Source organism: Ahaetulla prasina, chromosome 10 (genome assembly GCF_028640845.1).
Source record: "Ahaetulla prasina isolate Xishuangbanna chromosome 10, ASM2864084v1, whole genome shotgun sequence".
In the NCBI taxonomy this organism is placed as follows: Eukaryota; Metazoa; Chordata; class Lepidosauria; order Squamata; family Colubridae; genus Ahaetulla; species Ahaetulla prasina.
The window spans coordinates 23412400-23528410 of NC_080548.1; the positions used below are offsets into that span (position 1 = coordinate 23412400).

Here is a 116011-nt window from a genome sequence, read left to right on the forward strand (position 1 = left end):
TTTACTAGTATACAGATTATGAATGATCTGTAGCTCAGCTGATGTGCAATAATATAGGGCTTTATAATCTGTAATCATTTTGTGGTCAGTGTGAGCAACCAAATTGTGAAGGATTTCCCTGTGTATGAGCAATATTTATTGCTTTTAAAAGAAGTGGGAAGCAGCATTGATTTATCTAATCCAACTTTATTGCATTTTGAAATGGAAACAATATCTTAGTTGTTTCTCCTTCACATTTGCAATAGTTAAATCTCTGAATGAATTAGTGCACAGGGTTATTGTAATATTTCGTGCTGCACAAGCAAGCGTTTTAAATATTAAACAAAAGGAAAGTTGCAATTTAGGTGGGAACTTTGGGTGGGAGGAATATAGGGAGGACAAAGCTTATGAGCAATTTGCAGTCAGCCCTGCAATTGCCTAAACTACTTTTATGATTATCTAGTGTGATGAGTAATGTTTTCCCACCAATCTTTGCTGGAGGTTGAATTAAGTGTACCTTGGTTCGACTTCACTATGTCCGCAGGCTAAGCTTAAAAATGCAGGTGGGTAGTTTGTTCTCCAGCATATTCCACTCATAATGATAACTTATAGCCTGAATTCACATAACACATTTAACTTCTTTACTGGATTATTTCATTTTCTGCATTTGCACAATATATTCAACCATAAACAAATGCATTCTTGCAGCTAAGGCACATGATGTAAAGCATAATTGTTAACCTAGGCAAAAGGAGATGAAATCCTGAGAAGAAAGATTACGTTCTGAAGTGTTTCAGGCAGATATTTCTCTAATTCCTTGAAGTATAAGAAGTGGGAGGACATACAGCAGAGTTAGATTTGCAAGATTCTACTGCTATAGCTCGTCTCAATAATAGTGGTTTCAGCTTTCTTGTGATTTCCTGGTCTGATCTTCCTAGTGAGGCTAACATTAGTTCCTCCAAAATGTAGAAATTAATCAAGTTGTCTGTTCCATTGAAAGTTTATTCATGAATTTAGAGATTCTGAAATGTCACTTTTGAAGGAGGTTCAGAGATGACCTTCAAAGAAAAGCTGAGACTCTGGAAGATCCAGATCTGCTTCTTCTAAACAAGTATTTGAGCATATGCTACACAAAATGTTAGGCTTCCCTTGTGCTTAGCTGTTACATCAGTTCGCAAGCACAGATGGAACAATCTAGAAGCAATTTAAAGGAAATCTTCCGCCTCCCAGGACTTGAGTACTTCATCAAAATTATTTGTTCTCTCTCCACTGGCCAACTTCAAGTCATCTAAATGGTCTTTGTTGAAGTTTCCACAGGTGGCACATAGCTTCCCTCTGAGGGTCTCCTTGGCTGCCATTGTCACCATCCCGTCAGGATGGAGATAAACTTGCACTTGAGAATCATGGTCAATAATAATTTTATCTTGAATTTTCCTCATGGACACAGGGCTGTTCTCATATGGCAGCGTTATTTTCTGACCATTTATCTGGAAAACATGATTGAGGTAGGAAAAGTGTTAGCAACCTGAAAACATCCCTACCCCTATTTTTAAACATTTGTTTTCTTCCTTTGAATCTACACAAATAGTCCTTGGCTTAATTTCAAAATCTTCTGCAAGAGCTCAGATGTCTTGCAGACAGCAGCTGTGTAGAAAGAAAAGAAGATATTTGGTATAGACAGAATAGGTATCTTCCCCATTTGCACAGAGTCGCTGAAACATCTGCATACTTTTTTCATCAGGAGTCAATTCATTCATTTATAGCAGTTGCTGGATATTATTGTCTAGTTTTGAAACGTAAGCGATGACAACTTGGTTAGCTTTACTGATTGTATTGATTTGTTGTTATAGAAATGGCTAGTTTATAATATTATGGAAGCATAAAAAGTTGAGGTTCAATGCCTTATTCTATTGCAAGAGAGGAAATTGGAAATCAATATTTTCTTGTTTCTCTCTCCCCTCCTCACATTTCTTTCCCCGTCTCCTTCCCAGTGTCCTACTATTTGCTTTTGTATTTTTGTATTTTATTTTATAATCTAATTAAAAAAATTAAGTAATTGAAAGGGGTTTCCCAGAGAATCTTACAACTGCACCTTTAATGAAAAGTCAAAGAGCATTCCTGAAGATGGCAGTGACAAAATTTTCCTGTACAACAGAGGAGTGTCCATTAATTCAACCAGAATCTAACCTGACTCAAGGGAGACTTTATCTTTCATTCAGCTACTACCGAATTTAAAATGCAACTTTATTATTAAAATATGTAAAAATGCTTAAGGGTAAAGTATAAATTGTCCTATCAGCTCTCCAGTGCCTTTGGCATTCTCTAGCCAGAATTTATGAAGGACTATTCTAGGGGTGGGGTGGGAGGAAAGACTTTGAAGAATGTATGTTGAAGGCTACTAAGTGTTTCATTAGCTCTTGATTTTCACTTACCCAAAACCTTTCTCGGTTTATAATCTGAATGGATCCACCTCGAAAGTAAAAGAAGATAGATTTTCCAACCATCATCTCCTTTGTATAATCCTTTTCAATGTTCGCTAGCAGCCTGAACCAGGAGGCAGAGTTCTGGTCACAAAGAGAAGCGATTTCGTAGACTCCACTGCAGAAATATCTCCCGGAGGCACCATCGAAAGAAGTGATCTGTGCTTGGGCAGTGAGCTTGCATTGAGCTTCCAGCGTCACGCAGCCACGCAGGCCTTCCCGAAGGGCACACGTCTCTCCAAGCTGGCAGCTGCTTTCTTCACACTGGAGCTGCCCTGCTGACCGGCAGGTGCATTTTTTTGTGCAGCCCTTCGAGTAAATGTGCTCACCAATCTATTGAGCAAAGTCCCGGAATCAATTACAATAAGAAAGGAAAAGCATTCCCTCCTTCCCTCCATTCTCCCAATTTTTAAATTAATGTAATTGTAGACATGAATTCATGTTAAAGGTCCCATAACCAGGGACAGCAACAGAGGGGTCAGAAGAGTTACTGTATAATAATAGCTACTATTTGATGGTCCTGGGTAGATTAGGATAGATGGACGGTTTCAAAACTTTGAACAATGAAATAAAATAATATAAAATATAAAATAAATATTAAAAGTACTACATAAAAATATATCTTTTTTATGGGATTACATAACCTTGTCAGTTTGGCCATTTTACTGGCAGATTACCAAACAATGGTGCTTTTCTTTTCCAAAGTCCCATTTTTAAGTTATTTCCCCGCTGAATACAGTTTGTCCTTGATTTATGGCCACAACTGAGCCCAAAATTTCTGTAGATAAGTGAAACATTTGTTAAGTGAGTTTTGCCCCATTTTATGACATTTCTTGTCACAGTTGTTAAATGAATCACTGTAGTTGTTAAGTTAGTAACCTGGTTGTTAAGTGAATCTGGCTTTCCCATTGACTTTGCTTATCAAAAGGTTGCAAAAAGTGATCGCATGACCTCAGGACACTGCAACCGTCATAAATATGAGTCAGTTGCCAAACATTTGCCAAACTGTTGTAAGTCGAGAACTACCTGTAGTCTGGCAGGAATCATTCCTAGTCTCCATCTCATCAGAAAAAGCCCCTTTCTGCTCTCAGCCACATCGAGGGAGAGAGAAATTACCTTGAGGTAGGCTCCACCATAAGTGCAGCCACATTGCTTCATGGTTACACACTGAGATCCATCAAACACATAGTCCTCATCACACTGACAGCCTTCAAAGCAGTTCCCTGAGCACTGACTTGGAGTAGATAAGGCGGCACAGGTGGAATCACAAGTTCTGGTACATGGCTCATAGTGGCTGTGGGCCGGACAGGTGAGAGCTGTGGAAAACAGAAGAAGCAAATAGATTAAAATGGCTAGGGAATTCCAGGAAGTGAAGTCCACATCTCCTAAAATTGCCCAAGTTGAGAAACACTGCTCTAATGAAGTGTTAATGACTAACAACCACATCTTCCAGGGGAGGAAAGTACAATCTAGGGAGGCATGTTGTTTCCATGGAGCAAAAATCAAAGATGTAGTTAAGAACCTAAGAAAAAAAAAAATAGGCCCACAGATTACTACTCTTCCCTCTTCCTTCACATTGGGACGAATGACACAACAAAGAACCATGAGTACAATATTGAGAGATTATAAGAAACTAGGCAATAAAGTTAAGGATTTTGGAATAAGTATCCGTGTTTTCCTGAAAATAAAACCGGGTCTTATTTTCTTATTTTTAAATGAAATAATACTAATATTTTTAAAAATGATATAAAATTAAATATAAAATAAAAATATTTAAAGAAAAATAAGATGTCTTATTGTTTTCCCCATGTATTTTAAGTGTCCATGGGAGGCCCACTTCTTCTGCTTCCTCGTGCTGGGGCAGGAGGTCTCGCGGCCATGGCACCACAAGCAACCAGATGGAATGGGTGGCTGGGCGGTTACACAGGCACTTAAGAAGGCCTTATTTTGGGGATAGGGCTTATATTGGGCACACACACAAAAAACATGGTAGGGCTTATTTCTGGGATAGGTGTTATTTTTCGGGAAACACTAATTGCTAAAACAATTCTGGAATCCCTTTGAATCAGGATGCATCCAGGCTTGGTTAAGCACCAGAGGATTTTAGGATTGAAGTGGTTGTGAACTGGATAGCACAGCCATGAATAAGAATAGTAAGGCAAGGCATAGGAGAACAGATTAAGACATTTGAGGCACAGAGTTGGTTATTTATGGAAAGTAACTTCCTACAAACTTACGGCAGAAGGAAGAACTTCTCCAGGCTCTAATTTTGGCGCCAGATGCCTGGCAAGCTGCTACATAGGCTTGAAGACTTCGACAAAGAGATTCTTGAACCTCATTGGTTGTACAGGCCTCATTCAAACAGTGTTTAAAATATTGTTCAGGGTTCACCAATGAATGGCAGTCTATGAATGGACCTGTCTTGGATGGGATCATTCCACAGAAGTTCTCAGCTTCATATTTTGTCTTTTGGGCTTTGTTGCAGATGGGACATTTGTCCCCGCAGCCGTCAGAACAAATTACACCATTCACAGGGACCTTCCAAGAAGCCGCAAATTCTTCCACATTTTCAGTGAGTTTTCCATTAGGTAGCATAAAGTCATCCTTCGGATCACCATTGAAGTTGCCAGCCAGGCCACACATATGACCCCTGTAAGTACTGGGAACAGAAACCTGAACATATGCAGAAGTATCATATAGGACCGTGAGGCCAAAGGTTGTGTAGATGAAGATGTTGTTCCCTTCTTGGGTGATCCAGAATTTCCCATCAGCTACATTCATTGGCAGGGTATACAACTGTCCATCCACCTGTACCAACAAGAATAAAAATTGGGGATAAGTGCTGGTTTTGCATGCATAGAATGTAATGCTCATTTCACATTGCTTCATAGCAGTAATTAACATCCATTTTTTCCTTCTTCACAAGCCTGGAAAAAGAATAAAAAGCAGCTTCTCTTATGATCTTGCAGTCATTCTGCATTAGCAGAATCATCAGATGTAGAAAGCATGCATTTAACTCCCAAGTCTCTCCTCCCCATTTTTTTAAATTTTTTGGGGTGTCAAATCCTGAATCTTCTGAGATTAAGACTATAATGTCACTGTTGAATGTAAAACTTGAGTTTTTCTGCTTGCGAAAGAAATTGCGAAAGACCGGCCCGCAGTGCCTCTGCCAGCAAAACAGAGCTTGTGAGGGCCGCGTGCAGGCCACCTGAGCTCCATTTTCACTGGCAGAGGATTGCCAAAACAGAACTCGGGAGCCTCTTTTTGCTGCCAGAACGCTCATGCCACCACAGTCCCATCATGCCCCCAACACGTCACATCATGCTGTCCATGTCCCCTCCTTCCCCCGAGGTCAAGCACAAACCAGATGCAGCCCTCAATGAAATAGAGTTTGACACCCCTGAACTAGATGATGCTTGCAATCCTTTCAGCTCTACAATCCAATAATTCTAAGATGGGATCAGGTAGTTGTGGCCCTTCTCCATCACATTACTTTCACAACTGCATTTTGTAAGGCACGCAGTTATCTAATGTGTGGTTCACCTACCATTGCCTGCCACATTACTCCCCTCTGAAGGGTGATTGTATAACCATGAATGAAGACTTTCAGATTGTGGATTAGAACTAAAGGACCATCACCAAGCTTCTCATTCTCTACCCACACAGTGAAGTTCTGGAGCCGAGGGTTGTGCTGGCAGACTTGAGCTAAGGTGTAAGTACAGTAGCCGTAGAGTTCAAAATGCCTTCCGTCAAAGGAAATGAAATGAGGGTCACCCAGTGCAATGGCCTTTCCATAGCCTAAGGGGTGGCAGCCTTGGACGCCCTTTACAATCTTGCATTCCTCATGAGCTCTACAAGAGAACTTTTGACATTCTATGGTTGCGTTATCCATGCAGATGCACTTTTTCTGGCAGGAAGTGGTGGGATAAAACTCTTCTCCCAGCTTGTAGTATCGGCCTTGATCAAAACAGCCACATTTGGCCTTTGAAACACACTGATCCCCACTGCGGATAAATCCAGAGTCACAAAAACATCCTTCCAGGCATGGAACATCACACTTCTGCGGTGAGATGAGGCTCTTGCATGTGACTGGACAACTACTGCCACAGAGCTCATAGTGGGTATTAGGTGGGCAAGAAATACCTGAAAAACAGAATAAAGAGAATGTTGCTTATCAAATTATCACAAAGAAGAGGGGATTAATCTGTTTTCCAAAGCACCAGAAGGCAAGATAAGAAACAATGGATGGAAACTACTCAAAGGGAGAATCAAAATAGAACTAAGAAGAAATTTCCTAACAGTGAGAACAATTAACCAGTGGAACAGTGTGCCTTCAGAAGTTGTAGGTGCTCCATCACTGGAGGCTTTTAAGAAGAAACTAGACAGCCACTTTTCTACAATGTCATAGGGTGTCATGTTTGTGCAAAGGGTTGGACTAGAAGATCTCCAAGGTCCCTTCCAACTCTGTTGTTCTGTTAAATAGATTCTAGGTGAAAATAATTATGCTACTTTTTCTTAGAGCAGTTTTCTTCATTCTTGCATTCTTTAATGGACTAGATACCCATTCGTAATGCTGGCTTGAAATTCCAGCTTTTACAACACTGAGGAAGCCTGACCTCTTCTTATGAAATATTTTATTCAGAAAATGTACACATTAGGAAAAGTAAGCCAAAAAGGGGTACCTATGGAGAAGAGCATGCATGAAAATGTCTGTGAATATTAAAATAAGTGTATTCCTCGGAATGAATTCGTGGAAAGGGTAGAGCCAAAGGGGAAGTGAAACTTTGATTGGACAAGACAAGATATTTTATGTTGATACAGTGGTTCTGGTACTAGCCATTTAATATTTCTGTATAATGGGTTGAATCTAAGCTAAACTTGTTCCACCTATGTCCCATTAATTTGCCATAGGAAATCAATATTTATTACAACTACAGTAACTATGGTTGCACCCATCTCAAAAAAATCCTTGAGGCATTGAATTGAAGCAATAGATCCATGAACAACAGGTCAGAGTTCAAGATGTATACTGTAGAATTATACTACAGTAAATACAGAAAAAAAAGTGTGGTGGGGGGATTAAAACTGGGTTTAAACTCTGATAAATATAAATGTTTTCTGATCTGTAAAGTTGCATTCAGGTTGCATTGTTAATTCGCAACCACTCTGATGCTTAATATATTTGGGGAAAAGATTGCTCTTGTTTTAATATTTCTATTTAAATATTCTATTTCTATTTCTATTAATATTTAATATTTCTAATATTTCAATGTTGGGCCTCTTTCCTTTTTCCAATTCTGCCTGGTGATTTCTGTTTATCACAGATCCTGGATCTCCAGATCTTGGAACATTGCCTTGCTGATCCTGCCACCATTTCAGACGTGTTGGGCTTCAGCACATCTGGGGGGCACCAAGTTGAGGAAGGATACTGTGATATAAATGAGGCTTTTCATCAAATGACTCTCCCATTTCTATTCCTGGATTTAGGCTCTCTTTCCTCTCTTATGCCAGCTAAACTTTCCTCTCTTATGCCAGCTAAACTTTGAATGCAGGAGAGAAGACTTACTGCAGAAGGAGGGTGATCTCCATTCCTCAACATGGATGCCTTGAGCTTGACATGCTGTCACGTAGGAGCTGATGGCACTACAGAGGGCCTCATGGTGACCTTGGTATACGCAGGTGTCATAGACACAATCATCGAAATAAGATTGAGGATCAATGGCATCTTGGCATTGCCTGAAAGGCCCACTCTTTCTTGTAAGAATCCCACAGTAGGATGGACCCTGGTAGGTTCGTTTATCAGCATCACTGCACACTGGGCAATTTTTGGTGCACCCAGAAGAGCAGCCAGGAATATCTTTCAGCTTCCAGCTGTTTGCAAATTGAATTTCATCCTCTGCTTGTGTTCCATCTTTCATGAGAAAGTCATCATTTTGATCTTCATTGGCATTACCACAGAGGCCACAGAGTGCATTGGCATAAGAGTCGGGAACGATGACCCTGGCATAGCTGTACCAGTCAAAGCTGACACGCAGATTAAAGTCTGTCTTGATGAAGCCGTGAACTCCACTCTGGTAGATGCTCAGTTTGTTTTCATAGGAGAAGGGTAGTTCCACATAGATGCCATTGACCTGAATTAAGATACAGGAAAAAATAGTCAAGGCACTAACAATATTTTCAATCTTAAGAGTAGGTTTGTTCTTGTTATCTTTCAGACCAATCATCTCCTCTATTCTACTCCATGGGCTGTTTGACAAATAAGCAAAGTGAGTAATCTATCATTATATAATAACAATAAATTTATACATAGCCAAAAAAAACCTAAATAGGAAATTGCAGATGTAATTCAAATTTGGCACTAGAAGATGAAACAGTATAACAAATAAAATAAGTTGTAAATATTACACAAAACAATTAAAACACTAGCTTATTGATAACTGAAATAATTTCTTCACTAGTTCTCATGAAATTCTCTGAGCCTAAGAACAAACATTCTGTAGACGTTTCTAAGATACTGCAGAACATAAATAAAAATATATATTTTATGATATCAAATAAGTGACTTCCGACCTCCCCATTAAACCAATATTCAGTTGGGAACTGATCAAAATCAATTGAAAGCTCTTGCCTTCAATATTTTCACTAAGAAATAAGAATAAATTCTGTATATATGCCTAGTGTTCAGGATCCTGTATTCTAACCCTATTCCATTTTTATTCCCAATATACCTGCCTATTTTAAAGTTTTGAATCTTGATTTCTTGATTATGAGCTACTGTAAAAGACTTGACACCACTAGTAATAATTATGAAATACATTGCTAATATACTTCATAACTAGTATCTTCAGTAGGTCTAAATCGGGAGCCAGCAGTCTTTTTAGATTGAGTTTTCGGGGGAGTTCCATTTAATCATATGCAGTTTTGCTTTTCTCATAAAAAGTCTTGCATGAGACTTCTAAGTCCGGAAAACCTGGATGATCTTTTGGGATTCTACCATGCAGAAAATTATTTTACTATTTCAACATTTATACTGGGGGCATGAACTTAGAGATGATAATATTCTGGCCTCTGCAAGTCCCATATACTGTATCTGACCCCTTAAATGTATCCTGTACAATCTGCAACTATCATTCCACCCTGGTTTGGAGAAATCATAGCTAAACTCCATAGAGCAACAAGAACTAAGATATGTTGAGAACTTAACACCTATGAAGCTTTTATGCCTGACAACTTGAACCTTGCAATGACTCATATTTTTATAAGCCATTCCAACAGCCCCTTGGATTAGTTTATGTACCTGGATCTTTTGGGGAAACTCTTGGCTCATACTGATGGTAAAGTTGTAGATCTCCAGGGTCACCACTTTGGTGAAGGACACCGCCTTGTTGCCTCGGTGGTTATTCTCCACGGTGACCAAAAATGGTGTAAGGGAAGGATCCTTGGAGCAGAGCCCGGCCATTTGGTAAATGCAGGTTCCCATGAAATTGTATTTCTTCCCATCAAAGGTTGTATAGTGAGGGTCTCCGGTTCCTATGCAGGTCCTGTAACTGACAGCATGGCATCCCCGGACACCATTGACCATGCTGCATTTTGTCTTGCCCTTGCAAGAAGACTTTTGGCATACAGCTTTGCCTAATTTGGCATCACACTTGCAATGACTCTGGCAATCTTCATCTCCCCAGAACTCTTCCCCTGCCTTATAGGTCACACCTTGGTAAATGCAATTGCAGGTGTCCACCGGAACACACTTCTCACCACTGCGGACAAAGCCTTCGTCACACTGGCAGATTTGTGCACAGGTGTTTTTACAGGTGCTGGGAGCAGAACGGTCAGAGCAGGTTGCTGGACAGGCAATTCCGCAGGCTTCATAATGGCTGTTCTCAGGGCAGGATATTGGGACTATTTAACAAAACCATGGTTAAAACAAGGTTAGTGGCTATTGACATGCACTTCATTACTGAGAAAACATCCTATGTATCGAATACAAAATGACAAGAGATTCATATCAGTTCTGGATAATCAAAGGTGCAGCAGGCTTTCCTTGTGAGATTTTGAAAGATAATGCAACAGGAAGTCTTTTTAAAGTTTTGGGAAGAGAGGAAAGCATCTTTGTGAAGGAAACTCACCTGGTCTGCATTGTAGGAGAAGAATTGTGTTAGCTTATGAGAGGAAAAACATCAGAAAGAACACATTCTATTAAAAAGCAGAAGCTTTTGTGAGCTGCGGCACCCTTCATCAGATGCAAAGAGCCACAAAAGCCAACCCCTTTTAATAAAATTGATTCGTGGGATAGGAGGGCTGAATAAGCAGTGGAAAATTAATACAGGAATGAGGTGGAAGGAAGAAGGAAGGAAAACACTTTTACATCTAGTGTTTCTCAACCTTGGCGGTTTGAAGTTGTGTGAACTTCAACTCCCAGAATTCCCCAGTCAGCCATGCTGGGAGTTGAAGTCCACCCATCATCAAACTGCCAAGGTTGAGAAGCATTGTCTTACCCATTTAGCAAGAGGAGAAAAAGATAGTCCTTTCCATTTCATCCCCTATCTCTAATTTGCTAGCTAACAATACATTATTTACAGGGTACAGGGAACCAAGGAAGGAAAAAAGCAAGCCTATCTATTCTTTTATTTTGTTTTTCTTTTTTTCTATTCCTAAAGTTTGGATGGGTTAAAGTTGGGTGGATTGGTAGGAAAATAATGAAACCATGATCATTTGGATTTGGGCTTACAACCTTTGTTTCTAGAGTTAGATTCAGTTATATTGTTGGGTTTAGTTTTTTATTTGATTGCTGCTTTGGAAGTGACTCAGTGTCAGACATGATTAGAGCAGCATTTAAGCCCAAATAAATAAATATCCAAATGCAAGAGAAATGCATATCGATTTAAAGGTTAATCTTGCCTATAAACATTTGATTTAATTGTCAGTTTATTTAACAAACAGAATTAAACAAATTCTGCAGTCCTAGCAAGCCAAAATTCACTCCCATGTACATTGCATGAGATTTAATCCTGGGAAGAGGATCCAGGCCATACAGGCTGAAGAAAACTTGCCCAGAGGGAATGCATTTGTAAGCAAAAACTCTACACATGATGACCATCTTATCTGCACCTGCGGCAATGTTAATCCCATTTGGTTTTGGGCTCTGCTGTTTTACAAGGATCTCGCTTGCTATATTTTTCCTGCTGTATCATCTTCCCTTCTGGATCTCGGATTTACATCACTCTTTCCTCTCCCCCTCTGAGCTTCAGTGACTCCACTGCATCTCAGTGCTTCTACTCAGAAGAAATCTCCACTGGCTCCCTTATCTATTTTCAAAGTATGCAGTGCATGTTATATTTAATGGAGGGATACAACTTTACAGCTGCTAATCTGCCATGCCAGTTTTCTCAGGAAATGGCAATACAAAAATGAACTGATAAGCAGACGGAGGGATGGAGAGAAACAGAGCATGTAACTGTAGGTAATTCTTTTGTTCCTTTTTTCTGTAGAGTGGAAATTAAAGAATTTTTTAATACTTAAGGTTGTATAGTGATTGGAGCCACCATACATTGTCTTTGCATTCTCCTCCTGGTTAACTGCAAATAGACTCTAGATCAACTTGGCTTGATTGCCGAACAGAAGTTGGTGGAAGAGATAATGGATTGAAAGTGGCCTCAGATAGATATGAGCGGCCTGTGTATCCAATAAAGTTTAAAACATTTTGAGTGTATATTCTAATAATAACTAGATTTAAAAGATAGATATCGCCATCATCATCATCACCACAACCATCATCATTTTATGAGGATACTTACCAGAAGAACAAACAGCAGCACTACCATAGCCACGATAGTCACCACCTCCAAAGACAAAAAGTCCGAACGGAGTGTTCTCGTGTTCCACTGACAGGGCACGATCTGTTACCTCCACATCTTCTTCAGCCCATGAATATTCGGTGCCTAGGATCTGTGTCCACTGGATCGGCCTTCCATCCTTTGTGATCCTACTGGATTCTGATGATTTGGCTATAAACATGGCATGATTTATGAAGCCCTTCACTCCATAAATATGGTATGAATTGCAATAGCTTGTTATGGCAGGGATATTCATGAGGAAGGAGTCATAGAAATAGCCTCCTTTTTTAGCACCAGTAAAAAACAGATGGACTTGGATTCCAGCATCAGCAGAGATCAAAAGTGGCTGAGAGCTCAGAACCTCAAGTTTGAGGACTTCTCCAGCCACGAGGGTACGGGATTCTTCCTTGGAGCTAGACTGATATTTGACTAAAGTGTTCTCTGCAGAAACAATATATGCAATATCATATTGTGTCTGGAAAGGAAGACCAGGAACAATGAAGGTGCTTCCCCAGCATGGAACTGGCAGGAGCTGCTCCACAACATGATCACAGAGTGTGAACTTGACCGCGCATATATGTCCACTCAAGACAGCCACAGCTTTGGTCGATTGAATCCTGGTACCTGATAAATCTTCTGTGCTTTGAAGTTGAATTGCTTCAAAGGCCTTGAGGTCAGTCACCAAGGTGGACCCAGCAGGGTAAACTACATTTTTGAAAGTTACGGTGCCTTTTAGGTGGATGGTTACTGATGTAGGATCCTCATGAGCTACAACCGCAAACTCTTTTAAATTTAGAAATAAATCTTCTGTTGGGGTGATCACATAATATAACTGTCCCAATTGGTCAATGGGATAGATAAGTGTACCACCAACTGAAACAGAGAAATCAGTATAGGAGGAGACCGAAATATCTTGGTCAGCTTCAATCAGCACCGACTTATTATAGATGTCACTCCCCTCCATTTCTAAAGACACTGGTAATTCAATGGAAGCGAGTTCTCCTTCATTAATGGTTCTATGTATTTTCCCACTGTTTGTTGACACTGTAATATTTGTTGCAGGATAATATCCAGAGATGTACAGCTCCAGTTTTTTAGTCTGGTAATTGAAAAAATTGAACATGAAGGCGGTAAGAAATTTCTTCCCTCGGGAACTTACATTACAGGTACCTGAAAGAAAAAAAGGACTCTTAATAGAGGATAAATCTACTTGTGCATGTAGATAGGATGAAAAATTAAAAGTGATGGTGATTAGTCAATAGATTGCCATAAGGGTAAATTATAAAATTGGAATTAAACATTGAAATCCTCTTTCTTCAATGAATCCATTTTTGCAAAGATACATTAGCTGGAAGAGATTTTCAGAAAAGCAACATGGAATATATTAATTTGCCACTCCATTCGCAAGTGAGTATTTGAGACACGGACGATATCATTTGGCCAAAACATTTCCAAGGTATAGGAACATGGGGAAAAAAGGTGCAGGATTTGATCCAAGAAGAGTTTAAAATTATGGACTACATCTTTCTCTTAATGACACTGCGACTTTGCTGTTGCACTGGAAAAAGTTGCATTAAAGATACAGCTCGGTCTGTATCTCATATATCAATCACATCTACTTTGGTGACACTGCAACATCTCCCTCCATGCCCATGTAATCTTCAGACAGGGCAAAATGTCACAGTATGGCCCTGAGTATCTTTTACTGATTGGTATCACTGCTTTAAGCCAAATGCACATTTCATCTTTTTTCCATTTATTTGGATTGTCTTCCCTGTGGATAAATATCCTGAGAATCATATTGTAAGGTAACTCTGAATCATTGGAACCCCTTTCAGCCACAGCCACCATTCTGAAATTCTGGTTACCTTTCTGAACACATCTCATGACTCCTTCTTGGGACTCACAGGTCTCCTGAGCGGCACAGCTGTGGTCAGTACAGGTCAGCCCCTCACCTGGGATGCAAGTACATTGCTGCTTGCAAGCATTCAACAGAACCATCTCGTTGCGCTGTTGTCAAAGTGGAAAGACAAATAACAGAACAGAATCAAAGCTGGCTTCAGATCTACAATAATGAGAGATCTGAACTGTAAATATAATTCACCCGAAAGTTCTGAATAGATATATCTGTGAGACTTTCACATAAAACTAAGGTATCCATGTAAGGGGGAATGAAAGAAAGAGAGAACAACATGAAGAATAATTATTTGCACACTGTTCACAATGGATTAAAATCTACGAGGAGACAGAGTTAGAAGAAAGGGATATGAAAAGATAAAAGTGAAAAATTCTAAAAGTCAAAGAAGGAAAAAAGAGAGAAAAATATCTAAAGAAGCTATTTACAATCTTCCTTAAATGGTTACAATGATCATTTCCACAGTCCCAAATTACGTATCATTGGTTTCCTTCTTCCCATGAACAACCCATTTAATCACTATACCTCAAGTTCACCAATTCATCTTTGTCCATTTTCATCAAAAAATCCATAAAGGATTTTTAAAAAGTCCATAAAGGATTTCAAGTCTGATTTTAAATCATTGTTGTTCCTAAAAGCACAGCATTTTGCATCACTTTGATGCACGACTCTAAATAATGTAAGTAAATACATCCATCACATTCCTATTGCAATGTGAAAGCCCTGAAAAATTATCACTTGGGAGAACACAAAGTACAAAGTCAGGAAGAATCAGATGGCATCATTTAGAGGGAAAACCCTGAGCTTCAGATGTATAAAAAATATTTATCTCTTGCAGTCTAGGCCTTACAGCTTCATCGTTTTCAGATTTGTCTGAATTTATCAAAGATAATAAATTATTAAAGATCACAATGGAGGGATACTGAGAAATTGGGGATCATGATTCCACATACTCTGAAGACCAACCACCACCAAAATTTATCTGTCATTCATTGAGAAGGACTAAAGTTTTAAACATTTTATTGCATGGTGCTTCTATTTGGTGAGCCACCCAGAGTTCCTGTGGCTAGAGGGATGGCTATCTAAAATTATTTAATGAATACATTTAGTAAGTAAAGGCAGCAACATGAAAGTAGAGGAGTAAATCCCAAACATTAGTTACTTGATAATAGTGTCCGTTGCTGAAGCACCCACAGTTTTCTTTGGGAATGCAATCGACGCCATCCAATAAAAACCCATCATCACACTGGCAGCCCTCCGTGCAGGTCTCTGGACATGGCTCAGCATCTGTGACGTTGGTACAGTGGTTGGAGCAAGTGTCAGCGCAGACTTCATAGTGACTGTTGGCTGGACAGATCATAGCTAAATGGAAAGAAGAGACAGGAAATCGTAATTGCCTACTCAAGATGAGAAGAAAGAAGGCAGACAATCTTTGGTACCTCTTAGTAAGCAGAGAAGAAAACGAGATCCATGAAAGGAAAGGAACAGGTCCCAAAGGTGCTTTTTCACTAGACAACTGGACTTTCTTGTTTTTCTCCAAAGACATTTCACTTCTCATCCCAGCTCTTTTTCAGGGACAAAGCTGAAGAAGCTTCTTGGATGAGAAGCGAAAAGTTTTCAAAGAAAAACCAGAAAGTCCAGTCGCCTCTTGAAAAAGCATCTTTGGGACAACCAGGACCTGGATGACTGAGAATCTCCATAGACAAAAGGAACAGGTCACTGATAGGATTTTTTTCTTAGCCCTGTCAACATTTTTTTCCAGCTAGTTACCGTCTAGAATGTTACAGTTTCAGCTCTCTAATTTCCTATCACTTCTGGTGATTATCAGCTTGGAGTTGATTTATCTAAAACTATACTGAGCACTGCCCAGAGCTGATTGTACATAGAGTTGGAAAAGGAAGTCCCAATCTTTTTAGATCAGATTATTTTCTTATTTGAAACATGCTTAAAGTCACCTAAAGACCCCGCAGTTACAAATGTTAGATGCTGTCAGATTCAGGAACTTTAAGAAAGGTTAGAACTGATTAGTTAGCCAGTTGATTGCCATAAAATGAGAATTAAATATTAAAATCCTTTCTTCAATGCATATAAAAAAAGAAAGGATAAACAGTGGGTAGAAGTTTCCAGAGGACCAATATGGAAGTTATGAATTTGTTAGTCTACTTGCAGGTCAGTGTGGAAACAAAAGTCAGAGGGACCCATGAAGTTGGAAGATACAGACTCAGAACTGAGAAGAGTTAAAAATGTAAAAATGTTAATGAGTTGGTGGCTGCCAAATGTTGTCATGAAAATTCTTTTGGACTTGCAATAGAGGTGTAGCTCTGGCCACATTATGCCCATGGGATTCTGCAACTGTCATAAGTACAAGCCTATTGTCAAGCAACCAAATCACAGGGCCACAGGAGTGCTAGGAAGGCCAGAACTTCAGAGACCCTGTCATAACCACCATTCATTCAGTGCCATTGTTACTTTAAATGGTCACTGAATGAGTAGTTGTTAATCAAGGACTACCTGTATATTGATTTTCCATATATATAGAAACTTATATTTATACTCCATATCCCCTCTTATTTCTTGAAAGTAACATTACGCTTTTAAATACTTATCAGAGAATGAAAAAAGCTGTGAGCCTTAACCATGCATGATACCAGAGCAGGCTTTCTCAACCTTGGCAGGTTTAAGATGTGTGGACTTCAACTTCCAACATGGCTGCCTGGGGAATTCTGGAAGTTGAAGTCCACACATCTTAAAGCTGCCATGGTTAAGAAAACTGTACTCGAGTATCATACTGTTACACTCTAAAGCAGGCCCGGTTTAGCAAAGAGGAAAAAAAGTCCCGAGATGTCATGTGACACAGCTATGATGATGCGAGTTTGACATCCTTGCTCTCAGGATAGTTTCCAAGGCTTATTCCCATGTGTATCCCACCTGACTAGCTTAATCCTTCAATGAACTATAAATCATATGGTATAAAAGAGCTCTGGTCCAAGTAAATACGATTTAGAGTTTCCTTCAGGAAGAGCTCCTTTTCAGCAAAAATGCAAACCCACACAATCGGAAAGTCTCACAAAATTAAAGGTCTTAAGTTTGACAGTACTTACAGGAGGTACAATGGTCCTGTGAGCCATAGCCATCATTCTGTGAAAATCCAAGGATGAAGACCCCAAGTGGAACACGAAGACCCTCTGAAGAAAGAGTACCTCCTCCTCTAGCCAAGCTGTATTCAGTCCAATAGTATTCTGTGTCTGGGACTGATTTCCACTCACTTTTTGCAAAGGTCTTCCTCTGAATGCTGATTCCACTGGGATCAGAGGTTTTGGCTACGATGATAGCATAATTATCCAACTGCTTCATGTAAGGAAGATCATATGATCTGCAAAAGCTTATAACCGCTGGAATATTGAGTAGCAATGGACCATGGCCTTGGCTTTCACTACTAGTAGAGAAGTAAAGCACCTGGATTCTAGCACTGGCAGAAATAGAAACTGACTCAGAAGAATATTTGTTTAGCTGCATGACTTCTCCAGATTCCAGGGTCTGGGAACTGAGCACATCCCCATGTTGGTATTTGAGATAAGTGTTTTGGGAAGCTGTTATATACAGTGTGCCATCCCTGTTTTGGAAAGGGAGTATAGGAACAATGAAGAAGGTGCCCCAGCTTGAACTGGGCAGCAGCTGTTCAAAAACCTGGTGGCAGGCATTGTCTTTCGTAATACAATTGTGTCCGCTGAAGACAGCCACGGGTTCTTTTGATTCAATTCTGGTACCTGATAAATCATCTGAGCTTTGCAGCTGAAGTGCTTGGAATGCCTCAAGGTTAACAGAAAGTTTACTTCCTGCAGGATAAGCCTGTCCATTGAATAGCACATCTCCTTTTAGGGAAATGTCGACATCAGTGGCAGTTTCCTGAGCTACAATGGCAAATTCCTTGAAACCATCTGTGTTGCTATCATTTGGAGTTACCACATGATACACTCTGCCTAGCTGGTGGAATGGGAGCACAAGAGTAGTGCCAACTGAAGACCCTTCCTGACCCTGGGCAAAGACTGAAATGTCTTGGTTAGCTTCAATGAACACAGTCACATCGAAATAATTTGATCCACTCATCTCAAATGTGTTTGGGATTTTAACTGCTGCTGTCACTCCTTTGTCGATTACAAATGTTCTTAAGAACTTATGCTTGCTTACTGACACTTTGATAACAGTTGAGTGATGATGACCAGTGATGAGCAGCTGATATTTAATGTTAAATGGAATGTGTTGGTAGTTCTGGTGGTCTTGCATGAAAGCCACGACAAATTTCTTTCCACGAGGATTTCCTCTTTGGGAGTCTAGAAGAGAAAACAAAGATCATGGTCATGTTTCTCTCAAATGTCCCAAAGGTGGTTTTTCAAGAGGCAACTGGAGTTTCTGGTTTTTCTTCTCTCAAACAATTGCACAAGAAGTGACAAAAGCAGACTTTCAAAGACATAAAATTGCTAACTGTCATGTAATGAAGTAAAAAATATTCTTCTTTTTTTGTGGGGGGAAGATACAAATAGCTCTTTTTCTGCTATCAGGCTGTTCTTTCAGACTGTTTGCTTGCAACTGGATGAGAACCAGCTCTCATAGTATTATTAAGAAAGCTGCTGAAAATCAGGGCTAAATTTACCACCTCAGATGACCGATCCTGAGGGGTGACAACATGAGGATGATGAAGAAAGACTGATCATAAAGATTTGGCTTAAGTAAAGCTTAACCATAATGACCACATGAACATAGCCTTTTTGGGGGGCGGGAGAGGTATGAAAAAACAGTTTGCTTTTGAGGAACAATTTATCAACTCTTTCTTTAATCTATTGCTCTAAAGTAGGGATGTCAGACTCAAGGCCCGGGGGCCAGATCCAGCCCACAGGATGCTTAGATCTGTCCTGTGGGACCACCCCGGAAACAGCAAAGAACCGCAAGTGCCTCTGCAAGCAAAAACGGAGTTCAGGAAAGCCATGCATGCACACACATACACAGCCAGAGCTCCATTTTCACTGGCAGAGGGCAGCAGGAGGCTGTTGCATCTGAAAATGGAGCCCAGAGGGTTGCAAGAGGCCATCACAGTTCAAAACGGAGCTTGTGAGCCCATTTTTGCTAGCCGAGTCCTCGGGACACCAACCCCAACACGAGTGACAGCAAGCTGGCCTCAGTGCCCCCATCCCAGCGAGATCAAACACAATCCTGATGTGGCCCTCCATGAAATCGAGTTTGACAACCCTGCTCTAAAAATTTAAAATTTAAAAAATACATTTTGGGTCTGGATGGATTGCATAGTTGCACAGCAGTTTTTTTGAGTCCTACAAGGAAAAAGTAAACCTCAGACAGCTCTTCAGAATCCAATCAACTTTTACTTTGAAGGCTCTTTTGTAATAAAAAAAAAGAAGAATCTTTTTTATCTTATTCCAAATAAATTATGAATTAAATGGTCTTCCTGTCTCAGTATTTAATTGAGGCATGAACCTAAACCCAACATTTAGCCATCAAAAAGAGGCACAGCAAATATTTATCCAATAGATAAGAAGGGGTTGTAATTTTTCCTGATCAAGTACATTTAAATGCTAGGGGACTGATGGCAAACCTGTCAAAAATTTGACAAATGCCTAACTTGACTCTGCAGGTGTCATATCCTCCTCCAAACAACCGAGACAATTTTCTACCCCACCCATAACAGGGGTGAAATCTACTTACTTTCCCTACCAGTTCGGAAGTGCACACTCTATGTGCACATCACATGCAATTTTGGACTCTCTGCACATGCGCAAAGCCTTCTGTGCTTTATATTTTAGTAATAATTCTACAATTTGTTCTATTGGTCTCTAACTGTCCCTATTCCTAAGCCTTGGCTAATGAATGTCCCAGGAATTATCTAATATACATTTTATTGGCTGCAGACCATCACTATTCCTAATGTATAGATGAGGCTTGCAAGTTGTCTAACTCTTGGTACTTTTATCAGCTTTCTAACTACCCAGAATTGTTACAAGATTTACACATGCATATTTCCTGTAGATAAGCATTCTTTGTTCTTGCTAGACACACTCCCCAATTACAGGCTTTCCAATTTACTTTCAAGTGTGTGTTATGACCTGGCTTTATTTTAGCATACAACGCATCAACATGGTTTTAGTAATAAGTGGGAAGAGATAGTTACTAGTAAGAAATAGAAAAATAATAGTAATACAGTCTTAGTAAATTATTTGACAGTGTTGTGGGAATTAACTGTTATGGCATTCGGGGGAAAACTGGAGAAAAAAAACCCCAAGAAAGTCCAGTTGGCTTTTAAAAAGCACATTTGGCTCTAATACCTCTCAAAAAAAGGCTGCCTTAGGGAACAGTGCAATTTCCCCCACAGCTCAGTGCTCCCCGGGAGCTTACCTGGGGAGGTAAAGTAAGCACATTGCTTATCTTTAGGTGGTGTTTTCCCTCTATGGACAGGCCTTTGCGGCCTAACAGAACCTGCTCCAGGATTCACCAGGCCTTCATTCTTCTTTTTTTCTTTCTTTTTTTAATTAATACTTTTATTTTAGTAAGAGAATGATAAATACACAGCTGTTTCAGAAATGTTAATGGAACAATACTCACACTGGATATGATTACGATCAATTTTAAATTAATTAAAAAGAAGTTACATTATTTTAGGGCAGTCTCCAAAAATGTTTACAGTACTTGTAATTTGTAGAGAGATTATCCACTAATTCAGTTGATGAAATTTGAACTGGTTTCTTCTAAGAATATACAAAAGCTTCTAAGGTTTAAGAGATCACATTTATAGCTGTTGTTATACCAGGCCTTCATTCTTGGGAGTGGTTTTGCAGAAGGCTCTCCAGCCTTCAAAACCAGACTCTGGAGGCCCCATGAGAGCAACCTCCATTCTCACATGGCCTCCACAATGGCCTCTAAAACTCCTGTGAATATGGGGCATGCTTTTGAGGGTTGGTGAACTGGCGTGTCACCCAAAATATCAGCATGTGTCTGTCACCTTTGACATTCGCCATCCCTGTGCTAGAGGGAGAGTAACCTTAAAATGATCTTGAGGAGAAATTTGAGCTCAGCTTTCCCTCCATGTGTGGACAAAGACAGAGAGACCCCCAAATTCTTACACCCATTTGAAACCACAGAAGTATATATCAAACAGTCTAGTTTACTCACCACATATTTGTGCCAAACCTGCCAAAAGGAACAGAAGTCTCCTCAGTGCCATACCTGCAAAAGGAGATGAGATTAAGGATTTTTTTTCCCCTCTGCACCCCCAGATCCACTGGGGACTCAAAGCCTAGCTGTCACCATGCAGACATTTATTTTATTTATTTATTTATTTATTTTATTTGTCGTAACAATATATACAAGCGTTGCATAAAGGGTTATATAATATAAGAACGTATATATGAGGAGAAACGAGGTACTATAAACATATATATACATAGGGGAAGAAACAATAGGACAGGAATGGTAGGCACGTTTGTGCTCTTATGCACGCCCCTTAGAGTCCTCTAAGGAAAGTGGTGAGGTCAACCGTGGACAGTTTTTGAGTAAAGCCTTTGGGGTTATGAGAAGAAACCACAGAGTCAGGTAATGCATTCCAAGCATATACAATTCTGTTAGAGAAATCATGTTTTCTGCAATCATTGCAATCTGACATCATTGTAGCTGGCATGAAATCACAAGAAGGTGAAACTATGATAATCACTAGGACCATAACTCCACCGCCTTCGACAGGACCTGTGTTTAACTCATAGAATCATCTATTGCAATGTCCTTCCTGTTGAAGACTACTTCAACTTCAGTCACAACAATACAAGAGCAAACAATAGATTTAAGCTTAATATTAACCGCTCCAATCTTGATTGCAGAAAATATGACTTCTGTAACAGAGTTGTTAACGCTTGGAACTCATTACCTGACTCCATAGTCTCTACTTAAAATTCCCAAAGCTTCAACCAAAACTGTCTACCATTGACCTCATCCCATTCCTAAGAGGTCTGTAAGGGGCGTGCATAAGAGCACAAGTGTGCCTACTGTTCCTGTCCTATTGTTCCCTTTCATTATATCCAATTATATCCAATTATTACATACTCATATATATGCTTATATGTTATATAGTTACTTTCATGCTTATGCTTATATATACTGTTGTGACAAAATAAATAAATAAATAAATAAATAAATACATAAATACATAAATACATAAATAAATAAATAAATAAATAAATAAATAAATAAATAAATAAATAAATAAATAAATAAATAAATAAATAAAATGATTGATAGCCAGTTTGGTGTAGCAGTAAAAGGCACCAGGCCAGGAAACGGGAGGCTGGGAGTTCTAGTTCTATATTAGCCCTGAAGCAGTTGGTGACTTTCAGTCTGTTCCCTTCTCAGCCTCCCATGAGAAGGCAGGATAAATAAACCCCTCATCAGGAGTCATGTGTACAATAGAAGATATCACTCCCAAGTATAACTATTATTAATGATGATGGTTCTGGGGGCACATTATGCAATGATCCACCTCTCTGGAGGAGGCTCTGTTGCTGGGAGAGATGGAAGGAAAAAGGGATGACCAGCAGCAAAGTGGATGGACTCGGTTACAGTGACGATGGGACACCCATGGAAGACCAGAGAAAACCAAAGTGAGCATTAAGAAATGGTACTAATTTGATGCCACATCAATAATCAGTCAATATTTAAAGGCACACCAAAAATATTGTTTATTTTTTTGACCCAGTGGTTCAATATGTTGACACTGGTATCAATAGGATGGCAACTCAAGAGATGCTAGAAGTTTCTAGAAGGAAAAGGGTTACATACAGTGTGTTATTAGGCGCCCCCTTGAGGGTGTTAGGCAAATCTACCCGGAGATTAAAAAGCCCGCCAAAAGTTAAGGTAGCTGGTGAGGTGAATTTAGCCAGCCAATCAGAATAGCTGGTGTATTGTATGAACTGCCTGGCATACCTGTTGTGAGGAGATTTGGTGCACTTGCTTTAAGACATTAGTTCTGAGCATAAATTCTTCAACTCTATGCAGAAATAATTTTTTTGAAATGTTCCCACCCATCTTTATATGATTATTTGGTATAACTCACACCAAATGAAATAAACGGCCCAACTTTGGTTAGAGCCAATAAATATATCAAAGTACCTCAGTATTACAGCCTTTAGTTTTTATATTTATTTTTATTATTTATTTATTTATTTATTTATTTATTTATTTATTTTGTCACAACAGTATATATAAGCATAATATATGAAAATAACTATATAATATATAAGTATATATAAGCATAAGTATGTAATAACTATATTAATTGGATATAATGAAAGGAAACAATAGGATAGGAATGGTAGGCACATTTGTGCTCTTATGCACGCCCCTTACAGACCTCTTAGGAATGGGGTGAGGTCTTAGGAATGGGGTGAGGTAGTTAAGGGACTAGTCCTCATGAGGCTTTTGAGAGAATCTGAATCTGAGTAAGGCTGGGTGAAGTTGCTCTCTAAGCTCTACTCCTGTCTGCATTTAGCTGACAAAATGTCCCATTGAATCTATGAGCAGATATGTGTAGGACTGTGCTTTAAGGCCAAATAAATAAAATCCAGGGGTATATTTCATCAGTAGGGAACATGTAGCAGCTGCTCTCACAAAATGGCTGCCCTGAAGGGTGCATGGCCATCCTTGGCAATTGGAGATTTTGTCAAAATGTCTTATGACATCATAGCCCTCATGGATGCTTATAAGTGGGTGTTATTGGGCCCAAAATGCTTTTCTTTTTATCAAAAGCAAATCAGTGAGCTGTTTTAAAAAAGCTTAAATAGCTTAAATAAATAGCAACGTTGGAAATTAATCCCCAAACTGCATACAGTATTGAATTTTCAGATCCACACGGTATTCGTTGTGGAGTTGTAAAACAGCTAGTATCTGATTCAAATTTGTGCTTCAGTTTCAAGAGATAAATCAATTCAGTATGTATGTCAGGCATGCACAAAAGTCCATGAAATTTTTGAACTCAGTTGAGTGCATTTGATTTGATCTGAAGCATTGAATTGATCCAGCAATTTGGCTCATCTATTTAAATCAAAGGGCCAATTTGGTTGCATTACCTTCAAACTGAAGCTACACATAGCTATAATATCGATTGATTTCATGAAAGAAAATCAGTTCTGTTCAGAGAAAAACACACACTGGTCTCAGTCCCCACAGTTGTACAAAAACCCATGCAAAATGCAAGGATACACTCACAAAATTTTAAAAAACCTAAAAAAACCCAGGACATTATAAAGCAAACAAATCTGTTGAATGACACACATTGGTGCTAATGAAGCAATAAAAAAAAAACACATGTAGAAGTTTACATACCACAGGAAAAATACCTACCATTTAGGAAATGAGTTCTGTGTTGTGCTTTTTGGAGAAAAAATGGTGACATAAATAAAACCAGACAAAGGGAATCAGGCAAAGTCTACAGTGATACCTTGGTGTTCATCATCAATTAGTTCAGGGAGGCACAATGATTATCAAAAATGATGAGTACCAAACATTTTTTTCCCATAAGAAACAACGTGGTGAGTTACAACACAGCCAACACCAACAAGTTCTAGCTTGTGCATTGAATACCAATTTTGATGAGTTTTGTTTTTTTTTTAATAAAAAAAGTTTTATTTTTACAATCTTATCAAATAATTCATCCAATGTACAGTTATATACAATTAGTCGGGCCTGCCCAGTCACCATCCCCCTTTTTAACCTTCTTCCCTCTTCTACCTTCTTTTACTTTCCAAACCTTCCTCTCCTTCTCTTATCTACCTCCTCTCCTCCCTCCACCCTACACTCTTCTCCCTCTTCTACCCCTCTTCCTTCCTCTTCTCCTCTTTCCTACCTCCTACTCTCTCTTTTTTCCCTCCCCACCGTTCTAAAATGGCAACTGGTCAGACCCGACCCTACATTAATTATATTTATACATCTTCAATAATCCCTGTACATTAACCATCACTCCATCACTAACCTCAACCCCCCAATTCCCTTCCCCCTTCTCCCCCCCCCCCCACCCCGACTTCCCAGAACAAAATGCAGGGTATCAAAACTAACAATCATAATCTAAAATAATTCCTAAATTATAATCTCTAGTCTCTCCACACTTATTCACACTCTCAATTCCCCTCTCCTTCAAAAATATATCTAATACAAATTATTTCCTAAATTTACTCATATGCTATTTGATATTTTTTTATCTGATACTTATTTTGAATATAATCAATCCACATTTTCCATTCTAAAATATATTTTTCTTGTGTATAGTCTTTCAAGTAAGCAGAGATTTTTGCCATTTCTGCCAGATTTGATACTTTAAGAGTCCATTCTTCAATTGTAGGTAATTCTTCTTTCTTCCAATATTGAGCAATCAAAAGTCTTGCGGCTGTTATTAAGTTCAGAATCAATTTAGTCTCTATAGCTGTACAATCCATAATTATTCCTAGTAAAAAGAACTGCGGGGTAAACTTAATCTTCTTTTCAAAATATTCTGCATGATCCACCATACTTTAATCCAAAATGCTTTAACTTTTTTGCAAGTCCACCATATATGATAATAAGTAGCATCTTCACAATCACATCTCCAGCATTTAGCCTGTACATTAGGATACATACATGACAATTTTTTGGGGTCTAAATGCCATCTATAAAACATCTTATAAAAATTTTCTCTCATATTTTGCGCTTGTGTAAATTTAACATTCCTCACCCAAATTCTTTCCCAAGTTTCCAACATTATTGGTTGCTGAAAATTTTGTGCCCACTTAATCATACAATCCTTAACCAAATCAGTCTCTGAATCTATTTCTACTAATACATTATACAACCTCTTAATATGCTGTTGACCTTGATCTCTCATTTGTTTTAACAAATTATCCTCAATTTGCTTAACACCTATTTTTTGATCTAATTTCCATCTAGCTTGTAGTTGTCCATATTGGAACCATGTATAATTTTTCCCTTCTTCCCCCATCTTTTCTCTAGATTTTAATTGTAACTCCCCCTTTTCCATACAAAGAAGTTCTTTATAAGTAACTACCTCCATCTTTTGATATATATTTATATTTTCTATCATGTGTCTCGGGTTTGCCCATATTGGAATCTTTCCATCTAATTTGTATTGATATTTCCTCCAAACCCTCAATAATGCATTTCTAATTATATTATTTTTAAATATTTTATCAACTTTCTTATCATATAATAAATAGGCATGCCACCCATATAACAAACCATAACCTTCTATATTCAGAACTCTTTCCTCAGTTAAATTAATCCAATCAGTAATTAATGATAAAACAACTGCTTCATAATACAATTTTAAATTAGGCATTTTAAGACCCCCTTTCCTTATATCCTGCATTACTTTTAATTTTATTCTTGGTTTTTGCCCATCCATACAAATTTACTAATCCCTTTTGCCATTCCTGTAATTTAATATCATTCTTAAACACCGGTATCATTTGAAACAAAACAAAACCTGGGCAAAACATTCATTTTATAGCCGCTATTCTTCCCAGCAAAGATAGTTGTAACTTCTTCCAACTCTCCATTTCTTTCCATACCTTCTGCCACAATACCTCATAATTATTTTTGTATAATTTAACATTTGAAGCTGTAATATATATTCCTAAATATTTAACCTTTTAACGATTTCAAAACCTGAAGTTCTTTCTAACTCTTCTTTTGTTGTATATTCATATTTTTAGTTATCATCTTTGTCTTTTGCTGATTCACCTTAAATCCAGATACTTTACCATACTGACCAATTATATCTTTTAAACCAGTTACTGAGTATATTGGTTGAGATACAGTAACAACCAGGTCATCTGCAAAAGCTCTTAATCTATAATCTTGATGTTTAACTCTAATTCCCTTTATTCGATCGGAACCACGTATGTTATTCAGAAGAATTTCTAAAGTTAAAATAAAAGTAATGGGGACAAGGGACATCCCTGTCTCGTCCCTTTCTCAATTTTAAAAGTTTCTGTTAACCCACCATTTACTATTATTTGTGCTGTTTGCTTCTGATATATTGCTTTAATTGCACGAATAAAATAATCCCCAAATTGCATTTTTCTATTACTTTAAACAAAACTGCCAATCCAATCTATCAAAAGCTTTTCAGCATCCAAAAAGGAATGCCGCTGATACTTGGTTGTTTCGTTCCAAATATTCAATTAAATTTACGATTTGCCTCACATTATATCTCATCTGCCTACCCTTAATAAATCCTGACTGATCATTATGAATTATTTGATTCATCACTGGCATTAATCTATTAGCCAATATCTTGGTAAATATCTTGTAATCAGTATTTAAAAGTGATATAGGCCTATAATTCTCTGCTTTAATACCATCTCGATCTTCCTTGGTATTAACGAAATAAAGGCTGTCCTCCATGAAGGGGAACATCTCCTCCCATTTGAATTTTATTAAATAACTCTTTAAGTGGTTCAACCATCTCATTTTGTAAATTTTATAATAAACAGCTGTTAAACCATCTGTTCCTGGTGCTTTACCGATTTTAAGTTGTTTAATTGCTAAGAAAATTTCCTCTGAAGTAATTAATTGATTCAATTCTTCTCTTTGATTTTCTGTAAGCTCACAAATATTTTGTTGTTGTAAATATCTTTCTATCTCTGTATCATCAACCATATCCCTAGAATATAACTTACTATAATACTCTAAAATGCTTTTTTAATCAAGTTCTTTTGATAAACTTCCTTACCCCTATATTCTATTTTATCAATCGTTCGTGATTTCTGTTTTTTCCTTATTAAATAGGCAAGCCATCTTCCTGGCTTATTGGCATTATTAAACGTATTATGTTTTACATATTGTAAATTAATTGCTACTTGATCTGCCATCAACATATTAAACTGACCTCTCAATATATTTATTGATTCTTTTATTTTACTATTTCCTGGGCTATTTATCAATAATTGTTCTTTCTTTTAATTTCCTCTTCCAGTTCCTTTTTCTTTTCTGCAATTTATTTTGTATTTAATATTCATTTGTATAAGATTTCCTCTCATATAAGCCTTACTGAGTCCCAAATCATCTCTATAGATGTCTCTTTTTCATATTCATAATAAAAATTCTTTCATTTGTTTTTACATTCATTTACATTTTGTTCATATTTAAACAAATTCTCATTCAACCTCCATGATCTCCTAGCCTCCTTTTCCCGATCAAATTCAATCCAAACTGGACTATGATCAGATAAAGTTCTTGAACAAATCTTCGTCTTCTTCACTCTAGAATACAAATCATTAGTAATCAAAATAAAATCAATCCTCGAAAATGATTGGTGCCTATCAGAAAAGAAGGTAAAATCCCTCTCTTCTGTATTATGTTCTCTCCAAATATCTCTTAATTCCAAGTCCTCCATCATTTCAAAAAAAGCCTTTGGTAATTTCGCCTGACTTGATATCTTCCTTAAGCTTTTTTTGTCTTTTTGAGTATCCAACACACCATTCCAATCACCCATTAATATATATGATTTATAATCCCAAAATACTATTCTTTTATGTAAAACTTGAAAAATTTCTTGTTGTTGATTCGAGCATAAACTCCTATTAATAATGTCTTCTTTCCTCCAACAAGAGTTCAATAGCATTGTATCTTCCTTGCTTATCCTCCTCAATTAATTTTGCTGATATATCCTTCTTTATATATTTAACTAAAGCATTTTTCTTCTCCAAAGAGGAGGCAACAAAATGTACTCCCAGTTTTGAATTTATCAAATATTTCTGGTCTAAAGATCTAATATGTGTTTCTTGTAAACAAGTAATGTCATTTATAAATTGTTTCAAATAATGAAATACTTTCCTTCTCTTCTGCGGTGAATTCAAACCATTAACATTCCAAGATAATAGTTTAATTGCCATTATCGGCCAAAGGAAACTTTTGGAACACTAGCCGCAAATCACATTTTGCTTTAGGCCTTGCTCCTCCCACTGTTTCCGTTGTAGTAGTTGCCAGTTGTTGTTGTGCCTTCATCTCTTGTTCCTTGCGTTTAGCAGCAGCTCTTGTCAGCCTTTGTTCTTTTGAATCTGGACCCGTCATAGGTATTTCCAACACTTGTAATAAATCTTCTTCCATCACAATCTGTTCTTGAACCTGCTTCACTTCTCTTTCCTTCACTTCAGTCTCCTTTCTTCTAGCATCCAGTGGAGAAAGACTTCCAACTTTAATGCCTCAACATAAAATTCTCTCGCTTTTCCAACTGTATTGATACGATGTACTTTCCCTGCATAATATACTATTATACCAGTTGGAATATCCCATCTATATTCAATCTGACGTTTTTTAAGTTCATTCACCAGGAAGGCAAATTCCTTTCTAGCCCTTAACATTTTGGTGGAATTTCCTTTAATATTAAAATATCCTGACCAGCAATCTGAATCTTCTCCCCTTATATGAGGCTTGCAAAATCTGATTTCTCACTGTTCTATTTGTAAAATAAATAACAACATCCCTTGGCAACTTTTTTGCCTTGCTATCCAAGAATTCACACGATATATTTTATCAATTTGATAAGCCACATCTGCTGGACGAGCTGCTAATATCTCAGCAAATACTTCAGAAAAATTTCCTTAAATCCTCTTCTTTATTCTCTTTCAGACCACGAATTCTTAGAGCAAATTCCATATTTCTGTATTGTATCAAAACTATTTCATCATCTGTTTTTCCATTTTACTTTGAAATTCAGCCATTTTATTATCTAATTTTGAATTATGTTGCTTAATTTCTTCAACCTCCTTCCAATAAAATCACATTATTTGCCAAACTTTGTACTGCAATTACAAATCCTTCCTTAACTTCTTTATTTCCCACTTGAATTTCTGATATCTGCTCTTTCATTTCAGACATCTCATCAGTTATTACTTTAAATTTTTCTTGCATAAAGTCTTTTAAATTCTCTTGTACGCCTCTAAGTTCAATGTTCTAGTCTCCACTGTATGAGCTGGAGAGGCACCAGCTGAGAGATTCCAGAGCCCTTTGTTACAGTAGACTTTAATTGTTTGGCTGCCATCTTCTATAAAATTATTTATTTATTTCCAACTTAATATTCAGTTTAAATCTTCTTAACCTCTGAGAAACACAGTCCTTTAAAGCTTTTTTAAAGCAATATTTAAAAAGAAAATCTCTCCTAGATTCTAGGCAGCAAAGAGTTAAAGAGTTAAAGCAGCAAGTAACATGCAAATTACCAACTGCAGACAAACGGTGAAAGTATCACTTTCGCTTTCCACTCGTTAACTTGTTAACAATTCGCCTCCATTTTCTTGCTGTTTTCAAACTTGTTACAAAGTATCGGGGAATCGGCTTGGCTACTTGCATAAAGTTCTCCCACTTTCGTTCTGTCCGGTATAATCCTTTATTGTCCAAAATAAATCTCGGCGTTTGGTCGTGGTGATTGGTTCCGCCCAAGCAGAAGAATCCTCGGATCTGGAGCTCTTCGGGTTGCTGGAGGGAACTTAACCCTTCAAACCCCTTTTTTCTCAGGGGCTTTAGGGAAATTCAACCTCTGCCCTCAGCTCACCCCCTCCTCTTCTCCCGAAGAGAGGGTTTTTCGAACCGCTGGACTGCAGATTTAAGCTGTCCTAGCGATTCCACAAAATCCAGAGGTTGGTGATCGTAAAGATCACCGCCATCACCTACGGTGCCAAACCGGAAGTCGTCCAATTTTGATGAGTTTTAAAGCAGTTGAGTACACAGCTGCCACTAGATTCTGATTTCTCTAAATTGTGAAGTAAAGAAAATCAGGCAGCAAAGTTCACTTATGTCATCAACCTGTCTTCAAATTCTCTGGAATAGAATTTTCCATTTTCTAAAACCTGAACTGATCAGATTCAGTGCTTCATCCTTCCCTATATAGATACTTTAATAGACACATAAATGAAAAACTTGGAGCAGAGCCTCATTTGGTAAGGTGGAGTGTTCTCCTCTTCTTCATTGCCAATAATTTTTTTTCTAAAATTCTAGACCCAAAGATGAACTATTCAAGACTGTAAGGTGATAAGGGGAAAAACCTGAAGCTTAATTGAGATAACTCAAGTATCATTACTTGTTTAGTTTGCTGGAGCAGCCTAGAAGTCACCTAAGGCTCAATGTAAAGAAGTCTTGCTTACCTTCAGCCCAGGAAATCAGCCTTAGTCTGACTGAGAAGAAAGAGCCTTCCCTCTATTTCTGATCATTGTTCATCCTCCTTTTTATAGATAAAGAGTTCAAAGCAAGTTCTCCAATGAATTTCTGTGGAATAATCATTCATATACAGAGGACTGGAGTTATTACTTGGAAAAATAAAAGGGAAGACTTCACCATGTCACATTGGCTGATTTTGTTTGGCAATGAGACCACAAATTCGAATGAAATGACTTAACAGTTTCTTTCCCAAATATGTGATCAGAAATAAAAATGCTAGCAATCCAAGAGGCAACTCTGCAAGAAAGAAGTTGAGCAATCAACCATCTGAACCTTGATAGATAACCATAAGCTAATAAGATTTAGATATTGACCAATTGTACATTGGGTAATATCTAAATCTTATTAGCTTATGGTTATGTATCGAGGTTCAGATGGTTGATTGCTCAACTTCTCTCTTGCAGAGTTGCCTCTTGGTCCAGAGGATTGCTTAATGATGGCATCTGATATATTTGCTCAAATCAGTGTTAAATTGGAGGGAAACATGCAAAATAGTTTACAGTTGAATGAATCTGATTTACAAGGCCGGCAAATAAAATTGACATCAATTATTGTTTGACTCACCCATACCTAGTGAATCTCTCTTGGAATCGACAGCAGCCTTACAGAAAACAGATAATCTGTAGAAGGTTGAAAATATTCCTTTCACAAAATGATTGGGTGGTAGAGCTACAACGGTGGGGAAAAGTCATAAGGGCTGAAGTGCCTCTGATTATGGAGATGTGAGGAATGAAATTAGCCAGAAATTAGCCTACCACCATAGGAGAATTCTGATTGAGACTTATTGCTATTGATTTGTGATTATCAACTCATCCACGAGGTGATCAGAAATTACATCACAAATTTTGCCATCATATTAATAAGTTCTCTCCTGCCTCTCTTGTTTCTGTTGCCAGCCAGTATCTATCATCCCAACATCCTTGCAAGACAATAGATGACAAAATCTAATCGATTTTATATATATTAAGACAGCATTGTCAACTTGAAGCTGTGTGGACTTCAATTCCCAAAATTCCCCACACTTTCCAGCTGCCAAGGTTGGGAAAGGCTGTTCTATATCATGTATAGCTATGGTTCACAAGCTCTTTGCATCTCCACTAAGAGTTTATAGACAAAATTTACTTAACAACTACCTTACTTATCAATGGGAAATCTGGCCAAATTGTGGTTGTAAATCGAGGACTATGTGTATGGCTGCATTGGGGCTTAATGCATCTGTTTTCACTTTTGTTTGGTTTTATAATGTGAAAAAATAGTCAAACCAAACTTTCAGCTTCTAGTTCTTGGATAAATTCCAGAACCACATGAACTGGAGCTTTGGGTTAGGGATTGTCCAGCCTTGTGTTATAGCAAGAGGAAGATATAGGCAAATGAGACTTGGGGGCCTTCCCTATTTCTTTGGCTTCATTTCTAGATAAAAACAACGTTAAACCACAACATTTTTAAATTATTTCCATTGTGTTTCCTTCCCGTTGCTGCCCTGATGTTCACCTTAAATCCTGTTTGTAATGATGTCTGAAGAAAGGCATTGAATCACTATCAGACTTTGCCCTGTACATAGCTTATGGCCTAAATTCAGCTCTGCACAATTTTTGTTTAATTGGAAATTCTTTCTTTCAGTTACTACTCTGTTGGTTGCCACCATTTTGTGTCCTTAAAGAAATCCTGGTGGCGCAATAGTTAAAATGCAATATTATAGGCTAATTCTTCTCACTGCCAGCAGTTTGATTCTCATCGATTCAACCTTCCATCCTTCCAAGGTCAGTAAAATGAGGAGCCAGATTGTTGGGGCAATAGGCCAACTCTGTAAACTGCTTACAGGGGGCTGAAAAGTACTGTGAAGTGTAAGTGCTATTGTTATTGCTATTGCTATATAATTCTAAATTCTATTGCTATTGGTATTAAAACTAGGCATGTTTTTTACAGTTAACAAGAAAGGGAAATGAAACGGCTGTGATCAGCTAACACGTTTGATGAGTAACAGTTCATCTTTGGGGCAATAGCATAATATATAAAATAAGCTGGGAATCCTGACCATTTTGATTTTTGAGAATTTGGGTGAACTACTAACCTTTGGTCTAATATGTGTGGCAGTGGTTTTTGCTTCTGTCCATAAAGTAAGGAGAAATTTAAAATTTGGCCAACACTGGATAAAAGTTGCAATTCTGACAATATCAGATTGAGAACCTACACTTGGAGAATAAGCAGCAATGAGAAAATTAACAATATATATTCACAATAAAAGTTTAACCAGATTGAAATGAGAAAGATTTAAAAATTTTTAAAAATTAACGGTTGCAACATCCTCATGGTCACATGATCAAAATTCAGACACCTGGCAACTGACGCATATTTATGATGGTAACAGCACCCCTGGGTTATATGATCACCTTTTGCAACCTTCTAACAAGCAAAGTCAATGGGGAAGCCAGTTTCACTAGTTAACTGTGTTACTAAGTTAACAACTGCAGTGATTCACTTAACAACTTTGGCAACAAAGATCATAGAATGTGGCAAACGTTACCTAACTGTCTCACTTAGCAACAGAAATTTTGAGCTCAATTGTGGTCATAAGTCAAGGACTATCTGTATGGCGGCATTAGGGCCTAATGTATATTTTTTTGATTTTTGTTTGGCTTTAAAATGTGAAAAAATGGTCACACCAAACTTTCAGCATCTGGTTTCTGGATATGTTTCAAAACCACATGAACGGTAATTTCAGGTTAGGGACTGTCCAGCCTTGTGTTATAGCAAGAGGAGGACATAGGCAGTTGAAATTTGGGGCTTCCCTATTGCTTTGGGCTTAATTTCTAGATAAAAACAACGTTAGACCACATTTTAAAAGTATTTCCATTGTGTTTTCTTCCCATTGCTCCCCTGACATTCACCTTAAATCTTGTTTGTAGTGAGGTCTGAAGAAAGGCATTGAAACACTATTAGACGTTGTCCTGTACATAGCTGTGGCCTAAACTCAGCTCTGCACAATTTTTATTTAATTGGAAATTCTTTCTTTCAGTTACTACTCTGTTGGTTGCCACCATTTTGTGTCCTTAAAGAAGTCCTGGTGGCGCAGTGGTTAAAATGCAATATTGCAGGCTAATTCTTCTCACTGCCAGCAATTCGAGTCTCCCTGACTGAGCCTTCCATCCTTCTGAGGTGGGTAAAATGAGGACCCAGATTGTTGGGGGGCAATAGGCTGACTCTGTAAACTGCTTACAGGGAGCTGTAAAGCACTGTGAAGCAGTATATAAGTGTAAGTGTTATTGCTATATCATACAAATATAATAAATATAATAAATAATTTTAAATACCATTCCTCTTATGCTTCCAGCTGTTTTTGCATATGAGGTATCCCACACATGTGCTGTGTGTCTTTGGACATCACTGCGTTCAGTTAAACTCTCCCATCTCTCTCCAGTGTCTAGATTTTGAGAATAAGGATCCAGAATGAGATGGGACAAATTCTGGGATGCCAATCTCTGTCCATTTTGGAGAGGTCCTATCTTCCATATTCTAAATCAGCTGGCTGCACAGTCCCATGTATTTGTAGACAGTTGTAAGAAGGGTCTTAACTGTATCATAATTTTTTTAAAAAAAAGTTAAGGTTGGCCTTGCTTTGTAGTTGAATATGTATTAGAAGCAGCTTCTATTTCCAAAGAGTAAGTTATCTCTAGGCAGGTTGTTTTTTACAGTTAACAAGAAAAGGGAAATGAAACAGCTGTGATGAACTAAAACGTTTGATGAGTAACAGTTCATCTTTGGGGAAATAGCATAATATATAAAATAAACTGGGGATCCTGACCATTTTAATTTTTGAGAATTCGGGTGAACTACTAACCTTTGGTCTAATATGTGCAGCAGTGGCTTTTCATTCTGTCTTTAAAGTAAGGGGAAATTTAAAATTTGGCCAGATATGTTTCAAAAGGTGCGAGAAACATTTAAGGGAAATAAAGAAAGAGAGGACTGGTTAGAATACAAAAAAAAAAGGAAAAAGAAAACATGAGTGAGAAGCAAGAGGAGCAAGAATACAATGTTGAAAAGAAAATAATTGAAGATAAAAATATAAATGATTACAATGGGATTGAAAGTGACAGAATAAAAATTATAGGGGGCATCTCTCAAAAAAGAAGAGAAGAGAAGGTAATGGGAAAAGATTGAGGGGGAAATTAAAAGAGTAAAAATTAGAGACAGGAGGCAGAAAGGAAAATACAAGAAAAAGAAAAAGAAGAAGATAAGAGAATCAGAGGAAGGGAGGAAAATATTAAAAAATGGAATTTTGGAGAGACCGAAAGAAAATGGTTATAAGGGGAAGATAAATGGATAGTAGAAAGGAAATTAAAATATCAATAGGTTGATTTAAGGGAAGGATATTAGTAGTAGAAACTGTATGTAAAAAGTAAATTAGAAGAAATATATAGATTATTGTAAAAGGGAAGTAAGCAAGAATGAAATGAAGTGTATGTAAGAAGCAAAAAAGAAGAAATATACTGTTTAATGTTAAATAAAAAATAGATCAGCGGATGAAATGTGAAAGATAGAATGGTTTATAGGTGAAAATAATTGAAAATGAGATATAAAACTGAACAAAATTGAAATGTTAGTAAATAACGTATGCTAATGAAAGAGGAAAAAAATCATTGAACTGGGAACAAGAACTTAAAGAAAAGAAAATGTGGAAGGCTGAACTAACTAAAAGGTTGCAAAGTAAAAATGGAATAAGTTGAAATACATTGTTGATAATTAAAATATATGAGGGGAATTCTGAGAAATACATTCAATAAATAGAGGAAAAACCTGAGTTATCTGGACACCATAGTGGAAAATATTGAATTGAAAATGAATACAGCAATAGAGAGAGATAAGAAGGAGTAGAGAGATGGAATAAAGGGAGAAGGAGAGAGAGGAATAGAAGGAAGGGAAGAGGAGAGAAAGAAAGGGAGGGGAAATAAGAGTAGGAGAGAAGGTTAGATAGGGAGGAAGAAAGGAGGAGGGGGAGAAAGGAAGGAGAAGTAGAGAAGGAGTAGGAGAGGAGGGAAGAAAGTAGGAAGGATGAAAGAATGGAGGGAGAGGAAAGAGAAAGAGAAGAAAGATTGCTGTAAAACGAAAAAGAGGAAATGGAAGAAAGGCAACTCCGAACATGTTTGCACATATCAGGATAAAGACTTAATTATCTAAAAAAATAATAAAAGAGAATATATATCAGTAAAAATGGAGAAATTAGAACTTGAGGGCGAAAGAAGATGTGGTTTATATAAACAAGCATAGAAATATTAAGATATGATTAAAAATATGGAAAAAGAATATTTTGGCAGAAATTGTAACTAAGTAAAACTTATTTGGATATGATAAGTTGTATAAAATATGATATGGCTTTCTGTAAAAATGAGAGGAATAAGGAAACGAAGATGATGTGAAGAAGGAACATAGGTTCTATGTTAATGTATGTTATATGTTTTATGTCAATGTATGTTATGTATTGTTGTTCTTTGTTAAAAAATAAAATATATATATCAAAAAAAAAGATATGAAATGGCCAATACTCTGTTCATAAAATATGTGGGTGTGGGTGTGAAGGGGAAAAAAATCAGTAATAATTGATTCCAAAAAAAAAACAACTGAGGGAGGGAGGAATGAAGGAAGTCCTGCCTTAGCTATGGAAGCCAGTTGAGTAATCTTGGGCAGTCATTCTCTCTCAACCCAACTTATTCTAGGTTAATGTTGTGGGGAAAATAGGAGAAGAAAGAGTATATTTGCCACCTTGAGTAACTTATAAAATAATAAAAGGTGGGATAAAAATCAAATAAATAAATGGAGACCTAGAAGAAATACTACATGTTCTATTCCCAGCAAAGTTTGGGCTGTGTGACCCTTCAATTCTTGCTAAACTGCAACTTCCAGCAGCCTTAGAAACCAGAGCCGATAAGGAGAAGTACGGATAGTTGCAATTCAGCCGCATCTGAAAGTGTATGCATTCCTCACCACATCTTATTAGTCATTCAGCCTCCCTGTTTGAATTGCAGTCTGAGACTCAGTTCAGCTTGAAATTGAATCTCCAAAATGGATACTTGCGTTCTCGTAATTCTTATCCCCTTTAAAATCTTCATTTATTATTTTTCAGGGAAAATGTGCATTTCTACTCAACCTCCGAGAAAGGCAACCCAATGCAAAATCCAAGCCGCTTATCGGTGCACATCCCCCTGCAAACGCAGTCACAATGCCTGTAAATGAGCCTAACTTCCAAAAAAAGCATTTCCCCTCCTGAAGAACACACAGTATCAGTTCAGCTCCCTCATCATATTTCAGAGTTAAACCAGACCTTATTGGGAAAGAGGGCCATTGAAAACATCCACCGGACAACAATTCTGGGTAGTCTATTCTTGAGCTAAATCTCTCTTGGGTTCAGAAGCAAAGAGTCTAGAGCAACCTCTAGACTCTATCAAGTCCTATTTTGATATATATTTTATATATTTTGATATATTTTGATATATATATATATATATTGATAGAGCAATGCTCTATCAAATCCTGTTCCTGTCAAAAGTGGTGTTCCTCAAGGTAGTGTTCTTGGACCAACGCTCTTCATACTATATATAAATGATCTCTGTGACCTTATCTCTAGTTATTGTGTTCTCTTCGCTGACAACGTCAAACTATTTAATATCACTAACAATACTTCTACCCTTCAAAATGACCTCGATTTTGTTTCCGATTGGTCTAAAACTTGGCAATTTCAAATATCAACCAGCAAATGCTCAGTCTTACATATTGGTAAAAAGAACCCTAATATCAAGTACAAGCTTGATGGACATTACCTTACTGACAACCCCCTCCCTGTCAAAGACCTTGGAGTTTTTATATCAAATGACCTAAATGCCAAAGCCCACTGCAACTACATAGCAAAAAAAGCTCTAAGAGTTGTAAGCTTATTTTTTTTTTATTTACATGTATACCCCGCCCTTCTCCGAAGACTCAGGGCGGCTTACACTATGTTAAGCAATAGTCTTCATCCTATTTGTATATTATATACAAAGTCAACTTATTGCCCCCAACAATCTGGGTCCTCATTTTACCTACCTTATAAAGGATGGAAGGCTGAGTCAACCTTGGGCCTGGTGGGACTTGAACCTGCAATAATTGCAGGCAGCTGTTGTTAATAACAGACTGTTTAGCAGTCTGTGCCACTCAAGGACCACTCAATTTTACATAGCTTCTTTTCCAAAAACTCTACACTACTAACCAGAGCTTACAAAACATTTGCCAGACCTATTCTTGAATACAGCTCATCCATCTGGAACCCATACCACATCTCTGACATTAATACTATCGAACGTGTCCAAAAATATTTTACTAGAAGAGTTCTTCGCTCCTCCGAAATCAACAAAATACCTTATACCACCAGGCTTGAAATTCTGGGTTTAGAAAACTTAGAACTCCGCCGACTCCGACATGATCTGTGTTTAACACAGAGAATCATCTATTGTAATATCCTTCCTGTAAAAGACTACTTCAGCTTCAATTGCAACAATACAAGAGCAAACAATAGATTCAAACTTAATGTCAACCGCTTCAGACTTGATTGCAGAAAATATGACTTTTGTAACAGAGTTGTTAACAGTTGGAACTCACTACCTGACTCTATAGTCTGTACTCAAAACCCCAAAATCTTCAACCAAAAACTGTCTACTATTGACCTCACCCCATTCCTAAGAGGACTATAAGGGGCGTGCATAAGAGCACAAAAGTGCCTACCGTTCCTGTCCTATTGTTCTCTTCATTATAATATTATATGCATACTTTTACTTATACTTTTACTTATATATACTTTTTCTCTCATGATGAGTTATTTTTATGTTGATGATTGTATATACTGTTGTGACAAAATAAAATAATTAAAAAAAAAACACCTATAAGTCCTTTTGAACTCTTTGTTCAAAATGTCAATGTCAAAATGTCATGTCAATTACCCCAATACCTGGATGAAACTGTCTATCTGGACCCGTTCCAGTCCGGCGTTGGTGGATGATCTCTGGAGGGCCAGGGATAGGGGTTATTCCTCTGCCCTGGTCCTATTAGACCTCTCAGCGGCTTTCGATACCATCGACCATGGTATCCTGCTGCACCGGTTGGAGAGTTTGGGAGTGGGAGGCACCGTTTATCGGTGGTTCTCCTCCTATCTCTCTGACCGGTTGCAGACGGTGTTGGCAGGGGGGCAGAGATCGACCCTGAGACGCCTCACTTGTGGGGTGCCGTAGGGGTCGATTCTCTCGCCTCTCCTGTTCAACATCTATATGAAGCCGCTGGGTGAGATCATCAGTGGTTTTGGGGTGAGGTACCAATTGTACGCTGATGACACGCAGCTGTACTTTTCCACCCCAGGCCACCCCAACGAAGCTATCGAAGTACTGTCCCGGTGTCTGGAAGCCGTATGGGTCTGGATGGGGAGAAACAGGCTCAAACTCAATTCCTCCAAGACGGAGTGGCTGTGGATGCCGGCACCCAGGTACAGTCAGCTGCAGCCACGGCTGACTGTTGGGGGCAAGTCACTGGCCCCGATGGAAAGGGTGCGCAACTTGGGCGTTCTCCTGGATGGGCGGCTGTCTTTTGAAGATCACCTGACGGCCATCTCCAGGAAAGCTTTTTATCAGGTTCGCCTGATTCACCAGTTGCGCCCCTTCCTTGACTGGGATGCCCTATGCACGGTCACTCATGCTCTTGTTACCTCTCGCTTGGATTACTGCAATGCTCTCTACATGGGGCTCCCCTTGAAGAGCACCCGGAGGCTCCAGTTGGTCCAGAATGCAGCTGCACGGGTGATAGAGGGAGCCGCTCGTGGCTCCCATGTGACACCACTCCTGCGCAAGCTGCACTGGCTACCTGTGGTCTTTCGGGTGCACTTCAAGGTGTTGGTTACTACCTTTAAAGCACTCCATGGCATAGGGCCGGGTTATTTATGGGATCGCCTACTGCCACCGATTGCCTCCCACCGACCCGTGCGTTCTCACAGAGAGGGATTCCTTAGGGTGCCGTCCGCCAAGCAATGTCGGCTGGCGACCCCCAGGGGAAGGGCCTTCTCTGTGGGGGCTCCCACCCTCTGGAATGAACTTCCCCCAGGACTTCGTCAACTTCCTGACCTTCGAACCTTTCGCCGCGAGCGGAAGACATATCTATTTATTCGCGTAGGACTGGCATAGGATTTTAGTTTTAATTGGGTTTTTTACTGTTTTAATTATATTTTAACTTGGGCCGATTTAATAAGTTTTTTAAATATTATTTTATCTTGTATTTATTCTTGTTCTGTTTTATCAGGCTGTAAACCGCCCTGAGTCCTTTGGGAGAAGGGCGGTATAAAAATCTAATTAAATAAATAAATTTGTTGCTGGAGGTTCATATCAGGATGGGCATGGATTTATGGCCTTTGGCTCCTGGAGTAAGTATTCCAAATCTATCTGTAATGTAAAATCTATCAAGGTGAAAGATTAGAAGTTGAGCGGTTCATAATTAAGACTTTAATTTTGCCATTTCTGTTTTTCTAACTATTCCTTTCCTGCAGATACCTTCACTCATCCACAACATTCTCACTTTAATTGCTATTTCTTACTTTCCATTCAAATATAAAATTCTGGATCAGGATTATACAAGGCAGGGAATATGTACCCTTCCTTTTTATACAAGAAGGTTTAGTATAGTAACGGATTGCCTATTTTTTATTTTTTTTAAATCTTCATGGCCTCCTGAAACTAGCTGTTATATAGCTCCATTTAATGTGCCAGAAATCCTAACCACCCATCTGCCGGTCCTGACTTTAAAAAACCCCAGCAGTTGAAGAATTCTTTAATTCCCATTCTTCATAATATAGATTCCTGATATATTATATCATCCAGTTTCTTCTGAAGACAGACTGACAGACAACACAGACAGGCAGATAGACCTGTTGGATAAAATAAATGTCCTTAGTATATTTAATTTGACAAGTAGTTCCAACACTTCATTTCTACATGAAGATCAAAATCTTCATTAACTGCAAGAAGGTTAACATTTTTGTTTTGAGATCAAAGTTGCCACTCAGAGAAAGACAATAAAGCTCATATGCTAGGAACATAATAATTCAGGAGTGAGCCCTTAGGGAATTGTTGCTGCTCAGGCAGGAGTTCCAAGGGTGAAACTCTAAAATATACATTGGGAGGACCACCTAATCAGGATGCCCACTCTCAGTTGTTTGTCAGTTTGGCATAGTTATCTCTGCATGTGGACCTTGAAGAAAGTGCTCTTATGAAGTCTCCAGAAGCCTGGAGTATAGTAATTCTCTTTTATTAAATCGCCCAATAGATTTCAGCCCTCTTTACAATTGAATGTGGGAAGGAAGAAAAGAAGGACAGTGACTTGGCCTTTTGTGCTTGAGGAGAGAGGATAGGAGAGAGAATGAAAGTTACATAGGTAACGTATTCCATCCCCATTGCAAATGGGAGAGAGGAGAAGAGAAACTGGAACCACCAGTTGGGATTGGTTGCTGTCTAATTTAGGTAACACACCCATTTGTGTCTCTTAGAGGTCAGGAATGTAGTCAAGGAGAACCAGGGCCAGTTAAGGACAGAGGAAACGCAAGATGATTTTGATGGAATTAAACAATGTGTTCTGGAAATAGACAAAGAAAGCTAAACAAGGACTCTCCAAAAGAGTGAATGAATTAAAAGTGATTAAAATTTTTGAGAACAAACTGAAGCAAGATCATGCTGGGAGGGTATTTTAGATATATGTATTGGAACAGTAATGACATCCCTCAAAATAGACTTAAGCACCAAGTTAGTTAAGAAAAACATGATAGACAAATCATGCCATGGAATGCTGAAAAAGCTGCAGGTGTAGATGATATAACTGCAGAAATGTTAAAATATTGATGTGGTTAAACTTCGGAGTGGCTAGGCAGCTTTGGTAAACTGTACTATAGTGACTCATATTGTACAAACTCCGTCTGTATCAATCAATCAATCAATCAATCAATAATTATACGGTGTATAATTGCAACATGGAATGTATGCACACAAACACAGATAAAACCAGCATATAAACCAGCATATATACTGCCCAATATCTCTTACTTCAAACTAAGATTCCTAGCAGTGCCTTATTCCACCTATGGGTCCTTCTCTCTGTGATAATTTTTATTTTGAATTTTTCAGTTCTTTTATTAAAAATGTCGATCAATTTTTTAGGCTCATAGAATTTATTGTTCCAAAATGGAGTATTATTATATATTCTGGCTAAGTGTGGCACACGATTATTGTGATGAATTAATTCATAGTGTGTGACTTCGGACAAAGTATAAGAAATAGCAGACCACTGAGGACCTGTTGGGTCATATTTTCAGAAAGATTTCCTTATCAGATTCCTCAGTAACTCCAACAATGACAGAACTTTTAATATACTGTCTTGGCTAGAAAACGTGAGATAAATTCATAGAAGAATCTGCCTTGAAAATGGTCCACATTGAACAGTATAGTAGAGTCATATATCAGCATAGGAAAGGTTTTATGACAGTTGCATCATGACATAAAATGTTTTATGATTTTTATGTCATCAATTGTTTTATAAAACTTGCAAAAATTCAATTCCATGGTAGTAATGGCTTCAGGATTAACATATTATTTAGGTTAGCCTATTTAAGGTATTTTGGTTTAAAAATTGTTGTCCTATGATGCATCATTTCGCCCACTTAAGGGTTACAAACAAACCTTTAGAGAGTTTTACTAGTATATAGATTATAAATGATCTCTAGCTCAGCTGATGTGCAATAATATAGGACTTTATAATTTGTACTCAATTTGTGATAAGTGTGAGCAACCAAATTGTGAAGGATTTCCTGTTCATGAGCAATATTTATTGCTTTTAAAAAAGTGGAAAGCAGCATTGATTTCTCTAATCCAACTTTATTACATTTTGAAATGGGTACAATATCTTAGTTGTTTCTCCTTCACATTTGCATCAGTTAAATCTCTGAATGAATTAGTGCACAGGGTTATTGTAATGGTTCGTGCTGCACAAGCAAGCGCTTTTAAATATTAAACAAAAGGAAAGTTGCAATTTAGGTGGGAACTTTGGGTGGGAGGAACATAAGGAGGACAAAGCTTATGAGTGATTTGCAGTCAGCCCTGCAATTGCCTAAACTACTTTTATGATTATCTAGTGTGGTGAGTAATGTTTTCCCACCAATCTTTGCTGGAGGTTGAATTAAGTGCAACTTGGTTCAACTTCACTATGTCCGCAGGCTAAGCTTAAAAATGCAGGTGGGTAGTTTGTTCTCCAGCATATTCCACTCATAATGATAATTTATAGCCTGAGTTCGCATAATACATTGAACTTCTTTACTGGATTATTTCATTTTCTGTATTTCCACAATATATTCAACCATAAACAAATGCATTCTTGCAGCTAAGGCACATGATGTAAAGCGTAAGGAACATAACCTTGACAGAGATATACAGGAATTGTTAACCTAGGCAAAAGGAGATGAAGTCCTGAGAAGAAAGATTACATTCTGAAGTGTTTCAGGCAGATACTTCTCTAATTCCTTGAAGTATAAGAAGTGGGAGGACATACAGCAGAGTTAGATTTGCAAGATTGTACTGTTATAGCTCATCTCAATAATAGTGGTTTCAGCTTTCCTGTGATTTCCTGGTCTGATCTACCTAGTGAGGCTAACATTAGTTCCTCCAAAATGCAGAAATTAATCAAGTTGTCTGTTCTATTGAAAGTCTGATTCATGAGTTTAGAGATATTGAAATGACACTTTTGAAGGATGTTCAGAGATGACCTTCAAAGAAAAGCTGAGACTCTGGGAGATCCAGAATTCTGTTTCTTCTAAACAAGTATTTGAGCATATGCTACACAAAATGTTATGTTTCCCTTGTGCTTAGCTGTTACATCAGATCGCAAGCACAGATGGAACAATCTAGAAGCAATTTAAAGGAAATCTTCCGCCTCCCAGGACTTGAGTACTTCATCAAAATTATTTGTTCCCTCTCCACTGGCCAACTTCAAGTCATCTAAATGGTCTCTGTTGAAGTTTCCACAGGTGGCACATAGCTTCCCTCTGAGGGTCTCCTTGGCTGCCATTGTCACCATCCCGTCAGGATGGAGATAAACTTGCACTTGAGAATCATGGTCAATAATAATTTTATCTTGAATTTTCCTCATGGACACAGGGCTGTTCTCATATGGCAGTGTTACTTTCTGACCATTTACCTGGAAAACATGATTGAGGTAGGAAAAGTGTTAGCAACCTGAAAACATCCCTACCCCTATTTTTAAACATTTGTTTTCTTCCTTTGAATCTACACAAATAGTCCTTGGCTTAATTTCAAAATCTTCTGCAAGAGCTCAGATGTCTTGCAGACAGCAGCTGTGTAGAAAGAAAAGAAGATATTTGGGATAGACAGAATAGGTATCTTCCCCATTTGCACAGAGTCACTGAAACATCTGCATACTTTTTTCATCAGGAGTCAATTCATTCGTTTATAGCAGTTGCTGGCTATTATTGTCTAGTTTTGAAAGGTAAGCGATGGCAACTTGGTTAGCTTTACTGATTAGATTGATTTGTCGTTATAGAAATGGCTAATTTATAATATTATGGAAACGTAAAAAGTTGAGGTTCAATGCCTTATTCTATTGCAAGAGAGGGAATTGGAAGTCAATATTTTCTTGTTTCTCTCTCCCCTCCTCACATTTCTTTCCCCTTCTCCTTCCCACAGTGTCCTACTATTTGCTTTTGTATTTTATTTTATAATCTAATTAAAAAAAATTAAGTAATTGAAAGGGGTTTCCCAGAGAATCTTACAACTGCACCTTTACTGAAAAGTCAAAGAGCATTCCTGAAGATGGCAGTGACAAAATATTCCTGCACAACAGAGGAGTGTCCATTAATTCAACCAGAATCTAACTTGACTCAAGGGAGACTTTATCTTTTATTCAGTTACTACCGAATTTAAAATGCAACTTTATTATTAAAATATGTAAAAATGCTTAAGGGTAAAGTATGAATTGTCCTATCAGCTCTCCAGTGCCTTTGGCATTCTCTAGCCAGAATTTATGAAGGACTATTCTAGGGGTGGGGTGGGGAAAGAGACTTTGAAGAATGTATGTTGAAGGCTACTATGTGTTCCATTAGCTCCTGATTTTCACTTACCCAAAACCTTTCTCGGTTTATAATCTGGATGAATCCACCTTGAAAGTAAAAGAAGATAGATTTTCCAACCATCATCTCCTTTGTATACTCCTTTTCAATGCTCGCTAGCAGCCTGAACCAGGAGGCAGAGTTCTGGTCACAAAGAGAAGCAATTTCGTAGACTCCACTGCAGGAATATCTCCCGGAGGCACCATCGAAAGAAGTGATCTGCGCTTGGGCAGTGAGCTTGCATTGAGCTTCCAGCGTCACGCAGCCACGCAGGCCTTCCCGAAGGGCACACATCTCTCCAAGCTGGCAGCTGCTTTCTTCACACTGGAGCTGCCCTGCTGACTGGCAGGTGCATTTTTTTGTGCAGCCCTTCGAGTAAATGTGCTCACCAATCTATCGAGCAAAGTCCCGGAATCAATTACAATGAGAAAGGAAAAGCATTCCCTCCTTCCCTCCATTCTCCCAATTTTTAAATTAATGTAATTGTAGACATAAATTCATGTTAAAGGTCCCATAACCAAAGGCACCAACAGAGGGATCAGAAGAGTTACTGTAAGATAATAGCTACTGGTTGATGATCCTGGGTAGATGAAGATCGATGGACAGTTTCAAAACTTTGAACAATGAAATAAAATAATAAAAATAATAATATAAAAATATAAAACAAAATATAAAATATAAAATAATATAAAATATAAAATAAATATTAAAAGTACCACATAAAAATATATGGTGTTTATGGGATTACATAACCTTGTCAGTTTGGCCATCTGACTGGCAGATTACCAAACAATGGTGCTTTTCTTTTCCAAAGTCCCATTTTTAAGTTATTTCCCCGCTGAATACAGTTTGTCCTTCACTTATGACCACAACTGAGCCCAAAATTTCTGTTGTTAGGTGAAACATTTGTTAAGTGAGTTTTGCCCCATTTTAAGACATTTCTTGTCACAGTTGTTAAATGAATCACTGCAGTTGTTAAGTTGGTAACCTGGTTGTTAAATGAATCTGGCTTTCTCATTGAGGTTGCTTGTCAGAAGGTTGCAAAAAGTGATCGCATGACCTCAGGACACTGCAACCGTCATAAATATGAGTCAGTTGCCAAACATTTGCCAAACTGTTGTAAGTCGAGAACTACCTGTAGTCTGGCAGGAATCATTCCTAGTCTCCATCTCATCAGAAAAAGCCCCTTTCTGCTCTAAGCCACATCGAGGGAGAGAGAAATTACCTTGAGGTAGGCTCCACCATAAGTGCAGCCACATTGCTTCATGGTTACACACTGAGATCCATCAAACACATAGTCCTCATCACACTGACAGCCTTCAAAGCAGTTCCCTGAGCACTGACTTGGAGTAGATAAGGCGGCACAGGTGGAATCACAAGTTCTGGTACATGGCTCATAGTGGCTGTGGGCCGGACAGGTGAGAGCTGTGGAAAACAGAAGAAGCAAATAGATTAAAATTCCAGGAAGTGAAGTCCACATCTCCTAAAATTGCCCAAGTTGAGAAACACTGCTCTAATGAAGTGCTAATGACTAACAATCATACCTTCCAGGGGAGGAAAGTATTATCTAGGATGGTATGTTGTCTCCCTGGAGCAAAAATCAAAGATGTGGCTGAGAACCTAATCAAAATAACTAGGCCCGCAGATTACTACTCTTCTCTCCTTCTTCACATTGGGACGAATGACACAACAAAGAACATGAGTACAATATTGAGAGATTATAAGCAACTGGGCAATAAAGTTAAGGATTCTTGGAATAAGTACCCATGTTTTCCAGAAAATAAGACCTGGTCTTATTTTTTTTTGGGCTCCAAAATATGCACTAGGGATTATTTGGGGGGAATTTCTTGTTTTTCCCCATGTACTTTAAGAATACATGGTAATCACACTTCTTCTGCTTCCTCGTGTCAGGGAAGGAGATCTTGTGGCCATGGTACCACAAGCAACCAGATGGAATGGGGATAGGGCATGAACACAAAAAACATGGTAGGGCTTATTTCTGGGATAGGTGTTATTTTTCGGGAAACACTAATTGTTGAAACAACTCTGGAATCCCTTTGAATCAGGATGAATCCAGGCTTGGTTAAGCACCAGAGGATTTTAGGATTTAAATGGTTGTGAACTGGATAGGTACAGCCATGAATAAGAATGGTAACGCAAGGCATAGGAGGACAGATTAAGACATTTGAGGCACAGAGTTGGTTATTTATGGAGAGTAACTTCCTACAAACTTACGGCAGAAGGAAGAACTTCTCCAGGCTCTAATTTTGGCGCCAGATGCCTGGCAAGCTGCTACATAGGCTTGAAGACTTCGACAAAGGGATTCTTGAACCTCATTGGTTGTACAGGCCTCATTCAAACAGTGTTCAAAATATTGTTCAGGGTTCACCAATGAATGGCAGTCTATGAATGGACCTGTCTTGGATGGGATCATTCCACAGAAGTTCTCAGCTTCATATTTTGTCTTTTGGGCTTTGTTGCAGATGGGACATTTGTCCCCGCAGCCATCAGAACAAATTACACCATTCACAGGGACCTTCCAAGAAGCCGCAAATTCTTCCACATTTTCAGTGAGTTTTCCATTAGGTAGCATGAAGTCATCCTTCGGATCACCATTGAAGTTGCCAGCCAGGCCACACATATGACCCCTGTAAGTACTGGGAACAGAAACCTGAACATATGAAGAAGTATCATATAGGACTGTGAGGCCAAAGGTTGTGTAGATGAAGATATTGTTCCCTTCTTGGGTGATCCAGAATTTCCCATCAGCTGCATTCATTGGCAGGGTATACAACTGTCCATCTACCTGTACCAACAAGAATAAAAGTTGGGGATAAGTGCTGGTTTTGCATGCATAGAATGTAATGCTCATTTCACATTGCTTCATAGCAGTAATTAACATCCATTTTTTCCTTCTTCACAAGCCTGGGAAAAGAATAAAAAGCAGCTTCTCTTATGATCTTGCAGTCAGTCTGCATTAGCAGAATCATCAGATGTAGAAAGCATGCATTTAACTCCCAAGTCTCCTCCCCATTTTTTAAAATTTTTTGGGGTGTCAAATCCTGAATCTTCTGAGATTAAGACTATAATGTCACTGTTGAATGTAAAACTGAGTTTTTCTGCTTGATTGTATGCGTTAAGCCTAATAAATTTAATGCACCTACTTTATTAAAAGAAAACAAACAGGCAGAGATTTCTGCTTCCACTCATTTGGGAGCTATCCCTGCAATATTTCCATGTTCTCTGCAGTTATACAAAGCCCAAATAAAATGTGCGGGGAGGAGTATAGTCCCTATACTCCAAGCAGTTTATTGGCCCTAGGATTCAAAGCCTTTTCCCCAAATATGATAACAAAAACCCATAAAATAAACTTAACTAGCAATAAGCTCTTTACCACTGTCCACCTACAGAGATGTTGGGTTCTCCATTACTAGTGGCTTTTAAGAAGAGATTGGACAGCCACACTTTAAAGATGATTTGATTGGCTCTTTTGCAGAGTGCAGAGAGTTAGATTAGATCGGGGTGCCAAACTCAAGGTCCGGGAGATGGAGCCAGCCCATGGGGTAGATTTTTTTTTTATTTGCATTTATATCCCACCCTTCTCCGAAGACTCAGGGCGGCTTACACTATGTCAAGCAATAATCTTCATCCATTTGTATATTATATACAAAGTCAACTTATTGCCCCCAACAATCTGGGTCCTCATTTTACCTACCTTATAAAGGATGGAAGGCTGAGTCAACCTTGGCCCTGGTGGGACTTGAACTTGCAGTAATTGCAAGCAGCTGTGTTAATAATAGACTGTCTTAGTCTGTTGAGCCACCAGAGGCCCTTTAAATTAAAGTTAAATCTGACCTGTGGGGCTGCCCTAGAAATAGTGAAAGACCAGCCCGCAGTGCCTCTGCCAGTGAAACAGAGCTTGTGAGGGCCATGTGCAGGCCACCTGAGCTCCATTTTCACTGGCAGAGGATTGCCAAAACAGAGCTCGGGAGCCTCTTTTTGCTGCCAGAACGCTCATGCCACCATAGTCCTGTCATGCCCCCCAACACATCACATCATGCTGGCCATGCCCCCTCCTTCCTCCTCTGCACAAACCAGATGCAGCCCTCAATGAAATAGAGTTTGACATCCCTGAACTAGATGATGCTTGCAATCCTTTCAGCTCTCCAATCCAATGATTCTAAGATGGATCAGGTAGTTGTGGCCCTTCTCCATTACATTACTTTCACAACTGCATTTTGTAAGGCACACAGTTATCTAATGTGTGGTTCACCTACCATTGCCTGCCACATTACTCCCCTCTGAAGGGTGATTGTATAACCATGAATGAAGACTTTCAGATTGTGGATTAGAACTAAAGGACCATCACCAAGCTTCTCATTCTCTACCCACACAGTGAAGTTCTGGAGCTGAGGGTTGTGCTGGCAGACTTGAGCTAAGGAGTAAGTACAGGAGCCGTAGAGTTCAAAATGCCTTCCGTCAAAGGAAATGAAATGAGGGTCACCCAGTGCAATGGCCTTTCCATAGCCTAAGGGGTGGCAGCCTTGGACGCCCTTTACAATCTTGCATTCCTCATGAGCTCCACAAGAGAACTTTTGACATTCTATGGCTGCGTTATCCATGCAGATGCACTTTTTCTGGCAGGAAGTGGTGGGATAAAACTCTTCTCCCAGCTTATAGTATCGGCCTTGATCGAAACAGCCACATTTGGCCTTTGAAACACACTGATCCCCACTGCGGATAAATCCAGAGTCACAAAAACATCCTTCCAGGCATGGAACATCACACTTCTGCGGTGAGATGAGGCTCTTGCATGTGGCTGGACAACCACTGCCACAGAGCTCATAGTGGGTATTAAGTGGGCAAGAAATACCTGAAAAACAGAATAAAGAGAATATTGCTTATCAAATTATCACAAAGAAGAGGGGGTTAACCTGTTTTCCAAAGCACCAGAAGGCAAGAAACAATGGATGGAAACTACTGAAGGAGAGAATCAACCTAGAACTATGGAAGAAATTTCCCAACAGTGAGGAGAATCAACCAGTGGAACAACTTGCCTTCAGAGTTGTGGATGCTTCATTACTGGAGGCTTTTAAGAAGAAAATGGATAGTCACTTGTCTGGAATGTTATAGGATGTCCTGTTTGTGCAAAGAGTTGGACTAGAAGATATCCAAGGTCCCTTCCAACTCTGTTATTCTGTTAAATAAACTAGAGGTGGAAATAATTATGCTAGTGTTCTTAGAGCAATTAATTAGTGGAGTGACTTGCCTCCAAAGTTTTTAAGAAGAGATTGGACAACCATTTGTCTGAAATGGTATAGGGTTTCCTGCCTGAGGAAGGGGTTGGACTAGAAGACTCCAAGGTCCCTTCCAACATTGTTATTCTGTTATTCTTCATCCTTGCATTCTCAAATGTGGTTAGGCTCAAATGTGGTAATGCTGGCTTGAAATTCCAGCTTTTACAACAATGAGGAAGCCTGGCCTGCTCTTCCTATGAAATATTGCATTCAGAAAATTTACACACTAGGAAAAGTAAACCAAAAGGGAGTACCTATGGAGAGGAATATGAATATTAAAACAAATGTAAAGTTGTATTATTAAGTGTTAAATTGTAGCCTATGACCATCATTTGTGTTGTAAATGTTGTACCTTGATGAAGGCATCTTTTCTTTTATGTACACTGAGAGCATCTGCACCAAGACAAATTCCTTGTGTGTCCAATCACACTTGGCCAATAAAAAATTCTATTCTATTCTATTCTATTCTATTCTATTCTATTCTATTCTATTCTATTCTATTCTATTCTATTCTATTCTATTCTATTCTATTCTATTCCTCGGAATGAATTCGTCAAAAGTGTAGAGCCAAAGGGAAAGGGAAAGTTTCATTGGACAAGGCAAGGAATTTTATTTTAATACATTGGTTCTGATGCTAATCATTTAATACTTCTGTATAATGGGTTGAATCTAAACTAAGTTTGTTCCACCTATATCCCATTAATTGGCTATAGTGGTTCTAAATATTTATTACAACCACAGTAACTACAGTTGCACCCGTCTCAAAAAAAAATCCTCGAGGCATTGAATTGAAGCAATATATCCATGAACATTGGGTCAGAGTTCAAGATATATTACAGAATTATTAATACAGTAAATATAGAAAAAATGGGATGGGGAATTAATACTGGGTTTAAACTCTGATAAATATAAATGTTTTCTGTTCTGTAAAGTTGCATACAGGTCACATTCTTCATTCACAACCACTCTAGTGCTTAATATATTTGGGGAAAAGATTGCTCCTGTTTTAATATTTCTATTTAAATATTCTATTTCTATATCTATTAATATTTAATATTTCTAATATTTTAATGTTGGGCCTCTTTCCTTTTTCCAGTTCTGCCTGTTGATTTCAGTTTATCACAGATCCTGGATCTCCAGATCTTGGAACATTGCCTTGCTGATCCTGCCACCATTTCAGACATGTTGGGCTTCAGCACATATGGGGGGCACCAAGTTGAGGAAGGATTCTGTGATATAAATGGGGTCTTCATCAAATGACTCTCCCATTTCTATTCCAGGATTTAGGCTCTCTTTCATCTCTTATGCCAGCTAAACTTTGAATGCAGGAGAGAAGACTTACTGCAGAATGAAGGTGATCTCCACTCCTCAACTTGGATGCCTTGAGCTTGACATGCTGTCACGTAGGAGCTGATGGCACTACAGAGGGCCTCATGGTGACCTTGGTATACGCAGGTGTCATAGACACAATCATCGAAATAAGATTGAGGATCAATGGCATCATGACATTGCCTGAAAGGCCCACTCTTTCTTGTAAGAATCCCACAGTAGGATGGACCCTGGTAGGTTCGTTTATCAGCATCACTGCACACTGGGCAATTTTTGGTGCACCCAGAAGAGCAGCCAGGAATATCTTTCAGCTTCCAGCTGTTTGCAAATTGAATTTCATCCTCTGCTTGTGTTCCATCTTTCATGAGAAAGTCATCATTTTGATCTTCATTGGCATTACCACAGAGGCCACAGAGTGCATTGGCATAAGAGTCGGGAACGATGACCCTGGCATAGCTGTACCAGTCAAAGCTGACACGCAGATTAAAGTCTGTCTTGATGAAGCCGTGAACTCCACTCTGGTAGATGCTCAGTTTGTTTTCATAGGAGAAGGGTAGTTCCACATAGATGCCATTGACCTGAATTAAGATACAGGAAAAAAAGTCAAGGCACTAACAATATTTTCAATCTTAAGAGTAGGTTTGTTCTTGTTATCTTTCAGACCAATCATCTCCTCTATTCCACTCCATGGGCTGTTTGACAAATAAGCAAAGTAAGAAATATATCACAATACAATAACAATAAATTTATATATAGCCAAAAATCCTAAATAGGAAATTGCAGATGTACCGTATTTTTCAGAATATAAAACGCACCTTTTCCCCCCCTAAAAGGGGGTGAAAATTTAGTTGTGTCTTATACACTGAATGTAGCCCCGCCCACCCACTGGCCCCCACCCTTTGGCCTCTGCCTCCCAGCAATTTACCTCCTTGCAGCAAGCAGCAAGAAGAAACAGCCCATTTCAGCTTCAGCACAGTCTAATTAGCACAAGTTGATTGTTGGATCAGCCTCCCGACTCTCAGCTATTTTGCACAGGCCTCTGCTGCTTGCTACAAGGAGGTAAATTGCTGGGAGCACTTTTTTTTTTTCTTGTGCTAATCAAGTTATGATGCAAACGAAAATGAAAGTAAAGCAGGCTGTTTGCTGTTCACTGCAAGGGGGCAAAATTGCTGGGAGGCAGAGGCAGATTTCTTTTTCTTGTTTTCCTCACCAAAAAAGGTAGGACCATCTTACCTTAAAGTCCGGAGCATCTTATACTCCGAAAAATATGGTAATTTAAATTTGGCACTAGAATATGAAACAGTATAACAAATAAAATAAGTTGTGAATATTACAAAAAACAATTAAAACACTAGCTTATTGATAACTGAAATAATTTCTTCACTAGTTCTCATGAAATTCTCTGAGCTTAAGAACAAACATTCTGTAGATATTTCTAAGATACTGCAGAACATAAACAGATATTTTATGATATCTGTGACTTCCTTATAAGTGACTTCCTTCCCCTGAAACCAATATTCAGTTGGGAACTGGATCAAAAACAATAGGGAGCTCTTGCCTTTAATATCTTCACTAAGAAATAAGACTGAAAGTACTGTATACACGCCTAGTGTTCGGGATTCTGTATCCTAACTCCATTCCATTTTTTATTCCCAATATACCTGCCTATTTTAAAGTTTTGAATCCTGATTTCTTGATTATGAGCTACTATAAAAGACTTGACACTAGTAGTATTAATTATGAAATACATACTTCCTAACTAATATCTTCTGTAGGTCTCTGACTGGAAGAGCTGCAGCAAGGAAAATATGCTGGCTGATTCCCTAAATCAGGAGCCAGCAGTCTTTTTAGATTGAGTTTTTGGGGGAGTTCCATGTAAGCACATACAGTTTTGCTTTTCTCATGAAGAGTCTTGCATGAGACTAATAAGTCTTGAAAACCTGGAGGATCTCTTGGGATTCTACCATGCAGGAAATTATTTTACTACCAATCACCATTGCAAACAGGAGGAAGAACTGCGAAACTCAAACTCCACCCAAACCTTCTATAATTTTGTAAATACCAAACTTAAAGACTCCAAAACTATCCAACCCCTAGAAGGGCCTAACAGGGAAGACTGTAAAGATGAAGCTGCTAAGGCCAACCTCTTCAATATGTTCTTCAGTTCAGTCTTTGTCAACAGCAATGGCTCCTGCCCTCCATTTCCTAGTTGTACCATAATAAATTGTAACAATTTAGTACATACTGATTTTACAGTAGATAACATTGAAATGGCACTATGTAACCTAAAGCAATCTCTATCTATTGGCCCTGATGGATTATGTGCCTACTTTTTGAAAAAGCTTGCCACTGCCCTAGCTGAACTTCTACGCACAATCTATGAGGTATCCTTCAGAACCAGCTCCTTGCCCGACCTATGGTCATTAGCCATGGTTATACCTATCTTTAAAAAGGGAGACCCTAGTCTAGTAGATAATTACAGACCAACCTCACTGTGTTGTGTCACCTGTAAAGTTATGGAATCAATTATAAACCAATCCATCACCCTCCACTTAGAGACAAACAACCTGCTAACAAGCAGTTTGGTTTTAGAAAAAAATTGTCTTGTATTCTTCAACTCCTACACTGTAGAAATATTTGGCCCACATATCTTGACTAGGGTAAAGCAATAGATGTAATTTATAAAGACTTCTGTAAAGCCTTTGACTCAGTGGTGCATGATAAACTACTGTTGTAATTAAGTTCTTTGGGATCTCCGGATCCCTGCACAAGTGGATAGCCACATTCCTGTCCAACAGGCAACAAATAATCAAAATAGGGAGGGCCCAATCAAATCCGGCACCAGTTAACAGCAGTGTTAACAGTGTCTCCCAAGGCAGTGTTTTAGGACCCACACTCTTTCTGCTTTACATCAATGACCTATGTGACCATATTAAAAGCAGCTGTGTCCTCTTTGCTGATAACGTAAAATTGACAATGCTGCTGCCTTACAAAGCAACATTGACTATGTGTCAGAATGGTTGTGCATGTGGCAACTCCAAATCTCAGCTAATAAATGCTCTGTTCTGCACATTGGCAAAAAAATCAGAACACCAAATACAACTTGGGCAGAAATGACCTCTTAGATGAGCCTCACTTTGTTAAGGACCTAGGAGTACTCATCTCAAACAATCTAAGCCCCAGAGCTCACTGTAACAGCATTGTCAAAAAGGCATTAAGAATTGTTAACTTAATCTTGTGAAGCTTCTTCTCCAGCAACATTGTACCACTAACTAGGGCATGCAAAACCTTTGCCAGACCAATTCTTGAATGCAGCTCATCCGCCTGGAATCCACACTGTATATCAGACATTAAAACGTTTGAGCAGGTCCAGAGATATTTCACGAGAAGAGTATTCCACTCCTCTACTCACAACAGAATCCCTTATGCCACCAGACTTGAAATTCTGGGCTTGGACAATCTGGAACTGCACTACCTGTGATCCGATCTAAGCATAGTACACAAAATTATCTGCTACAACGTCTTACCAGTCAACGTCTTCTTCAGCTTCAACCTCAATAATACATGGGTAAATTAATGGATACAAACTCAAGGTAAACTGCTCCAAACTCTATTGCAGAAAATACAACTTCAGCAGCAGAGTGGTCAACACCTGGAATGCTGTACCTGACTCCGTTGTTACAGGCTCAAACCCACACAGCATCAACTTCAAACTGTCTACCATGGACCTCATTCCATTCCTAAGAGGTCCATAAAGAGGGTGTGCATAAGCGCACTAGCGTACCTACCATCCCTGTCCTACTGTCCCCATTTATCTGTACTTACTTCCTTTTTTTATGTTTATGTTTATACCTATACCTGCTATCTTTGACAACTAAATAAATAAATATAAATATAAATATTTCAACATTTATACTGGGGGCATTAACATAGGGATGGTAATCTTGCCTCTGCAAGTCCCGTATATCTGACCTCTTAAATGTATACTGTAAAATCTGCAACTATCATCCCATCCTGGTTTGGAGAAATCATAACTAAACCTCCATAGACTAACAAGAACTAAGAAACATTGAAAATTAACTTAACACCTATGAAATTCTTATGCCTGAGAACATGAATCTTGCAATCACACTTATTTTTATTATTAATAAGCCATTCCAACAACCCCTTGGATTAGCTATGTACCTGGATCTTTTGAGGAAACTCTTGGCTCATACTGATGGTAAAGTTGTAGACCTCCAGGGTCACCACTTTGGTGTAGGACACTGCCTTGTTGCCTCGGTGGTTATTTTCCACGGTGACCAAAAATGGTGTAAGAGAAGGATCCTTGGAGCAGAGCCCAGCCATTTGGTAAATGCAGGTTCCCATGAAATCGTATTTCTTCCCATCAAAGGTTGTATAGTGAGGGTCTCCGGTTCCTATGCAGGTCCTGTAACTGACAGCATGGCATCCCTGGACACCATTGACCATGCTGCATTTTGTCTTGCCCTTGCAAGAAGACTTTTGGCATACAGCTTTGCCTAATTTAGCATCACACTTGCAATGACTCTGGCAGAATTTATCTCCCCAGAACTCTTCCCCTGCCTTATAGGTCACACCTTGGTAAATGCAATTGCAGGTGTCCACCGGAACACACTTCTCACCACTGCGGACAAAGCCTTCGTCACACTGGCAGATTTGTGCACAGGTGTTTTTACAGGTGCTGGGAGCAGAACGGTCAGAGCAGGTTGCTGGACAGGCATTTCCGCAGGCTTCATAATGGCTGTTCTCAGGGCAGGATATTGGGACTATTTAACAAAACCATGGTTAAAACAAGGTTAGTGGCTATTGACATGCATTTCATTACTGAGAAAACATCCTATGTATCGAATACAAAATGACAAGAGATTCACATCAGTTCTGGATAATCAAAGGAGCAGCAGGCTTTCCTTGTGCGATTTTGAAAGATAATGCAACAGGAAGTCCTTTTAAAGCTTCGGGAAGAGAGGAAAGCATCTTTGTGAAGGAAACTCACCTGGTCTGCATTGTAGGAGAAGAATTGTGTTAGTTTATGAGAGGAAAAACATCAGAAAGAACACATTCTATTAAAAAGCAGAAGCTTTTGTGAGCTGCGGCACCCATCATCAGATGCAAAGGGCCACAAAAGCCAACCCCTTTTAATAAAATTGGTTCGTGGGATAGGAGGGCTGAATAAGCAATGGAAAATTAATATAGGAATAGGGTGGAAGGAAGAAGGAAGGAAAACACTTTTACATCTAGTGTTTCTCAACCTTGGCGGTTTGAAGTTGTGTGAACTTCAACTCCCAGAATTCCCCAGTCAGCCATGATGGGAGTTGAAGTCCACCCATCATCAAACTGCCAAGGTTGAGAAGCATTGTCTTACCCATTTAGCAAGAGGAGAAAAAGATAGTCCTTTCCATTTCATCCCCTATCTCTAATTTGCTAGCTAACAATACATTATTTACAGGGTACAGGGAACCAAGGAAGGAAAAAAGCAAGCCTATCTATTCTTTTATTTTGTTTTTCTTTTTTTCTATTCCTAAAGTTTGGATGGGTTAAAGTTGGGTGGATTGGTAGGAAAATAATGAAACCATGATCATTTGGATTTGGGCTTACAACCTTTGTTTCTAGAGTTAGATTCAGTTATATTGTTGGGTTTAGTTTTTTATTTGATTGCTGCTTTGGAAGTGACTCAGTGTCAGACATGATTAGAGCAGCATTTAAGCCCAAATAAATAAATATCCAAATGCAAGAGAAATGCATATCGATTTAAAGGTTAATCTTGCCTATAAACATTTGATTTAATTGTCAGTTTATTTAACAAACAGAATTAAACAAATTCTGCAGTCCTAGCAAGCCAAAATTCACTCCCATGTACATTGCATGAGATTTAATCCTGGGAAGAGGATCCAGGCCATACAGGCTGAAGAAAACTTGCCCAGAGGGAATGCATTTGTAAGCAAAAACTCTACACATGATGACCATCTTATCTGAAACTGCGGCAATGTTAATCCCATTTGGTTTTGGGCTCTGCTGTTTTACAAGGATCTCGCTTGCTATATTTTTCCTGCTGTATCATCTTCCCTTCTGGATCTCGGATTTACATCACTCTTTCCTCTCCCCCTCTGAGCTTCAGTGACTCCACTGCATCTCAGTGCTTCTACTCAGAAGAAATCTCCACTGGCTCCCTTATCTATTTTCAAAATATGCAGTGCATGTTATATTTAATGGAGGGATACAACTTTACAGCTGCTAATCTGCCATGCCAGTTTTCTCAGGAAATGGCAATACAAAAATGAACTGATAAGCAGACGGAGGGATGGAGAGAAACAGAGCATGTAACTGTACGTAATTCTTTTGTTCCTTTTTTCTGTAGAGTGGAAATTAAAGAAATTTTTAATACTTAAGGTTGTATAGTGATTGGAGCCACCATACATTGTCTTTGCATTCTCCTCCTGGTTAGCTGCAAATAGATTCTAGATCAACTTGGCTTGATTGCCGAACAGAAGATGGTGGAAGAGATAATGGATTGAAAGTGGCCCCAGATACATATGAGCAGCCTGTGTATCCAATAAAGTTTAAAACATTTTGAGTGTATATTCTAATAATAACTAGATTTAAAAGATAGATATTGCCATCATCATCATCACCACGACCATCATCATTTTATGAGGATACTTACCAGAAGAACAAACAGCAGCACTACCATAGCCATGATAGTCGCCACCTCCAAAGACGAAAAGTCCGAACGGAGTGTTCTCGTGTTCCACTGACAGGGCACGATCTGTTACCTCCACATCTTCTTCAGCCCATGAATATTCGCTGCCTGGGATCTCTGTCCACTGGATCGACCTTCCATCCTTTGTGATCCTACTGGATTCTGATGATTTGGCTATAAGCATGGCATGATTTATGAAGCCATTCACTCCATAAATATGGTATGAATTGCAATAGCTTGTTATGGCAGGGATATTCATGAGGAAGGAGTCATAGGAATAGCCTCCTTTTTTAGCACCAGTAAAAAACAGATGGACTTGGATTCCAGCATCAGCGGAGATAAAAAGTGGTTGAGAGCTCAGGACCTCAAGTTTGAGGACTTCTCCAGCCACGAGAGTACGGGATTCTTCCTTGGAGCTAGACTGATATTTGACTAAAGTGTTCTCTGCAGAAACAATATATGCAATATCATATTTTGTTTGGAAAGGAAGAGGAGGGACAATGAAGGTGCTTCCCCAGCATGGAACTGGCAGGAGGTGCTCCACAACATAGTCAGCCCCTGCAAATTTTGTAGCACAGATATGTCCACTCAAGACAGCCACAGGTTTGGTCGACTCAATTCTGGTGCCTGATAAATCTTCTGTGCTTTGAAGTTGAATTGCTTCAAAGGCCTTGAGGTCAGTCACAAAGATGGACCCAGCAGGGTAAACTACGTTTTTGAATGTTATGGTGCCTTTTAGGTGGATGGTTACTGATGTGAGATTCTCATGAGCTACAACAATAAACTCTTTTAACTTATAAGATGACTCTTCTGTTGGGGTGACCACATAATATAACTGTCCCAGCTGGTCAATGGGATAGATAAATGTACCACCACTTGTTTTGGATCCATAACTAGAGGAGAAGACCGAAATATCTTGATCAGCTTCAATCAGTACCACCTTATCAAAGATGTCACTCCCCCCCATTTCTAAGGACGGTGGAAATTCAATGGAAATGATTTCTCCTTCGTTAATGGTTCTGTATATTTTCCCACTGTTTGTTATCACTGTAATATTTGTTGCAAGATGATATCCAGAGAAGTATAGCTCAAGTTTTTTATCTGATGTACCAGCAAAATAATTCTCCATGAAAGCAGTAACAAATTTCTTCCCCCGGGAACTTATATTACACTTTCCTGAAAAAGACAAAAGGACTCTTAATAGAGGATAAATCTGCTTGTGCATGTGGACAGAATGAAACATTGGTTATCAATAGATTGCCATAAGATCAAATTATAGAATTGGAATTAAACATTGAAATCCTCTTTCTTCAATCAATCTAATGAATCTTTGCAAAGATACATTAGTTGAGAGAGATTTCCAGAAAAGCAACATGGAATATATCAATTTGCCACTCCATCGCCGAGTGTGGAAGACATACAGCAAAGGAACATGGGGAAAAAAGGCAAAGGATATGAACCGAGGAGACTTAAAAATTATGGATACACCTGGCCCTTAATGGTTCTGTGATTGCTGAACGTTGCATTGGAAAGTGGTAGAGTTGTAGAGGTTCATTCACGATATAGCTGTGTCAATATTGTGACAACCTCCAAGAACATCATTCAAGATTCATTTGTCTCCCCTGGAGGGAACTCAACCAAATCCTTTCCTTCCATGTTCACTTTTAGAGCCCCCATACAGGGAAAATAATAATCTGATTTCGGCCATTATGGAATATAGCCTATAATGGACTATGAAACACTCAATACTGTATAGGGGCTCAATCTGATGAAGACTGCACATACTTAACTTGGAGCAGCATTTCTCAACTTGACAACTTCAAGACATGTGGACTTCAAATCCCAGAAGTTGGAAGTTGAAGTCCACATGTCTTAAACTTACCAAAGCTGAGAAACAATGATATTATAGGCTGTTGGCATTAATTTACCCATGAATACCTTCCTTAATATTCACACTCTTTTCACCTAGCCCAGATGCGTAACTATTTTGTCGGGGTGTTTGTTTGTTTGTTTTAAATGAAAATAGGTTGGCAAATTGCAAGGTCAAGTCCCACTTCCTACCCCAAGTTTACTTGGAAGGAAATTGGTGAGATCCACATTGATCATCTTAAAAAACAAAAACGGCAGACAGCAGGAAGCAACTTCAAATATTTACTACTTGGTAATTGGTGTTTGGTATATTAGCTGGCTTTGCCTACCATAGCAGTCATTCTAGAGCAGCCAATTAGAACCTGGATAATATATGTTCATTTTCTCAAATGTCCTCACAACTGGCTTAGCCTGCCATTCATATGCTCCACTGTTTCTCAACCTTGACCACTTCATGATGTGTGGACTTCCATACCCAGAATTCCCCAGGAATGCCAGCTGCAGAATTCTGGGAGTTGAAGCCCACATATCATAGATTGAGAAATACTCTCTTGGGCTGTTGCCCTGAAGCTACTATTGCTTTCCACTGAGGATTCATAGCCTGTGAACATAAAGGAATGAATACTTACCCTTCACACAGGACTGGACTCCCTCTTGAAGGCTGCAGGTTTCATCAGCGGCACAAGAGTGGACCTCACATAGGAGCCCTTGACCAGGGACGCAAATACACTTTTTCTGGCATGTATTCAGCAGAACTATCTCATGGGGCTGGTAGGAAGAATCCGAGAATTTCTGAATTATAGCATATGCCTGTATTGACTTTGGTATATACAGTAAATTTTCTTTAAGTATATTATTTATTTGAAAACATTATAATCTTGGTCCACACCAGATGTTCCTCACATCCTTGAGTAAGCAGAGGCATCAAGGGCACTCCTCAAAGGGGATCATGCCTTTTTAAAAAGGTGATTGGATCGAAATATTCCAACAAAACTTTAAAGGACTAATAATCAACAAGGCACCTTATCTCACAGCACCTCATGCAGAAAAAGCTCTGCACATACGCACACACACACACACACACACACACACACACACACACACACTGCTTTTCTAGGATTTTGGCTCCAGTAACTAGTTAGTCGGCTTCTGGACAACTCTGAATAGGATCATGGCTTGCATCACTAAGAGATACCAGCGCTACAGCACAAAAAGAAAAAGAGTGCTAACTATCTCACAACTCCATATATGTATGATGCTAGAGCTCATCTTTGAATATGTTCATCTTATTTAACCCTTTATTTTCTCTGAGTTCATTTATAACCTTAGATTTCAAAATAATAAATGACACCTTTGCCAAAGTTTCTAATACAAAAATGTGTCTCATTTTCCTATTTCCCAATAAATTCATTTAGATGCTCTCAGTGTAGAAGGAATCCCCATGTAAATAATTACCCATAGAATATTTCAGATTCTTATTCAGTGTTTGATGGAACCATCTGTGGTTTAACCCACTCTGTACAATTTAAAACCTCAACTGCATAATGTAATTCTAAAACTGTTTCCTTTTGTGAAAGGATCGACTGAATGGAAGTTCATGAGTAAGAAAAATCAGAAAATTGCTCATGAAAATCATGGATTTCCAAAAACATCACATACATCCCTTGTGCTGGATGAATGTGAACTATAAGTAGTGTTTGACTTACAACCATTTGTCTAGCAACCCTTCAAAGTTGCAACAGCATTGGAAAAAACTGACATGATTGGTTTTCACTCCTATGCAGCTGCAACACTTCCAGGATCACATGATCAAAATGTATTCATTTGGCAACAGAAGCACTATCCCACAATTACTATTTGTTACTTCCAGCTAGCTTCTGACAAGCAAAGTCAGTGAGGAAAACCGGATTCGCTTAACAACCCTATTATTCACGTAACAGCTGCAGTGATTTGCTTAACGAAGTCGGCAAAAGGTCACAAAATGGTGCACAATTCATTTAACAACTGCCTTTCCTAGCAACCAAATTGTTGGGCTTTACACAATTGCAAAAATGCTATGGCTTTACATAAGTCAAGGATGATCTGTATATTTGCTAACCTCATAGTCGTGTCCATCTTGGGAACAGCCACAGCTTTCCACAGAAACACAGGAAAGGCCATCAAAGAAGAAGCCGGCATCACACTGGCATCCTTTCACACAGGTGTCTGGGCATGGATCAGGGTCATTGATCTTGGCACAGGTAGTGGGGCACAGGTTGGCACACACCCTGAAATGGCTGTTGACTGGGCAGCTTGGAACTACTGTGGAAAAATATACATATGTATATTAGCTGATATTTCCTGGGTGCTACTCAAGGCAGAGGAAAATGGATTGAAATGGACATAGCTACGAACTGTGGTAGTGTGGCTGTGATGGAAGATAATATGTACAGAGACACCTCATTAAGCTACTGGGAAGCACAATTGCTTGTGTAGGGAAGTAGGGAACAGAATGCTGTATTGCTCTGAAGCTTCACAGGATTCTCTTTACGGATCTGAGAGTAACATCTCATTTTACACTGAGATTTAAATTGAACCATGGTGGTGCGGTGGCTAGAATGCAGTCTTGTAGACTAACTCTGCCAACCGCCGGTAGTTTGATCCTGATCGCCTCAAGGTTGACTCAGCCTTCCATCCTTCCCAGGACAGTAAAATGAGAACCCAGATTGTTGGGGGCAACATGCTGATGTTATAAACCTCCCAGAGAGTAATGTAAAGCACTATGTGACACTATACTGTATAAGTCTAAATGCTATTGCTATTTTACATTCTTATTTGGAAGCCTCTGGAAGCAGAGCTTTCAATGTCATAGTCTCTAGCGAGTCTCCAAACATAAGCTGGTATTTATTTATATATTTATGTATTTGGTCTTTGGTTATTCGGGTTTTCTCCCGCGTAAAATTGGAAGTGTCTTGGCGACATTTCGACGAACTCTCATTCGTCATCTTCAGGCTTCAGCTTCGTGCTTCTGGGAGCAATGTGACTTCTTCATGCTTCTGGGAGCAATGACCACGAACACGAAGCCAAACAACAGCAATGCAGATCACCAGCTCAAATCCCCCTAATCTGAGCACAACCAAGCCCCCACTGAAACAGGACACACCCCCAGCCAATCAGAACACAAAAAAACCCCATCCAATCAGAGCACAGCCAAGCTCCCACCCAATCAGTTCAAACTCCCACTAGCAGTTAAAAAGGAAGAAACAGCTGCAATCACACATGGCTCCCAGAAGCACGAAGCTGAAGCCTGAAGATGACGAATGAGACTTCGTCGAAACGTCGCCAAGACACTTCCAATTTTACGTGGGAGAAAACCCGAATAACCAAAGACCTACATACAAACACCCGCAAAAACCTCAGAAAACAAATTTATGTATTTATTTATACTTCATATTTCTTAGCCACCCATCTTCCCTGTACTCCCTCTTCCCTTTGAAAGCTCCTTTGGGTTATGGTGGAATACAATTTTACAGCTTCTAGTTAGTGATTTCAAAATTTCTCAGCAAACAACCACATATTGTAATGCTCACAATATAAATTAACAAAGGGAAGACTTTAGTGATTCATTTCATGCTCTTCATTGTGGATTGAAAGTTAGAGGTTTCCTTACTTCAGGATCTGAGGTGACTGTCCCCAGAGCATTCATTAAGTATTTGTCCTCGTATTCCCTTAATAGTTGGAGGAGAAAGTATGGAAACTCAGTGGAGGGGCCTATAGACTAAATATGATTGCAGATAAATGTGAACAGCCTGTCTGTGTTTTTAACACACCTCACTTAAAATGTTTATTTAAATACCGGCATCAAATTATGAAGATGCTTACCTGAAGAACAAAGAGCAGCAGTACCATAGCCAGTATAACTACTACCTCCAAAGCTGAAAAGTCCAAATGGAGAGTTCTCGTGTTCCACTGACAGGGCACGATCTGTTATCTCCACATCTTCTTCAGCCCATGAATATTCGCTGCCTGGGATCTGTGTCCATCCGATCGTCCTGCCTTCCATTGTGATGCCCCTGGATTCTGATGATTTGGCTATGATCATGGCATGATTTCTGAAGCCCTTCTTTCCATAAATATGGTATGAATTGCAATAGCATGTTATGGCAGGGATATTCACGAGGAAGGAGTCATGGGAATAGCCTCTACTGCTGGAACCAGTAAAAAATAGATGGATTTGAATTCCAGCATCAGCAGAGATCAAAAGTGGTTGAGAGCTCAGGACTTCAAGCTTGAAGACTTCTCCAGCCACAAGAGTATGGGTTTCTTCCTTGGAGCTAGACTGATATTTGAGTAAAGTGTTCTCTGCAGAAACAATATATGCAATATCATATTGTGTCTGGAAAGGAACAGGAGGGACGATGAAGGTAGTTCCCCAGCTCTGAACTGGCAGGAGCTGCTCAACAACATGATCACAGTATGTGAACTTGACCGCGCATATATGTCCACTCAAGACAGCCACAGGTTTGGTTGATTCAATCCTGGTACCTGATAAATCTTCTGTGCTTTGAAGTTGAATTGCTTCAAAGGCCTTGAGGTCAGTCACCAAGGTGGACCCAGCAGGGTAAACTACATTTTTGAAAGTTACGGTGCCTTTTAGGTGGATGGTTACTGATGTGGGATCCTCATGAGATACAACCGCAAACTCTTTTAATTTATAAGATGACTCTTCTGTTGGGGTGATCACATAATAAAGCTGTCCCAGCTGGTCAATGGGATAGATAAGTGTACCACCAACTGAACCAGATACATCACTATAGGCGGAGACCGAAATGTCTTGGTCAGCTTCAATCAGCACCGACTTATTATAGATGTCACTCCCCTCCATTTCTAAAGACAGTGGTAATTCAATGGAAGCAAGTTCTCCTTCACTAATGGTTTTATGTATTTTCCCACTGTTTGTTGACACTGTAATATTTGTTGCAGGATGATATCCAGAGACGTACAGCAGCAGTTTTTTAGTCTCATAATTGTAATAATTGAACATGAAGGCGGTAAGAAATTTCTTCCCCCGGGAACTTACATTACAGGTACCTGAAAGAGAAAAGGACTCTTAATAGAGGATAAATCTATATGTGCGTGTAGATAGAATGAAAAATTAAAAGTGATGGTGGTTAGTCAATAGATTGCCATAAGGGTAAATTATAAAATTGGAATTAAACATTGAAATCCTCTTTCTTCAATGAATCTATTTTTGCAAAGATACATTAGTTGGAAGAGATTTTCAGAAAAGCAACATGGAATATATTAATTTGCCACTCCATTGCAAGTGAGTATTTGAGACATGGACGATATCATTTGGCCAACCCATTTACAAGGTAGAGGAACATGGGGAAAGAAGGTGCAGGATTTGATCCAAGAAGAGTTTAAAATTATGGAATACATCTTTCTCTTAATGACACTGCGACTCTGCTGTTGCACTGGAAAGAGTTGCATTAAAGATACAGCTCGGTCTATGTTGTGTCAACCTCTGAGAATTTCAGTCACCTTTCATTGATGGGTCCTTGAGGGAACTCAGCCATATCCTTTCCTTCCATGGTGACTTTTAGAGCCCCTATGCAGGGAAAATAATGTTCTGGTTTTGCTCATTATGGAATATGGCCCACAATTTACTATAGAACACTCAACAAAGGGGCTCAATCTGATGAAGATTGAACATGCTTGACTTGGCTCAGTGCTTCTCAACCTTGGCAATTTTAAGACATACAGACTTTAACTCCCAGAAGTTTGGAAATTGAAGTCCACATGTCTTAAAATTACCAAAGTTGAGAAACACTGAATGAACAACAATCTCGGCTAGATATTGTAGGCCATTGACATCACAGTACTGGCAAATACCTTCCTTAATGTTCACATTGCTGTTTCCTAGCCCACTCACATAAATACTCTGATTTTTTTAGAAAAAAAATTGAATAAATATGGGGTTGACAAATTGCAAAGTAAAGCCCCACTTCCTTCCACAACTTTTACTTGGAATGAAATTGGTGGGATCCAAATTGATCATCTTAAAAAACAAAATGGCAGATACCTTGAAGAGACAGAGGGAAGCAACTTCAAGTGTTTTCTATTTGGTAATTAGTGTTTGGTATACTGGCTGGCTTTGCCTATCATAGCAGTCATTTTAGAGCAGCCTTTTAGAATCTGGATAATATATCCTCATTTCCTTAAATGTCCCCATAACTGACTTATTCTGCCAGTCATGTGCTCCACTGTTTCTCAACCTTGACCACTTCAAGATGTATTCTTCAAGATAGCTGGCTGAGGAATTCTGAGAGTTGAAGTCCACACTGTCTTGGACTATAGTCCTCAAGCTACAATTGCTTTTCACTGAGGATCCTTAGCCATTGAATATAAAGGAATGAATAATTACCCTTAACACAGGACTGGACTCCCTCTTGAAGGCTGCAGGTTTCATCAGAGGCACAAGAGTAGGCCTCACATAGGAGCCCTTGACCGGGGACACAAGTACATTTTTCCTGGCATTTGTTCAGCAGAACTGTCTCATGGGGCTGGTGGGAAGAAACAGAGATTTTCTGAATTACAATATATGCATACATTGACTTTGGGATATAAATTTTATTTAATTATATTATTTATTGGAATTTATTATGGGTGGCATGGTGGTTTAAGAGGTGGAGTTCTCGCCTTACAATCAGGAGGCTCTCAGTTCAATCCTAGGTACCGTAGCTGCAGATATTCCTCTCTTATTATTTTCTTTGAGTTCATTTATGACCTGAGATTTAAAAAAGGTAATGACACCTTTGCCAAAGTTCCCAATAGAAAAAAATGTCTGTCTGATTTTCCTAATTCCCAATAAATTCATTTAGATACTATCAATTGAGAAGGCATATCCATGGAAATAATCACCCGTAGTATATCAAGAAAAAGAATATTTTAGATTCTTATTCAGTGTTTAATATAACCATTTGTGGTTTAAGCCATTCTGAACCATTTATGCCTAACATAATACTAAAAATATTTCCTTTTCCGAAAGAATAAACTAAACAGAAGTTCACCAGTAATTTTTTTTTAAAAAGTGCTCATGAAAAATCATAGGTTTCCTCATACATGCACATATATCTCTTGTGCTCTGGATAATGTGACCTGCATGTATTTCTTGACTTTCAACCATTTGTTTAGTGATTATTTAAAGATACAACAGCATTAGAAAAAAGTGTCACACTTGTCACACTTATGACTCTTGTAGCATATTCATGGTTGCAGCATCCCCGTGGTCACATGATCAAAATTTGTGTCCTTGGCAACTGGCATGACAGAAGCTTCTCCCTTGATTACCATTTATAACACTCCCAGCTGGCATCTGACAAGCAAAGTCAATGGGGGAAGCCAGGTTTTCCTAGTGACACCAGTGATTCACTTAACAGTTGCAGTTATTCACTTAACAAATATGGCCAAAGAGGTTGCAAAATGGGCACAAGTCATTTAACAACTGCCTTGCTTAGCAAAAGATATTGTGGTTGTAAGTTGAGGGCTATCTGTATATTTTCTAACCTTGTAGTAATGTCCATCTTGGGAACAGCCACAGCTTTCCACAGAAACACAGGAAAGGCCATCAAAGAAGAAGCCGGCATCACACTGGCATCCTGTTGTACAGGTGTCTGGGCATGGATCAGGGTCATTGATCTTGGCACAAGTAGTGGGGCACAGGTTGGCACACACCCTGTAATGGCTGTTGACTGGGCAGCTTGCAACTAATTGGAAAAATATACATATGTATATTAGTTGAAATTTTCTGAGTGCTACTCAAGGCAGGGGGAAATGGAATGAAGTGGATGTAGCTACCAATTAAGGGTAGTGTGGCTTTGATGGAAGATAATAAGTATGGAGACACCATGTGAAGTTAGTGGGGAGGAGAACTGCAAGTAGGAAGCAGAATGATTGTATTGCTCTGATGCTCCACAGGATTCCCTTTAAGGATCTGAGACACATTTATGTCTTTATTTAGAAGCTTTTTGAAATGGGGCTTTCAATATCCGACTCCAAGGGACTCGTCAGACATGAATTTTGACCTGTCTTAGAATCAGCTCTGGACCTCAGCTCTGAGCTGAGCTGGCTTTGAAAGCTGAGTTGATTTATGGCAGGATATACCATTACACTTTCTAATCAGTCATTCCAATTTTCTCAACAAGCTACCACACTGTGTAGTACACACTGTGTGAACGGAAAAATGAGACCCTTTAGTGATTTATCTGAAGCTCTTTTTTAGGAAACTGAAAGTTAAGGAAAAGAGGCCATCTATGTCAAAATTGAACAGCCTTCTTTCAACAGAGGGGGAGGGATAGATACCATCTAACTCCAGTCTACAACACAGTCCTTTCAACAGTTCCGTGAAGGCTCCACACCCATTTGCACTACTCAGGTGACCCTGATGACACAGAAAAACCTCCAGGTGAATTCAAATGGCCAGCTGTTTACAAGGAGTATAAATCCTTCCATTTCCCACCATCCAGGCAGAGTTGAAGAAGCTTCTTGGATGAGAAGCAAAACCTCTTCAAAGAAAAACCAAGAAGTCCAGGTGCCTATTGAAAAAGCACCTTTGGGACAACCATGACCTGGATAACTGAGAATCTCCATACACACTGAAAGTTAAAGCATTTTTATTACTTCAGGGTCCGGGATGACTGGGGTCAAAGTATTCATGTGAAACAATTGTCCTTGCATTCTCGCAATAGCGAGAGGGAAGGTATGGAATGGGTGAGAGTGATCTCTGAGAAATTAAATATCTTCATCCATTTAAGAGGATACTTACCTGAAGAACAAAGAGCAGCAGTACCATAGCCATCAGATTTACCACCTCCAAAGACAAAAAGTCCAAATGGAGAGTTCTCGTGTTCCACTTGCTGGGCATGATCTGTTATCTCCACATCTTGTTCAGCCCATGAATATTCAGTGCCTGGGATCTGTGTCCACTGGATGGTCTGTTCTTCCCATTTGATCCTACCAGACTCTGATGATTTGGCTATAATCATGGCATGATTTGTGAAGTTCTTCATTCCATAAATGCGGTATGAATTGCAATAGCATGTTGTGGCAGGGATGTTCATGAGGAAAGGGTCATAGAAATTGTCTCTTCTTTTGGCACCAGTAAAAAAAAAAAGGACTTGGATTCTAGCATCAGCAGAGATCAAAAGTGGTTGAGAGGTCAGGATCTCAAGTTGAACCACTTCTCCAGCCACCAGAGTATGGGATTCTGTTTTGGAGCCGGATTGATATTTGAGTAAAGTGTTCTCTGCAGAAACAATGTACGCAATATCATACTGTGTCTGGAAAGGAAGAGGAGGGACGATGAAGGTGGTTCCCCAACTCTGAACTGGCAGGAGCTGCTCAACAACATGATCACAGGCTGTGAATTTGGAAACGCAGGTATGTCCACTCAACACAGCCACAGGTTTGGTCGATTCAATCCTGGTGCCTGATAAATCGTCTGCACTTTGCAGCTGAATTGCTTCAAAGGCCTTGAGGTTAGTCACAAAGATGGACCCAGGACGGTAAAGCTTGCTTTTGTACGTCACAGTGCCTTTCAGATGGATGGTCACTGTTGTGAGATCCTCGTGGGCTATGATAGCAAATTCTTTTGTGCCATTTCCTGTGGGGGTGACCACATAATATAACTGTCCCAGCTGTTGGATAGGATAAGTGATTGTTCCATCACTTGTTTTAGGTATATAGTTGTAGGAGATGACAGAAATGTCTTGGTCAGCTTCAATCAGCACCGCCTTTTTAAATTTGTCACTCCCCACCATTTCTAAGGACTGTGGTAATGGAATGGAAATGACTTCTCCTTCATTGATGGTTCTGTGTAGTATCCTATTGCTTGTTGACACTGTAATATTTGTGGCAAAATTATATCCAGAGATATACAGTTCAAGCTTTTGACCAGATTGCCCAGGTTTGTAATTCTGCATGAAGGCGGTAACAAAACTCTTCCCCCGGGAACTTACATGACAAGTTCCTGAATGAAAGAAAGAAGGACTCTTAGGAGAGGATAGATCTGCTTGTGCATCAAATTAGGATATTTCCCTGTCTGCTCTTCTTGCTTCTGGTTGTCGGAAAGTACAGAATAAAGCAGGGAAAATAAGAGCCAATGGCAACTTCTGAATTCCAAAACTTCAAGCAGCAAATTTGCCTTTTTATCACACCATCACCCTCTTCTCCCCCTTCTATATTTAAAAATATATCAATCACATCTACTTTGATGACACTGCAACATCTCCCTCCATATCCATGTGGCCTTCAGACAGGGCAATATATCACAGTATGGCCCTGAGTATCTTTTACTGAGTGGTATCATTGGTTTAAGCCAATATGCACATTTCATCTTTTTTCCATTTGTTTGGATTGTCTTCCCTGTGGATAAATATCCTGAGAATCATATTGTAAGGTAACTCTGGATCATTGGAACCCCTTTCAGCCACCATTCTGAAATTCTGGTTACCTTTCTGAACACATCTCATGACTCCTTCTTGGGACTCACAGGTCTCCTGAGCGGCACAGCTGTGGTCAGTACAGGTCAGCCCCTCACCTGGGATGCAAGTACATTGCTGCTTGCAAGCATTCAACAGAACCATCTCGTTGCGCTGTTGTCAAAGTGGAAAGACAAATAACAGAACAGAATCAAAGCTGGCTTCAGATCTACAATAATGAGAGATCTGAACTGTAAATATAATTCACCCAAAAGTTCTGAATAGATGTATCTGTGAGACTTTCACATAAAACTAAGGTATCCATGTAAGGGGGAATGAAAGAAAGAGAGAACAACATGAAGAATAATTATTTGCACACTGTTCACAATGGATTAAAATCTACAAGGAGAGAGAGTTAGAAGAAAGAGATATGAAAAGATAAAAGTGAAAAATTCTAAAAGTCAAAGAAGGAAAAAAGAGAGAAAAATATCTAAAGAAGCTATTTACAATCTTCCTTTCAGCAGTTACAAACATGGTTACAATGATCATTTCCATAGTCCCAAAATACGTATCATGGTTTCCTTCTTCCCATAAACAATCCCTTTTAATCAGTATACCTCAAGTTCACCAATTCATCTTTGTCCATTTTCATCAAAAAGTCCATAAAGGATTTCAAGTCTTTTATAAGAAATCATCGTTGTTCCTAAAAACACAGCATTTTGCATCACTTTGATGCACGACTCTAAATAATGTAAGTAAATACATCCATCACATTCCTATTGCAATGTGAAAGCCCTGAAAAATTATCACTTGGGAGAACGCAAAGTACAAAGTCAGGAAGAATCAGATGGCATCATTTAGAGGGAAAACCCTGAGCTTCAGATGTATAAAAAATATTTATCTCTTGCAGTCTAGGCCTTACAGCTTCATCGCTTTCAGATTTGTCTGAATTTATCAAAGATAATAAATTATTAAAGATCACGATGGAGGGATACTGAGAAATTGGGGATCATGATTCCGCATACTCTAAAGACCAACTACCACCAAAATGTATCTGTCATTCGTTAAGAAGGACTAATGTTTTAAACATTTTATTGCATTGTGCTTCTATTTGGTGAGCCACCCAGAGTTCCTGTGGCTAGAGGGATGGCTATCTAAAATTATTTAATGAATACATTTAGTAAGTAAAGGCAGCAACATGAAAGTAGAGGAGTAAATCCCAAACATTAGTTACTTGATAATAGTGTCCGTTGCTGAAGCACCCACAGTTTTCTTTGGGAATGCAATCGACGCCATCCAATAAAAACCCATCATCACACTGGCAGCCCTCCGTGCAGGTCTCTGGACATGGCTCAGCATCTGTGACGTTGGTACAGTGGTTGGAGCAAGTGTCAGCGCAGACCTCATAGTGACTGTTGGCTGGACAGGTCATAGCTAAATGGAAAGAAGAGACAGGAAATTGTAATTGCCTACTCAAGATGAGAAGAAAGAAGGCAGACAATCTTGGGTTTTCTTATTTGAAACATGCTTAAAGTCACATAAAGACCTCACAGTAATTAATGTTAGATGCTGTCAGATTCAGGAACTTTAAGAAAGGTTAAAACTGATTAGTTAGCCAGTTGATTGCCATAAAATGAGAATTAAATATTAAAATCCTTTCTTCAATGCATATAAAAAAAAAGAAAGGCTAAACAGTGGATAGAGGTTTCCAGAGGACAATATGGAAGATTTGAATTTGTTAGTCTACTTGCAGGTCAGTGTGGAAACAAAAGTCAGAGGGACCCATGAAGTTGGAAGATACAGAGTCAGAACTGAGAAGAGTTAAAAATGTAAAAATGTTAATGAGTTGGTGGCTGCCAAATGTTGTCATGAAAATTCTTTTGGACTTGCAATAGAGGTGTAGCTCTGGCCACATTATGCCCATGGGATTCTGCAACTGTCATAAGTACAAGCCTATTGTCAAGCAACCAAATCACAGGGCCACAGGAGTGCTAGGAAGGCCAGAACTTCAGAGACCCTGTCATAACCACCATTCATTCAGTGCCATTGTTACTTTAAATGGTCACTGAATGAGTAGTTGTTAATCAAGGACTACCTATATATTGATTTTCCATATATAGAGAAACTTATATTTATACTCCATATCCCCTCTTATTTCTTGAAAGTAATATTAAGCTTTTAAATACTTATCGGAGAAGCAAACAGCTGTGAGCCTTAACCATGCAAGATACCAGAGCAGGATTTCTCAACCTTGGCAGATTTAAGATGTGTGGACTTCAACTCCCAGAATTCCCCAGCCAACATGGGCTGCCTGGGGAATTCTGGAAGTTAAAGTCCACACATCTTAAAGCTGCCAAGGTTAAGAAAACTGTACTCAAGTATCATACTGTGACACTCTAAAGCAGGCCTGGTTCAGCAAAGAGGAAAAAAAAGTCCCAATAAGTCATGTGACACAGCTATGATGATGCGAGTTTGACACCCTTGCTCTCAGGATAGTTTCCAAGGCTTATTCCCATGTGTATCCCACCTGACTAGCTTAATCCTTCAATGAACTATAAATCATATGGTATAAAAGAGCTCTGGTCCAAGTAAATACGATTTAGAGTTTCCTTCAGGAAAAGCTCCTTTTCAGCAAAAATGGAAACCCACACAATCGGAAAGACTCACCAAATTAAAGGTATTAAGTTTGACAGTACTTACAGGAGGTACAATGGTCCTGTGAGCCATAGCCATCATTCTGTGAAAATCCAAGGATGAAGACCCCAAGTGGAACTCCAAGACCCACTGAAGAAAGAGTACCTCCTCCTCTAGCCAAGCTGTATTCAGTCCAATAGTATTCTGTGTCTGGGACTGATTTCCACTCGCTTTTTGCAAAGGTCTTCCTCTGAATTCTGATTCCACTGGGATCGGAGGTTTTGGCTACGATGATAGCATAATTATCCAACTGCTTCATGTAAAGAAGATGATATGATCTGCAAAAGCTTGTAACCGCTGGAATATTGACTAGCAATGGTCCATGGCCTTGACTTTCACCACCAGTAGAGAAGTAAAGCACCTGGATTCTAGCACTGGCAGAAATAGAAACTGACTCAGAAGAATATTTGTTTAGCTGCATGACTGCTCCAGATTCCAGGGTCTGGGAGCTGAGCACATCCCCATGTTGGTATTTGAGATAAGTGTTTTGGGAAGCTGTTATATACAGTATGCCATCCCTGTTTTGGAAAGGGAGTATAGGAACAATGAAGAAGGCGCCCCAGTTTGAACTGGGCAGCAGCTGTTCAAAAACCTGGTGGCAGGCATTGTCTTTCGTAATACAGCTGTGTCCGCTGAAGACAGCCACGGGTTCTTTTGATTCAATTCTGGTACCTGATAAATCATCTGAGCTTTGCAGCTGAAGTGCTTGGAATGCCTCAAGATTAACAGAAAGTTTACTCCCTGCAGGATAAGCCTGTCCATTGAATAGCACATCTCCTTTTAGGGAAATGTCAACATCAGTGGCAGTTTCCTGAGCTACAATGGCAAATTCCTTGAAACCATCTGTGTTGCTATCATTTGGAGTTACCACATGATACACTCTATCTAGCTGGTGGATTGGGAGCACAAGAGTAGTGCCAGTCAAAGACCCTCCCTGACCCTGGGCAAAGACTGAAATGTCTTGGTTAGCTTCAATGAACACAGTCACATCGAAATAATTTGATCCACTCATCTCAAATGTGTTTGGGATTTTAAGTGATGCTGTCACTCCTTTGTTGATTACAAATGTTCTCCAGAACTTATGCTTGCTTACTGACACTTTGATAACAGTTGAGTGATGATGACCAGTGATGAGCAGCTGATATTTAATGTCAGGTGGATTGTGTTGGTATTTCTGGTGGTCTTGCATGAAAGCCATGACAAATTTCTTTCCACGAGGACTTCCTCTTTGGAAGCCTAGAAGAGAAAACAAAGATCATTGTCATGTTTCTCTCAAATGTCCCAAATGTGCTTTTTCAAGAGGCAGCTGGACTTTCTGGTTTTTCAATTGCACAAGAAGTGACAAAAGCAGACTTTCAAAGACATAAAATTGCTAACTGTCATGTAATGAAGTAAAAAAAATTCTTCTTTTTTTGTGGGCGGGTGGGATACAAATAGCTCTTGTTCTGCTATCAGGCTGTTCTGTCAGACTGTTTGCTTGCAACTGGATGAGAACCAGCTCTCATAGTATTATTAAGAAAGCTGCTGAAAATCAGGGCTAAATTTACCACCTCAGATGACCGATCCTGAGGGGTGACAACATGAGGATGATGAAGAAAGACTGATCATAAAGATTTGGCTTAAGCAAAGCTTAACCATAATGACCACATGAACATAGCCTTTTTGCGGGGCGGGAGAGGTACGAAAAAATGGTTTGCTTTTGAGGAACAATTTATCAACTGTTTCTTTAATCTATTGCTCTAAAGCAGGGATGTCAGACTCAAGGCCCGGGGGCCAGATCCAGCCCACGGGATGCTTAGATCTGTCCTGTGGGACCACCCTGGAAACAGCAAAGGACCGCAAGTACCTCTGCAAGCAAAAACGGAGTTCAGGAAAGCCATGCATGCACACACATACACAGCCAGAGCTCCATTTTCACTGGCAGAGGGCAGCAGGAGGCTGTTGCATCTGAAAATGGAGCCCAGAGGGTTGCAAGAGGCCATCGCAGCCAGAGGTGGGTTTCAGCACATTCTGACCAGTTCTGGAGAACCGGTAGTGGAAATTTTGAGTAGTTTGGAAAATCAGTAAATACCACTTCTGACTGGCCCCGCCCCCATCTATTCCCTGCCTCCTGAGTCCCAGATGATCAGGAGGAAATGGGGATTTTGCAGTAACCTTCCCCTGCCATGCCCACCAAGTCACGCCCACCAAGCCATGCCATGCGCACCAAGCCACACCCACAGAACCGGTAGTAAAAAAAATTTGAAACCCACCACTGATCACAGCTGAAAACAAAGCTTGTGAGCCCATTTTTACTAGTCAAGTGCTCGGGTCACCAACCCCAACATGAGTGACATCAAGCTGGCCTCACCCACCCTGGCCATGCCCCCATCCCAGTGAGGTCAAACACAACTCTGATGTGGCCCTCCATGAAATCGAGTTTGACACCCCTGCTCTAAAAAATTTAAATTTAAAAAAATACATTTTGGGTCTGAATGGATTGCGTAGTCGCACAGCAACTTAAGTTCCAAACTTAAGGAAGAAGTAAACCTCAGAATCTTCACAATCTTTCACAAACCTTCACAATCCTGTGAGCAGCAGAATATTTTGCTTTATAAGGAGACAAAACTAGATTAGTGTTACCTAACCCTAACCCTAACCATTATGGGTCATCTTGAGTCCATTCCAAAACAGCTCCAGCCATTCTTTGCTCCCTAAATGGATCAAGAAATTGAAACCTGGATTATTCTTTTTTTAAAATGAAATTCTGGACAGAAAATTAGGTCCACGCGGTATGAAATTTCTAATACTTGCAAGAGAGAGAGAGAGAGACATTTGTAGTAATATATATATATTTGTTTTCTGAGGTTTTCGCGGGTGTTTTTTTTTTTTGTTTACATTTATATCCCACCCTTCTCCGAAGACTCAGGGCGGCTTACAGTGTATAAGGCAATAGTCTCATTCTATTTGTATATTTTTTACAAAGTCAACTTATTGCCCCCCCCAACAATCTGGGTCCTCATTTTACCTACCTTATAAAGGATGGAAGGCTGAGTCAACCTTGGGCCGGGCTTGAACCTGCAGTAATTGCAGGCTTTGTGTTCTTAATAACAGGCTTTACCAGCCAGAGCTATCCGGTTTACATTGTATGTAGATCTTTGGTTATTCCGGTTTTCTCCCGCGTAAAATTGGAAGTGTCTTCCAAAGTGTCCAAGACACTTCCAATTTTACGTGGGAGAAAACCCGAATAACCAAAGATAGATAGATAGATGATAGATAGATAGATAGATAGATAGATAGATCGATAGATAGATAGATAGACAGATAGATAGATACATACATACACACACACATACATATATAAAGAGAGAGAGAAAACGAACTAACTATCATGAGTTTTCTTGTATTTTAATTAGCCTTATTTTTCTTTCCCTTTCAATTGTATTGCTAATAATGGTAATAAAACTTAACCTTCAAGAAAAAGATTTTTTAAAAGCTTTTTCTTTTAGAAACTAGGGCTGTCCGAATTGTTTGATACATTGTTAAAAAAATACTTTTGTTTTCTGCTGCTCCCAAACTTAAACTCAGGAAGCAAGTTGTTGGAACTTGGAAAAGTTCGGTGAATGTATAATTTACCAACACCCATTCTGACATGTTTTTTCCCTTGCAAATGCTTTTTTTTCTCTATTCAGAATACAATGCTCTTTTAAAATCCTTATGATTCCGTGTTATTGAATGTCTAATTTTTCATGATGTAACTGGACAGATGACTTTTCCTAATCCAATCAACTTTTACTTTGAGTTATCTTTGTTGTGCAAACCATAAAACAAAATGTAAGTCTATATTCCACGTTCTCTCTTTTGTAAAAAAAAAAAGAAAAAAAAAGAAAAAAGATTCTTTTTTATCTTGGAACATTCCAGATAAATTATGAATTAAATGGTCTTCCTGTCTCAGTATTTAATTGAGGCACGAACCTAAACCCAACATTTCGCCGGCAAAAAGAGCCACAGCAAATATTTACCCAATAGATAAGAAGGGGTTGTAATTTTTCCTGATCAAGTACAGCTAAATGCTGATGGCAAACCTGTCAAAAATTTGAAAAATGCCTAACTCTAGGTGTCATATCCTCCTCCAAACAACAGAGACAATTTTCTACCCCACCCACACCAGGGGTGAAATCTACTTACCTTCCCTACCAGTTCCGAAGTGCGCGCTCTGTGCGTCCATCACATGCAATTTTGGACCCTCTGCACATGTGCAAAGCCTTCTGCACATGGGCAGAGGGTCAAAAACAGGTTGCTCCCTGGTTAAAACCAGGAAGTAACGACATCTGGGTGGGTGGGTTGAGCCTCATGCTACCACTGCTACCGGTTCACCAAACCACGTGCTGCCGCTGCTACCGGTTTATCCGAACCAGTGCAAACCGGTAGCATTTCTCCCCTGATTGACACCCCCATCTAGGCTACATTAAATAGTGGTACTCGGAGGCAGGGCCAAGGCTGTGCCTGAAGTAGATATCTGGGCCTCAACTTCAATTCTCAATTATCCAGATCATGGTTATTCCAAATGTGTGTTTCAAAGACAACTGGACTTTGGTATTTTTTTCCTTGAAAACATTTCACTTCTTGTCCGAGAAGTTTTTTACTTCTGACTGAATAGTGGGGAATAGATACTGTTTGCAGTCAGCTGGTCGTTAGCACTAGCTAAACATTTTGAATAGAATAGAATAGAATAGAATAGAATTCTTTATTGGCCAAGTGTGATTGGACACACAAGGAATTGGTCTTAGGTGTATATGCTCTCAGTGTACATAAGGAGAATAAAATATATTCATCAAGAATAAAGAGATACAACACTTAGTGATAGTCAAGGTTACTAATAAGCTATCAAATTGTACTAGGAAATAAATAAAAGCAATATAATTGGAAGATGCAAGCAACATTGTTGTCCCCAATTCAGGTCTGAGCCTATTGCCAAAGCCAATGATGGACGCCAGACATGAGGTGCAGGTTTTCTGATTGCTTTTTATTGGAGTACTCCAAGGAAAAGGGCTCCTGGCCAAAATGCCAGGAACCAAGAACAAAGAATTAAGTAAGTTTTATACATTTTCACTAAAAGAGAAGACAAGGTGAGAAATATTGTCTAATAAACATTTTAGTAAGAATGCTACAATTTGTTCTATTGGTCTCTGTCCCTATTCCTAAAGCCTTGGCTAATGAATGCCCCAGGAGATATCTAATACACATTTTATTGGCTGCAGGCCATCACTATTCCTAATTTTTAGATGTGGCCTCTGGTGGCTCAGCAGACTAATCTGTCTGTTATTAACACAGCTGCTTGCAATTACTGCAAGTTCAAGTCCCACCAGGCCCAAGGTTGACTCAGCCTTCCATTCTTTATAAGGTAGGTAAAATGAGGACCCAGATTGTTGGGGGCAATAAAGTTGACTTTGTATATAATATACAAATGGATGAAGACTATTGCTTAACACAGTGTAAGCCACCCTGAGTCTTCGGATAAGGACGGGATATAAATGCAAATTGCCTAACTCTTGTTACTTTTATCAGCTTTCTAACCACCCAGAATTGTTACAAGATTTACACATGCATATTTCCTGTAGATAAACATTACAGGCTTCCAGATTTACTTTCAAGTGTGTGTTATGACCTGGCTTTATTTTAGCATACAGCCCATCAACATGGTTATAGTAATAAGTGGGAAGAGATAGTTACTAGTAAGGAAGAGAAGAAGAATAGTAATACAGTCTTATTAAATTATTTGACAATGTTGTGGGAATTAGTTGTTAAGCAGAGTGTTGGCATTGGGGAAAAACTGGAGAAAAAAAACCCCAAGAAAGTCCAGTTGGCTTTTAAAAAGCACATTTGGCTCTAATACCTCTCAAAAAAAGGCTGCCTTAGGGAACAGTGCAATTTCCCCCACAGCTCAGTGCTCCCCGGGAGCTTACCTGGGGAGGTAAAGTAAGCACATTGCTTATCTTTAGGTGGTGTTTTCCCTCTCTGGACAGGCCTTTGCGGCCTAACAGAACCTGCTCCAGGATTCACCAGGCCTTCATTCTTCTTTTTCTTCCTTTCTTTTTTTAATTAATACTTTTATTTTAGTAAGAGAATGATAAATGCACAGCTATTTCAAGAATGCTAATGGAACAATATTGGCACTGGATTTGATTTCGATCAATTTTAAATTAACTAAAAAGAAGTTACATTATTTTAGGGCAGTCTCCAAAAATGTTTACAGTACTTGTAATTTGTAGAGAGATTATCCACTAATTCAGTTGATGAAATTTGAACTAGTTTGTTCTAAGAATATACAAAAGCTTCTAAGGTTTAAGAGATCACATTTATAGCTGTTGTTATACCAGGCCCTCATTCTTGAAGTGGCTTTGGAGAAGGCTCTGCACCCTCCATTCTCACATGGCCTCCACAAGGGCCTCTAAAACTCCTGTGACATGCTTTTGAGAAGAGTTGATGGGGGTTGGCGTGTCACCCAAAATGTCACCATGTATCTGTCACCTTTGACACGAGCGTCATAGGTTCACCATCCCTGTGCTAGAGGGAGAGTAACCTTAAAATGATTTTGAGGAGAAATAGTTCCAAGCTCAGCTTTTCCTCCCTGTGTGGGCAAATACAGAGAGACCACAAAATTCCTTACACCCGTTTGAAACAACAGAAGTGTATGTCAAACAGTCCAGTTTACTCACCATATATCTGTGCCAAACCTGCCAAAAGGAACAGAAGTCTCCTCAGTGCCATATCTGCAAAAGATTAAGAAGAGATTAAGGATTTTTTTTCCCCTGCACCCCCAGATCTACTGGGGACACAAAGCCCAGCTGTCACCATGCAGACATCATTGTAGCTGGCATGAAATCACAAGGGGAAACTATGCAGATCCCTCGCATCCTGGACATAAACTGTTTCAACTCCTACCCTCAAAACGACGCTATAGAGCACTGCACACCAGAACAACTAGACACAAGAACAGTTTTTTCCCGAAGGCCATCACTCTGCTAAACAAATAATTCCCTCAACACTGTCAAACTATGTACTGAATCTGCACTACTATTAATCGTCTCATAGTTCCCATCACCAATCTCTTTCCACTTATGACTGTATGACTATAACTTGTTGCTGGCAATCCTTGTGATTTATATTGATATATTGACCATCAATTGTGTTGTAAATGTTGTACCTTGATGAACGTATCTTTTCTTTTATGTACACTGAGAGCATAGGCACCAAGACAAATTCCTTGTGTGTCCAATCACACTTGGCCAATAAAATTCTATTCTATTCTATAATTACTAAAACTATGATAATTACTAGGACCATGAATGACAGCCAGTTTGGTGTAGTAGTAAAAGGCACCAGGCTTTTAGAAAATGGGAGTTCTAGTTCTATATTAGCCCTGAAGCAGTTGGTGACTTTCAGTCTGTTCCCTTCTCAGCCTCCCATGAAAAGGCAGGATAAATAAACTCCTCATCAGGAGTCATGTGTACAATAGAAGATATCACTCCCAAGTATAACTATTATTAATGGTGATGGTTCTGGGGGCACATTAGGCAATGATCCACCTCTCTGGAGGAGGCTCTGTTGCTGGGAGAGGTGGAAGGAAAAAAGGATGACCAGCAGCAAAGTGGATGGGCTCGGTTACAGTGACGATGGGACACCCATGGAAGACCAGAGAAAACCAAAGTGAGCATTAAGAAATGGCACCAATTTGATGCCACATCAATAATCAGTCGATATTTAAAGGCACACCAAAAATATTGTTTATTTTTTTGACCCAGTGGTTCAATATGATGAGACTGGTATCAATAGGATGGCAACTCAAGAGATGCTAGAAGTTTCTAGAAGGAAAAAGGTTACATACAGTGTGTTATTAGGCGCCCCCTTGAGGGTGTTAGGCAAATCTACCCGGAGATTAAAAAGCCCGCCAAAAGTTAAGGTAGCTGGTGAGGTGAATTTAGCCAGCCAATCAGAATAGCTGATGTATTGAACTGCATGGAATACCTGTTGTGAGGAGATTTGGTGCATTTGCTTTAAGACATTAGTTCTGAGCATAAATTCTTCAACTCTATGCAGAAATAATTTTTTTGAAATGTTCCCACCCATCTTTATGTGATTATTTGGTATAACTCACACCAAATGAAATAAACGGCCCAACTTTGGTCAGAGCCAGTAAATATATCAAAGTACCTCAGTGTTGCAGCCTTTAGTTAAGGGACTAGTCCTCATGAGGCTTTTGAGAGAATCTGAATCTGAGTAAGGCTGGGCGAAGTTGCTCTCTGGGCTCTACTCCTGTCTGCATTTAGCTGACAAAATGTCCCATTGAATCTATGAGCAGATATGTGTAGGACTGTGCTTTAAAGCCAAATAAATAAAATCCAGGGGTATATTTCATCAGTAGGGAACATGTAGCAGCTGCTCTCACAAAATGGCTGCCCTGATGGGTGCATGGCCGTCTTTGGCAATTGGAGATTTTGTCAAAATGTATTACGACATCATAGCCCTCATGGATGCTTATAAGTGGGTGTTATTGGGCCCAAAATGCTTTTCTTTTTATCAAAAGCAAATCAGTGAGCTGTTTTAAAAAAGCTTAAATAGCTTAAATAAATAGCAACGTTGGAAATTAATCCCCAAACTGCATACAGTATTGAATTTTCAGATCCACACAGTATTCGTTGTGGAGTTGTAAAACAGCTAGTATCTGATTCAAATTTGTGCTTCAGTTTCAAGAGATAAATCAATTCAGCATGTATGTCAGGCATGCACAAAAGTCCATGAAATTTTTGAACTCAGTTGAGTGCATTTGATTTGATCTGAAGCATTGAATTGATCCAGCAATTTGGCTCATATGTTTAAATCAAGGGGCCAATTTGGTTGCATTACCTTCAAACTGAAATTTCACATAGCTGTAATATTGATTGATTTCTTTTTTTTTAAAATATACTTTATTGAACTTTTTTACATTAAAAGCATAAAAAAAGGAAAAAGAAAAGCTTATATCATTTAACAGCTATTTGTGGTGTTTTTCATCTGACAATAATCCGTGCAATAATGACAAACATTAAATTCTACGTATTTGTATTCTTATTTTATCTATTGATTATGCTTAGTAACTAAATATTCCTATCTCCTTTCCATCCATCCATACCACCGTTCCCATATACCATAAAATACTGATGTCTCTTTACCCTTCAGACTCAGAGTTAGTTTGTCCATTTCTGCGCAATTCATAATCTTTTGTATAAGTTTCTCTGAGGGCATACATGGCTGTTTCCAACATTGAGCAAAGGCCATCCTAGCATTATTGATTGATTTCATGAAAGAAAATCAGCTGTGTTCAGAGAAAAACACACACTGGTCTCAGCCTCCACAGTTGTACAAAAACCCATGCAAAATGCAAGCACACACTCAAAATTTTAAAAAACCTAGAAAAACCCAGGACATTATAAAGCAAATTAGTCTGTTGAATGGCACACATTGGTGCTAAAGGAAGCAATACCAAAAAAAAAACCATGTAGAAGTTTACATGTGGAGGTAAATTCCCTACCATTTACTCTTCTTCATTTTTAGGATTCCCACCAGCCCACAGCTTTAAAATTCAAAAGTTGACTCTACACTAGTCTATATTTCTTAGACTGACAACACTGTTAAAAGTGGAAGGAAATGAGTTCTGTGTTGTGCTTTTTGGAGAAAAAATGGTGACATAAATAAAATCAGACAAAGGAAATCAGGCAAGGTCTACCTTGGTGTTCATCATTAATTAGTTCTGGGAGGCACAATGATTACCAAAAATGATGGGTACCAAACATTTTTTCCCCATAAGGAACAACGTGGTGAGTTACAAGGCATCCAACACCAACAAGTTCTAGCTTGTGCATTGAATACCAAATAAACAATGAGTCCCGGGACAAACAAATTCGCATCAAAATGCATTGACTACCAATTCTGATGAGTTTTAAAGCAGTTGAGTAGACAGGTGCCACTAGATTCTGATTTCTCTAAATTATAAAGTAAAGAAAAGCAGGCAGCAAAGTTCACTTATGACATCAACTTATCTTCAAATCCTTTGGAATAGAATTTTCCATTTTCTAAAACCTGAACTGATCAGATTCAGTGCTTCATCCTTCCCTATACAGATACTTTAATAGACACATAGATGAAAAACTTGGAACAGAGCCTCATTTGGTAAGGTGGAGTGTTCTCCTCTTCTTCATTGCCAATAATTTTTTTTCTAAAATTCTGGATCCAAAGAGGAACTATTCAAGACTGTAAGGTGATAAGGGGAAAAACCTGAAGCTTAATTGAGATAACTCAAGTATCATTTCTTGTTTAGTTTGCTGGAGCAGCCTAGAAGTCACCTAAGGCTCAATGTAAAGAAGTCTTGCTTACCTTCAGCCCAGGAAATCAGCCTTGGTCTGATTGAGAAGGAAGAGAAGGGAGAATTCTTCTCCCTCTATTTTTAATCAGTGTTCCTTCTCCTTTTTATAGATACAGAGTTCAAAGCAAGTTCTCCAATGAATTTCTGTGGAATAATCATTTATACACAGAGGACTGGAGTTATTCCTTGGAAAAATAAAAGGGAAGACTTCACCATGTCACATTGGCTGATTATTATTATTTTGCAATGAAACCACAAGTTTGAAAGAAAGGACTTTCCCAACTATGTGATCAGAAATAAAAATGCTAGCAATCCAAGAGGCAACTGTCCAAGAGAGAAGTTGAGCAATCAACCATCTGAACCATGATAGATAACAATAAGCTAATAAGATTTAGATATTACCCAGTGTACAATTGGTCCAGAAGATTGCTTAATGATGGCATCTGATATATTTGCTCGAATGAATGTTAAATTGGAGGGAAACATGCAAAGTACTTTGCAGTTGAATGAATCTGATTTACAAGGCAGGCAAATAAAATTGACATCAAGTATTGTTTGACTCACCCATACCTGGTGAATCTCTCTTGGAATCGACAGCAGCTTTGCAGAAAACAGATAATCTGTAGAAGGTTGAAAATGTTCCTTTCACAAAATGATTGGATGGTAGAGCTACAACAGTGGGGAGAAGTCATAAGGGCTGGAGTGCCTCTGATTATGGAGATGTGAGGAATGAAATTAGCCAGATATTAGCCTACCACTATTGGAGAATTCTGACTGAGACTTATTGCTATTGATTTGTGATTATCAACTCATCCACGAGGTGATCAGAAATTACATCACAAATTTTGCCATCATATTAATAAGTCCTGTCCTGCCTCTCTTGTTTCTGTTGCCAGCCAGTATCTATCATCCCAACATCCTTGCAAGACAATAGATGACAAAATCTAATCAATTTTATATATGTTAACGCAGTGTTTCTCACCGTTGTCAACTTGAAGCTGTGTGGACTTCAATTCCCAAAATTCCCCACACTTTCCAGCTGCCAAGGTTTGGAAAGGCTGTTCTATATCATGTATAGCTATGGTTCACAAGCTCTTTGCATCTCCACTAAGAATTTATAGACAAAATTTACTTAACAACTGCCTTACTTATCAATAGGAAATCTGGCCAAATTGTGGTCGTAAGTTGAGGACTATGTGTATGACTGCATTGGGGCTTAATGTATCTGTTTTCACTTTTGTTTGGTTTTATAATGTGAAAAAATAGTCAAACCAAACTTTCAGCTTTTAGTTCTTGGATACATTCCAGAACCACATGAACAGGAGCTTTGGGTGAGGGATTGTCCAGCCTTGTGTTATAGCAAGAGGAAGATATAGGCAAATGAGATTTGGGGCCTTCCCTATTTCTTTAGGCTTCATTTCTAGATAAAAACAATGTTAGACCACAACATTTTTAAAGTATTTCCATTGTGTTTCCTTCCTGTTGCTGCCCTCACGTTCACCTTAAATCTTGTTTGTAATGATGTCTGAAGAAAGGCAGATTTTGTCCTGTACATAGCTATGGCCTAAACTCAGCTCTGTAAAATTTTTATTTAATTGGAAATTCTTCCTTTTAGTTCCTACTCTGTTGGTTGCCACCATTTTGTGTCTTTAAAGAAATCCTGGTGGCGCAGTGGTTAAAATGCAATATTGCAGGCTAATTCTTCTCACTGCCACCAGTTCGATTCTCCCTGACTCAGCCTTCCATCCTTCTGAGGTGGGTAAAATGAGGACCCAGATTGTTGAGGGGCAATAGGCTGACTCTGTAAACTGCTTACAAGGAGCTGTAAAGCACTGTGAAGCAATATATAAGTGTAAGTGTTATTGCTATATAATTTTAAATGTCATTCCTCTTATGCTTCCAGCTGTTTTTGCATATGAGGTATCCCACACATGTGCTGTGTGTCTTTTGAACATCACTGCATTGAATTAAACTCACCCATCTCTCTCCAGTGTCTGGATTTTGAGAATAAGGATCCAGAATGAGATGGGACAAATTCTGGGATGCCAATTTCTGTCCATTTTGGAGAGGTCTTATCTTCCATATTCTAAATCAGCTGGCTGCACAGTCCCATGTATTTGTAGACAATTGTAAGAAGGGTCTTAACTGTATCACAATTTTTTTTTTAAAAAAAGTTAAGGTTGGCCTTGCTTTGTAGTTGAATATGTATTAGAAGCAGCTTCTATTTCCAAAGAATAAGTTATCTCTAGGCAGGTTGTTCTTTACAGTTAACAAAAAAAGGGAAATGAAACAGCTGTGATCAGCTAACACGTTTGATGAGTAACAGTTCATCTTTGGGGCAATAGCATAATATATAAAATAAACTGGGGATCCTGACCATTTTGATTTTTGAGAATTCGGGTGAACTACTAGCCTTTGGTCTAATATGTGCAACAGTGGCTTTTGCTTCTGTCTTTAAAGTAAGGGGAAATTTAAAATTTGGCCAGCACTGGATGAAAAATGCAATTCTGACAATCTAACTTAAACTTGGAGAATAAGCAGCAATAGCAAAATGAACAGTATATATTCACAATAGAATAAAGAAAGGTAAACTTAAATTTTACCCAACAATGTAAGAAAGATACAAATCTACAGTATCCAATATGGTAACTTAAACTTGGAGAATAAGCAGCAATGGCAAAATGAACAGTATATATTCACAATAGAATAAAGAAAGGTAAATTTAAATTTTAACATAACATAACATAACATAACATCAGAGTTGGAAGGGACCTTGGAGGCCTTCTAGTCCAACCCCCTGCCCAGGCAGGAAACCCTACACCATCTCAGTCAGATGGTTATCCAACATTTTCTTAAAAATTTCCAGTGTTGGAGCATTCACAACTTCTGAAGGCAAGTCGTTCCACTTATTAATTGTTCTAACTGTCAGGAAATTTCTCCTTAGTTCTAAGTTGCTTCTTTCCTTGATCAGTTTCCACCCATTGCTTCTTGTTCTACCCTCAGGTGCTCTGGAGAACAGCCCAACTCCCACTTCTCTGTGGCAGCCCCTGAGATATTGGAACACTGCTATCATGTCTCCCCTAGTCCTTCTTTTTGTTAAACTAGACATACCCAGTTCCTGCAACCGTTCTTCATATGTTTTATCCTCCAGTCCCCTAATCATCTTTGTTGCTCTTCTCTGCACTCTTTCTAGAGTCTCAACATCTTTTTTACATCGTGGCGACCAAAACTGGATGCAATATTCCAAGTGTGGCTGTTAAGTTTGGGTATTGACGAGGCAGGAGACCAGGTTAGTGACAACAGCTCTTTAATATAGTGTGACCCAGCAAAACTCTGGAGAAAAACCTCTCCTTATATACACTTCAGCCAGAGGCTGCATCCAATCAGAAGCGAGATACTTCCCGCCTAAAACTCCCGCCAAAACTTACAGTAATACATTACACTCCTTCCCTCCCAGAAGGCACTTTGCCAATATTTACATATTACTTCTCTACGTAGTCCCGCAGGTACGTGGGGCGTCTCCTGACTCTCCCGGACCTGCGCACTTCACTTTCTGGAGTTGAGTCGAGCTTGCCGGAGGGGTTTTTCGTTCCTCTGAGCTCCTCCTCCCGCCATCCGGCCCTGGATTATTGCCGGCTCGGACCTGCTGTCCTCTAGAGGGACCGGAGGGTGTCGCTGGACCTCGCCTGACTCAGATAAGTCTCTGTTTGGTTCTCGCTTTCTGTTTGTTCTCGGCTCCAGTCAGCTGTGGGGTTAATTAAATCATAGTCAGGGCTGGTCTCGCCTAATTCTGCCTTATCGCTCAATCTGTTTCTTAATTGATCTATGTGGCGCCCAAACTCTGCCATCGTCTATTTCCACTAGATAAGATTTGGGGCCCGTTTGTCTATGACTATCCCCTCTTCCAGCTTGGGCCGTCGCTGTAATTATGTGCCCACACTGAGTCTCCTATGTTTAATTCCCGGATTCTATCTGGTTTTGTTTTGAACCCGTCCTGCACGTAGTTCGGTGTAGCCGGTCTAGTGGGCACCGTAGCTTCCGCCCATTAATAGCTCGGCTGGGCTGCGGCGGTGGCCACACAGGGGTCCTGTGTTGACGGTTAGGAATCGTCGATTTGTGCCTGCCAATCGCCGGGGCCGCTTCGTGATAGCGCTTCTTCGCACTCGAACAAAACGTTCAGCAAGGCCGTTCGACGCAGGGTGGAACGGCGCTGAGAGGGCATGTCGGATGCCCTCTTCAGCCAGGTACCCTTCAAATAATGCTGCGGTGAACTGTGGGCCGTTATCGGACACGAGGGTGTCCGGTAGCCCGTGCGTGGCGAAAAGGTGTTTTAGTGCCGCAATGACAGCTCCCGCGGTTGTGGATTTCATTAAGATGATCTCCAGCCATTTGGAGAATGCATCCACCACAATTAGAAATGTTTGGCCGTGGAAGGGGCCGGCAAAATCAATGTGTATGCGGGACCAAGGGCCTTGGGGTTTCTCCCACTCCAACACTGGGGCCGTAGGTGGTAGTGGTCTGGATTCCTGACATACCTGGCATCGGCCAACCCTGTCACCGATTTCCCTGTCCATTAGGGGCCACCAAACATAGCTCCTGGCTAGCCCCTTCATCCTTACAATTCCTGGGTGACCCTCATGCAGTATTTCCAGGACTTTTTTTCTCAGCTTCTCTGGAACTACCACCCTATCCCCCCAGAGCAGGCACCCCCCTTGCACAGACAATTCCCCTCTTTTCTTTGCAAACTCTCTAAAACGGTCGCCCGGCGCAGCGGGCCATCCCCTTTGAACCCAACCGATTACAGTTCTTAAAACAATGATCCCGTAGGAGGCCCGAGCCACTTCCTGCGATGTGACTGGGCCAGAGTCCCAAGAGTCAATTAGTAGAACGGGGGTGCCCGGAGTAGGGTCCTCGATTTCCCCGGGCAACGGGCATCTGCTCAATGCGTCCGCATGCCCCAGCTCTTTTCCAGGTCGATGCTGCAGTTTGTAAGAGTAGGCGGCCAGAAAAATAGTCCATCTGGTCAGCCGGGGTGATAGTGCCACTGGCGTTGGGCGGTCGCCAGCCAGTAATCCCAATAGCGGTCTGTGGTCAGTGATAATTTCAAAGTCTCTCCCAAAACGATTCGTGAAATTTTTCACCCTGACACTATTGCGAGAGCCTCCCTATCTAGCTGGCTGTAATTCCTCTCAGCCGGGGACATCGTTCGTGAATAGAACGCTATAGGGGCTTCAGTGCCGTTTGGGAGTCTGTGGCTAAGTACAGCTCCTACTCCATAGGGGACGATCACAAACCAATACTAACGGCAGTCTGTTGTTGTATTGTATTAACAGGCTATCGCTTGATAGCAAACTTTTACTGCCTCAAATGCCCTATTCTCTGACTTCCCCACGACCAAGCAGTGTTTTTCCAAGCAATTTATGCAGCGGTTCAGCAACGGTTGCCTTGTCTTTTAAAAACACGGCGTAAAGTTTACCAGACCCAGGAAAGCCTGGAGTTCTGTCTTGTTTTTGGGTGCTGGGGCTCTCTTTATCGCCTTGACTTTGCTCTCAGTGGGGTGAATCCTTTTTGTCTATTCTATAGCCCAAAATTCAACAGATTCGACCCCTATCTGACACTTGCTTGCTTTGACTTTTAATCCTGCCGCCTAAAATTGCCAAAACTTTCCTTAACCGCTTCCCCAGTTCTCTTAAATCTTCCCTGATACCAACACATCATCGAAATAGGTACGACTCCGGTAACCCTTGTAGGAGCCGCTCCATCAAATTTTGGAATAGCCCGGGCCACACTCACCCGAACTGTAACCGGTGCACTTAAAGGCACCCGGTGCGTTACAATGGTCTGGGCTTCAGCTGTGCTAGCATCTACGGGTAGCTGTTGGTACGCTTGTGCCAAGTCTAATTTGGCGAAAACTTGTCCGTGCCCTAGTGAGTGCAATAAGTGTTGCACTACTGGAACTGGGTAGGCGCTCTTTTGCAATGCTTTGTTCAAGGTAGCCTTGTAATCAGCGCAAATTCTTATGGACCCGTCTGGTTTTATAGGGGTGACGATTGGCGTCTCCCATTTGGCATGGTCAACTGGCACTAGTATCCCCTGGCTGACTAATTTATCTAACTCTTTGTCGATTTTAGGTTTGAGTGGAAACGGAACCCTCCTTGCCTTTAACCTAATGGGAGCTATTTGGGGTCTAAATTGAAGGAGATAGGGGTCCCTTGTACTTGCCTAAACGGTCCTCGAATCGTCTGCGAATTCCTCCATTAGGGCGTTTGCAGGTTGCATCCGCTCCGGTGGCCGCCAGTCACCCCCATTCCCAACGCCCGGAACCAGTCTAGCCCCAGCAAGCTTGGCAAGGTTCCCTCGACTAACGTGATGGGCAGGGTCTTTTCGTATGTCCCGTACTTGACCTCGACGGTCGTTGTCCCTCGAACAGGGATGCGGTTGCCCTGGTAATCCTGCACCCGGAGCCGTTGTTTCTGTAGCTTGCGCTTTGCGATGTCGGCAAGGCTTTCACAAAAGTGTCCCAGGACATGATTGTGATTGCTGATCCTGTGTCTACTTCCAGTCGGCACGGTACGCCTTCAATTGTCGGGTTTGTGAAGATCTTTTCTTGATGCGGGTAGCTGCGTGGTCTATGGTAACAGTCATTCGGTTTGACTTCGCTCTTTCTTTCCTGGCCAATCGCGGTCGCCTCGCCGATCTCGCGCTCTGATTGGCTGGTTTGAAATTCGGCGGAATGTGGGGTTTGCATCTCTGACTCAGAGCCGCTCTGATTGGCCGATTTGAATTTTCGGCGGAAGGTTGGGGTGCTCGGCAGACTTGAGCCAGGTGCCCTTCCTTTCACACCGCCGCAAATGGCGCCCTGAACTTACATCTTTGGCGCTGATGTCGCCCCCCGCAACTTCCGCATTCCTCCGGGTCTTCCCTTGTCGATTTTCCCGTGTAGTGGACTTCTTCCTCCTCTTCGCTGGTTGACTCACGATAGGTTTCTTCGTGGTGGACTGTGCTCGGCTTTGCGCCCGCCATCGGCGTGAGTCGCTTTTGTAAGGTGTCTGCTGCATGGTTGGACATCTCATGGGCTCTGGCTTCGTCCAGAGCGTTTGCCAATGTCAGGTTGCTCTTGGCTAGCAACCGTCTCCTCAAACGGATGTCTCTGACCCCCCGTATAAGTTGTTCCAGCAGCTCTTCGTCCAGATCGCGGTACTGCAATGCTTGGAGGCTTGTCTCAGGGCTGCCATGTAGTCGCTGATAGACTCGCCTTCTTGTTGCCTCGCTCCCCAAACTCGTACCGTCGAGCGTATTTGGACGGTGCTGGTGCGTAGTGATTCTTCAGGAGGGTCTGAAGGGTCTGCCACGATACGGAGTGTAGCGGTGTTGGCACCGCTAGGGCTTCTGCGACGGCGATGACTGCGGACCCACAGTGGCTTATGAAGTAAGCCCGTTTGCGGTTGTCGGAGACTCCCTGTAGCTCGTTTGCCTCCAGGAAACTTTCGAAACGGGTCATATATATTCCCCATGTCTCCTGGGCAGGATCAAACGGAGTGGGTGGCGTGTAGCCGGTCATCGCTGCATTCGCTATCACCTTGCTGGGTTTGATTCTCGTAGTGAGTTCAGCTCTGTTCTGGTGCTCTGCCTCAAGATCCCACCTTCGTCGCCAATGTTAAGTTTGGGTATTGACGAGGCAGGAGACCAGGTTAGTGACAACAGCTCTTTAATATAGTGTGACCCAGCAAAACTCTGGAGAAAAACCTCTCCTTATATACACTTCAGCCAGAGGCTGCATCCAATCAGAAGCGAGATACTTCCCGCCTAAAACTCCCGCCAAAACTTACAGTAATACATTACAGTGGCCTTACCAAGGCATTATAAAGTGGTACTAGCACTTCACGTGATCTTGATTCTATCCCTCTGTTTATGCAGCCCAGAACTGTGTTGGCTTTTTTAACAGCTGCTGCACACTGCTGGCTCATATCTAGATGGTTGTCCACTAGGACTCCAAGATCCCTCTCACAGGTACTACTATTGAGCAAGGTACCACATATACGGTACTGGTGCATTTTGTTTTTTTGGCCTAAATGTAGAACCTTACTTTTTTCACTGTTGAATTTCATTTTGTTAGATAGCGCCCAATGTTCAAGTCTGTCAAGATCTTTCTGTAACTTGAGCCTATCTTCTGGAGTGTTGGCTATTCCTGCCAGCTTGGTGTCATCTGCAAATTTGATGAGTTCCCCATCTATCCCCTCGTCCAAGTCATTGATGAAGATGTTGAAGAGTACTGGGCCTAAAACAGAGCCTTGGGGTACTCCACTGCATACTTCCCTCCATGTGGATGTAGTTCCGTTGAGGACTACACGTTGAGTGCGGTTGGTCAGCCAGTTACGAATCCATCTGGTGGTGGTGCTGTCTAACCCACATTTTTCTACTTTATCTAGTAGTAGGTTATGGTCTACTTTATCAAATGCTTTACTGAAGTCCAAGTAAATTTTACCCAACAATGTAAGAAAGAGGCAAATCTGACAGTATCCAATATGGTAACTTAAACCTGGAGAATAAGCAGCAATGGCAAAATTAACAATATATATTCACAACAGAAGTTTAATCAAATTTAAATAAGAAAAATTCCGGTACACGTAATACATCATGCAGCATGGCAAATATAATTAATTAAAGCCTGGCATTTAAATATCTGCAAACTCTCTAAATCAGCAGGTGTATTAAAAAGGAGACGTTGGAAACCCAATCATTATTTTTCTTTTTGCTTTTCTTTTTTTGGGGCAGAGGTATTTAATTTGTTTTGCTTTGCTTATCTACATTTTCCTTCTATTAACATGTAAACAAAATCTTAAGTAACAATACAATGGGGACTGTAATACTAAGTAAACAGCTCAAGATTGAAATTTTGGCAAGATGAATATTTTGATGTAATCTGCAGTGTATTTTTCTTTTAATATATTCAGTTGTGGATTAAAAAACCCCAATAATTTTAGGCTCGTAATTATAACATCCTAAATGATAACTGATATTTATAAAATACTTATTTTTTTCTTTCTCTATTTCCAATGGTCTAAGTTAACTAAATAACAGTGTGTGAATAAGCTTCAATTAAACATCACTGCATTTTATTAAGATTTACAAAGGCATAATAAAAAAAACTTGTAAGAAAAAGAAGTTTACTTCTATGAAATTAACATAAAGGTAGTATTTGATTTACAATCTTTCATTTAGTGAATGATCCAAGTTACAATGGCACTGAAAAATTGACTTGTGACCATTTTTTACACAACTGTTGTAATGTCCGCATGGTCACATGATCAAAATTCAGACACTTGATAACTGATTCATATTTATGACATTTGCAGTGTCCCGGTGTAAGATATGAGAAAATTCAAAAATAAAATCGTATGTAGGTATATAGTTTAGAAATGCATATAAGTAAAGATTCAATTTTGCTTAGGCAGGGGGTTGGACTGGATGACCTGCAGGGTCCCTTCCAGCTCTGCTACTCTGTTAAATTAGTTAAACATTATTCTGCTTTAAGACAGTTGGAGAAAAAATATGCTGAAAGCATACCAATATGTAACAAAGCTGTGTTAGAATAAATCTTCTTTGTTTGAGGCCCGTTAAAAAGAGGACCAGCTAAAGGGAAATTCCTTAATGCCAAGGCAGTAGAGATAAGGAAGAGCCATGCTTGCAAAATGTTTTATGGGTAGTTATAGGGAGGTGTTGATGAACATGTAATTAGAGAAAGAGATGATGTTTGTCTCTGAAGGCATCACTGATTAGTGGGGATCAGTCACTGGATCCAATGTAGGAGGGGCATGTGGGACATCAGGCTAGGAGACTATAAAATGTAATGCTTTTGAAAATTTCATGTGTGGCTTCCTGACTCAAACTCCTTTGTTGAGATCTGCTGGGATACCACCTTATTTTGCAAAATTGCTTTTATTTTATTTTTTTTTAAAAAGTCGTTTTATTTTCATCGACCCATGCTTGTTGGTTGAATTCATTTCCAACACCGGGGTCATTTGATCACCTTTGACAAGCAAAGTTGATTGGGAAGCCAGTTTCACTTTATAACTGTGTTACTGAGTTAATAATTACAGCAGTTCACTTAACAACTCTGGTCATAAAGTGGGGCTAAGCTCACTTAACAACTGCCACACTTAGCAACAGAAATTTTGGACTAAATTGTGGCTGTAAGTCAGCTAACTGTATTTAGCGGCTGCCAATTATAAAGTGCTAATTTTTTATCTATACTTTTTCAAATCAGCAATCAATAAGAAATCCTGAGCATGTTTTTTCCAATACTTAGCTAAATCTATGTTTTTCTGCTGAAGCCTGAGATTTTTTTAAAAATGAAATATTTGGTTCTGATTGATTCCAGATAAAGCAAAGGTCATTATGGATATTTCTAAATTCTAAAGAAAAGAAAATAAATTTTGGTTTTGCTAGATGTTTGGATGGAAACTTAAAATCCTTGGGGTGCTGCCCAAGCAGATTTTATTAGTGAGTTCCAAGAACAGGAAAATATTTGGGGCTTTCCCATTTGAGGAAAAAAGGATAACTGATGCCTAATTCCTCAAACTTTGCTATCTCTCTTAGGGACAATAGCCGTGATATTGTGAAAGCATCCAATAACTTGTGTCTATGGTTTTAGCATCTTTAAACAGAATAATACCAGTTTTCCATTCTGTATCTGATAGTTCCCTCAACTTGGTACAAGCCAACTTGGAACACGCCATGGATAAAGGTAACCCTGGATAAGATAGAGATTGCAGAGTTAGACTACAGTTATAGTCCAAAATATCTGGAGGGTGTCCATTTTCTTTTCTGATGTGTTGGGGTAACTTTTCATGACACCAAGGCTAAGTTCATCAACAAAACTGAATTATTCAGTTCAGATTCAAAAATTTATTTATTTATTTTATTTATTTATTTTTCATATTTGTATACCGCCCTATCTCCCTAGGGACTCAGGGCGGTTCACAAATTAAAAAAAAGAAATTAAAAGAAGAAATCAAAAAGGAATTAAGAAATTCTTTATAGGAGTTTTTGGAGAGTCATTTTTTAGAAATAGATCAAAAATTTGATGAAATAGAGAAAGAGATGTTGGATTTTAAGGAAGTGGTGGAAGAGCAGAAGAGGGAAATGAAAATGGTAAAGGATGCAATTGCGCAAATATTAAGTTCTTGTATTCAGATGGAGGATGATCTTGCAGAAATTAATAGAGCTAATTTAGAGTTGCAAAGGAAAATAGAGGAAATTCAAAAAAATCAAAACAATTGGAACTTAGATAATAAGATGGAAGATATACAGGCAAAGGTAGATAGGGCAGATGAAGAAAGAATAATATTACAATATAGATTAATGGAATATGTTATAAGGGTGAGGGGTTTGAAGCAAAATAGGAAGGAAAATTTAAAAGAGATTTTTACGCAAGCCTTTGCTCAGATAAAGGGTGTGGAGCCGGAAGATTTTGAGATTAATATTGAAAGAATTTATCGTGTTAATTCTTGGTGGGCAAGACAAAATAGAGTACCGAGGGATGTGGTTATTTATTTTACAACTAAAAAGGTTAGGTATGAAATTTTGCAAGCCTTTTATAAAAATAAATTTCAAATATTGGGACAAGATATAAAATGATGAAGGAGATTCCTCCTAAAATGTTAAGAAAGGGAAGAGAATTTGCTTTTTTAGTGGATGAGTTTAAGAAACATCAGATATATTTTAGATGGGAAGTTCCAATGGGTTTGTCAGTGAATTTTAGAGGCAGAAAGTATTTTCTTAATTCAGTTATGAAAGCGAGACATTTTTATATTAATGTTTTAAAGATTGGGAATCCTTTGTTGTTAGATGCTAAGTTAATTGGTTTGGAAATGATGGAAAATATAATGGGAGAGGGGAGGAATGTTTAAGATGTGAATATGATGATTATGGTTAATTTTTGGAATTGATTTGTTTAGGATATAAATTATAGGATTTTTATTATTTGCTATTTGTATGGTATAAATCTATGGGATGATATTATTTAATTGTGACGGATGGAAAGTGAAATTTATGAATTTAGATAATGTGGATGTAATGATTTTAACTGTTTACTGTTATATTGTGGATGTAGTTTAAATGATTATTTGTTTTAATTGAGTAGTATTGGAAGATTGGATATTAAATGTTATGACAATTGAAGAAATATATAAGTGATGAAAATTTGAATTTGAGAAGCTGGATTGTAATTTAAGAAATGGACTTATGAAATTTGAAGGAATATATAAGTGGGTGGAAAAAAAATTGAATTTTAGAAGATGGACTAATTTTTAAAATGGACTCTAAGAAGAACGGACATTAAATGTTATGGCAACTGAAGAAATATATAAGTGATGAAAATTTGAGTTCGAGAAAATGGACTGTAATTTAAGAAATGGACTTATGGAATTTGAAGGAATATACAAGTGGGGAAAAAATTGAATTTGAGAAGATGGATTAATTTTAAAAATGGACTGTAAGAAGAAGTAATATGTGAAGTTGGTATTGCTTCTTTTCTTTTCTTTTATTATTCTTTCCTATCTCTTTATTTTTATTGTGAGGATCTAAAGTTTTAAATTTTTAAAGGTGGGAGGTTATGTATATTTTGTATACTTTAGCTTGTGATTGTTGGTCATAATACCCGGTATTTGCTCTGGGAAGTCTGGGGGAAGGGGAGGAGGGGAAAGGTGGGGAATGATACATGGATTGATTATTAATGTACAGTAATTTTTGAAGATATGAAATTAAAATTTAAAATGATATTGGGGATGCTCGACTGCCATTTCAGAAAGAAAAGGAGAGAGAAGTAGAAGGAGGGAAGAAAGTAGGTAGGAAAGAGTAGAGAAGGAGGAGGGGAATAAGAAGGTTAGATAGGGTAAGAAGGGAGGATTGGAGAAGGAGGAGAGGAAGTAGTAAAGTGAAGGAGATGAAGGATGTGAAAGTAGTAGAGGGTAGAGAGGGAGGTTGTGAAGAAAGGAAGTGGCAATCGGGCAGGCCTGAATCAGTAATAAATGAAAATTAATGATTAATGATGGATAATAGTTTGTACATAAATATGATGTTGGAAAATGGAAATAAAAATTATTTATATAAAAAAAACAAAGCTGAATTATAGCTCTACAATTTATATCCCATTCTCTGTTATCTGTGTTAAGGATATAAACCGTGTATCCTCCTTTATTATTTATTTAATTGTGACGGATGGAAAGTGAAATTTATGAATTTAGATAATGTGGATGTAATGATTTTAACTGTTTACTGTTATATTGTGGATGTAGTTTAAATGATTATTTGTTTTAATTGAGTAATATTGGAAGATTGGATATTAAATGTTATGACAATTGAAGAAATATATAAGTGATGAAAATTTGAATTTGAGAAGCTGGATTGTAATTTAAGAAATGGACTTATGAAATTTGAAGGAATATATAAGTGGGTGGAAAAAAAATTTGAATTTTAGAAGATGGACTAATTTTTAAAATGGACTCTAAGAAGAACGGACATTAAATGTTATGGCAACTGAAGAAATATATAAGTGATGAAAATTTGAGTTCGAGAAGATGGACTGTAATTTGAGAAATGGACTTATGAATTTGAAGGAATATACAAGTGGAAAAAAAATTGAATTTGAGAAGATGGATTAATTTTAAAAATGGACTGTAAGAAGAAGTAATATGTGAAGTTGGTATTGCTTCTTTTCTTTTTCTTTTATTATTCTTTCCTATCTCTTTATTTTTATTGTGAGGATCTAAAGTTTTAAATTTTTAAAGGTGGGAGGTTATGTATATTTTGTATACTTTAGCTTGTGATTGTTGGTCATAATACCCAGTATTTGCTCTGGGAAGTCTGGGGGGGGGAAGGGGGAGGAGTGGGGGAAAGGGGGGGGAATGATACATGGATTGATTATTAATGTACAGTAATTTTGAAGATATGAAATTAAAATTTAAAATGAAATTGGGGATGCTCGACTGCCATTTCAGAAAGAAAAGGAGAGAGAAGTAGAAGGAGGGAAGAAAGGAGGTAGGAAAGAGTAGAGAAGGAGGAGGGGAATAAGAAGGTTAGATAGGGTAAGAAGGGAGGAGTGGAGAAGGAGGAGAGGAAGTAGTAAAGCGAAGGAGATGAAGGATGTGAAAGTAGTAGAAGGTAGAGAGGGAGGTTGTGAAGAAAGGAAGTGGCAATCGGGCAGGCCTGAATCAGTAATAAATGAAAATTAATGATTAATGATGGATAATAGTTTGTACATAAATATGATGTTGGAAAATGGAAATAAAAATTATTTATATATAAAAAAAAGCTGAATTATAGCTCTACAATTTATATCCCATTCTCTGTTATCTGTGTTAAGGATATAAACCGTGTGTCCTCCTTTATTATTTATTTAATTTACATAGCTGTTCATCTTAACCAAGTGACTCTGAAGTTTCATTTCAATTATACATTCATATGGAGAGTTCCTATGGAAATTAGCAATTTATTCAAGGTCAAGAAGGTAACAGCAGGCAAGCAATGCCAATCAAAACAGAATCCCCAAAAGAAGGGTTTTGCTTTTAATGGGAGCATGCAGCAGAATAATCAAAATTCAGGTCAGAGTTCCAAGACCCAGGTCAGGGTTGTCAGCTGGTCCAGAGATCAAACTTTTACAAGGAGAATTCACACAAACTTCACACATGATCCAGAAATTACACAACTGATTCAGTGGTGGGTTTCAAATAATTTTACTACCAGTTCTGTGGGCATGGCATGGTGGGCATGGCATGGCTTGGTGGACGTGGCTTGGTGGGCGTGGCAAGGGAATAATACTGCAAAATCCCCATTTCCTTCTAATCAGCTGGGAGACAGAGAATAGATGGGGGCGGGGCCAGTCAGAGGTGATATTTACCGGTTCTCCGAACTACTCAAAATTTCCACTACCGGTTCTCCAGAACTGGTCAGAACCTGCTGAAACTCACCTCTGAGTTGATTCCAATGAGGAATCATGGCTCAGGGCTTCCTCTTAAACCAGGCTGCAGCCATATGCCTTTAATCAGGGGATTTACTCCTTGCTTGGCAAGGAGTCTTATAGAACAGGGGTCTCCAACCTTGGAGAAATTCTGGGAGTTTAAGTCACCAGGCTTAAAGTTGCCAAGGTTGGAGACCCCTGTTATAGAACATTTCTGTTCTGTTCTGTTCTCCACTCTACTCATCTGATGGGGGTTGGGGGTTGGGAGACCTGACACTGTCATCATCTGACTGCTCCAGCTGTTCAGGCTCCAGCTGTGTTTGATCATCCTCAGGTGATTCTTGGCTTGGTGTCCCCTGAGGCTGCCATTCCACAGGTTCTGCTGGAGGCTCTTCTTCTGAGTCCTGGCCCATGACAGCATTGTAAATATGTGACTCTAATTAGCCTCCCAGTCTACTCCTCACTTGCTACTAGGTTTCGATATGTAAAGTTAAATTAAACTAGTATTTAAGGATGGTTGAGGTTGGATAGGCTAGGAAGAAAGAAAACCTACTCGAGGTGGAGCAGAAAGAGAATTCCAGACAAGGCCCACTTTCTGCTCTGGCCATAATCCACTTGTAGGCTCCACCATATTTCCTCAATGGCAAAAGGTTGGGCTCCCATAATAAAGGAAGCAGACTCAAGAGCTTTGGCTGGCTGACATGCGTAGTACCTCCATTCCATAGATACAACTGGATCAGAACAGTTGACCTTCCCCCCCTTATTATGAGGGACAAGATCAGTTTTCATTGGACAATGGCATATGCAATATGTAAGCACAGACAGATCTACCTCCCGCAGCATCTGCAAGGGGAGTTAACAAAGGGCAGATTGATAAGGACTTTATCATGCCATCCTTCTGCAAGCCCTGCCCCCTTTTGCATGTGCATCATCCCCCCCCCTCGCTCTCTCTCGCTCTCTCGCTCTCTCTCACACACACACACACTCAAAGGAGTGATACTTGTGAGCAATGGCTCAATATTGCTTTTGTCAGAAAACAGATTCTGCAGACACCCGCGCCTGCCTCCCGACTGTTCATGTGCGGAGATCCCAGCCCTGCTTGGGCAGTGCTCTGTCTGATTATCACCGTCTGCATACCTGTGCTGCAATCCAACTAAATGGGAACCAGGATGTGACATTCAAGCAAAGCATGGAGAACATTAAGTATTCGTTTGCACCTGAGCCACCTGAGGCAGTTCTCTCGCTCGGCCTCAGAGGATCAGCCTGAGAAGGTGGAATCGTGCTGCAAAAATTGAATGTAACCAATACTTCCCCGATCATCTTTCCTCCCAAAGTGGTCTATATTGTTATCATTTAATGCAGCCTTCCCCAACCTAGTGTTCTTCCACTGTGTTGGATTTTACACCCCATTATTCCAAACCCTCCATGGTCCCTTGGTGTGATAGCCCTCATTCAGGCTGAAACAATCAGAATCTGTCATCATAACCAGAGAGGCGCCTTTAAAAGGTCATGAAACTGATGTGTCTGGGAATTATAGAGGAGATAACTAATGTACTTGGCAACATGAATGTAAAGTCCCTGTTTTTTGGTTCTTTTGGATGGCTAAAGTAGTCAACTTGTCATGCTGTTGTAACAAGCGTAAGTAGATTTCTGATTTATAATTCTGAAGAATTACAATACCCAACATCTGTGACCTGTGTAAAAAATTTACATTTCTCTAGAGGGTCTGAATGTATCTAACATGCCACGTGTTTTGACAAACTGACTTCTTGCTGGATTTTGTGGAATTTGGCTTTTGCCGTTGTCCAACCAATGATCCAAATCCAAGAGGTTAAACAACATTTTAATCTTTCAGAGGCTGCACGAGTTTCCTTGGCAGTTATTTGTGAATGAACTATTTTTTTCTCTATAACAGCAGAAGGAGCACATGGGAGATAAAAGCAGTTAGTCGGGTTGCTAATACTTATTCCTGGACAAGCTAAGAAAGAAAATAGTTTGGGCTAATAATCAGATGAATAATTTCAATAATTGGTTAAAGGGATCTGTGGCTGAATTTATTTATATTTAATATATATTTGTTATTTGTTAGCCTTTGTTATTTTCTTTATAAACAACTCAAGGCAGCAAACATATTCCTGCTTCTTCCTATTTCCCCCCACAACAATAACTCTGCAAAGTGGAGAATATAAATATAGAACAGAAACAGGAAATGATTACTTATAAAGAACTTTTGTATGCTGAAGGAGGTAGATTGCAATTAAAATCATTACAGGTATTAAATGAAGAAGGGAGGAATTATACTTGGTTTCAATATGGGCAAATAAGTGCTAGATGGAAAGAAGATCAAAAAATTGGTATAATGCAAAGGGAGGAAAATTTAATAAAGCAAATTAGAAATCAGACCCAGGAGCATATAAAGAGATTGTATAATGTGTTGCTTGAAATAGATTCGGAAAAGGATTTGGTAAAGGATTTTCTGGGAGGGAGGGGAAAAAAAGGGGGGGAAATGTCTTTGTTTTTTAAAAAACTTTTTCAATAAAAAAACAAAACTCTGCAAAGTGGATTGAGAGAGAGTGACTATCCCAATGTCACCCAGCTGACTTTCATGGCTAAATTGGGACTACAACTCACCCCTGTTTCTAGCCTACCGGTAATAACTTAATCACTACATCAAACTGAAGGAGGGAGGGAGGGAGAGAAAGAGAAAGGAAGGAAATCCTGCCTTAGCTATGGAAGCCAGTTGAGTAATCTTGGGCAGTCATTCTCTCTCAACCCAACTTATTCTAGGTTTATGTTGTGGGGAAAATAGGAGAGGAAAGAGTATTATGTATATTTGCCACCTTGAGTAACTTATAAAATAATAAAAGGTGGGATAAAAATCAAATAAATAAATGGAGACCTAGAAGAAATAGTACATGTTCTATTCCCAGCAAAGTTTGGGCTGTGTGACCCTTCAATTCTTGCTGAACTGCAACTTCCAGCAGCCTTAGAAACCAGAGCCGATAAGGAGAAATACGGATAGTTGCAATTCAGCCGCATCTGAAGGCATATACATTCCTCACCAGATCTTATTAGTCATTCAGCCTCCCTGTTTGAAATGCAGTCTGAGACTCAGTTCAGCTTGAAATTGAATCTCCGAAATGGATACTTGCGTTCTCCTAATTCTTATCCCCTTTAAAATCTTCATTTATTATTTTTCAGGGAAAATGTGCATTTCTACTCAACCTCAGAGAAAGGCAATCCAATGCAAAATCCAAGCCGCTTATCGGTGCACATCCCCCTGCAAACGCAGTCACAGTGCCTGTAAATGAGCCTAACTTCCCAAAAAAGCATTTCCCCTCCTGAAGAACAGCTCCCAGCCTCCATTGAAATGCCAGGGACTGGTGGTTCTGGTAGTACAATCCTAATCCAGGCTAATAAAGAAATATCAGTGTGCTATCACAGGCACAAATAATACTCAACAGGTGCAACAGTCATCAGCCCATCAACTGGACCAGTGGTATTAAGTGGTAATCCCCAGTGGATGATCTCCCATTATTGTTGCTATCAATACTCAAGTAGACATCCATGTAAAAGGGCCAATGATTTTCAAGGGAAAGTTTACCCTGCAGAAGTAAATTTGTTATAGATCTTGGGGCCTTTCAGGTAACCCAATTGCAAAAACACAGATTTATCAAGCACCCAGACTGAATTGACCGAATCTGTGGCAATCCTGAGCGTTGTGCTAAAAAGTTCACAAGTTGTGATCATGTTGCTTGAGTGGCTCCTGCCAGTTCTCAATTGGGGAACCACCTTCATTGTCCCATCTCTGTCTTACCAAAACAACTTTGATGTGACATAGGCTGCTGCATCCCCACAAAATGTTGTCATACATCAAGCTGAAGTCAAAGAAAAGTCCCATAATTTTTTAACTGCAGGATTTCTTCAGACTGCTCTACGAAGTTCAGAGCCACTGTACATTTTTGCTGATGCTAAAATCTAGGAGTTATTGTTCTTCCCTAGTGCTTCTAGAAGTAATAAATCCTACACCCAACTCTTTTCTTTGGCTTCAGATTATACTAGGCAGGGAATATCTAACCTTCCTTTTTATATAAGAAGGTTTAGTATAGTAATGGATTGCCTATTTTTTTTATTTAAAAAAAATCTTCATGGCCTCTTGAAACTAGCTGTTAAATAGCTCTGTTTAATGTGCAGCAATCCTAACCCACCTATCTGCCTGTCCTGACTTTAAAAAACCCCAGCAGTTAAAGAATTCTTTAATTCCCATTCTTCATAATTTAGATTCCTGATATATTATATCATCCAATTTCTTCTGAAGGCAGGAAGGCAGGCAGGCAGACAGACAGACATATCCTGTGGATAAAATAAAGGTCCTTAGTATATTTAATTTGACAAATAATTCCAATACTTCATTTCTACATGAAAGTCAAAATCTTCATTTACTGCAAGAAGGTCAACACCTTCGTTTTGAGATCAAAGTTGTTGCTCAGAGCAAGACAATGCAGCAAATACGATAGAACTAATTTAATTAGATAAGATGGCATCTACACTTTTTGCTAAGTGTAGGTTTCTTCTTTTCCCTCCCTACCTTTTGGGCTTATTTCCTCCCTACCTTTTGGGCTTATTTTTTTCTGTCACCTGCTGTGGCTGGTGTAGTGGATCTTTAGATTTTTTTTCCCCCACCTGTAGTAGTGGACATTTAGATTCCCACCCTCCTTTCCAACAACAGCTTGATTTTCTGATAGTCTCCTAATATTGCCAAGCTACTGTTTCACCAGAAAAGTTTTCTCAGACAATGGATTTATCCCATTTTTGAAGCTGCTCAGAAAAAAAGGGAATCCTGTAACAGGACAGAAAATCTTCTAACACCTTTTTCACAGAAAAACCTATTTTTTCCCCAGCTCCTGATATCAACTAGAACAGCATTTCTCAACCTCAGTAACATTAAGATGTGTGAGCCTCCACACCAGAATTCTCCAGGCAATTGGTTGTTGTTGATATTAAAGGAGATTCTTCCACGAATGAGAAGCTGCAGAAAATATTGTAGAATTTGTTTTAATGTTCTAAGTTTAGTTTTAGGCCTCAGATCAGCGAAATCCTAAAACCTAGTGAAGAAAATTAGCACCCACCCCTCCTAGAAGAATGAAATATTTTAAGGTAAAGGTAAAGGTTCCCCTCACATACGTGCTAGTCGTTCCTGACTCTAGGGGGCTGTGCTCATCTCCATTTCAAAGCCGAAGAGCCAGTGCTGTCCGAAGACGTCTCCGTGGTCATGTGGCCGGCATGACTCAATGCCAAAGGCGCATGGAACGCTGTTACCTTCCCACCAAAGGTGGTCCCTATTTTTTCTACTTGCATTTTTACGTGCTTTCGAAACTGCTAGGTTGGCAGAAGCTGGGCTAGTAATGGGAGCTTATCCAGTTACACGGCAGCACTAGGGGTTTGAACCACTGAACTGCCAACCTTTCGATCGACAAGCTCAGCTGTCTTAGCCCCTGAGCCACCGCATCCTTATTTATTCCTAACATTTTAGGAAATATTAAAAAGGCAGAATATTATATTTCCCTGGAAGAGAAAAGAAGAAACAGGTTTTTAAAGACAAAGAGCAGCTCCCTGCCCCCAGCAGATATTTGGTGCATATTAAGACTGGGCCAGCTTATCTACAAAACAATTAGATCTTCAACTCCAGGCTGATGGGATTAAGACATGACCCTCAGGATGTAATAGAATTAACCCTCTACCCATCTAGCAGCAGAGCTCGCCACAAGGCACCTGGTGATATTATATCACCCAGTACAGTTCCACCAGATGTATCTCAGGCAAACTCTTAGGATTTGCACATGACCCCTACAGCAACCAATAGAATACCTGCCCTTGCCACAGGAACAGGAAGCTCAAGTTCAAAGCCCAAGAGAGGGTATAAATAACACCCACTATCCACTCCATGTGCTCAGCTGCCAAGGATCTAACACCCATGTGGTCCTGTCCATCAATAAACCATCTTTCCAAGCAGCCTCCATGTTTCCAGTGTCTTTCTCCCCATTTGGAACTGAAACCGGATGGACATTTCTTCCAACAATGGGAAGATACAAAACAACGATGTAATTAGCAATAACAGAAAGTCGTAGGTTCAATCTCCAGCATCTTCAAACAGAGCTACAAAAACTCCTAATCAAAATCCTGGAATTGTAAATTGTAAGAAACAAAGCTCTAACCGAGAAAATGCAAAAAAGTCCAAAGTGAAACCGAAATGGTTCATTAACTTCCTTTCTTTTTTCAAAAGTTCTGTATTCTTTTATTCATTGTGTTCTGCTAATTAACTTGAACATTCCAAGTGCAAGACAAAAACTGAATTTTAAAAAAGTTATGATTGGATAGGAACCATTGTTTCCTAGAGAAAGCAAAAGTTTTATGTTAAATAAATTAAATTTTGCCTTCAAGTCAATGCACAATGATCTAAAATCTGAAAGAAATATATATTTTTTTTAATGATGGAAGCTGGTTTCTTTATACTTTCCTATCCCAAAAAGATACTCCTTTTTATTCCTTAACATTCTCCACTCCCAATCTCTGTACAGGAGATTGAATCTGCTCCAACACATTAAAACCTACTTTAAAATTGTTTGCCACTATGGACAAAAAGATTTTTCTCTCCCATTGTAGAATCATTAGGTTATGGGACAAATCAAGGAGGTGCAAAAATCTCTATTGACACATGTTTCTCTTCTATTAATGATTATCACTTATTCTCTCTATCATCCTCTTTTAACAACCCCATAATCCCTTGCAGGGTGGAGTCTGGGCAACTGAATGGAGCTGAGTCTTTACTGGCCAGATGCCCTTCCTGTTGCCAATGCAGAGGTTTTTTTCAGCAGATATCTTCTCAGTGTGCTCAGAGAGAAATATCTGCCTCTACCTAGGATCGAACTCACAGCCTCCTGATTGTGAGGCGAGAGCTCCACCTCTAGGCCACCGCACCACTCCTCCCTGCCTCCCTCTCCCTCTCCCTCTCCCTCTCTGTATGTGTGTGTGTGTGTGTGTATCCCATTGCTGTCAAACCACAGGGAAATCAGGAGATTCAGGCACTTCAAATGAGTAAAAAGATTTATTCTACAAGAATCTGACCTACTAACAGTCAAGGGAAATGACCAGGAATAAGAAGGTATTCAATGTGAGCTGGACTTAGATCTATTGCAGGCAGCAGGGACTCATGACTTATGATGCGTTTGATGCCTTTCCCAGGCCCAGCCTGGTCATCTCCTACAATTCAAACAATGTAAGTAACAACAACAACAGAGTTGGAAGGGACCTTGGAGGCCTTCTAGTCCAACTCCCCTGCCCAGGCAGGAAACCCTACATCATCTCAGACAGATGGTTATCCAACATTTTCTTAAAAATTTCCAGTGTTGGAGCATTCACAACTTCTGCAGGCAAGTCGTTCCACTTATTAATTGTTCTAACTGTCAGGAAATTTCTCCTCAGTTCTAAGTTGCTTCTTTCCTTGATCAGTTTCCACCCATTGCTTCTTGTTCTACCCTCAGGTGCTTTGGAGAACAGCCCGACTCCCACTTCTCTGTGACAGCCCCTGAGATATCGGAACACTGCTATCATGTCTCCCTTACTCCTTCTTTTCATTAAACTAGACATACCCAGTTCCTGCAATCGTTCTTCATACGTTTTAGCCTCCAGTCCCCTAATCATCTTTGTTGCTCTTCTCTGCACTCTTTCTAGAGTCTCAGCATCTTTTTTACATCGTGGCGACCAAAACTGAATGCAGTATTCCAAGTGTGGCCTTACCAAGGCATTATAAAGTGGCACTAACACTTCACGTGATCTTGATTCTATCCCTCTGTTTATGCAGCCCAGAACTGTGTTGGCTTTTTTAGCAGCAGCTGCACACTGCTGGCTCATATCTAAATGGTTGTCCACTAGGACTCCAAGATCCCTCTCGCAGGTACTACTATTGAGCAAGGTACCACATATATGGTACCTGTGCATTTTGTGTTTTTTTGCCTAAATGTAGAACCTTACTTTTTTTGCTGTTGAATTTCATTTTGTTAGATAGCGCCCAATGTTCAAATCTGTCAAGATCTTTCTGTAATTTGAGCCTATCTTCTGGAGTGTTGGCTATTCCTGCCAGCTTGGTGTCATCTGCAAATTTGATGAGTTCCCCATCTATCCCCTCATCCAAGTCATTGATGAAGATGTTGAAGAGTACTGGGCCTAAAACAGAGCCTTGGGGTACTCCACTGCATACTTCCCTCCATGTGGATGTAGTTCCGTTGAGGACTACACGTTGAGTGCGGTTGGTCAGCCAGTTACGAATCCATCTGGTGGTGGTGCTGTCTAACACACATTTTTCTATTTTATCTAGTAGTAGGTTATGATCTACTTTATCAAATGCTTTACTGAAGTCCAAGTAAATTATATCGACAGTATTCCTCTGGTCTACTAATTTTGTCACTTTGTCAAAGAATGCAATAAGATTAGTCTGGCATGATCTGTTTTTGACAAACCCATGTTGGCTTTTGGTTATTACTTTGTTTGCTTCTAGGTGTTCGGTGATTCGTTGCTTGATTATCTTTTCCAGAATCTTCCCCGGTATTGAGGTCAGGCTGATAGGTCTGTAGTTTCCTGGATCTGTTTTTTTTCCTTTTTTGAAGATGGGAACTACATCAGCTCTTTTCCAGTCCTCTGGCAGCTCCCCTGTGCTCCAGGATCTTTGAAAGATATAGTTCAGTGGTTCTGAGATCACGTCTGCCAGTTCCTTCAGAACCTTGGGGTGTAATCCATCCGGTCCTGGTGATTTGAACTCGTCTAGGGTAGACAGGTGTTCACTTACCATTTTCTTCCCTATTTTAACTTGTGTTTCTAATCTGTTTTTTGTGGTGCTGTTTTTGATAGGTTGGATTGTTTTTTCCTTTTGTGTAAAGACAATTGCTACACTTGATCTCCAAAGAGGTACTTGCATAGATTTCAGCCTGCCTTTATATCTTGCCTTTTTCTCCAAGGATTGCACCCACTTTTGGACTAAGGGGAAGACTAGATTTCTAAGTAATGTATTAAAACCAAACTTCCAAAAATAGACGGTTGTTGTTGTTGTTGTTATTGTTGAATAACAACAATAACCAAAAGTGGACAGGGTCAGGACAAAACATAAATTTGATCTCATTGAAATGCACATAGGTTTCAAAATAAATTGAATACAGTCTGTGTGACTATTTAGCAACCCAACAAGAAAGACACAGACTTCAGAGGATAATTAGAACTGCAGAAAAAATAATTGCTACCAACCTGCCTTCCATTGAGGATCTGTATACTGCACAAATCAAGAAGAGGTCCATGAAAATATTTACAGATCCCTCACATCCTGGACATAAACTGTTTCAACTCCTACCCTCAAAACGACGCTATTGAGCACTGCACACCGCAACAACTAGACACAAGAACAGTTTTTTCCCGAAGGCCATCACTCTGCTAAACAAATAATTCCCTCAACACTGTCAAACTATTCACTAAGTCTACATTACTATTACTATTAATCTTCTCATCGTTCCCATCACCAATCTCTTTCCACTTATGACTGTATGACTGTAACTTCGTTGCTGGCAATCCTTATGATTTATATTGATATATTGACCATCATTTGTGTTGTAAATGTTGTACCTTGATGAAGGTATCTTTTCTTTTATGTATACTGAGAGCAAATGCACCAAGACAAATTCCTTGTGTGTCCAATCACACTTGGCCAATAAAAAATTCTATTCTATGTGGTGATTTTTTTCCTTTTGTTTCCTAAAGATATATCTCTCTACTGCTGTTTTGGGAAAGGCTATGGAGGATACACCCCAACTTTATAGGGGAACTTACATAGCTCTGACATTTTAGGTTGTAAACACTCCTGTGGTATGCTTTGGTCATTGATTTATATGAGTGGCAAGATTTGTCTTTTGGCAAGATGGGAGGAGATGACACTATCTTTCTATTGGCATTCCAGTAAATAACCTGAACAACTTAAATAAATCGGAGTCTCTCTCTGTCTCTATTTATCTGTCTAGATATCTAGACATCATTTGCCTTTTTAATGCAGTGTGTATTCACCCTTCAGGTTAGACCACATAGCCTCATATTTTACGGGGAAAAAATCCAATCAATGTATTGATTTTTCCATTATAAGGTATAATGGAAAATAGAGTTTACTGTCTCTTCAGATCTTCTCCAGAATTCTTGTTCTGGTGTTTTGGATTTAATTCAAATTTTATGTATGTATCAAGAAACATTGCTGAATTCTTAAGTAATTGAATTCAGTCTGCTTTTCAGAGACAATGCTACCAACTGATTCAAAACACCTGTGTTAAATTCACCTACCTCTTATCTTCTGAGTTTTATCACCTAGTTGTGAATGACTCCTTTTCTTTTCTTTTTTAAATTAATATCTTTAGTTGGTGTAACAAAACAATATTTAATCTTCAAATGAAGAATCTAAAAAAATAAATGTACAAACTAAAGACGCAAACTAAGCGGTGGGGGGGGAACCCTATCTAATATTTTATATTTATCAATAGACACTTGTTTACTAATTAATTCACTCCTATAATATAAACACTATACTATTCTAAGATATCACAAAATATCTGCTATTATAATTCATATTGCTGTATCCCTTGGTAGAAATCTTGCCTTTTCCAAAACAGATACATCATACATTTCCAACAACCATTCCTGGATGTCTGAAATAATATCATTTTTCCAATTTCTTAATATAATACATTTTTGTCACTCCCAAAGTTTGATACAACCACAGCTGCTGATAAAGTCAAATTCCAAAGCTTTAGCATATCATTCAACATTACATTAAACACCTATAACATTTTTTATTTTTCCCATAAATCTCCTGACATAAATTAATACATATTTCCAAAAGAATTCTACAGTAAATAAGCACATGGATGTATTATGTGTGTCATCTCCTCTTCTTTCTTGCAGGCAGAAAATAATGGTGTGATTTCCTTTGGTATGACACTTTCCAAATTTGGACTTTTTCCTGATTCTTTATATTTAAAGGATGGATGACCCCTTATTGCCCCATTTTGGGGTGATTTCTGCACTCCTATAAGGGAAGAAATCTAGAGGCAGACTTAGGACTTTAACCTTCTAAGTCATTGTACTGCAAAACATCAACCCATTCCTTTCTGATATCTCTTTCACAGCTACCTGGGCCTTTATTGGTACTTCAGACAATGTGGCCTATTGTGGATCAGAATAAAAAAAATAGGGCTTTTATTGCCTTGGCATATTTAACAAGGTCAGTGAAAGATTTAACTGCATTTGCACAACATGCTAAATTTGATTAATTATAACCACGGCTAGTTAGTTTTTTGTGACTAAAGACTCAAGGTTCTTTAGTTAGTTTGTGGTTCAATGTAATGTGCAAACCTTTACACCAGGTTGGGGACAAATTATCATGAAGAAAATCTACCTCTATGGCTCCTCAACGTCTACATTGATTTGACGGCAGATAACTAATCAATTGGAGGGTGCAAACTTCGAAATGGGTTAATCCTGTAGGAGATGACCAAGGTGAGCCTGAGGGCGGGGTCAAATGCATCATCAGAATCGAGTCTCTGAGCCCACCTCCCATAAGAGACATAAGTCCAGCCCCTTTTGAAATCTGTTGATTCTTATCTGGCGCCAATTTGCCTTGACCATTAGTACATCAGATTCTTATATACAGATAGCATGAAATTGACTTATGTAAGTTTGAATTCCATCCTGGTTCTTGACATTTTGCACCTGACAAATTCAGTAACCAAATCACGTATGTTGTATCTAAGCCGAGACATAGCCTTGTACCCTGTTCTTTTTAAATGCAATAACAACAACACTTAGACTTACATACTGCTTCACAGTGCTTTATAGCCTTCTCTAAGTGGTTTAAAGAGTCAGCCTATGACCCCCAACAATCTGGGTCCTCATTTTACTGACGTCGGAAGGATGGAAGGCTGAGTCAACCTTGAGCCTGGTGAGATTCGATCTGCCAAACTGCTGGCAGCCGGTGATCAGCAGAAGTAGCCTGCAGTACTGCACTCTAATCACTGCGCAACCATGGCTCATGGTACTCAAATGTTCTTTTAGATCAGGGATATCAAACTCAAGGCTCATGGGCTGGATGTGGCCTGGGTGCTTAAATCTGGCCGATGGCGTTAGCCTGGAAATAGCAAAGGACCAGCCCGCTGTGCCTCTGACAGCCAAAATGGGGTGAAGGGGAGCCGCACACACCTCCATTGTCCCCCACTTGTCCTGTTTTGGCCAGCAAAGTGCTGCAGAAGGCTGCCTGGGGAAAAAATGGGGTGTGTGGGGGCTATGTGCACAGCCCCCCATGACCTGTTTTGGCCAGCAAAGTGCTGTAGGAGGCTGGCCAGCATGTTTCCCCCCACCCTCACTGGCCAGCCCATGGAGGAGAACAACAATGCTGATCCGGCCCTCAAAGAAATCCAGTTTGACACCCGTGTCCTAGATATTTTGGAACTGGTTCTCCATGTGTCACAGAGAAGAAAGAGAAGAGAAGGGATGGTTTGTCTAAGCCAGGGCTGGGCAACTATGGCCCCTTTATGACCTATGAACTTCAACTCCCAGAATTCCTGAGCCAGAATTCCTGGGAGTTGAAGTCCATAGGTCATGGATGGGCTTCAAATTTTTAGCAAGAGGTTCTCTGCCCAGTTGCTGTGTGGCCGTGGCCATGGTGGCCGTGGCCTAGTCTGCCTTTTGCACCATGGCGGGGGTGTGTGTGTTTTTGTCCTCCCCATGCTCCGGAGGCTTTCCTTTAGCCTCTGGGAAAGCGAAAACAACCTCCCCAGGTTCCGGAGGCCCTCTGGAGGATGGAAATGGGCTCGTTACCCGAACTTCTGGTAGATCTGTTTTTCACCCTCCTCAAGCCTCCACATACGCCCTGCACTTACCTGCATCCAAAATAAGCCGTGTGGGGACTCCTGGGAGAGGGGCGGGGCAGGGTGAGCGGGGCCAGCCAGGATTGGGATTTGGGGGTTCTCCGAACTGCACAGAATCTTAGCTAGAAGTTCTCCCAAACCCCTGCGAACCCCCAGCAGCCCCACCCCTGCATACACCTGGCAGGAAAAAAATGTTTATTTTACTGAGATTCTCAGTTTGACCTGGAAAAATATCTGGGCTCTCCTCTTTTGCTAGGATGGGAAAGTGTGCAGATCGATTCCAAGTGATGCTGATCTGAGCTAGTTTCCCCTCTCTCGCTGGCAACAAGAAATGGAACCCTCTATATGCTTAGAGGTGCAATTTTCATTTTTCATAATGAAGTGGTAGCCTTATAAAAGAACCTCCGAAACTAAATTGCTGAGGATCCATCTCTTAAATTAAACCCAAGAGATTCCCTTAGTGAGGCTACTTGGAGGAAGAAACATTTGTTTGTGTACAATCTCCTGAATACAAGTGCCAATATACCACAGACTCATTGCCCTATATAAAAGTAAAGAGCTACAGTCTCTCTTTTGTTCTTGCTGCAAGTCAATACTTTCCAGGGCATTTTGACCACTGATGGAGAACTATAGTTTGTCATGTTCAACTCTGCAGATATTCAGTGAATCAGGAATCCCAGCTCAGGTAGGTCTGGGGAAGCTCTACATCAGAAAATCCCATTTGATTAACAGAACATATTATTCTCTCCCAAAATAAATCAATATTAATAATAAAAATATGTTACTTTTATATAAAATTATTTATTAAAAAAATAAATTTATTTAAAAAATATTAATGATGAAAGGCAAGACAAGAAATAATAGATGGAAACTAATCAAGGAGAGAAGCAACCTGGAATTAAGAGAAACTTCCTAACAGTGAGAACAATTAACCAGTGGAATAGATTGCCTTCAGAAGTTGTTGGCACTTCATCACTGGAGGTTTTTAAGAAGAGACTGGACAGAAGAGACTTGTCTAGAACGGTATAAGGTCTCCTGCTTGACCAGGGGGTTGGATTAGAAGACCTCCAAGGTCCCTTCCAGTTCTATTCTGATAGATTAATATGTACAATTTTAGATCAGTTTTTCTCAACCTTGGCAACTTTAAGATGTATAGGTGTCAACTCCCAGAATTCCCTAGCCCAGAGGTCTGCAAACTTGGCTCTTTTAAGACTTGTGGACTCCAACTCCCAGAGCAAAGCTGGCTGGGAGTTGAAGTCCACAAGTCTTAAAAGAGCCAAGTTTGCAGACCCCTGCCCTAACCAGCCATCACATTTAAGGCTTAGAATTTAGAAATTGGTGTGTGGTAGCAAAGCTTGCTAGCTGTTGTAGTGTGCATTACTTCCTTATTTTACTTTCTCGGAGTATTTTTATTAAGCTGTCCCTCAGACAGAAGTAAGGTTCTTTTTGTTCTGTAATGAATTTTGTCTCATGACTTTTTCTCTGCAACTATCCCCAATATTGAAGCAAGTAGAAACCAAAGTCCACCCGGTGTCACAGGAAGCTTCTGGTTCGATGCATATTGTCCCCTGGCTGACTTAACCCTGGATGACCGTGGTCCTCAATCATCATTCCCAAGTAATGTCTGTGAGAAGAGGTGTGTTGTGGCAAACCACTTGTGTCAGAAGCACCGAGGCACTTCCAGGTTGAAAAGATCATTAGCCAGTGGCATCATTGTTGCCCGGAGGATATCCAGTTGGGGAGTCGTTTCATTTCTCTGGCAGAAGCTAGAGCAGGGGTGTCAAACTCAAGGCCCGTAGGCCAGATCTGGCCCATGGGGTACTTAAATCCGGCCCACAGGGCTGGCCTGGGAATATCAAAGGACTGGCCCATGGTGCCTCTGCCAGCAAAAACAGGCTAAGCGCGGGCCCTCCACAGCCCATTTTCAACCTGAACGGCCTCCTGCAGCACTCTGCCAGCCAAAAACGGGGAGTACAGGGCCTTGCAAAGCCCGTGAGGCCTGTTTTCGGCCCATTTTTGGCTGGCAGAGTGCTGCAGGAGGCAATGGAGGATAAAAACGAGATGTGGGGGGGCGCATACGGCTCCCCATGCCCCATTTTGGCCAGCAGGGTGCTGCAGGAGATATCCTTCCCATCACACACACACACACACACACACACACACACACGTTGGTCCACAGAGAACTACAATGCTGATCCAGCCATCAAAGAAATCCAGTTTGACACCCCTGAGCTAGAGTGAAGGATAGGAATGGAGCTCAACCCCACCCCATGGAAGCACTTGGGTCTCAAATGCAGGCTTGCTAAACTCCTACCGAGCGTCCTTACCGCGTGAGCCACCATGCTCCCTAAGGTGTGCTGTTAGACCTTAAGTAAACAATTCAAGGAGTATTGGATTCTTCATCTGTAAAAATGTCAGAGAATGTCAGCAGGGAAATCAATTCCGGCCAAACACAAATCCATACAGCTGGTAATCAGCTGGAATTTTTCACACCAGTGACCCCCCCCAGACTTGATCTGACATGTAATGTGATTGATATTTATAAGAATCTTGAATTTCAATCCTCTCTCCGAAACGAGACTGCAGAGATTACTAGCTGCAGTCATTGACTACCCTGTATATGGAAGAGCTGAGGATTTTAAATCTTAGGAACATTGAAGAGAATGTCATGAAGATCACTAGATGCTATAGTTGTTTCATATTCCACAGGGTGGCAGCCTTGGACGTCATTTTCCACACTATACTTCTCAAAATGTCCATCTAAGAACTTTTGCATTAGGTGGCTCTGCTGTTGAAATAATAATATTCGATTCCCTCCAGTGGTAGGTTTCAGATTTTGTTACTACTGATTCGCCGCATGCACGCTCGTTTCGCCCGCGCATGTGCCCAGTTCACACACTCGCCTGCCTTCCACACATGCATCTGGCCTTCCGTGAATGCACCCAACCTCAAAAACATGCCTAAATAGGATGGCATAGAGCCGGCATAGAGCCGGGGAGGTGGGCAGGCCCACCCGCTATTTCCTCTACCAGTTCGCCTGAACTGGTCAGAACCAGTTGAATCACACGTCTGATTCCCTCCCTTATCCTGCCCTGGTGACGCAACCTCCTTTTGCAATAGGGGCTCACTAATGCTATGAAGAGAAATCTAGAATTACAGAAACATCATCAGTACATGAAGCCTTGTGGCTTTTTCCCTGTAGAGTTTAACGGGAATTATGTGGGCGGAGAAGTAGGGAATGAAAAGAATGTAAAAAGGCCTTTGCAAACTAACAATGATGCATTGCAACAAAAACCTGGACATGCCAATTGTTTCTACAAGGAACTGAAAATACTATCATTTTCATTCCATAAACCGTTGTCACACATAAATGTTTGCTGTATTTGTTTTCGGAAGAACAGAGTGGAAACAATCTGAGCATTTAATCTTCATTCCTGATATAATTCTCAAACAGGACATAATAGTACTCCTCCGTAACCAATAAAATACCTTATTCCACCAGACTTGATATCCTGGGTCTAGAAAACTTGGAACTTCGTCGCCTTTGACAGGACCTGGGTTTAGCTCATAGAATCATCCGTTGTAATGTCCTTCCTGCCAATGACTACTTCAGTTTCAACTACAATAACACAAGAGCTACCAACAGATTTAAACTTAATGTCAACCGCACCAGTTTAGATTGCAGAAAACACGATTTCTGTAACAGAATTATCTATGCTTGGAATGCATT

The 116011-nt window shown here is 39.5% G+C and overlaps 1 protein-coding gene across 1 annotated transcript; it reads right to left on the bottom strand.

The window, feature by feature from the left end:
- Window positions 1–214: 214 nt before the first annotated feature.
- Window positions 215–84527, bottom strand: LOC131204549 (uncharacterized). Its single transcript, XM_058195937.1, has 32 exons — window positions 84387–84527; window positions 80693–80746; window positions 74001–75230; window positions 72535–72734; window positions 71333–71474; window positions 69647–70849; window positions 68389–68588; window positions 67247–67385; window positions 64702–65910; window positions 62939–63141; window positions 61470–61608; window positions 58936–60147; window positions 56439–57040; window positions 52267–52831; window positions 49901–50500; window positions 47863–48429; window positions 46853–47052; window positions 45640–46020; window positions 44421–44699; window positions 31388–31439; window positions 21384–21437; window positions 17309–18538; window positions 15370–15569; window positions 14161–14302; window positions 12254–13462; window positions 9757–10358; window positions 8026–8590; window positions 6007–6602; window positions 4697–5267; window positions 3576–3775; window positions 2412–2792; window positions 215–1466 (listed from the first exon to the last, which is right to left on the bottom strand). The coding sequence occupies exons 2-32, from the start codon at window positions 80742–80744 to the stop codon at window positions 1185–1187; spliced, it is 15207 nt and encodes a 5068-aa protein (XP_058051920.1). The 5' UTR covers window positions 80745–80746; window positions 84387–84527; the 3' UTR covers window positions 215–1184.
- Window positions 84528–116011: the final 31484 nt, after the last annotated feature.

Coding starts and splice junctions, on each gene's coding strand:
- LOC131204549 (XM_058195937.1), bottom strand. CDS start 80,744: ATGGCACTGAGGAGACTTCTGTTCCTTTTGGCAGGTTTGGCACAGATA. Junction 48,430..49,900: donor AATGTGGCAGGCAATGGTAG/GTGAACCACACA, acceptor TGGTACAGGTAG/ATGGACAGTTGTATACCCTG. Junction 3,776..4,696: donor GAGAAGTTCTTCCTTCTGCC/GTAAGTTTGTAG, acceptor TGTTTTCCACAG/CTCTCACCTGTCCGGCCCAC.